Source organism: Leptopilina heterotoma, unplaced genomic scaffold, assembly GCF_015476425.1.
Source record: "Leptopilina heterotoma isolate Lh14 unplaced genomic scaffold, ASM1547642v1 Lhet_224, whole genome shotgun sequence".
Classification (NCBI taxonomy): Eukaryota; Metazoa; Arthropoda; class Insecta; order Hymenoptera; family Figitidae; genus Leptopilina; species Leptopilina heterotoma.
In genome coordinates, this window is record NW_025110942.1 from 10,845 (window position 1) to 128,070 (window position 117,226).

The window sequence follows — 117,226 nt, forward strand, 5'->3', positions numbered from 1 at the left end:
AAAGAAAATATCCTCTCTTTTTTTATTTAATCAATTACAATGACGTCATCGTTGTAATTTACCGTAGTGTCGCTGTCAGAACTGTTGCTGTCAGAAATCAAAATAGGGGTGGGTACAATCTTGATCTTTTCTCCGTTGTAATTTTCGATACGTTTTACTCTCAACCGTAAGGTGGGGGTATCTGTAAGAATGTCTGCTGAATGTACCAAGGTCAAAGAGAGTTTTCTCAAATCCCGACCATTTATTACAGTGCCCCTTTTAAATGGGAACTTTGGGTTAAACACTATAAAATAGTGTAATCTCTCTGGAAGATTATTTTTAATATTAGTGTTAGTCAAGGAGGAAAAGGTTTCAGAAGGAATTGTTTGAGAGATAGCAGAATTTGAAATATTTGCCTCTACTGAAAATTCTTCTTGTACTCTTTCTTGTGTTTTAATAGAAGTAGGAAGTGATTTGATTAAAGTTGTGTTTGATCTTCTTTTTGGTCTATTCTTTCTGCGAGTTCTTTTTCCTCTTTGTCTAAAATTATTCGACATTGCGATTTATCATAGTGACAAAAATTCTTCTCATTCCTTCACAACAAATAAAATATTTTTAGGATTGTTTTGTAATAGAATTTCGGAGACTTGTCTTCCAGTGAGCGAATCACGGAGACTTGTCGTCACGGACTATCTATAACAAAATTAAAAATTAAAAATTAAACGTCTAGTTTGAATTTTTAATTTTAAAAAAAAATATTTTACTTGAGAGAAAATAATTAGAGAATTTGTTTAAGAATAAAAATTAACAACGCCTTATTCTCTCCATATAGTAATATATTATTTTAAAATTATTTTGTGATAGAATTTCGGAGACTTGTCTTCCAGTGAGCGAATCACGGAGACTTGTCGTCACGGACTATCTATGACAAAATTAAAAATTAAAAATTAAATGTCTAGTTTGAATTTTTAATTTTCAAAAAAAAAAATATTTTTATTTGAGAGAGAATAATCCGTTCAAGAAGAAAAATTAAACAAATTCTTCATTTTTTTTTTTTTTCATATAGTAATATATTATTTTTAAATTATTTTGTGATAGAATTTCGGAGACTTGTCTTCCAGTGAGCGAATCACGGAGACTTGTCGTCACGGACTATCTATGACAAAATTAAAAATTAAAAATTAAATGTCTAGTTTGAATTTTTAATTTTCAAAAAAAAATATTTTTATTTGAGAGAGAATAATCCGTTCAAGAAGAAAAATTAAACAAATTCTTCCTTTTTTTTTTTTTCATATAGTAATATATTATTTTTAAATTATTTTGTGATAGAATTTCGGAGACTTGTCGTCCAGTGAGCGAATCACGGAGACTTGTCGTCACGGACTATCTATGACAAAATTAAAAATTAAAAATTAAATGTCTAGTTTGAATTTTTAATTTTCAAAAAAAAAAAAAACATATATTTCCCTCAAGAAAGAATAATTAGAGTATTTACTTAAAATAGAAATAGACCAAAACACTTATTCTCTCAACAAAAAGGAATGTATTATTTAGGATTATTTTAAAAGTAGAATTTCGGAGACTTGTCTTCCAGTGAGCGAGTCACGGAGACTTGTCGTCACGGACTATCTACAATTAAGGTCCCAAAATTGAATTAAAATAATTTTTAATTCTATGTCAACATACCCTTTGTTAGAAAGAAAGAGGTGATATAGAGAAATTTGAAAATTTAAAAATAAGAAAGAATTATTAAGTGAAAATTTCGAAAGGAAATAGAAATCCCTTATAAGAAAATTCCTCCCTTAAATTCTAAGGGGTAGCAACGTCAGGAAAAATCCCACCGCTGCCACCATCAGTTTGTTACGAACGAGAAAATATTTAAATAATTAATATAGTTGATTTAACTATAATGATTATTTTAGGCTTTTGAGATGGCCCTATTTTCCAGTTTGTTGGAGGAATTCAAACTGCCAGAGCGTGAGCTCTGTTTATCTTACTGGGATTCGTGTTTCCTAGTTGCCAAAATTCAGAAATTAATTAAGGAAGGGGGGGGGGGTAAGGAAAATGTAGAAAATTAATAGAAAGAAAAATTAAAATAATAGTTATGATTTATTGTAAATTAAAGAAAGGATCCATCCGCCTCTCAAACAATAAAAGAAAGGAGGATGGGGTAAAACTAGCCAGAACGATACAGTTACTTACCCGTTCTGGAACCTTAAGTCTACCGCCAGAATTCTGCCGACGGGCGAAGATTTCACAATACACTCACACGTGCACAACTTATTGTTTTTGAAAAATTGTTATAAACAGAAAATATTTTGTAATTAAATATATTATAATTATTAATATATTTAAACACCGTGGGCTTTTGAGATGGCCCTATTTTCTTTAATCAATTTCCTAAGTTAATTCCTCAAACCATTAAAACAGGGCGGACGCGGCAACAACCGAAACCGGCCGGTCTTTTGACAAGAAAGGATTTTTATTAAATTTATTTCCCCACTATTTTAATTTTTGAGACGACCCCGCGGATTTCGAGGTGTTTAAAATTTTATTTTACGTCCGGCCAAATTGCTCGTATAAGCATACAATCAATTTGGATCCTGTATACCGGACGGGAACGTTACGGATAATATTATTTTTATTCCGACAGAGATTGAGTCTCTGTGCCGTGGGAAACCGTACTGAACAATTTAGATATCTAATTAATGAGCTTATATAGTTTTACTTCCTTAAGAAATATGGAAAGGTGGGGACAGGGCGTTGGTCCTGTTGCCATGCCAAAATTGCTGAACTTGCATTTTGTGGAATCGGTTCATTGCACTATGTTGAAATAAATTCCTTTTTCTTGTATTCTTAGAAAGAATATTTTCTTTTTAATATTCTTTTAATTATTGAAACAATTTTTAATTTGTTTATTTATTTATTTTATTTTTTTTTTAATTAATCTCTTAAAATAGGATTAATGTAAGTTGGAAATAATGGACATTTCAAAATAGAAATTCCATTCTATTTTGTAACCCTAAAAAAAAAGGTTGTTACAATTCCAACGTTAAATCATTTGTCAATAATTATTTTAATGTGCATTGGAATCTTCCGCAAGTTTGCAATTTATGGCGGGCAAGGTTTATAAGCTAGGTTGGTACAGGGAAACGAGAGATAAATTATATTTTTGAAAGAAAAGAAATAATAATAGAATTAATAATAATAATAGCCTAAACGTTCCCATCTTTATATATCGTATAATTGTTAATTGTATAAATATTTTTAATTAAGGCCGGGCCATCATTCACCCTATTTTCAAGGTTCGAAAAATTAAAAAAAAATGCATTTAAAATTGAAGGCAGACGATTATAGTAACATTCGCCGTTAGTGTGAGAGAGAAAGAGCGATAGGATAGAAGAGTACACTATACTCCGTAAGAACAATATGCCTGAGAGAGAACGCTTCGATGCTATACACAATCTTCTTTCTCTCTCGCACAATGTCAAGGGGAGCGTGGGGAGCGCGGGAAGTCTTCACTCAACGCGTTGAGTGTAGCCTCACGTCTATTCTTCGTGTATATATATATATATGCATACAATATGCATTTCATTATTTTAATTCTAATAGTTAATAATTTTCCTTTTTACTGTTAATAACATGGATAATACACATATATGCACACATATACATATACCATAGCCATTGTTGTTGTTTTAAAACAAATTATAAATTCAATAAAATAATACCCTTTTATTAATCGATATTTATCAATATAGTTTAATTAATAATTGATAGTTTATTACTCGTGTAGGTTCCAAGGGCTTGCCTCATGAGTTGAATAAAATTTAAAAATATAAAATTATTTTGGTGTCATTGCCTCGCGAGTTGCACCATTTCGCTGACACCGAAATTCCTTAGTGCAATACGATCTTTAACTTCCTTCAACTTGGTTCGAAGGAAGTTTTAAAAGAATTTTAAATAAAATAATTTTCGAAATCTTTTTAAATTAAATATGGGCGTAACATTTTCCAAAAGCACAAAAATAATGAAGCTAAATCCTATAAAAGAGAGGAAAAATGTTGAATTTTAAGAAATTCGGATTTTTGAATTTTTGATAATTTTCGATAATTTCACATTTTTTACCAAAGAGTCGAGACAATTTAATATGTAAAGTATTTTCCAAAAGCACAAAAGTAACGAAGCTAAATTCTATAAAAGAGAGAAAAAAATGTTGAATTTTAAAGAAATTCGGATTTTTGAATTTTTGATAATTTTGGGGCCGTACACATAATACGTCACGCGATTTTTGACCATTTTTGACCCCTCCCTCCCCCTATGTCACACTTCGTCACAAACCTTGAACCCCCTACGTTAGGAACGAAAGCAAAAATTTCTTTTTAAAAAGAATAAGCAATTGCTTTGCGTGTATTGCTTTTGTTTTTAGGAAAAAATTGCCTATGTAAAAAACACATTCTGCCTATTATTTATTTAAGTGCAGTTTAAAATAATGTATCACATTGTTGTATAATACGTATGTTATTAAACTATGTTACTGTTATATCACGTCCCAGTAACAGTGTTAATATTTCATTATATAATAGTTACATAATAATATTGTCACAGTGTGATATAATAATGTGACCTACTTTATTAATTATAACAAAATTATGTATTTATTATGTCACACAGTTTCGTATCAGTTATGTAACAATTAGAGAACGATGCAATAAGACAAAAATTATTACTCTGTGATGTAATGAATATATCACACAGTTATATAATAGTTATTTGAAAAAATTATGTAACTGTTATATCACCATCCAGTAACAGTGTTATATACCAGTGTTACTATCTCATTATATAATGGTTACATAATAATATTGTCACAGTGTGATATAATAATGTAACCTACTTTATTAATTATAACAAAATTATGTATCTGTTATGTCACACAGTTTCGTAACAGTTATGTAACAATTAGAGAACAATCTAACAAGACAAAAATTATCACTCTGTGATGTAATGAATATATCACACAGTTATATAATAGTTATTTAAAAAAATTATGTAACTATTATATCACCATTCAGTAACAGTGTTATATAATATTGTTACTATCTCATTATGTAGTTGTTACATAACAATATTGTCACAGTGAGACATAACAAGGTGCTTTATTTGTTATGTAACACTTACGTAACGTGTTTGCTGGGGATATACTTGAAATAAATCTTTTAAATTCAATTTAAAATAGTGTCATAGCAAAGAAGAATTAAAATTATTTGAACACAAGCTTTGTTTTTCAATTTAAAGTGTGGATTCATACTAATATTTGAAGCGTAAAGTGCCTATTAGGTTTCTGCTCACTTGGAACCGTCATGACGAAGCTCATGAAACTTGAAATACTTGAAATACATCTTTTAAATTTACGCAGTTTTTCAATGTTGGACACAAAAGTTAACTATAAACATTGCATAAAAGTTTGAAATTGTTTTAAACTTTAAAAAAATTTCTTAGTTTTTAACAAATTTTTTTTATTTCATCTTTTTGTTAACAAATTTATTTAAAATTTAAAAAAATTTTAAACTTTCATGCAATGTTCAGTCAACTTTTGCGTATAACATTAAAAAAACTGATGACATTTTAAGATTTATTTCAAAAGTAAAATCTCATGAGACTTGAAATAAATTTTAAATCAGTTTGAGCTTGGGTACTAAAGATTCAAAAGGTTGCAGTCAAATTAATTTCAACATTCAGGAAATTTTCAGTGCAGTGTGGTGAGTGTAACAAATATTAGGATTTTAAGAAGAGTATATTATTTAACTATTTAAGAATTTTTAATAATTTCAAAATTTTTGAAAAATTATATTTTTATTCTTATTAATTTTTTTCCACACGGCACTGAAACTTATTTCTAAAAATTTATTAAAGATTTACTTGCAAACTTAGAAAAATTTACTTGCAAAGTTTAGTGTACGCATCATATTTAATAACTTAATAATTAATAATAATAACTTAATTTAATAACATATTTAATAATAATCATATTTAATAATAATATTTAATAACTTAAGTAAAAAATTCCAACATCAAATTTCATATTTGATCGGTTTAAGTATCAATATTAGTTTATGTATAATTTCCTGTAGTTCCCGATGTAATTTAGGATAAAATTTGAATTTTAACTGTTTGTAATTTCTTTTCAGAAAAAACTTAACGGTTTTAAACGTAAACATAACCTATAAATTTTGTTGCTTTCAAGTACCTTTCTTCAAAGTTATCAGAACGCTATTTACAAAAAATATAGTTATTTTCACCTTAGAATCTTTAAAAAAGATTCTACATTTTCTTACATTTCTTATAGGATAAGTGTAACTTATTAAACTGCATACTTTATAATGTCAGAGTATTTTTGTAAAGACACTATTAATAAAACTATTGTCTGAAAATAAAATAATTCTGATTCTTACCTAGCTTTTGCTCCCTTTTTCATAGATAATGGCTTCCCACACGTTTGGTAAGCCCCTGATTTACGTTGTTTACTTCTGCAATATAGACTGTCAGATTTTCTTTTCTGTGGCTTGCAATTCGTACCTTTCGTAATTTTTTCACTTCCCTTAGTTGAAGGCACCTCCATGGTTATCAATCAAAGAGGATGAAATGGAGAAATATGCTGTTATTAACACTATAATGGCTACCACTCATACAGAAAGTGTGTGTGCAGGGTTGTGTATGTAAATTTTAATTTTTTTATCAGGTTGCAGAGACAAGACAAGTACGCATTTGCAAGCTATTGCAGAAACACCTTAACAGCTAGGTGTGAACGAGATATCGATATTTTTCGATAAATTTTTTTTCTACTGTCAAAAAAAAGGTGTAAGCACCCTAAGTCAGATAATAAGACAAACAGTTGAGTTGAGAACCTTATCTTAGTTTAAGATTTGTGCTTTTTCGTCAGTTTCAGTAGTTAGTTAGACTTTAGACTTATTTTGACAAGTTTCAGGTGTTTTCAGTTGTTCAGCAAGTGTCCAAAGTTTAATTATTTAATTAATTCTATTCTCAAAACGAAACGATCCTAAACTTCTCGAAGAAGAATTTACGTTAAGTGTAAGAAAATTATTTTTTATAAATTTTTTAGATTTAATTAATGAGTCTAGAAATTATTGAACATTATTATTACATATTACTGCAAAAAAATAAATTTTCTTCTATGTTACATTACTTATATAAGAATAATTTCTATAATGTATACAAACAAAACATACTATTATTATTTTGTATTTTGAATAGGTAAATAGTTTAATCATGTAGATTAATTTATTTTATGTTATTCTATACAAATTTCTTATATACGTACTTTTTTGAATTTTAGGTTAATGAACTATGTCAGCTAAAATCGCTAAAAGGGATGACTCTCCAATGCTTACTGATACAGAGGAAGAAAATTATATTTCACAAATAAAGTATCGTCACTATTCATTAAAGTGGACCATCAATAATTTCGACTTTGTTTGCAACACCATGAATGCGATTGAATCTCCAAGATTCCCTGAAGCACCAACAAAAGAAGGACAATGGTTCTTTCGATTGGAAGTCGTAAAATTGGAGCAAAACAATGACCAGATATTTAAAATCATATTAACCAACACATCTAGGATAAAAGCAATTATAAAATGTAATTATGATATTTTAAATTCTTCAGAAATCGGACCTGCTTTCAATGCTATTCTGTCTAATGATATTGACAGACATTGGACAAAATCAGGATCAGACATGTTTAAACAATTAGAATGGGATAAAGTAGAAGATAGAAGTGTTACATTAATTTGTAAACTTAGCGTTTTCGATTCTTTTAACGATATTATTCCAAAGCCATTCACTCGTTTTGCAAAAGCAGACAATCTTTTGAATCAAGTTGAATGTTTCTTTGACGATCAAGCATTCAAAGACGTTACTCTCAAAGTAGATGACAAAGAATTCAATGCTCACAAAACAATCCTAATTCTTCGCAGTCCAGTATTCGCAGCAATGTTCAAATCCAAAATGACTGAAGAGCAAACTTCAACTGTCGAAATCAAGGATATAAACCCAACGATTTTTCAAAAAATGCTTCGCTTCATTTACACTGAAAAAGTGGAGGATTTGGACGAGTCAGCAGCTGAACTTTATTATGCAGCAGAAAAGTACCAACTGGGAGAACTGAAAACGATGTGCCTCAACAGTTTATACAAAAATTTATCTACAGATTCAGTTATAGAAACCCTAAAACTAGCAGAAATTTTTTCAATCTTCGATTTAAAGCGAAAAGCTTTTGAATGTTTAGCTTCGAATGTAGAAGAATTAAAAGAAACTCACGAATTTTTACAATTGGCTGATAATTTTCCACATTTTTATACAGAAATCAACAAAGTGCATAAAATGGACTATGCTGTTCGGCATTCCGCATCGACAAAATATGAATTAAAATAATTCAAAGAAGTTAAAAAAGTAATTTTTATCATTATAATTAAACATCGTTTTATTTTATAAAAAAAAACATTTAAAATGTTAAACATTATTGTAGTATTTATCACTAAAATTTTTTAATTTACATTAATAATATAAAAAAAAGTATCAAGTGTTTTGTTCATTATCAAATCTAATTGTAAGTTGATTTTTCAAAAACTTGTAAAATATTTGTATTTATTATTTGTTCATTTCATGAACTTAAAAATTAATGTTTAAGGTTTTTTTATTTGCAAAAGAAAACAAATTTTAATTTTTTTATTCAGTATTCTTTTCCATTTGCTTCTGTAAATGGAAACATACTCAATCAAAAGGATTTAATTTCACTTTAATTTTAACCACACGAAAATATAAGAAAGATTTCGAATATAAATAAATATATTTTTTGAAATAACAAATTTTTGACAGACTTATTTTATATTACAGTCAAATAAGATCGATTTGAGTTTCGTTTCTGTATTCTTTTTTAAAAACATTTCTTTCTTTTGTCAAAGGTGTGAATGCACCCTAAAGTCAGATACATAAACAAACAGTTGAGTTGAGAACCTATAATTTTTGCAAATTTTTGTGATTTGTGCTTTTTCGTTAGTTAGATTTTAGACTGTTAGTGTTTCTTACAAGTTTCAAAGTTTTCAGCTGCATAGCACGTGCCCAAGGTTTAATATTATTTAATTCTCAAAACGAAAGGATCCTAAAATTTTCGAAGAAAACTATTTACGTTAAGTGTAAGAAAATTATTGTTTTTAAAAGTTTTAGTTTTAATTTATGAGTTTAGTAATATAAGTATATAGTCTATATAATATAGAAAACTTTGAAAGTAGATCTTAGGAAAAATAAGAAATATTAAAATTACAATTTTCTGTTAATAGGACAATTCAGGTAACATTCATAACCTATAAAATTTAAGAGATTTTTCGTCCTATAAATTGAATACCCATCGGGCATATAAAAATCTCTTAGTTTACTTGGTTTACTTTCTATTGTTGCATATAAAAAATCTTTAATTTCTTGGACTCAAATTAAAGTAAAAATTTTCAAGATTCCGGTTGATTCTTTTCAAGTTACATCAATCATAATGTTTTAGTTGCGATAAACATTCGTTTCAAATAAAGTATAACTTTTGACCGACATTTTTAAATAACTTTCTTGAACAAACACCCTTTGGGCGAGAATATGTTCCGAGTAATTTTTATACAAATGCAACGTTTAGTTGTTTCAAATATTAAAAATTAAATTCTTTATTTTTCTACACGGAGAAAATCAGAAATGAAAAAAGTAGTTGGACATTTTTAAAACACAATATGAATTTTATATTTTTATTTCATTTTTTTTGTCTCAACATCACACAAACTAAACCCCTTTTACCCTTTTACAAATGATTGAATTTTTAAAAAATTGAAAAATATAAAAGAAAATAATACATTTTTTGAAAAATACTAATTAAAAATTTTGAACATGATTGTTTTCTCCAAAATGTTAAAAATGATTTTCAAAAATTTTAATGTTATTATTTATTGTATGTATTTTGCATTTTCGGAAATATAAGTGTAATTAAAAATAATTGAAATAATAAGTTTGCATTTTTTAAAAATAGTCGAATAAGTTATAGTACCTATCCTATGCTTGGTACCCTAATCTGTTTTTTTATGAAAAATTTGATTTTATTTTATTTTATGTTATTCTGTACAAATTTCTTATACGAAATTTCTTGAATTTTAGGTTAATGAACTATGTCAGCTAAAATCGCTAAAATCGCTAAAATGGATAACACCTCAATGCTTACTGATACAGAGGAGAAAAATTATATTTCACAAGCAAAGTATCGTCACTATTCATTAAAGTGGACCATCAATGAATTCGACTTGGTTTGCAACACCATGAAAGCGATTGAATCTCCAAGATTTCCTGCGACACCAACAAAAGAAGGACAATGGTTTTTTCGATTGGAACTCGTAAAATTGGAGCAAAACAATGACGAGATATTTAAAATTATATTAAGCAACACATCTAAAATGAAAACGATTATAGAATGTGATCATAATATTTTTAATTCTTCAAAAATCGGACTTGGTTTTCACGCTACTGAGTTTATTATTAAGCTTGAAAGATTTTGGACTAAATCTGGATCAGACATGTTTAAACATTTAGAATGGGATAAAGTAGAAGATAAAACTGTTACATTAATTTGTAAACTTAGCGTTTTTGATTCTTTTAACGATATTATTCCAAAGCAATTGACTCATGTAAAAGAAGACAATCTTCTCAATCAAATTGAATGTTTTTATGATGATCAAACATTCAAAGACGTTACTCTCAGAGTTGATGACAAAGAATTCAATGCTCACAAAACAATCCTAATTCTTCGCAGTCCAGTATTCGCAGCAATGTTCAAATCCAAAATGACTGAAGAGCAAACTTCAAGTGTCGAAATCAAAGATATAAACCCAACGATTTTCCAAAAAATGCTTCGCTTCATTTACACTGAAAAAGTAGAGGATTTAGAAGACTCAGCAGCTGAACTTTATTACGCAGCAGAAAAGTATCAACTTGGAAAACTAAAAACGATGTGCATAAACAGTTTATACAAAAATTTATCTACAGATTCAGTTATAGAAACCCTAAAACTAGCGGAAATTTTTTCAATCTTCGATTTAAAGCGAAAAGCTTTTGAATGTTTAGCTTCGAATTTAGAAGAATTAAAAGAAACTCACGAATTTTTACAATTGGCAGAAAATTTTCCACATTTCTATAAAGAAATCAGCAAAGTGCAAAAAGTGAACAATGATTGTAAAATGAACTGTGCTGTTCAGCATTCCGCAGCGACCAAATATGAATTAAAATTTAAATTAATTTAAAGAAGTTGAAAAAGTAATTTTCATCGTTATAATTAAACATTATTTTATTTTATGAAAAACATTAAAAATGTTAAACATTATTGTAGTGCTTATCACCAAAAAATTATGATTTTATACATCGTTGTAAAGTTTGCGCATAGATTCAATAATTTTCTTTTATTACTTTTATATTGATTTTTCTTTATTTTAAACAAACAATAAAAAAGAAAATGTTTCATGTGTTTTGTTAATCGTCAATTCTAAATTGAATCTTTCTTTAAAAATGTATAAAATATGTGCATTTATTTTGTGTTTATAAATAAACTGAATATTGCATAAAGAGAAATTGTATATTTAAATTAAATAAGTATTATTTATATTGAGAAAAATTGTCAGAATATATTTTTAAAGAATCACTGAAAAAACATTATGCTTAATTCAAATACAAAAATAATTTTATATTATTTTGTTTGATTAAAATTAGTTTATAAGCTTAATCAAAATATATGGAAAACATTTACTGTCTTTATTAAAAAGTATTATTTGTTTGAATAATAATTAATAATTAATAATTATTATGTTTAATTCATACCTATATTCTGTTTTGGTTTCAACAAAAAAAAGACGGTTTAAAAATTTTATGTTTAATTCAAACTTAAAAGTTAATTATAAATAATTTAAAATCAACCTTAAATTATATTTGAATTAAATATATTATTTCTTTAAATAAACCAAAAAATATGTTTGACTGCGCATGGCAAAGATATTTTAAGTTTGATTTAAACAAAATTTATTTGAATAAAATAAATCATTTTCTCATATTGTGGTTTCTCGATAATATTTTTGGAAAGAGAGTTGTTATTAAAAGTTGTATATCTGGTAGAAAATTTTTAATATTATGTATTATAATTTTGATAAAATACTTTTCTTACCATTTTATTCAATTTAAAATAGTGTTATGGCAAAGAAGAATTAAAATTATTTAAGTACAAGCTTTGTTTTTCAATTTGAAGTGTGGATTCATATTAATATTTGAATTCTCTGGCTATAGCGTAAAGTGCCTTTCAGCTTTCTGCTCACTTAGAATCGTCAGTGTTAAGAATCTTTTCATGTTTTGAAATTCGTGTTTCTTCGACATTTTTACGATAGTAAACATTTAGAAAACAACTTTGGATTAAGTGGATTAAGTGTAAGAAAATTATTTTTTATGTTTTTAGTTTTATTTTATGAGTATAGTGATTTAACATAACGCAAAAACTAAAATTCTATTCTATATTATATATATGAGTTATTTCTACAAAGTAGCTTAAAATAAAAAATTTTTTCTCTTTAATGCAAGGAATATTGCTTAAGAATATTCTTTTAAATTGTTAAAAAAAGTAATTTTAGAATTTCACATAGGTTATTTATATGTTAAAATTAAGTAATATTTATATTAATTTTGTTTTCATTATTCTAAACAAGATAAGTATCATGTTTGACATATTATTGTGTTAAAATGTTTTTATTGATTTCAAAGAAAGTATATGGACTTTATTTTACATATTTAATATTTTCGTTAGGGTATAATTATAATAATAACTTTCTCATTATATTTTTATTCGAGTTAAAAGTGAGCAGAAAATAATTATTAACAATACTAATTGATTTTGAACATTTTTTCTTAAATTATTAGACTTTTTAATAAATAATAGTTTTAAAATTAAAAACAATTAAACATTCTTGATAACAGTTATAGTAGAAAAAATAATATATTTTTAATCTCAAGTATCAAGAAATAATCTAAATTATTGAAGAATATAAATAAATCAGTTTTCAAGATAATTTTAACAGAATACCTATGCGAAAACTTTGAAAACAGACTCTCTGAAATAAATTATAAAACAAGACAAATTAAGGAAGAATCTATCAAAACAATCGGAACAGAAGTTCATAATATACCATTTAGTTTATAAATTTAAAAAGAAACAAAAATTTCGTTGATGAAAGGGTGAAGGATTTAATTTTTTAATATTAAAAATTAAATTCTTTAACCTTCCGCATTATGCAAAACAAATTTAAATATTTAATTTTTATAATAAACAAATTAAAATTTATTCCGTATTGTTATTCTAAATTAATTTATATTATACTAATTTCAAATTATAGGTTAATAAACAATGTCAGATGAAGGGGATGAAACATCAGTGCATACTGATACAGAGGAAGAAAATTATATTTCACAAATAAAGTATCGTCACTATTCATTAAAGTGGACCATCGAGGATTTCGACTTTGTTTGCAACAACATGAATGCGATTGAATCTCCAAGATTCCCTGAAGCACCAACAAAAGAAGGACAATGGTTTTTTCGATTGGAACCTGTAAAACTAATGGAAGAAAGCAATGAATTATTTAAAATGAAATTAAGCAACACATCTGGAATGAAAGCAATTATAAAAAATAGTTTTGATCTGTCTAACTCTTCAGGCACTGGTATTATTGGCTTTTTTTATAATGGGAGTATTGAAATTAACATAAATTGGACTAAAACTGGATCAGACATGTTTAAAAAATTAAAATGGGGTAAAATAAAAGATAAAAGTGTTAAATTAATCTGTAAACTTAGCGTTCTTGATTCTGTTAACGATATTATTCCAAAGCCATTCACTCGTTTTGCAAAAGCAGACAATCTTTTGAATCAAGTTGAATGTTTCTTTGACGATCAAACATTCAAAGACGTTACTCTCAAAGTAGATGACAAAGAATTCATGGCTCATAAAATGATTCTAATTCTTCGCAGTCCAGTATTCGCAGCAATGTTCAAATCCAAAATGACTGAAGAGCAAACTTCAAGTGTCGAAATCAAAGATATAAACCCAACGATTTTCCAAAAAATGCTTCGCTTCATCTACACTGAAAAAGTGGAGGATTTGGACGAGTCAGCAGCTGAACTTTATTACGCAGCAGAAAAGTACCAACTCGGAAAACTAAAAACGATGTGCATCAACAGTTTGTATGCAAATTTATCTTCAGATTCAGTTATAGAAACCCTAAAACTAGCAGAAATTTTTTCAATCTTCGATTTAAAGCGAAAAGCTTTTGAATGTTTAGCTTCGAATTTAGAAGAATTAAAAGAAACTCACGAATTTTTACAATTGGCAGAAAATTTCCCACATTTTTATACACAAATCAACAAAGTGCAAAAAATGAACAATGATTTTAAAACGGATTATGCTGCTAGGTATTACGCTAAAACAATATATGAATTTAAAGAATGAAAAAATGTTGAAAAAATAATCTTTTTTATCGTTATAATTATAATAATTTTGTTTTGTAGAAAAGATTAAAAATGTCAAGCATTATTTGTAGTATTTTTCAACAAAAAATTATTTATGATTGTATGCATCATTGTAAATTTTGCATAGAATCAATGTATTGGTTCGTATTACTTTTGTATTGAATTTTTAAAAAATTGGGGAACTAACAATAAGAAAACAATTTTCAAGTATTTTGTTAATCATCAAATTTAATTTGAATGTTTCTTCAAAAACTTGTCAAATATTTGTACCTATTTGTAATTTTTTTAATTTGTATTGTTTTTATTTTTTAATAAACTGAATATTACGTAAAGATAATTTATTTATTTAATAATTATATAAATATTATTTTATATGAATCAGTTTACAGTTTATAGGTTAACTATAAATTTTTTTTTAGAAATAAAGGAAAAATATTTTTATGAATCACATTTTTGATTTTTTACCAAAGAGTGGAGTCTATTAAATAAGTAAAGTGTTTTTGAAGAGCCCAAAAATAATGAAGCTGAATCCCATAAAATATCTTATGTTTTATGAGGAGGAAGGTAAAAATTTGTTGAAACGATTTTTTATTGTATAGTCAAATTTATTCAAATGATATTTTTTTGGTTGGGATTAACATCTTTATCAGTAAACTTATTGTTAGCTATTTTATTAGTTGATTTAACAATGCTGATTACTGATTTAGCGCCTTCTGCGTTGTTGTTTTAGCGATGTTAATTGTTGTTGCTTTTGTGCCATTTGCTGGGTTAACAATGCTAATTGTTGATTTAGCAATGCTAATTGTTCATTCATCGCTGTTGGTTGTTGATTTTGCGATGCTGTTTGTTGATTTAAAGGTGCTGATTGTTGTTGCATCTGTGCTGATTGTTGACTAACTTGTCCTGCTTGTTGACTAAGCGGCATTGCTTGTTGGTAGGGATACTGATTGTAAGATGGAGTATAATATTGTTGATATCCTGGATAATAGGCGTAAGCGTAAGGGACAGACATTTTCTGAACAGGGTAATATTCATAATCATAATCATAATCATTATAATAATAATAATCATTATCATGATGATGGTGTTTATGATGATGATGATGACTCGGTTCACAGTCATCGCATATTATATATTCTTTATCTTCTTTTTTTGTTTCTTTCTCAGCTACAACTAGCACAACTGCCAGCAGTAGAAAAACTAAACCTGAAACAATTAAAGTAAAGTTCATGAAAATTTTAAATTCACTGCAAAAAGAAGTATTATGTCTAAATTGAGACAAAATACGAATTGAAACGTTGCTTCGCTTTTTGTCTCAATATGATATATCCTTGGAAAAACTGTGATGAAACATTTGTTGAATTGTTCTGAATTGGAAGCGTATTAAAACTTTTTATTATAATTAATAGCTTTTCTTTATAAACATTGAGATCGCACAGTAAATTGCGAGGTGTTAAAAAGTGTTGCAGATTAAATTAACAACAAAAAAGATTAAAATAATCAATTTTGGTGTTATTTTTTACAATGAATGAAATTTAAGTTCATTAAATTTTTTTATAACTATAAAACATGAAGATATCGATAACACCGAGTCTTCGACTCGGAGTCATCAATTTCTTCATATCTTATAATAATTAAAGATGAACAAGTAATAAAATCATTATTTTATATTCTAAGAATATTATACTTCTTCAAAATTATTTTCATTATTTCAATTCAATTATTATTTTCAAAAATTTTAACTACAATTTTACTTTATATCAATTATTTTTAATAACTTTCGAAAAAGTTCTTTTCCAATTTTCAAATCCATTTACTTACAATATTCAATTTCACGAAATTTCAATTATTCCTAAATTCTTTATTATTATTAGAAAATAAAAACTTCAAATAATATAAAAGAAAATTCAATTCAACTTTTTCAAAAACATTAATTTCAAAATTCAATTATTTCTAAAAATTCACGCTATATTGCTTTTAATATTCAATTATAATCTAAAATTTTAACTGAAATTCATTTTTATGAAATGAAAATCAATTTTTATTAGAAAATTCTACAAGAATTTAATTATTTAAATGCAAATGTAAATAATTTATTGAAACATTCAATTATGTTTCTCAAAATTCAATTCTCATAAAGAATTTTATTAACAAATTTTTTAATAATTGAATTCTTTTGTCGAATTTTATTAAAACTTGCATGAACATAAATACTTTTTTCAAGGAATTCAATTATAATTGTATGAAAAATAATTGAAACGCTGCGATTAGTTTTATTATTAGTAAAAATAATTGAATCCTTAAGAAGAATTTTATTACTTGTGAAAATAATTGAATTTCTGCAATAATTTGTAACTTTTCTAAAATTAAATTTTTTTCTAGTGTTTTTAACTAAAATTCTTCAATAAATCCATTATTTTTAATAATTTTTAAAAAAGTTCTTTGAAAATTTTCAAATTCATTCGTTTACAATTCAATTTTACAAAATTTTAATTATTCGGAAATTCTGCAATTAAATATATATTGAAAAATAATAACTTGAAAAAATTTCAATGAACATCTTATTGAACTTTTAAAAAGAATTAATTCTACAGAATTGTTTGTCAAAAATATGAAAAATTAAGAATTTCAATGATTTTAGTTTGAAACTTTTTCAAAATTTAATTATTTCTAAAAATCCACATTAAAATGCTTTTAATATTTAATTATAATCTAAAATTTTAACTGAAATTCATTTTTAAAACCATTTTTATTAGTAAGTTCTACGAGAATTCAATTATTTAAATACAACAGTAAATTTTTTTTAAATTTCATGTTTCTTGAAATTAAATTCTCATAAAAAATCGTATCAACAAATTTTTTAAATCATTAAATTCTTTGGACGAATTTTAATAAAATTTTTAAGAATAATTACATTTTTCGATGAATTTGATTAAAATTGCATTAAAAATAATTGAAATTCTGCAATGAGTTTTATTATTTATAAAAATAATTGAATTCCTAAAAGAATTTTATTGTTTATAAAAATAATTAAATCCCTGCAAAAATGTTATTATGTATTTATGAAAAAAATTGAATTATTACGAAAAATGAGAAAAATTGATGAATATTGATGAAAATTGATGAAAATTGATAAAAATTGATGAAAATTGATGAAAATTGATGAAAACTGATAAATATTGATCAAAATTGATGAAAATGGATGAAAATTGATGAAAACTGATAAATATTGATCAAAATTGATGAAAATGGATGAAAATTGATGAAAAATGAGAAAAATTCATTAATATTGATAAAAATTCATTAATATTGATGAATATATATAAAATTTATAAAAAAAATTGTAAATAATTGAATTCCTTTAAAAATTTTTGTTATTTATGAAAATAATTGAATGTTTGCGTAGAATTTTATTCAAATTTTTTTTAATAATGGAATTCTTTTGGAAAATTTTATTGAAATAGTAGATTAATAATAGATTATTTTAATCCTTTCTGGCGTTAATTTAATCCTAGAGATATTAAACTGTTGCATATTATTTTAATTCATTCTGGTGTTATTTTAACACCTCACGTTTTACTGTGTAGGCATTCGGATAATAGAATTTAGGAAATTTAATAATTAACCACTTGTAATTAACAAACTTTTTTATTTAAAACGTTGAAAATTTATTTATTTTATTTGAAAATTTTATCGCTTTAAATTAAAAGAAATAAGCGGTTTATTCAATAATAATTTTCTTATAACATTCTTTAAAAATTTGATAAAAATTCTTTAAGAATCATGAAATTAAAACTCAACATTCCTATAACTATAATATGATAAAACAGTTGATTTCTTGTAATTTTTGTAACGTGCATATAAATAATAAAGTATTTGGAAAATAATAAAAAAAGTATTTATTATATACTCACTTGAACGCATTGTTGGTAGAAGAGATGTTAGGAGCACAAACAGCACACTTTGAAACTCAAAAGCGAATTGCAATTCAGAAGTGACTAGAAGCTGCTATTTAAACCCCAAAGTTAATTACACCGAAAAATAGAAATTATTGTGAAAATGAAATTTTCATCGTTTCTTTAATTGTTTCCTTGGAAACAATTAAACATTTACGTTTATTAACAGAATACTATTAAATAACAATTTGAAAATTAGTTATAAGTGCATTTTCAAAATTACTCATCAATTTGTAATTCTATATTTCTTTATTTATTCTGCAAACAAATTTTACTAATTTGTTTACAAAAAAAGTGTTATCTCAAGTTTAAAGATTAAGCACTATCTCGATAACTTGTCAAAATTATCATTTCTAACAAGAATATTGATGATAAAAATTAAAAACTATTTATATTTTAGTTATTTTACATTTTTTTACCTTGAATTATTATTACCACATTATTATCTACAAAGTGTATGAAGAATTTGTAAATAAAATGATTCATGTAAAGTGAAGGAATAAATTGGAAGAGGTTTTAGGATAGGCTCTCTTTATCGCTTGTGTAAAATTTTTCTTGCCAACTGTAAGTTTGATCCAGTTGTAAAGACGTTTAACACCTGTGAAGATAGTTAAATTTTGAGAATTTGCATCACAACTATTTGGATAAATAGCGAATCCAATTAATTTATTTTTCACGATTAATGGATCTCCTTGATCGCCAGGACACATTTGAAGATTCGTTGATATTGAAAAGTAGGCATTTGATAATTCAATGTCCCTTGTGTTGAGACGCATTGTTTTACGTGAGAGAATTCCTAAACTGTTTTCTCTATTTCTCTGTATTACGACATAATAAAGAAAAAATATATTTGCGATTGGTGAAATAATTTATCATTTATATAATTTATAATTTTAAAATTTTAAAATCTGGTTTTAAACTCACTTGACTATATCCATAACCCATTAGAGTAAACTCTGTTATTTGATCCATTATTACCTCATTCATGGCAAATAGAGCTATCGGTCTATGACGATAATTGAATGCAATTTCTTTCTTCAGCTGAAATAAAAAATAAATATAAAATTTCTTGCAGTAAGTAACATTTAAAATGTTGGTATTAGAACTCTTAAAAAATTAAACATTTGTAAAAATTTTGAAGAGATTTATTAGGTTTAAAAACGAAACTTGATTCCAGCCTTTGCACTCGATAATTAATTTTTAAAAAAGTAGCAAAAATTAGCAAAAAGTAGCTTTCAAACTAAAGTTTGAAAGAAACTTTTTTAAAGAAAGTAACTATCGAAAAATTAAACTTGACGACCAAAAAAAAATAGTTCTAGATACTTCACAAAATTATGACAAAAATTACATTCCATATTTCTTATTTTTCTCACTTTTTCCTAATTTTCATCAAAAATATTTACTTCTTTCTTATTCTACTGCTAATAACTTCAATTCCTGCAACGAATTTTATTATTCATCAAAGAATTTAAATATTTATAAAAATAATTTAATAAATTCTTGCTAAGAATTTAATAGAAATTTTTAAATATTTTAGTTCTTTCGACTAATTTTATGGAAATTCTAATTTAAAAAATTGAATTCTTACGAACATTTTAACAAAGTTTTTTTTAAATGATTAAATTCTGTTTGGCAATTTTATAAAATAGTAAATATTAAAAATCATTAAATTGCAAAAAGTTTTAAAAAATAATTAAATTAAATAATTAAATTTTAATTATTTTTGAGAATAATTGAATTTCTATGTGGCATTTTATTAAAATTTTTTTGAAAATAATTGAATTCTTTAGAACGATTTTATTAGAATTTTTTTTAATAATTGAATTTCCAAGAAGAAATTTATTACTTTAAAAAATAATTGAATTCTTGTGATGAATATTGTAATTTATATAATTTATAAAAATAATTGAATTTTGCAAAGAATTTTATTAAAATACCTCGAAATAATTGAATTTTCGGAAATAATTTTGTTATTTGTCTTTAATAATTGAATTCTTTCGAAGAATTATTTATGTAAATAATTGAATTTGAATTCTTGGGAAGAATTTTATTATTTATGAGAATAATTTAATTCTTGCGAACGATTTTATTAGAATTTTTTAAAATAATTGAATTTCCAAGAAGAAATTTATTTATGAAAATAATTAAATTTTGTAAAGAATTTTATTAAAATGCCTCAAAATAAATAAAATTTTCGGAAATAATTTTGTTATTTATCTTTAATAATTGAATTTTTTCGAAGAATTATTTTTGTAAATAATTGAATTCTTGGGAAGAATTTCATTAAAATCTAAAAGAACAATGAAATTATTTCACAAAAAATTTAATTAAAATTGTATTTAAAATAATTGATTTGTTTCGAACAATTTTATTAAAATATTTGAAAATAATTGAATTTATGTGAAAAATTGTAATATTTATGAAAATAATTGAATTATTGAGAAAAATTTTATTAAAATGTTTAAAAAGAATTGAATTTCTATAAAAAAATTTGTTATTTTTGAAAATAATTGAATTTTCAAGAAGAAATTTATTATTTTTAAAAATAATTGAATTCTTGTGATGAATAATATATTGTTTTTTATGAAAATAATTGAATTATTGAGAAAAATTTTATTAAAATGTTTAAAAAGAATTAAAGTTCTGTGAAAAATTTGGTTATTTTTGAAAATAATTGAATTCTTCATAAGAATTTTATAAACATTGTTGTAAATATTTAATTTTTTTCAAAATATAGTAATAATTAAAAATATTTTATTTTAAATAATTTAATTCTTGCGTGGAAAACTTTATATTCGTGAAAATAATTGAATTTTTTTCTATTTATTAATTTAAAATAGTATTAAAAACGAATTGAAATTCTTCGATGAGTTTTATTATTTATGAAAATAATTGAATTCTTGCTTAGAATTTTATCAAAAATTGTTTTAAAAAATTGAATTTTTATTAAAAATGTTATTATTAGTGAAAGTAATAATTGGATTATTGTGAAGAATTGTATGAAAATTTTGTTAAATTATTGATAATTTTCGAAATTTTTTTCTATTCTGAATTAATTGAATTCCTGTGGAAATTTTATTATTTATTTATTTATTTTATTATTTATGAAAATAATTGAATTTTGGATGAATTTTATAAATTGTTTTTCAAATAATTGAATTCTTTTGCGAAATTTGATGAAAATACTAGATATTGAAAATGAATTTGGAATATTTGTTGAAAATAATTGAATAATTTTAAAGAATTTGATTATAAATTTTGAGAATAGTTTTTTGATTTCTAGTATTAATGAATTTAAAGTAAATTCTTAAAAGAACAGAAATAGTAGCTTTTAGTGGCTGAAATCTAAAAAAAGTACCCAAATAGTAGCATAACGTAAAAATAGTAGTAAATAGTATGGTTTTAGTAGAGGAGTGCGAAGCCTATTCACAAATCTGAAAAAAAGAAATGTTTGACTTACTCTTATTAAAGCAATACCACTCGAATATGAATCATTTCTAGGAAGTTTAATAGTGACATTCTCAACTTCGTATATATCGTCAGGTTTAGCCAGATTTATGTTACTCAGTCCTATGTAGGCTCTCATTTCTTTTCCTTGTCTGCGAATTTGAATAAAACTTTGAAGAATTTACACTTTTTCTATTCTGCAGACACACTTATTTAATAAAATTCTACTGTATGTGGTTATTAACAGGTTATTAAAATGTCAACATGTAAGAAAACTTTATGAAATATTATCAATTACTAAAAAAAAAAAAAAAAATAAAAAAAATTTTTTTTTTTTCACTTTAGTAATTGATAAAATTTGATAAAGTTTTGGTAGTAAACTACCAAACATTAGGATCAATTTTTTATTTGATCCACCTTTTTAGCTATCAATTCGTTGCAATTTGATAATTTTAACATATAGTGTATAATTATAAAAATTTTACTGAGCTTTGCAATTGAATATTCTGAGGCCCCACAAGTAAATTTTTTTTTTCAATTCTGTGTGAGAATGTGGATTCCCCGTTCTGGCATATGTTTCTGAATAATTATAAGCAGATTGCAATCTTTACGGGGAATCCACGGAGAAACAGGATATTTTTGTTTTTTTTTTATGAAAAATAAATAATATATAATTGTGCTTTCCATTATTACTCACTGTAACGAAAAGAATTCTGATGTAGAGAGTAAAAAGAGATTTGAAATAATCACTGCGGTTGAAAATGGATGGGAATTCGGAAAAGATTTATCAGCTTCCACTACTGCCTACAAATTTTGGAAAAAAAAAATAAAATACCGCAAACATTACATTATGCTGGCTTCAAGATTGCCTCAAGCTTGCTGTTCTAAATTTTATTTAAAAAAAAAAAAAAAAAAAAAAAAAAAAAAAAATTGTTTTTATTCTTTTTTGTGAAAAAAATATTTTTCGACTCCACACTTATCTATATACTTATACTAATGAACGTGATATGCTTTAAAGACATGTTATTAAAGTAACTATAAAGTTTCATTGTTTATTTCAATGATAATGAAAATATGTCAGTAAAAATAAGATTAAAAAGCAAGGAAAAGTTTTTCTCCATTTATTAAAATTATAATATTATTTGAAAGTATAAAAATAAAATAAATTACCAAATTGACCAAAAAATCATATACATACCATAAATGGTGCTTTTTCAATAGCAATTTGAGTTGAATTAAGAAGTCTCTTGGTAATTTGTTTCTTATTGTGATGGACTGGAAAATATAGTTCATTTTCAAGTAATTAAAAATTTTTAATATTTTTTTAATAAAAATATAAATTATGTAAATAATTTAATAATTAAAATAATTAATTTATTTTACTCACCATTATAATGTTTAATGTGATGAAATTTACAGAAACAATTATTTATAAATAAAAAACATACTGCAATAATAACAAGTTTCATTTTTGATTTTGCAAGTTTATATTCTACTTTAACATTTAAAAATTATATCAATTTTCACATATTTATATATAGAGACAATTTTATACGGAAATGCTGAAATAGTATTCAATGATAACAATTGTTTGATAGCATCTTTAGTATAGGAAGTGAAATTTAGTATATTTATTAATTGAAGACACTATCTTCAAAAGGAACTACACTTGATAAAAAAGTATGATAAATAAATTAATTTTTCTATATTAAGTTTATAAATCTCTTCTACAATCCATACATTCATTTTATTAAATTATCGCAAGCGCTCGGATTGTGTGACTTTTTCGACTTTTTTCCACTTTTCTAAGGAAATGTGACTTTTTTCAACTTTTTTTGTGAAAAAATGCGAATTTCTTTGAAAGTTTTCGAAAACATCAATAACTGGTTTTTTAAATAAATATTTAATTATTATTTTCCCATAGGAATTGAAATTCTTCAAAAGATTCAAATTTAAATCTTTTTGAAATTAAACAACTTATAAAAAATTGTTATAAAACATGAAGACATTGATCACTCCGAGTCTTCGACTCGGAGCAATCGATGTCTTTATGTTTTATAACAATTAAAGATAACTGAGTAATAAAATAATTATTTTATATTATAAGACTTTATAAAAAAAAAAATTTTTTTTTAAATTATTTTTTATGAAAATAATCAAATTATTGCGAAGAATTTAAAAAAAAATTAATAAGTAATTAAATTTTTGTGAAATTTTCATTATTTATGAAAATAATTAAATGCTTGCGTATTGCGTATACAATTTTATTTAAATTTTTGCAAATAATTGAATTTCAGAGAAGAATTTTATTATTTAAAAAGATAATTGAAATTTTCACAAGAATTTTATTAAAATTTTTGCAAATAATTGAATATCAAAGAAGCATTTTATTATTTATAAAGATAATTGAAATTTTGAACAATTTAAAAAAAAAAAATTTTTAAAGTAAATTGAATCTTGCAGAAGAATATTGATATTTATAAAGATAATTGAAATTTTGAGGAGAATTAAAAAAAAAGTTTTGAAAATAATTGAATTTCTGCGAAGAATTTTATTGCTTTGGAAAATAATTGAATTTTTAGGATAAATTTTCTTAATTTTGTAGATAATTGAATTTTGCAGAGAATTTTATTGCTTTTGAAAATAATTGAATTTTTAGGATGAATTTTCTTAATTTTGCAAAGAATTTTATCAGAACTTTTGAAAATAATTAATTTTCCAGGATGAATTTTATTATTTATAAAGATAATTGAAATTTTGAGGAGAATTAAAAAAAAAAAATTTGAAAATAATTGAATTTCTGCGCGAAGGATTTTCGTACTATTGAAGATAATTGAATTTTGCAGAGAATTTTATCAGAACTTTTGATAATAATTAAATTTTCAGGATGAATTTTATTATTTATAAAAATAATTGAAATTTTGCAGAGAATTTTATTAAAATTTTTGCTAATAATTGAATTTCTAGAATGGATTTTATTATTTATAAAGATAATTGAAATTTTGACAAGAATTTTATTAAAATTTTTGCAAATAATTAAATTTTAAAGAAGAATCCTATTATTTATAAAGATAATTGAAATTTTGAGGAGAATTAGAAAAAACAAATTTTGAAAATAATTGAATTTCTGCGAAGGATTTTCTTACTATTATGAAGATAATTGAATTTTGCAGAGAATTTTATCAGAACTTTTGAAAATAATTAAATTTCCAGAATGAATTTTATTTTTTATGAAGATAATTGAATTTTTGTCAAGAATTTTATTAAAATTTTTGCAAATAATTGAATTTCAGAGAAGAATTTTATTATTTATAAAAAAAGTTGAAATTTTCAACAGTTTTTTTAAAAAAATTTATAAAATTAAATTGAATTTTGCAGAAGAATATTGATATTTATAAAGATAATTCAAATTTTGACGAGAATTTAAAAAAAAAATTTTTGAAAATTATTGAATTTCTTGGATGAATTTTATTATTTATCAAGATAATTGAAATTTTGACAAGAATTTTATTAAAATTTTTTAGAATAATTGAATTTTGGTGAAGAATTTTATTATTTATAAAAATAATTGATATTTTTAAAGAGAATTTAAAAAAAAAATATTAAAAATACCTAATTAAAATTTTGCTAAGAATTTTATTAAAATTTGCCTATCCTACGGCATATAAAGACATTACAAAAAGAATTTTATTTTAATTTCTATTAAAGATAAAAAATTGGTTAATGATAATGTTTTCTACTTTCATAATATCCAAATAATAAAAAATAACAATTTCTTCATTGTCATGCAATTGTCAATAAAAAAAATTTTTTATTTGCAGGTAAATTTTAAACAATTTTTTTTACCACACTTTGACAATATATTAAAAGTTAAAATAAAAGAACCAATATTGTCAAAAAATTTTTTTATTTATATAAAAACTTTATTACAATAAATTTTACAATAAATATGGGAAAATCGAAATTTTTGCAGTGAAGCCTTTTTACAATATAATCAGTACTCGCATTTACCTATAGAAACAATTATTTTATAGAGAAAGGGGAAAAATGCAAAAAAAAACCCTTTCTAAGTACAATCGTCTCCTAAAAGAAACTGAGATAAAACTAAAATTTGAAAATAAATCGAAAATCGCTCGATGGTAAACACTATTGATAAAAATTATTCTATGTTTTAAACTCTGCATATATATGAACATATCTTTGTTCACCCAGAGACGAAATATTTTTTTTTTAATTAAGTAAACTTTTATTATTTGTCTCGGAGCCAACTAGACTTTTTATTTGTTTTAAATAAAAATTTGATTCGACATAAATAAAACATAAAATTTTTTTTAAACCTAATATGAAATTTATTTGAAACAAATAAAAAGTCTATCGTTGATTCTGAGTCAAATGTTCTCTGAGTGTTGGAAGTCACATTTACTTTTTAGACATTGTTTTCAATTTTTCGGTAATAATGAAACTCGGAATATTTACGTCGAGAATGAGGCTGCCAACAATATCTTGAAATTGAAGATCTATATCTTTACTTTCATTTGTGCCCAATACTTTATCAAGAAAATTCATTACTTTAACTGCTCTTAACAAATCATGCCTGTCATTTTCATTTTCGAAGATATCAAAGAAAGATTCGAAAAATTCTATTCTTTTGTATAATACAATCTCATTAGCTTTAGAGTTTAAATTTGTAAACGCATTTTGAATTTGATTTGATTTCATTAAAAGAGCGTTTAATTCATCTTTGTTGTCTGTATTTCTGGCCGAAATTGTTAAAAGATTTATATTTCGCCGATTCTTCACTTTAATAATATTTAATAACTGATTAATTTTTTGCGTTGAAAACAACTTATCATTGACGTTAGATAAGCAAAGTTTTGAGGAATTTAAAATATTTAGTGGTAATTCAAGAAGTTGGTTTTCCTGTATGCTAACGTTAGATCTAATAAATCTATAAAAATAATTTTCGACAGGACCAGGAATATATTTATCCGTAGAGAAGCAAGTTTGTGAATAAAAATTATTTATTAAATATTTTAAATAATCTTTTATATTAGATGATGTTAGGTCCCTTCTATTTGTAAATGATTCAAGTTCCTTCTTTATTTCGTCCGAATATTGTGTAATCGAAAACTCTTGATCTACAATCTTTCTTGGTAAATCCTTAAAAAGATATCCTATGCTTGGAAAAAGGTCCTTGAACTTGTTTCCAAAAATTCTTTCAATAACATTAAAATTTTGTGAAAATTGAGCAATGCTGCCCTGAACGATATGCAAACCATAGCTAAATACAAGAATTTTTAGAGATTTAGCATTTTGCAGCAATTGATAGAGATAAAATGCAATAGTGATGTCTTGTACTGGATCTTGAATATTCACCAATTTGGGGAAATCCCAAATTGGTAAATTCAAGTGTCGTCTCAAAGTCCATTTTGTGGGAATTTTAATTCCAATTAAATTACTGGAACGACTGAGATCCTCAAATCTCTCTTCTGTGGATTGATTGCCTTCCAGAAATTGAATTATATTACTTTGTGTATCTCCATATCCTTCTTCTGTGAAAATTACCACATCTTTATCTTTATCATTTTTTTCCATATATTCCATTGATTCAGAAAAGGCTTGTTTCAATTTTTCTAAATTGAAACTATTTTCACTGCAACTACCCAGATAACAAAATGCGCGTTGTGTGCTACTAATATCATCTGCACGCGTGCCGATTTATCCGCACTATGCGCGTTCACTGGACCACTCAGATGCGTCATCATATGCGATCCATAACTGTCGCATATTGTGATGGGCACATGCGTGACGGTATAATGCGAATAAATTATATTTATACTTCAGCCTTATTTGAATTAAATAAAAAGAAAAGATTATTGACATTAGTAATTTTTTTTAAATTAAAATGTTATTTATAAAAACGATTTTAATTTAATATTTCAGTACAATTTTGGAATTGAAATTGTTAAAAACTTCCAAATTCTTTTTTTGAGGTTATATCTAATACAACAAAAATATATATGTACTTTAAACAAATTAAATTTAACTTTCTTATTTTGCTGCAGTACTAAAAATTAAATCCACAATAATTCCTCACAATAATATCGCAATAAAAAACAATAAAAAATGAAATCACAATAAAAACTTATTTTGATAACACACCACAAACAATGCTGTCGCCATTATAAAATGTGTGATTGCCGATACGGGTGGTTGCGCATCATTAATTGCGTGCGTATTAAGTGCAGTTCACTGCACACGCATTCACAGCATTCGCACTGTGGATGGTAAAATGCGTATGGATTGACTCTTCTAGCAAGTCGCACTTGTGAACGGAACATGCTTATCATTTTGTATCACAGGCGCTTACGAAATGCAGTTCACAACACTCGCATTATTACCAGCGTCACAGACGATAGTAAGATGCGTATATGAACCGACTCATCTGGTAAGTCGCAGTTAGTGCAAGAAACATGCGTTTAAATGCGACGCACGATTGTTATCTGGGTATTTTCTTCGCTGTTCACCAGTGAAATCAATACACAAATGATTGCTATTCTGATCATGATTTTTCCGGAAAAAGAGGATTATGGTTCGAACTTTTGCCGTATATGACGTATTAAGCCCTTTAAAAATAAAAATTATTATTTGAGATTGAAATTAAACAATATAAGTACCTACAAATAAATATTTAATAAATTTTCAGGAAATTATCGCCGCTATGGGAGTTAAATCTTAAATAATTATTGTTTTACTCTTTGGTAGTAAATATACTTACTTGATAAAGTTTATTCGACTCCTTTGATGAAGAGGAACAATAAGTAGGCAGGTATTTCTTTTGCACAAAAATTTTTATTTTTCTCAGTGGTATTTATAGTCTGTAAAGTAGAATACGTGGCATTTGAAAATATTTCACAACGTCAAATATTTCTACGATAATACATTTTATGTTCTGTTATCCAATTGAAATGATACAGGTGCATATATGTACATTTAGTAGAGGTTGTTGAAGGACACATTTTATTTATAGTTCGTGCTACAGAAAATGAAATTTTTTAAAAAAATATTTATAAAATATTTGCATTAGAAACATTTTTTATTTAATAGTTTTTATAATTATTTAGTACAAAAAAGTTTTGTATAATTTTATAAACACCTTTCATATGTGTACTCTTCAACAATCCACACATTCATATTCTATTAAAATTATCGGTTATTTTCATGAAAAAAGTATAAAAATATTTAAATAAATACAAGGCAGGGAAAATAAATTTTTCAGTTCATTGAGATTAAACAATATATTAAAATTTTAATTAAAAAATGTCAAAAATTTTTTTTATTTATATATATAAAATATTTTTTTACAATTTTACAACTAATGTCAAAATAGAAATTTTTGCAGTGAAGCCTTATTTTACAATATAAGGTGATAACTGAGTAAAAATTTCTGAACTTGGTCACCTAAAACAAACTTTTTAAATTTGCATTATGTCTATACATAATTTCTTACAAACTTATTTTAATTAATTAAAAAATAATTTAATAATTGAAATATTTCGACGAATTTAAAAAAAAAATTTTACGAAAAATTACAGTTTTCGAGGAATTTGATTAAAATTTGATTAAAAATAATTAAAATTTTGCAATGAGATTTATTATTTACGAAAATAATTGAATTCCTGTTAAACTTTTATTATTTATAAAAATAATTAAATGTTTTGCGTAGAATTTTATAATTTTCTTTTACATAATTGAATTCTTTTCGAAAATTTTATTAAGTAGATATTGAAAATCACTGAATTAAGAAAATAACTTTTTTGATAAATAATTGAAATTTTGACAAGAGTTTTATTGAAATTTTCGAAAATATTGGATTTTTGAAGAAGAATTTTATTATTTATAAAGATAATAGAAATTTTGACGATAATTTTTAAAATTATCGTTCTTTTTACACAAAAAAAATGACTTTTACGGCATTTTAAAATATTTTGCAATGTCAAATATTCTTCTCTATAAAATTTGTTTATATTTCTAACCTAAGTAAACCCTGCAAACTCTAAAATAAAAAAAAAAATAAAAAAAACAGTATTTCTTATTTTTTTTAACGAATTTTCCAAAAATCGATAAATTTCAAGTAAATTATTCTTTCCTCGCCTCGGAAGCAATTTTTTCTTTTGATAATTATTTATTTTATAATGTCACTCAAAAGGCATTTAAAAAAAAAAAAAATTACTGCTTTCCCCGGCTTGCATCCTCTTGAAATTTTTTTTAAATTGGCTTCTGACATTAAAATAAATAATTGTCCAAATAATAATCCAAAGAAAAAAATTACTTCCAAGACAAAGATTATTATCAATTTACTCGAAATTCGGGTTTTTTGAAAAATCCGTGAAAAAAATATGTACTACTGTTTCCCCTTCTTTTTAGGGTTCCGTACCCGGTTGGAACCCTATTGGAACGGTTACAAAAATGACCATGTACCCCCCCCCCCCTAGAACTCACAGTTTTACACCTAGAGAGCTAAAAATTGGTACACGTATGTATTTTCACGCGTAGATTACAGGAAAAATATAGCGGAAGTGATTAGAATTGATCTTCATGATGTTTTCATCGAAAAACTAAAATCTCTTTTTGCAAGCTCGAAAATTCTTTAACCCTTGCTGGTTCTCTCAATTCTTAATCTAGTGGACTGTCGCTATACATTTTTATTTATTTTTTCGTGTAGATTTCAAAAAACATACAGAAAAAATTATTGGAATTCATCTTCATATTTTTTTTTGCGAAAAACTAAAATTTTTTTTCGTTTTAGAAAAAAAAGTGTGTACCCTCCCCTTGGTTTTCACAATTCTTGGCCTATTGGACTGCAGTTTTGCTTATTTTATGTATTTTCGTCAGTAGATTTCAGGAAAAATATAGCGAACCTGATTGGATTTGATCTTCATATTTTTTTCATCGAAAAACTTAAAGTTTTTAAAAATTTCGTCAAAAAAGCGTTTATTTCACCCTAGCACTCACAGTTTTTTACCTAAAGAGCTGAAAATTGGTACACTTTTGTATTTTCACGTGTAGATTACAGGTAAAATATAGTGGAAATGATTAGAATTGATCTTCATTGCGTTTTGAGCGAAAACCTAAATTTTTTTTTTCAATTTTTGATAATAATTATACCTATGCTAGTTCTCTCAATTCTTAGTCTAGTGGACTGGCGTTATACATTTTTATTTATTTTTTCGTGTAGATTTCAACAAACATACAGAGAAAATTGTTGGAGTTCATCTTCATATTTTTTTTTCGAAAAACTAAAATTTTTTTTCGTTTTAGAAAAAAAAGTGTGTACTCCCCCTTTGGTTTTCACAATTCTTTGCCTATTGGACTGCATTTTTTTTTATTTTATATATTTTCATTTGCATATTTTAGGAAAAATATAGCAAACATGATCGGATTTGATTTTCAAATTTTTTTTAGCGAAAAACTCAAATTTTTAAAAATAATTTTCAAATAAGCGTGTATTTTACCCTAGCGCTCACCTTTTTTTACATAGAGAGATGAAAATTGGTACACTTATGTGTTTTCACATGTAGATTTTAGAAAAAATAAGAAATATTAGAATTAATCTTTATTGTGATTTTTGCGAAAACATATATTCTTTTTTTTATAATTTGTTCCTAATAATTATACCTATGCTAATTCTCATAAATTTTTAATTGAGTGGATATTGGCATTGGGCATTTATATTTATTTTTACGTGTAAATTTCATAAAAAATATTGTTATGAAAAAATTGTATTTTCGAGATTTCAATTTTTTTACGCCAACTTCAAGTTGAACTAAGAAAAATATTTGAAAAAGTGTCATATAACCATTGATTTCATATAATCAATAATTGATACATTCTTGATAATCAACAATCGCAAATTAATAAACATCTCTTCAAGAAAATAAAATAATATAGAATAAAACTATATTAAAAAAGTTTGTGATAAAACTTTGGAAAGAAGATACGCTTAATAGTATGTAATATTACATTTTAATCAATTGCTTGAAACATGTTTTACTAAATTATATTATTTTACTGTTGAAATGTATTAATGTTTTTTAAAACAATTTTTTATTAAAAATTATCTTTACTATAAACTTTTTATTATTATTTCTGGCAATATAAATTTTTTTTTATTAAAAATTATAAAAACATTTATTTAATCAAAATTTAACCAAAAATATTATTACCCCAGTAGCACGTAATATTACAGCGATATTGGGAACATTGCCTTAACATTACCAATATTGCCTCAATGTTGTGGCATATTGCTGGAATGTTCCCAATATTACGTGCTACTTGGGTATGTGTTGGAATTTATTTTTTCTTTAAAAAATTTTTTATTCTAAATTATCTTTACATAAACTTTTAATTATTATTTCTGTCAATATAAATTTCTTTTTATTGAAAATTGAAAAAATATTTATTTAATTAAAATTTTTACAAAAAGTAATATTTTCTGTTGAAATCTATTAATGTTTTTTAAAATCAAATTTTCATTCAAAAATATCTTTACTATAAACTTTTTATTATTATTTCTGGCAATATAAATTTTTTTTATTGAAAATTAAAAAAAAAATTATTTAATCAAAATTTAACCAAAAATATTATTTTGTGTTGGAATTTATTGTTTCATTAAAAAAAAATTTTATTCTAAATTATTATAAATTATCTTTACATAAACTTTTTATTATTATTTCTGTCAATACAAATTTCTTTTTATTGAAAATTAATAAAATATTTATTCAATTAAAATTTTTACAAAAAGTAATATTTCCTGTTGAAATTTATTTTTTTTTTTTAATTAAATTTTTATTAAAAAATATCTTTAATAAAAAATTTTTATTATTATTTCTGTAAATATAAATTTTTTTATTGAAAATTAAAAAAACATTTATTTAATCAAAATTTAACCAAAAATATTATTTTGTGTTGGAATTTATTGTTTCTTTAAAATAAATCTTTATTCTAAATTATTCAAAATTATCTTTACATAAACTTTTTATTATTATTATTTCTGTCAATATGTACAAATTTCTTTTTATTGAAAATTAAATTAATATTTATTCAATTAAAATTTTCATAAAAAGTAATATTTCCTGTTGAAATGTATTAATGCTTTTTAAAATCAAATTTATAAAATTAAATTATAATTTATTTTATTATTTATATTATATTTATTTATATTATTTATTTATTTAATTTCAATAACAGAAAATTTATTTGATTTAGTTTTATATTTAGTAATCATTATTAATTCACTATTTTTTAAAAATAATCTTTTAAAAAAATATTTAAAAATTAAATTTGTTCTTTTATTAATACAATCATTAAATATGATTTTGTTTATATTTTTAAAACAGAGTAACTTCAAATTGAATTGGAATTGATATATATTTATTTTTATAAGAAAGAAAATTAGAAGTTTTTATGGAGGGTACGGAACCCTAGGTTTTAGTACGAGTTCTACTCGCACTTGTCCGGTTTTTTTATTTTAAGGTTTGGAGGGTTTACTATTGTGTTAAAAATAAAAAAACTTTATTAAAAAAAATTTGTATCCTAAATTTTTCCAGAAAAAAATTTTTTTTAAAAATTTTTTCGTTCAATCATCAACGTTGGTAACTTTAGTGTCATAAAATTTTTTAGTACGGAAAACTTTTGCTGTCTATCTCACTTTTTTAATACTCCCGCTATCATTCTTGAATTTTCTTCAAGTTCAATAAGTTTCAATATATATATATATACAAAAGAGATAGATACTAAAAATCTAAAAAAATAATTGAATTATTTCAAAAAAAAATTTAATTAAATTTGTATTTAAAAAAAATTGATTTCTTACGAACAATTTTATTAAAATATTTGAAAATAATTGAATTCCCGCGATGATTTTTATTATTTATGAAAATAATTGTATAGTTGCTAAGAATTTTATAAACATTGTTTTAAATTGTTAATTTTTTCGAAAGATAATAAATATTATGAAAATTTTATTTTAAAATAATTGAATTCTTCTGGAAAACTTTATTTGTGAAAATAATTGAATTTTTCGATTAATTAATTTAAAATAGTATTAAAAATAATTGATATTCTTTCATGAGGTTTATTATTTATGAAAATAATTGAATTCTTCCTGAGAATTTGATTAAAAAAAATTTTTTTTTAAAATTGAATTTCTATGAAAAATGTTATTATTATAGTGAAAGTAATTGAATTATTGTGAAGAATTGTATAAAAATTTTGTTAAATAATAATTGATTTTTTCGAATTTTTTTAAAATGCTTATTCTGAATTAATTCAACTCATGTGGAAATTTTATTATTTATGAAAATAATTGAATTTTGAATTATTTTATCAATTTTTTTTCTAGTTGAATTCTTTTGCAAAATTTTATGAAAATACTAGATATTAAAAGTAATTGAATTTCGAATATTTTTTGAAAATAATTAAATTTCGAATATTTTTTGAAAATAATTGAATTTGGAATATTTTCGGAAAATAATTGAATCGTTTTAAAGAATTTGATTATAATTTTTGAGAATTGTTTTTTGATTTCTATTAGTGAATTTAAAATAGTGGAAATTCTAAAAATAACAGAAATATTAGCTTTTAGTGGCTGAAATCTAAAAAAGGTACCCAAATAGATGAGTGCGATGGCTATTAAGTTAGAATTTCACAATTTATTTAATCATGACCAACATCATTTTCGCATTATTAAGAGGACAAAAATACATGTTTTAATTTTCATGAAAATATCGTTAACGAGGAGGAAGAAAAAACCTTATTAAGAACTACATCCAAATTATATTTTAATTAATCACGATGACGTGACATAAGTAAAAAATTTATGATTATTAAATGACTGGGAAAACTGCATGAATTATTTGCTATCTTGATAAGATAATGATTGCATATTATATAGAGATTGAATTAAATAAGATGAGTAAGTTCGTTATAAGTTCAGTTCAAAAGTATAGTTGCATAGTTAGTTTATTGCATAAAGCGTATCAATATTGAAAATGGTTTCACTCAATAATTTATATCTCTACACATTCTTTATGTGCTTAATTTATTTCAATTGTGAAGCATATCGAATATTAGTAATTTCTCCTTTTAATTCAAAAAGTCATAATAACATGTTAGAAAGTGTTGCCAAAGCCCTAGCATTAAAGGGTCACAAAGTTGATGTTATTTCACATTTCGAATTAAAGAATCCACCGAAAAATTATTCAACAATTCTCAATTTGGATGGTACAATGCCAAAATTCGTAAATTCCTGGACAATGGAAATGGTGGATATTTTTCAGAATATTGATCTCATTCCTACAATGATACGTGATTTTGGAAATAATTATTGTGATCTAATGGCTAATGAGAAGATGCAAAAGATTATCAAAAATCCACCAAAGGATCCTCCTTATGATTTGGTTATAACAGAGGTTTGGAAATACTAATTTTTCAGTCGTTTAGAAAACTATGTGGTTTTATAATTTTATAATTTAATTTTTATATTTTTAATTTAATATTTTTTATAGGCATTGGCGACTAATTGTTATTTTGGTTTCGGACACTTGTTGAAAGTTCCAGTTGTCGCTGTATCTGGTCTAATACAAATGTTGTGGTTTGATGAAATACTTGGCAACCCAATGTCAAGTGCTTATGCAGTGAATATGGAGATGAAAGCTGAACGAATTACAAATTTCTGGGATCGTGTGAAAAATCATTTTTGGGCTCACTACAATAATTATCAGTTCTTTAAGTACACGGAAAAAAATCAAACCGAAGTGATGAGGAAATATTTAAGTCCCGACATGCCAAATATTAGGGAAATTGAAAAAAAGACATCTTTGATTTTAGTTAATGCCTATCAGAGTTTTTTTGGCATAAGACCATTGGCACCAGCTGTGGTTCAAATTGCAGGACTTCAGATTGAACTCAGTGATGCAAAATTAACACCTGTGAGTTTCTTGGAATTTTTTTACAACCTAACTAAATTAAAGTTTAACTAAAGTTTAAGTAAAGTTTAATGAAAATTGAACTAAAGTTGACCTACAGTTGAACAAAAGTTTAACTAAAGTCTAACTAAAGTTTAACTAAAGTCTAACTAAAGTCTAACTAAAGTTTACCTAAAGTTTACCTAAAGTTTAAATAAATTTTTTCGTGAATAGGAATTGAAGATATGGTTGGACGAAAGTATGGACGGTGTAGTTTTCTTCACTCTGGGCTCAATGGTTATTATCGAAGACTTTTCAAAAGAGGTTCTATTAGGGATCTACGCTTCTTTTGCGAAATTAGCGCCAATTCGTGTCCTGATGAAAGTTGTAAATAAGGATAAACTTCCTCCGGGTCTGCCGAAGAATGTCCTGACAATGTCCTGGATTCCTCAGATTCCAGTTTTACGTAAGACAATATCGCAGGTGCTTTTTTAAATTACAAAAATGAGAAATTAAATTTTATCTATTTGAATTTTGATCCTTTAGGGCACAAAAATACCAAATTATTCATGACTCATGGCGGCTTAAACAGTGTTCAAGAAGCCTTGTACTTTGGTGTACCAATGATTGGTTTTCCATTATTCGGTGATCAGCCATTGAACATTCGACTTTTAGCTGACAAAAATGTTGTCTACACAATGAGTTACAAAGAAATTTCCCAAAAATCGTTGGATAAAGCATTGCACGCAGTTATTTATGATCCAAAGTATCGGTACGTATTATTTGAATTCGGAAAATTTATAACAAAATAAGATTTACATATTTAAGAATAAAATATTAATATAGTTATTATGATCATAAATAAAATCTTAATGACATTTAATTTCTAGTCCATAGAAAAAAATATATTTTATAAAATAAAATAAAATTTGATTGTAAAATAATTAATTACAGGGAAGCTGCGAGGCGTGAAGCTCAATTGTTCCGAGATCGTCCAATGAGCGCGAAAGACACGACTGTATTTTGGGTAGAGTACATTATAAGAAATGGGGCAAATTCATTACGATCGCCAGCAATGGATATGCCTTGGTGGCAAGCGGAACTCGTCGATGTCTATGCATTTTTCTTTATTTCCCTTCTTTTAATAAGCTACACAACTTTTTTCATTTTTACAAAGTTTACTTGCCTAATTTGTAGTATTTTCAATTCCAATCCTCAAAATCACAAGAAAAGGGATTGATATCCATGTAAATAGATTTTTTTTAAACATTTAACAAGTTAAAATTTAATTTGTATATATAGAATAATTTTAGATTTAGAAATTTAATTATAAATTTTATTCACAACGAAACCATTATGATTACGATACTAGTTAAAAATAATAAATTATTCAACATTCCATAAAATAATGTCGTACATCTAAAAAATGGACTTTTTTTATCGAAATCTCAAAATTTTTTATTTAATGCAAAAAATTATACTTATTAGTATAGAATATCAACAGTAATAAAAAAAAAATTTTCTAATAAAAATATATAAAGATGTTTTTAATCAGTTATTACTGGGATTAGATCCTTATTAGCATTAGAAATAATTTTTATAAAATTTGAAAAATGATTTATTTCGTATGTACAAGATGATTATAAAACTATTTGCTATGATTAAAATTTGAAAAAAAATGAAATCTTGCTATTTGCGTGCGGCTTTCATTATCAGTGCAACTTTGTGTTTGAAATAAACTTTGTAAATATATGCATATATAGATATGTAAATTGTTTGAATAATGAAAAATGCAACTTAGCATGAATAATCGATTATTTATCATAAAAGTTTTTTATGATTACTAAATTGCTGAAATTTTTGTAAAAAATATTTTATCAATAGAGATAGAAAAAATTTATGAGATGAGTTTCATAAAATAAATTATTTATAATTTCATCACTTTTTGAAATAAACAAATAATTTTCAATATATTGAAATTATATTAAAAGTTTTTGATATATCAATATATAAAAAGGTCACTAAAAAATAAAAATCCAATCGACTTGGTTCATATATTGTTAAATTTCGGCCTGTTTAGTATGGGAATCCCCAGTGGGAATTTATAACTGTTAAGGCCGACTTTACAACTTAGGTAATAGAACAATTAAGCAGGGTTGTGAAATTTGCACTGACTGTTCCATGGCGAGAATACTGAGGTCACATCTACGCAACCCTGTTCTTTTTAACTGGGGTATAAACGCACCTTTAACCTGTTTTAGATGACCTAGCTTTTACGGAAGCGCCTATACGCCACTGTAACCGAATCCCGTATGTGTGCATAAAGTAAGGTACAAATACAAGAATTGCGTGCGAGGGACCCCCTTAGGCTAGCTGAAATTCCCTAGAATAGAATTAATTGCGAGCGAGCCTACCCCTTAGGCTAGCTGAAATTCGTTAAAATTAAACGACTGTGTGAAAAGGAGGTTATGTTTTCTTTCCTGAAACATTAATTAAAATTAATTTTTTTAAACATTTCTTTTTCACAAATTGAAAAAAAGAAATCTTGTGAGGTAATAAGTTAAATTTATTTGGAAAAAAAGTAAAATAATTTTGAAGTTAAATTGATAATGTGTCTACAATTATTCTGATCCATTTTACAAAAAGAAAATTAGTTGTGTTATTTATGGGAAATTTTAAACATGAAATATTTATATTTTTTTAATATATACATACAAATATGTAAGTTAAAACAAAATCGAATTTTAAAAAACAGACCATTGTAGAAACTATTTAATAAGAGTTGAAAAATTATTAATAAATTAATTAAACATAACTTTTTTACAGAGCTAACAATTATCAATTTAACCTCAAAATTATTTTACTTTTTTCCAAATAAATTTAACTTATTACCTCACAAGATTTCTTTTTTTCAATTTGTGAAAAAGAAATGTTTAAAAAAATTAATTTTAATTAATGTTTCAGGAAAGAAAACATAACCTCCTTTTCACACAGTCGTTTAATTTTAACGAATTTTAGCTAGCCTAAGGGGTAGGCTCGCTCGCAATTAATTCTATTCTAGGGAATTTCAGCTAGCCTAAGGGGGTCCCTCGCACGCAATTCTTGTATTTGTACCTTACTTTATGCACACATACGCGATTCGGTTACAGTGGCGTATAGGCGCTTCCGTAAGCTTTACTTATTGTTACCGTTCTTTTACCTAGAGTTCTCGTTAGGTCAACAGCGTCAACAGGAAATAGTAAAATTATTATTTAATAAAAAAGAAAAGGGTTTTTAATCACACAGTAAGTATATATTCAGATACTAATATAAATTTACATAAAGTAAAAAAAAAATTTTTATCTTAAATATACCAATATTAAGGGTAACGCCATCGACATGCACCCAGTCAGCGAACAAATATCCGCTATTAAAAACAATAAATATAATAGAACGAAACGTTATTAAAATATATTTTAAGAAATTAATATTGAAAAATGCAATGAAGCTTCTAAAATAGAAGCCATATTTAATTTGTTTATATTTTCGATAATATTTCACTTTGTGTGTAGATAACCTCAAAATATGAATAAATAGTATACTTAAAAGTAAAAAGAATAGAATTTTAAAAAAGTTTTTTTTGAAAAATTAAAAAAAAATTGTAAAACAGTTAAGAGATACTTTTTAAAATTTTTCGTAGTGTAATATAATACTGAGCTTAAATTTGACTGGTACCAAATAGCACAACAATTTTCACCAATAACGACATTTTGCTATTTGCCATATACAAGTTTGCTGCAGAGTTGCAGTGCAAACTTGCTGAAAAATGTGCTTTTACTTTTAAAATTGAACTTCGACATTTTTTTTTCATTGACTGATGCTTTTATCTACAATTACTGCACAAATTGTTTTTTAATTTATAGATGGCATTTTCAAAAAATGCGGACACGGTGTTTCGTTATGAAATCAACGGGTTTAATGGAGCAACTGTCGATTCTTTACAAGAGAAAACATATTCATCGCCTAAATTTACCACATCAGTGGAACCTAGGAGAGAATTTCATCTAAATTTTTCTATACAAAAATTTTCGGATGGCAGCTCTTCCCAAAACTGTCGTTATTGTAGTCGTCCTTCTAAAAAAATGATTAACATAAAGCTAATTTGCTCAAAAAATATTCCAAATCGAGAGGATTTAAAAGTTCAAGTTTCCATTAAAAATGATATTGAGAAAGTCACAAGAAGTTTCTTAATTTGTGGGACCGAAAATGAATTCAATTTTCAAAATATTATGGACGGTGAAACAATGTTAAAAATTGTTCAAGAAGGACGACTGGAAGTAATTGTTGAAATTTTTTTGAAAATTGATCAACAAGAAAGTTTTGAAACATCAAATTTAGAATTTCTAACTGACTGTAAAATTTACATTCAAGAGGAAATATTTGAAGCTCATAAAGTAAGTCAATTTTATATTTACAGAGATCACATTTCGTTTCTATTTTAATCTAATCACCTTTACCTAAAATCATGTCCTTAACTAACAAAATTTGTCACTTTTTTTGTAAATAAAAAAATGTTTACTTCGGTTGAAAAAGAATTTTTCCTTTTTTAAACGAAATTTTTACTTTTTTGAATCCTATAAAAATCTTTTACATTAGTTCTTTGAAATTTAAAAACTTTTTTTAATTTTTATGTGTATTTTATTCATTTAATTTTTTTGACAATATTTTCTGCAAAATTTATTAAATATAATTTTTTGCTTTTTTTCTTATTTTTTAACCGAAATAAATACAGAATTTGTTTGAAAATTGGACGAAGGAATCTTTTAAAATTTATTCTATTTAATTTCAATTCAAGAATTATATTATTTACTTATCTATTTCAAAGATTATAATTTTCAATTATGTTTCTAGGCTATTCTGGCAAAAAGATGTCCATATTTTTATAAAATTTTCAAGGACGACAACAAAATTGAGGAGTTAAGAATTCCTAAAAACATCAAACCGAATACGTTCAAAAAAATCCTTAAATACATTTATGAAGAAGAACCATTTAATTGTTCTGACCCTGCTGCAGAAGATATTTTCTTAGCGGCAAATTACCTAGAAATTGAACAACTTAAGGATGAATGCGAAAATTATTTCCGAAAAACGATATCAGTTGCCAATGTTTGCTCAGTTTTGCTACTATCCATCAAAGCATCGGCAAAGTTTTTGCAAAAACATTGTCAATATTTTATTATAAGAAATATTCAAAAAATAAATTTCGAAGGTCTTAAGGCAGAACCAGAAGTGGTAGTCCACATTTTAAAAGATATTTTCGAACAATTGGACATTGGACTCTTAACTATTGTTGACAATATAGATCTTTCCCTCAAAATGACTGCAAGAAAGGAGACACAAAATTATGAACCCTTTTTAAACAACAAACAGTTAAGCGATATTGAAATCCACGTCGGCGAGGAAACAATATACAATTGTCACAAAGTGGTGTTGGCGGTAAATAGTCCTGTATTCTATCACATGCTCATCAGTAAAATGGAAGAAGAACTCACAAATGTCATTAAAATAAAAGACATCAAGCCAGAAGTTTTTTATGAAATTCTAAGGTAATTTTTCGAACTATAATTCTTTAAAAGTACGATTATATTTCAAAACAATTTTAAAAAGTAATAAAATTAAATTCTTTCAAATATAAAATTTATTTCAATTGTCAAAACTTTTAATTGATTCAATTAATTAAATTATTTTCGAGAATTGAATAATTTTTGTTAAACAAATATTGGAAAACTTATTGTTATTTATTTTAGTTGAAATTTCAAATAATTATAAGGTAAAAATCCTTTTGAAATTTAATTATTTCTAACAATATTACAACTACAATTTTTCCAAAAGTCAATTATTTTTTAGAATTTTTGACTAAAAGTATTTAAAACTTTAATAATTTTTAAAGGAAAATAATATAATCTTCTAATAAACATTTGAATATTATTATACTTTTACGGCGATTAAAATTTAATGTTAACAAGAAGTTAAAAACCGTTCAAGATTGAATTATTTCTTAAAATTCCTGTTATAACGCTTCTAATGTACAATTATTCTTTTTTAAATTTTAACTGAAATTCTTTTTTGAAATCCTTATTAGAATTCAACAATTAAATTATTTAAATATAACATTTTTTGTAAAATTTAATTACTTTCCAAATTTTTAATTGCAATTCTTCCGAAAATACAATATTTTAAAATAATTTTTTAAAGTGAAAAAATAAAATTCTTTGAAAAATAAAATTTATTTTAATGAAATTTGAAAAAATTTCCAATTTTTCCAATTTGTTTAAAAAATTATTTTGTGGACTATTATTATTAATTAATAAATTATAATTTAATTATAATTAATTTATTAATATATATTATAATAAACAATAATTTTGTTTGTTTAGATACATTTATACCGGAAGTATAAATAATCTTGAGCAATTTGGAGTGGAAATTTTAGAAGCCGTCGATCGCTACAATTTAGAAACACTTCAAAAATTGGTGGAAGAATTTTTGGCAAAAAATTTGACAAATGAAAATGTCGTAGATCTCTCGATAAATGCCGATTTTTTCAACGCTTTCTTTCTTTTAAAACATTGCGCTAAATATATTGTGAAACAAATAATTACTTACCCGAAATTGAGAAAAGTCAAAAACGTTATAACTTTGAAAATGTTTGACTGTTTCAGTCAAAATATTTTCTACGAGTTTCTGGAGGTATTAAAAACAGAATGTAAAATCAATTTGCAAAATGTTTCGTAAATTTAAAGAAAGGACAATATTATTAATTAATGTTAATAATTAAATTATTAATTAATATTTAAAATATTTAATTAATATTATTATGTAATTAATATTAAGACAATATTAATTTAAAGAAAAGACAAAACTTGACTTCAATTTTGTGAATTAAACATGTAACTTTTTATATTTTTTGATAATAAAATAAACTATTCTTACTCGTATTTTATTATTTAATTTCTTTATTCATTTATTTAATTGTTCATCTACTGTTGTATATTTATACTATTTTTTTTACTTATTCGTAATTTTATTTATTTTTCTAATGTTCATAAATCAAATTCCTAAAAATTTTTGGCATCTTCGAAACAATTCTTTCCTTTAACTAAAATAAAATTTTCAAAACTTTTTGTTCTATTCTGCATTGTATCAGTTTTATTTCATCACAATATTTATAAACCTAATTACAAATACTATTTATCTTCTCACAGAATAAGATATTTATCACATTAACTACATTTTAAAAATTTTTAAATAAAAAAAAATAACTTAAATTTAATTTTAAATTATTGTTTTACAATTATCACTATCGATTATTGTAAAGAAATTATGAAAATAGAATTTCAACTTGAATAAATATTTAATATCAAAATTAAATTACGCTAAAGATGTCAATATTTGATCATCACATATAACCGAAGTACAAAAATTGTATTTATAACAAAAAATACAATGCTTCTAAAAAAATAAATAGATTTTTCAATTCGGTTCTAAATAGAATTCGATAAGTAAAATTTTACTCTAAAATTAATTAAATTATTTTAAAAAATTCATTTTTACATATTAAAATTATGAATTTAAAATCTACTTTGTAGATTAAGTGTTAATTGAAATTAAAAATATCGAGATTTTTACAATTTTTGAATCAAATTAAACTGTTTTTTTTTACAGTTTTATGGCAATTGATCGACAACGCTATCAAAAAATGAATCCACAGATTCTTGCAATTGAGTCATTGATAAAATGTTATAAATCGCTTGATTTATTGACAATGTCGGACCCAAAATTTGCATTCGAACTGCAAATTTAAGCGAGAGAAATTGCCATTTTAATTCCGTTCGCTGCTCTTGGTTCATTGCCTAAAATTAATTATTATTTTTATTATTACCTATTATCCTTTTATTATTATTTGTATTATTATTATTATATCCTTATTATTATTCTTATTATTTTTATTAGCATTATTATTAAAATTAGAATTTTTTAAATTTAAATTATAATTAATATTTTAATTGAACATAAATTATAAAAATTGTGATTTACTTGAAATTCTGCAGCTGTACATCCGAGAAATTGTTCTACGGCACTTCCCAAAAATCTACAACCAATTAGATATCCGGTATCGTCCTTTAGATTGAATTTCACATTCAAACTGATAAGATTGTAAGGTTTTCGACTTCCATTCCCAGAAGGACATTCTAAATTCATACATGATTCTTGATCTTTTTGAACGAATTTCTTACACAGAGCGCTGAAATTATAAAACAAAATATTTTTATCAATATTATTTATCAAATGAAATTAGTTTTTTTAAATTCATGATAAAAATTTAAAATATATTCGTTTTAATTTCTCGTAAATTAAAAAGTTTAGAAACATTGTTTAGGTATTTTTCCAAAAAATTTTAGAAAAAAAGTGAAAATTTGCAAATTTGTTTCATTTTCCTTTCTTGTGTAGGAAATAATTTGAACTTTGGAAATTTTTTACTTATTTTCATTTTCTATTTTAATTAAAATGTTTAACAAAAAAATTATCGTAATTAATAGACGATAAAATATTATTAAAAAGGAAGTAATTATTATTATAATTCAATTATAATTGTTATTATTACAAACAATTAAACTCACCACTTTGTAGACAGTAAGTTTTCATCCTTGCTGTCCAAATTCATTTCAGTAACTTGCGCATTGAGAACAACAAAAAACTGAATTCTCTCGTTACTTTCTGTTGCAGGCGAATTTAACTTTTGTGTAATTTGTTGAACAGTCATGACTGAGTTTATGCACTTCACTAGAATGAAAATTTCACAGATTAGAAAGTAAATTTACAAAAGAATTTTTAAATCCATTTGTAAATTCGTAAATAGTAAAATAGCTAAAATAGTAAATAGTAAAAGTACAAAAATTCAACTTACAATTTGGTATCGAATACGGATCAGTGTGCGTGAACTCTGGCTTATTCGTGACAGCGAGTCTCAAATCATTCGTTTGCGGAATATTTGGATTTTCAGTTATCAAAGTCTTTTTAGCTGTAATGAAAAAAATATCGATTTTCAATTTTCGAAAAGCTAATAATTAAAATCAATTAATAGAAATACAGTCAATTCTCGATAAAAAAAACTCGAAGAGAGACCGAGAAAACTTTCAGTTATCGAAAATTCGTCTTTATCTAGAGTTGACTGTAATCACGAATTTTACGATCTTAGGAATTATAAATGATTTTTTTTGTTAGCTAAGAAGACACATTACGATTCTAATTTCTATTGCTGATTGGATTTTTGATTTAGTTTAATTAAAATTAACCCTAATAAATATATTTGAAAAATTTAAAATAATTTTAAAAAAATCAATTAAACTTTTTCAAAACAATTAATTCTATAAAATTGTTCTACTTGAAAGTACGAAAAATTCAGATTTTCAAAGATTTTAATTCGAAACCTTTTGAAAATCCAATTATTTCTATAAAATAAAAATGCATTCTATAATACTATTAATATTGAATTATTATTTAAAATTTTTAACTAAAATTTATATCGAAATCAATTTTTATTAGAGAATTCTGCGAGAATTCAATTATTTAAATACGAATAAAATGCAAATAAATAATTTATTAACTAATTGAATGTTTTTTAAAATTGAATTTTCATAAAGAATTTTATCAACAAATTTTTAAATAATTGAATTCTTTCGACAAATTTCAATAAAATTTTTAAGAATAATTACATTTTTCGAGGAATTCGATTAAAATTAAAAGAAAAGTCCTTACCTATAGACATACTTATCCGTTTCTTAAATTTATCAAATCCAACACGAATGTCAGCTAAAATTAAAACTGTTCTACGGGGTTCCCAAAGTTCAGACAATCGAATCCACTCGGAATCCCAAAGTTGCAATGCAACCGATTTATTTGTTGAATGATCTGTTACTTCAAAGGAACGACATTTGAATTTTCGTCCGTCTCGACTTATTATGTCCCGAACTTCGCCGATCTGAAAGAAAAAGGTTCTTTTTTACATACAATAAACGTTAATTATTTTTTCAACCATTTTAATTATTTATAAATGTTAAATAAATCGTTTTTGTTAATATTTTTTAATTATTTTTTTAAACAAATTTGGGACATTAAAGATTATTTAACGAAATATTTTAAATTTTAATAGTAAAATATCGATTCTCACGAAAGTGACAACGACGAGAAGATCAATAAATTGATCTTTCAATTCTTCGATGTGTTCCAAAGCGAATTTCAAAGATCTCAATGAATCGATTGATTTTGTTGGCAATTTTAATAACGGCTCGAAACGATCTCTATCATCGGAATCGTGATTTTGTATCAATGCTGTTCCCTCATTGACAGTAATATTTAACGAACTCGTTACGGTAGGAACAAACGCATCGTTTGGGTCATCAACTCTTCGATTTGACACTTTTCCGCTTATAACTTCGACTGAAAAAATGTTTATTAATTAATACGAAAAATTTACTTATTCACAAATAATCTCAATTATTCTTAGTATTTAGTATAGTTATCATTAATTATTCAATAGATTAAAAAATTGTTTAATTTCCTGTATAAAAAATTATTATTATTATTATCAAAATAATGAAAAAAATTGTTTTTAAGGAATTGAAATAAATATTGTCATAATTAGCAACTGTTTTTTAAAAAGAATAAAAATTAATTTTTATTTTTCAAATAATGTTATGGAGTTTTGAAAATTGAAATATACTTACCAATAGAACCGATGGGAAATTTATTAAATTGTGAATCGACATAATCTGATCTTCCCCAAACAGTCACGTTAATAAAGTCATCGGGCGAATCACGAAGAGTAAATGTCCAAACCGCACGTCTTACTTCATTGACTGAAAAAAATAAATTAAAAAATTAATGGTAGATTAATAGTAGTTATTGAAAATCATTGAATTGCAAAAATTTTTTTAAAATAATTTAATTTTACAAAGAAATTCTAGAAAGAATTTTATTAATTTTGAAAACAATTGGATTTTTGGCATGAATATTGTTGTTTACAAAAATAATTCAATTTTGCAAAGATTTTATTAAAATTCCTCAAAATAATTGGATTTTCAGTAATAATTTTGTTATTTATCTTTATTCTTTAATAATTGAATTCTTTCGAAGAATTATTTATGCGTAAATAATTGAATTCTTCCAAAGAATTTAAACAAAAACATTTTTTTAAATAATTGACTTTTTCAAGTAATTGAAATTAAATTTATAAGATTAATTATATTACTTATAAAAATAATTGAATAGTTTCTAAGAAAAATATTATTAGTGAATGTAATTTGTTGTTAAATATCATTAAAAAAGTGCTTAAAGTTATTCCAGTTATTCGATTAAAAAACGAAACATTTTTTAGGTTATGCAACAAAAATTGTTTTTTATATCTAATTTTTAAAGGTAATATTTTATACAATGAAAACTTTTAATGAGTCTAAGTATGAAAAATAAAGTAATTCACACTTTTACTTAAGCATTTTTCAATTTAAAAAAATAATTTTTTGTGAAATTTACTTACATTTGGAGCTGCTCGGTTCAAATACTCTCGGATTGGCACTGTTAATTATTATTCCAATAACGATAGAATTTTGCGTTCCTGGTTGTAGAGCACTCAACTTTTGTGTCCAAACCGAGGACATAATTAAATAATTATATAATATTCTTTTTTTCTTGATGACACAAAACGTTCAATAATCAGAGATTGTTGCGAAGTAAAAGGCGCGAAAAATATTTCACTTTCACGCAGGGTGCAGTCACTAATATTGAAACCTACAAAGTATAAGGGTGCGATCACACCGGACGGATATTAACGAATGCATTTGCATGCTATTGTAGAAACACCTTTACAACCAACTGAGTGTCAAGGTCGCGATTTTGACATTTTTCGCCTTTCGGTAAATTATTTTTCAAAGGTGTAAAATTTCTTTCATTATTATCAACAATTATCAAAGAGTTGAAAGAAGGACATCTTGTTGTTTAATTGCATTTTATAGCGCTGCAGTAGACGCGCCAAGGTATTATATATATATTTCATTACTTATGTTATTTAGGTTATAAATAGGAAATATTTTTTTCAAGTCTAACCTCTAAAGTTTGCCTTTATTCTAAATAGGGTTGTGAGTGATGAAACGTTTCATTGAAACAATGAAACTTTCATTTGAAAGTTTCAATGTTTCATAAGCGAAAGTTTCATTAATTTCATAAAACATTGAAGAACCAATAATTAAGCTTTATTTGCACATGCGCAGTTGTCAGTTCAGGTTAGATAATCTCTAGAAATTTTAGGTTAGCTCGAAACAATTTAATGAAAATTTTTTGTTTACATCCGAAAACACGAGAGTAGTTATGTTAATATTAACTAAAAATTACCTAAAATATTACCTCTAACGAGTGACTTAAAATTAAATTATTAATATATTTTTTAATTATTTATTTTATTTATAAAAATTAAAGAAAGATATTAAAGTAAATAATAATACTTCATGTTTTTGTCGATAATAATATGCGTTAATTATTATACTTTCTTGCATTGAATTTGAAATTTCCCGCTTAAAACTTGAAACTTTGAAATGTTTCATGAAGCATTGAAACTTTCATGAAACATTTCATTTTCCAAAGTTTCATGAAACTTTACAACCCTAATTCTAAATTTCTAACAGTATTTATTTATTAAAATCTGTAAAATGTAAACTATTCACATCACAGAGCGTAAAGGATTTTAAAATCTAATATTTTCATTTAAAAGAAAACAATCAGTAAATAATTAGTCACAGAAGTGAAAAAGTAAAAAAAGTAGTTTTAAAAATATTTATTGAAAACTTTTATTAAATTTATAGATGTCAGAACCAGATGTGGAGTGTTTGTCACCGAAAATTCAAAATGATAATGATTATCGGAAAATTTATTCGAATTTGAAATATTTAAGCGACTTTAAAATTACTAATCGAGGAAAAACATTTTCTGTTCATAAGGTTAGTCGTGAATATAATTCTAATCAATTTTTAGGTGTTTTGGCTGCCTGCTATGCAACAAGCCATGTAACCAACAAAAAAAATCAATTTTTATTGATTTTGTCAAAGTTAATGTGAGTTATTTTTATAGGTTATTTTAGCGAAAGAATGGCCTTATTTTCATGAGTTATTTCAAAAGGAAAGAGAAATTAAGAAACTCAATAACCATGATTTGGATATAGATCCGGAAGCATTTAATATCATCCTTCATTACATGTACTCCAATGAATATCCAAATCGAGGTCGATACGATGTTATTCTTGCTGCAGCGGATATTTTACAAATGGAAAATTTAAAAAATCACTGTGAAAGAAAATTGGAAAAAGATCTATCTCAAAAAACTGTTTGTCAGCTTTTGACACTTGCTGTAGAAAGTTCTGCAAAGCTTCTATTCAATGCTTGCATGACTTTTATTTTAAAAAACATTCATTCAATTGATTTTCAAAGTCTAAAATCTAAGCCACTCGTTGTATTAAGTATGTTAGAAGAATTTTTCAAAGGAGAATGGATGACGGATTCTTTTCAAATTACTGAATCTATTAATCTTTCATTTGAAAAAAAGATTGAAACGAATTCGAATTATTTTCAAAGAATTGATTCATTTTTAAATAATGAAAAATATAGTGACGTAACTTTTTATGTCGGAGAAAAAACTTTTCGAGGCCATAAAATGATTTTATCAGCAAAAAGTCCTGTTTTTGATAGAATGCTTTCGAGTGAAATGAAAGAAGCTCCCACGAATGTTGTAGTGATTGAGGACATGGAACCAGAGGTTTTTTACGAAATTCTAAGGTATTACTCTTTTTTTTATATACTAAAGTAAAAACAGGGTGGTCATAAGTTTCAGTTTATCAATTTCCCTGACAATTTACTGACATTAAAATCACTTTTCCTGACAAAATTCTTTTTTAAGAAAAATATAAAAGTTTACAGAAAATGAGTAAACGTTATGAATTTTAACAATTTCTAAAAATTACAATCATAACACATTCTAAATACGATTATAATAGTTTCAAAAAAAATTTCTTTTAAATAAGTCGAAAAATGTCTCAATTTTTTTAATTTTCCTGACTTTACTTCAGGGTTGCCACAAAATTCCAGATCCAAAAATAAAATTGTTTTGATAAATTTTTTTCTAATTACGACAAAAAATATTAATATTCCCCAAATAAATTATAAATAACACAAGTTATTAATATTTTTAATTTTTATAAATAATAAAAATTTAAGTTAAAGTCATTTTCTATTTCATATAGGTACCTTTATACAGGAGAAGCGAATGTTGAACAATATGCTTTTGAGATTCTAAAAGCTGCCGATTTTTACAATATAGAGGATTTGAAAACGTTTACTGAAAATTATTTGGCGAAAAATTTAACTGACGTGAATGTGGTCAATGTTGTTAAAATTGCCCAAACATACAATGCATCATCTCTTTTCAAAGATTGCACTAACTATGTTGTTAAGTTAATGATTTCTAATCTGAAAATAAAGAAAAAAAATTCAATTTCTTTGAAACTCTTCGCTGATTTTCAAAATAATATTTTCTACGAATTTTTGAAAGTTTTGACCAATTCTTGTAAAATTGAGTATTTATCTGAATTTTGTTATCCTATTCCACGTTCGGTTCGTGGAATACAAGTTGAACACGTACATTTTAAACCAATTACAAAAAGAAGGTGTCTTAGAGGAAGGAGATGCAATTAATTCGTTAATGCATATTAACCTTATTAAAAATAAATAAAATATATATAATATATATTAGTTGTAATAAAAATATTAAATAAAACTATTGATAAATAAAATGCGTTTTCTAGTCGTAAATGCCCCTTGCAGATTGTGAAAACCGAGTAGCAACCGAATTCGGTTGAAGGTGAAAAATGTCAAGAAAAACACTATGTGATGTGCTTTGAAGAAATGGATCTAAGAAGCAAACTTTGTAGGTTATAAGGTATTATAAATAAAAACAAAGTCATTCGGACCAAATGTTATTGTACATTTTTTCTCCAACGTTTCGAAATTTTACCGTTTCCTCTTCAGGGAGTCGAAATAAATCAGTGAAATAGTTTACATAATCTTTTTCAAATCGTCATAAAAATAAAATTTGTTAATTTTTACGTAAAACCCATAAACGTTAGAAAACAATAGAAGTTGGAGTCAATATAACAACGTAAATATAATCCATTCACAAAAATCACACAAAGGAAATTTCATGAATAAACAAAACATTGTCATTACACAAAATATTAAAAAATAAATAATTTAAACACACAAGCAAATAAATAAATAAATTAAACGGAGGCAAACGAAGAAAATTTGAACTTGTGTCGTCAACTATCAAGTCGCACCTGTCACAACATCGACAAATGCATTTGCATGCTATTGTAGAAACACCTTTACAACTTAGTGTGAACTGATACCTTTCATTCTTTCTTTCATTATTTATTTAATAAAAGAGTTTCATTGCAGTAAACGCACCAAGGTATTATGTACACTTAATTGTTATTTATTTCATTCTCTTATTAATAAATTAATTTATGAAATTTAATTTCTAAACGGTAGAAACTAACATAAGAGATGTATTTTGTTGTTGACCAGAATAATTTGTAATGCAAAATGATGTAAAAAAACAAGTGTTTATTTTTGCTTGTCTTTGTTTAGAGTATTTTCTATTTTTGAGCTTTTGTCTTTCTATTATTATTAACCTTTTATAAATCAACAGTTTTATAATTTCAATCTCTTCATATTTGTAAAGTTTGTAAAACAAGGAAACAATTATGATCACCTAACCTATAAGTAAGAAATAAAGTTTCGTTTCAGTTTTGCACGGCACTAAATGAGAATTGACTTTCAGGGAAATTTTCATAAATATAATTAATTGTAAATTAGGTAATTAGGTAACTATAATAATTTGAATGTTCTTTCATTCATTCATTTACTTTTTCTGTCCCTCACACTCTGAAGTTGTCTTTTGTTTATACTTTTGTTTTTTATTATCTTTAAATAGATTGTACATTTTATTATTATTAGCAATTTATTTATTCAATTTATTATTGTTATGCAAATTACAAAATTTTTTATTTTCAAATATAAATTTTTTAATTAATTTCATAATCAAAATTTAAAAAATTCAGTTATTAAGTACAAAATTAGTTTTGATTTTACAAAATTAAAAAAGTACAAAGAAAAATTTCTTTGAACGAACGAAGAAAGTATAAAGAAAATTTAAAATTTTTATTAAATTTATAGATGTCAGAAGCCGAGGAGAGTTTGTCATCGAAGATTAATGAAGAATATGAGAAGTCGAAAATTTATACGAACTTGGAATTTTTGAGCGACTTTAAAATTATTACTCGAGGAGAACCATTTTGTGTTCATAAGGTTAGTCGCAACTTGAATAAATAATTCTGCGGGCATTTTATTGATTTATTGAATGCAAATAAAAAAAATTCTTATAATTATAATTAAGCACTCATTCGAATCCATTTTTATATTTATAGGTTATTTTAGCGAAAGAAAGTCCTTATTTTTATCAATTATTTCAAAAAGATGGAGAAATTAAGGAACTTAATATCCTTGATATTGATATAGAACCGACAGCATTTAATAACATTCTTCATTACATGTACTCTAATGAATATCCAAAGCACGGCTCATATGATGTTATTCTTGCCGCAGCGGATATTTTGAAAATGAAAAATTTAAAAAATTACTGCGAAACTCAAATAGAAAAATTGATAACTACGGAAAATGTTTGTCAATTTTTAATATTGTCGGTAGAATTTTCCGCCAAGATGCTATTCGAAGATTGTATGTCTCTTATTTTGAGAGGTATTGATGTTCTTGATTTTTGTATTCTACAATGTAAACCACTCGTTGTTTTAAGTATGTTGGAGGAAATTTTCGAACGAAGATGGATGATGGATTCTTATGTAATTACTGAATCCATTAATCTTTCATTTGAGAAAAAGATTGAAACGAATCCGAATTGTTTTCAAGGAATTGATTCATTTTTAAATAATGAAAAATATAGTGACGTAACTTTTATTGTCGGAGAAGAAACTTTTCGAGGCCATAAAATGATTTTATCAGCAAAAAGTCCTGTTTTTGATAGAATGCTTTCGAGTGAAATGAAAGAAGCTCTCACGAATGTTGTAGTGATTGAGGACATGGAACCAGAGGTTTTTTACGAAGTTCTAAGGTACAATATTTTATTCTTTAAAATTTATTAATCTTTTTTATTATTATTTTATAAGTAAAAAGTTGTTTTTCTAAAATTTTGTTTTTCATACAGGTACATTTATACAGGAAAAGTGAAATTTCCTCAAAATGTTTTTCAAATTCTAAAAGCTGCAGATTATTACAATATAGAGGATTTAAAAAATTTTACTGAAAAATATTTGGCGGAAAAGTTAACTGACTTGAATGTAGTCGATATCGTCAAATTTGCAGACACGTACAATGCTTTTTTTCTTTTAAGACATTGTTCTCAATATATTGTTAAGAGAATGATTTTTAAACTAGAAATGGGAGAGAAAATTCCATTTTCTTTAGAAATGTTTGTTGATTGTCAAAATAATTTTTTCTACGAAATTCTAAACGTTTTGATTGAGTTTTGTGAAATTAAGTTTATTGAATTGAATGAATCAATTAGTGATTATAAAGAGCCTGAAGAAGATTGATGATTGAAGATGATTTTAATTTTTAATTAAATACATTTTTTTTTTTTTGAAAATTGTACGAAAATTCAGTTATTTAAATAAAAATATAAATAATTTATTGAATAATTAAATATATTTTTTTAAATTTAATTATTATAAAGAATTTTATCGAAATTTTTTTTAATAATTGAATTTCTTTGACGAATTTTAATAAATTTTATAAGATTAACAATTGCATTTTTTTTCTATAATAAAAAAAAAAAATTCTCGAAAAAGTTTGAATTGAATTTTTGTAAAGAATTTTATCAAAATTGTTGAAAATAATTGTATTTCTTGAAATCATTGTTTTAAAAATTGTGAATTTGTTTCTCAACAAAAATTAATTCCCCACAGAATTGTTAGTTAAAAATATGAAAAATTCAAATTTTCAAAGATTTTCATCCGAAACCTTTTCAAAATACAATTATTTCTAAAAATTTACCCTCTAATGCTTTTAAAATTCAATTATCTAAATTTTTAACTGAAATCTATTTTGAACATAATTGAATTTTGTCAGAATTGTTTTATTACTTTTAATGTAAATAATTGCATTTCTGCAATCATTTGTAATTTCTTCAAAATTCAATTTTTTCTTTTTAGTATTTTTAACTAAAATTCTTCTATAAATCCATTATTTTTAATAATCAATTAAATATATATATGTAATTTTAGAAGATTTTGAATTATTAAAATTTTTTTGCAAAAATCTAGGTTCTTTATAATTAAATTTATTCAAAATTGAAATTTTCGAAAATTTCAAATTGAAACCGTTTGAATTTCATTTAAGTTATGAAAATTGTAAGACGCAACTCTTTTAAAATTGAATTAATTTTGAAATATTTAAGTAAAATTATTCATTAAAATAATTTATTTATTTTATGATATAGTTGTTTAAGATTTAAATTATTTAAAAAGAAATTTTTGGTCAGAAATTGAAAAAAATGTAAAAACTTCAAAAATTAAAGAAATGAAAAAAATTTTTATTTTCGAATTATACTCAATTGAATAATTAGTTTTGTTTTATTTTTTCGCATATATATTTCACAATAAAGTTAAAATTATTTTTTCTATTACATAATTATAGTATATTCAAGTCGATTATTAAAGAAGTTACATTCATTTTTTCTCGATTGCAAAATAAATAGTACATCATATTTCACTCAAAACAAAACTTAAAACTACACATTTAACTAATTAAATTTAATTCCTATTTTATTATACGAGTGTAATAGAAATAATTGATTATTATTTTTCCTAATTTCTTTTTGCACTTGTCTTAATATAATTTTTTAACGTAATATTAGGCAGTTTTTATATTTTTCAGACATTATCAATTATTACATTATTTAAATTTAAATTATCAATTATTATTTTTTATTATTAGAATTATTAATTATTATAAATATGTAATACTTGAATATTTTCGTAGATCATTTCAAATACTTATATCTAATTCTGTAGCTCATTTGTGATTGTCGTAGATCGTTTTAATACTTTTCAAACATGTTACTTTATACTTTATTATTTTGTTATTTTTTTAATAATGTTTGCTATTATTATTATTACAATTTTATTGGATACTAATTGCATTTTATTTCGTGTATTTAATATTAAGTACAATTTACTACCTCGAATTGATTTAATAATTTTGCTATAGGAAGCGACATGTGCGCTACTCTTGAAAGTCATAATTTAAAATATGTGGGTCCATCTGACCCTGACAACTTTTTAAGCAGACAGTCGTTTATTAACGAGAAAATATTATGTTTAAAAGTTTTAAAATTCAATTTTTGAAAAACCTAATATTTAATGTGCGTTACAATAATAATTTAATATTTAATGTATCAAAATGATTTTTTTTTCGTCAAAAAATGAAATAAAAATGATTGAAAACCTACAAAATGGAGACACGTGAGTCTTGTAGGTATTTGTATTAATAATATTATCGGCATTATTTGCATTAACTAGTTAACTAGTTAATGAAATAAAGTGTTGATAAAAAATGAATTAATTGCTAGATATTAACTAATTTTAATGAGATTTATAGTATGCATAATTTGCTTGATATATAGTATAAGTGTAGAAGAGTGCATGCCATTGTGCACAAATTGCCAACGGCAATTGTACTGTGAACCAGACGGAAGGTTTTGTAAATTTTCAAATAATGTGGACAGTGCTTTAAAACACCAAAATTGTGATGTCCAATTTCACTGCCAACTTTTGCGGTCGCTTCTATTGATGTCTTTTGAACAATGAGACGCAGGAGAATTGGTGTCATGTACAAACGAATCATTAGTTCCAAGAAAAATGCTGAAACCATTCCAAAAACCTGAAAAAGAACATTAAAATTATTATTTAGAAATTATTTAATGAATAATTTTACTAAATACCAATTTACAAAAAAACTTAGATTTTTGAAAAAATTTATTATAAAGCGAAATGTAGATAGAAATTATATTAAAATTCCCCGCACTTTTAAATTTGTAAATGTTCTTTTATCTCTTATCGCGAATAAAAAAAAAATGAATGAAATTACAATCTGAATTAATTGAAAGAATAAATCAATATAAAAATTATATGAATTGAAGTAATATCACGATTTAATTCAACGATAAATAAAAGTCGAGAATAAATTTTAATCTAATAATTATGAATTAGAAAAATGAAATTTAAATTGTTAAAAATTTCATAAGAATCAAATGTATTCGAGTGGATTTAAATTTTAATTTATTTAGTAGATTTGAAATTAGTGAAAGAATATAAAATTAATTGAAGACATCGTTAAATATTTAGAAGAATTTATTACAAAAATTGAATAAGTGAATTAAAGAGTCCCTTGAATTCAAATTTGCTAAAATAAAATTTACTGAATTAAAATTTACTCAATTAATATTTACTAAATTAATATGTATATTTAATTAAAATTTACTAAATTAAAATTTACTAAAATATAATTTACTAGATTAAAATTTACTAAATTAAAAAATTTACTAAAATAAAATTTACTAAATTAAAAAATTTACTAAAATAAAATTTACTAAATTAAAATTCTTATCGTTCAGGAGAATTTTTGACAAATCGATGACGCCTTCCAATTTTTTTTCCAAAGTCAAGGCAATGATTCTTTATCTTAAAAATCAGTACAAGTTATCATCTCGTAATATATAATTTCAGTTAATTTCCTTTCGTGCGCAAGATAATGTTATTTAAAAATAATTTTCATGTAAATCGCATTTGATTATAAACTCTAAATTAGTTTTGTATTATATTTATATTTAGATGAAAAATATATTTATACTTTTCATGCAAAGTGAAAAAGAATTGCAAAGTTACTTTTTAAAAATCTTAAACTTTAGTTTAAAAATTTCTAACAATTTTTACTAAATCCGAAATAAATTTTACTATTCGGCCTTAGTAAATTTAAATTTAGTTTCTGAAGTTTACATCGGAAATGTAAAATTTAATTTGAAAATAGAAGAAATTTACTTCGAAAATAGAAATTCATTTATTAAAACAGCATTATCATTCACTGAAAGGCAATTGAAATACGATTGCACAAATTTGTGAGACAATTTCATTTTGCACTGCGATTCTTAAGATATGGAATGATCAGCAGAAATCTCTAGACAAACATTTCGCAAGAGTTCGTTAAATGATCGTCGTTTCCAAAATGGGAATTTATTAAAATATACTTTCTTGCCTCCTTTTTTTGTTATTTTCTCAACTTTATCAAAAAATTAAAAAAAAAACACAATTTCTATTATATAAAAAATTAACTGACCTGTACTTTCAACTCGAAATCCCAAGAATGTGCAGGATGACGACTAACGAAAATGAGAAGGGTTATGAAACTCATGCACGCATTTATTGTAAAATATCTTGGAAAAAGAACACGTTGAATTTCGCTGAAGGTGTGACGTGGTAATGCGAAATACAGCGATAATCCTGCAAAAAGAAAACAAAACTTTAGCAATTAATTTAATCCTATTTCGAATCTTTCGAAATTCAAAATGGCCGAACCAAAATGACCGATTGAAAGAAAAGTGGTCAGAGTTACTCTAAAAACTTATTAGTAACATTTTAATTACTTACGAATCTAAAATCAGATTTTTGTAGTTTCAAATAATTATTTAAATATTTTTCAGTAAAAGGCTTAACGGTCGTGTTTTTTTTAAAATGTAAGAATTCACTTTTTTAAAAATTTTGTTAATAAAAATTAAATTTTTTTAAATTTTGTTAACAAAATTATAATTATATTTTTATTAACAAAATTTTTAAAAAGTGAATTCTTACATTTAAAAAAAACAAGACCGCTAAGCCTTTTATACTCAAAAACATTTAAATAATAATCGGTCACTAATTTCAAGAATAGAAATAATTTTTTGTTTTTAATAAGTTTGTAAAGATTTTTACAGGCTTATATTTGTAAAGATATAGATTTGATATAAAATAAAAGTCAAGAATTAATAAACATAAAAAAATTCTTACCGGAGACGAAAGTCATCCAAATTTGTGATCCTAAGTGTACTATAAATGACGATAGATAAAGAAATGATAATAATGTCGATTGTTGTTGACCAGCCGTTGTTCGTCCATTTTTTGGAAAAACTGCTGATGCTACACTAAGAACCGAAAGTATCGTAATCAAGTGTGCTAATTGAGCGCTAGATACTATAATTCTGAAACAGAAAAAAAAATTTTTTTTTCTATTTATTCTGTAAAAATAAAAATTTCTGAAATAATAATCATATACATATTATTACTTTATTCACTTTAAATATTTATTTCTTGAACCGTTTTATATATAATAAATAATACCAGGGCCTATAACGGTTAATTTTGTTTTATCGATATTTAAATGTTAAATTTTCCCATTACTCCGACTTTTTTCGAATATAATTTGCGTTCACGTTCTTGATGTTATAGATGATTTCTTATAAAAGTTAAGATATAAAATAAGGAATCTTATTTTTAAATTTTTACAAACGTATAAGATGTAATAAAATAATTTCGAAATTGAATCATTTGAGATTATTGAAGATGAAAGAATTATTCTTGTTATCTTGAAGGAAAAGTCTGGATAAAATTTTATAGTCAGACTATTAAATGGTTCGTAAATTTTATTAAAAAAAATTGTTTTTAATAATTTAATAAAAACAGGTTTTAATAGAAAGGTTTACAATATTGTATAAAACAGTTTTTTACCATCATTACTATTTTTTTTTAGTTTCAAGATTTTAATAGTTTAGAAATATGGGAATCCCTAATGGAAGAGTTGTAATTCGCGTCGAGGATTAAAGGTGAGTTTACAATTTTTAAATAAAAACAAGCCCCATTCTGGAATCAACCTTCCCAACCCTGTTCAATCGTCCTATTACCAAAATTGTAAAATCGGCCTTATAGTTCCGAACTCTTCCACTCGGGATTTGCCTTTTTATTCTTTAAATTACACAAAGCGAAAATCATTGATTAACTTTTAATCGGTGTTGGTGAAACTGGCCCTAAATATATAAAATATATTGAAATATATTAAAATATATAAAATATATTAAATATATTGAAATATATAAAATATATGTAATATTATTGAAATATATAAAATATATTAAATATATTAAAATATGACGAGGAAGGGCAGTGAGGTGCAAAAGTATAAATATCTTCAAGTTATTCGCCAAAAAGCAAAATTTATTGAATATTTTTCGTAATACGATGCTTGAGAAGGTATAACGATGGGTTTTAATATATCAATTGAAAAAAGAAATAAAAATGATAAATCTCGGGACATTTACATTGATTGATGACAGACCCCTTTACATATAGGTCAAATACCTGTTGATATATTCATACCCACGTACATTGGCATATGCATTCTATATATTAGGGATCAGAAGCAGCCATTTATCAAACCGTGCGAGATGGCACGCAACCTACAGTTTCAATTTGCAAAACAAAGAATGACTTTTCAAAATGATACAAAGACGATTATTTACTATGATCTTAAGTCTTAAACCCGATTTTAAAATTTAAATTCATTTAACACTGATGTGTATTGGTATATAATGTAAGTATTAAGTGTTTCATAAAATTTTCCAAAAATTTTATCATGTTGTGTATAATAAAAAGTAACATAATACATTTATACTTTTATTATACAATTGATAAATTTTATAATATTTATATCAATTTTATTGTATAATTTTCAGATTTATTTATTTTACAATTTCCGCAGTCGAGTCATTAGACCATAAATGGGTAACAAAATAATTACACAATTTTTTTAAAATTTAACGCATAGGTAAACAGTGATTAAATTGTTTTAATTATAATTTATATAGAACTCTATAAATTTCAACTAGCAAAAATGTTTATTAACTAAAATTTATTAATTTAAATTAAGTTTATTAGTTAAAATTTATTTACTAAAATTTATTTATCTAAATTAAGTTTATTAATTAAAATTTATTTACTAAAATTTATTAATTTAAATTAGTGACTCACTTTTTACCTTTGAAATAATACATTTTACTAATAACTAGTAGTTTTTACTGATTTAGTAGTAAAATTTGACTAAATTTTTGTTTTTGAAATAGTAAATCCACTTGAAAAGTTAAAGTAAAAATTTAAATTTTCTGGCTTAAAACTATAGTAAAATGTTGTTTTGTATAAAACTAATAAAAGAAAAAAAAACTAATTCAGATTTAGAGAGTAATTTTTATAGAATAATGTGAATTTAATCACATCTTAAATATTAATCTAATCATCTAATCAAATTTAGAGAATAATTTTTAGAATAATGTAAATTTAATTGTAATTCATAAATGAATAAATGAAGTGTCTGCCTGAGAAACAAAATTTACAAATTAATCATATTTCTATAAAATTTTAATTATATTGTATCCATTTGACAACTTTTATTATAAGTACAAAAAAGTTTTTATTAAATATAGCTTATTTCTATTGTACAATACCCTAGCTATTTTCTTTCCATAATTCATAATTATAAATTAAAATCAAATAATATAAGAATAATGTACACATTTGTCTGCAATATCGAAGAAGGTCAATTATCATTCTCCTTTTATTCAAAATAATGTGTTATAAGGTCAATTAAGCGTGACAAAGTAGCATCTTGCTAACGTGACCTAATTTATTGTTTGCAGATTTGTTGGCATTTTGAACTATGTATAATATTACAAATTGAGTCAAAAATGCTTCAGTTTAAATTTGCACATTATTTATACATTAACAAAAATTGTTAGCTTTCAGAAAAAAAAATTATTTTTAAAAAATCTGTTTTCTAATTTAGAAAGAATCTGGTTCAATTTCATACTCATAAAATACGCATAAAAGTTATTAGTCTACGAAAATCATCTAAAACATAAATCCCAACAATTTTTGGTTAGAATTATATGATCGTTAAATGCGGATAAACCTCGAATATTTATGAATTTTTATTATAAAAAAGAAGTTGGAGCAAAATAAATGACAAAATTCTTTATCACTTTTTTTTATCACTTCTTTGTCATATTTTTGCAAAAAAAAATTTTTTCTTTGCAAATTGAGATTCATCCGCATTTTACGATCATATTTTAACAAAAAATTCTTGGTATTTATGTTTTAGGTGATTTTTATTGTCCCCAGAGCTCCCGCCGATTTTAACGACCCCTAGGCTTGTCACTACTATATATATATACATTTGTATTTGAATAATTTTTTTTGTTTAAATTTTCTTCTCAATATGTTCCCTTTTATGTAAAAAAATTTTAGTTAATAAAAATATGTAATATGATTCGAAAAAATACATTGGAAAGAACCCTCGGTTTGACCAGAACCCCCTTTTTAAAATATAAGATAGTTAAAATAAATAAAAATCATAAATAGTTTTAATGAATAATAAAAAAAATAATAAATTATGATAATAATAGTAAATAATGATAATAATAATAATATTAATATTAATAATGACAATAATATTTTTTTTTCTTTTTTTTTATAGGTAACGACAAAAAAAAATACAAATAATAATAAATTATATTATATTAATAATAGGGAATTAAAATAAAATAAATAATCTTAATAACAACGTATTTGCAATATGAATAAATTGCTATTTCATTCAAAAACGTATTGTTATCATTATTCAAACACAACCATGAGCCATAAAAGAAGTTCGTATAATGAATTATGAATTGACGTATTTTTTAGAGCAATACCTAGTCAATGAAGAATTAGAGCTGCATTGAAAGAAAAAAAAAATTTAACGCCTTACATTGACGCACGGTTTACGAATATGTATTCATAATTAAAAACTGTTTCTAAAATTCCTCTCTCGTCATTTGTTTTAGAACACTTAACGTATTTAACACTCTACTTTTATACGGTTAGTAAATTTTTCTTTTAAATTTGCAACTTGTTAAAAAAAAAAAGAAAAAAAAATATTTGAAAAATTTAAAATTTAGCATTTTTTGTAATTTTTTGTAATTTTTGTTCATTGATATTAAAAAAAGAGGAAAAAGAATTAAGATACCATTTGACACTTAATTAAAAATAAACGAGATGATCGTTCTCGACAAATATCAGCAGATAGCGAATTAAATTGTTCGAAAAAGGAGATTCTCTTTACTAATTAGTAATTAGTTATATTATGTTCTATATTGAACATTACATGCTATCTGTATTTTTTATATTATATATACTTTTATATTTACTTATTTGTTATTTATTATTATAAAAAAAAAAAAAAAAAAAAAAATTACATTATTATTTATTGTTGTTATAGTTGAACCGTCATAATTTAATTGTTTAATTATTTAAAAGGCCTTATACGGTTAAAGATGTTTATTTGTCATAATTATTGTAATTTTTTATTTTATTTTTATTTTTTTTATTATTTTTATTTAAGTTTTATATATTTTATCGAATATTTTTAGTATCAAAATTTTTTTCTAACGGCACAAAATCAATTTATCGAAAGTTTGATTATCGGAAAATTACTGTATTATAAGTCATTTAAAATTAAAAATACATATAATAACGAATGCATTGTACTTACTAATTATGTTTTCATTATTAAATAAAAATTGTCAATAATTTGATTTTTTTCTAAAAATATTTATATTTTATTCGTGGCAGCGATATAAAAATAATAAAAATATTAAATTAAAGAATTAAACGAGTTCAATGACCTCTAGGCCGTTGGCTTATTACACTAATTTAAATAGAACAAAAAGAAGAAAAAAATACAATTAATTATTAGAAATGACTTATACAATCGTGATATGGTTTATATTTATTTAAAAAACACAACTGTCTTGAGTTTAAGTTTTTAATGAAACATGAGGCATTTATATTAAAGCCGAGTTTTTATACAGTATATATAGCAGATAAATACATTATATGCGGTATTGTAAAAACCTTATCAATGTTTAAATAATTTTTAATGTGTTCTATTTAATTATTTATTCAATACTTAAGTAATTTTTTCATTTTTTTGTTGTTGTGAAAAATCTGTTGTATATAATAGAAAATTATTCCAAGAATTTATTTACATAATTTTATCATATTTATATGGTGGCTTATCAGAAATTAATTTTTTGTTTAATTTGTATGAATTTTTTAATCCTTATATTGATATAAATGTCTCTAATCTTTTCCTAGTATAATTAATATAACGTTCAATAGAATTTAAAAAAAAAATTTTTAACAATTTTTCTTTTTCTTTTAATCTTATTTTATTATTATTTTTAAATTATTATTATTATTATTAAAAATAATATTATTCATAGTATATAATATTAACAGAAAAATGTAATAAAAAAAGAGTAATTTTCGAATTTTTGATGAGACAAAAAATATTTAAACGATGTTTGCATACGTGTGATACCTGAAAGCGACACTTTGTTTCAGAGGACGCTTACACGATATATATGTGCTTGATCAAGGTCAAGCTGAACAAGTATACAAATATATATGCATAAACGCCGCACTGCACTCTTGCATAAACTGTAAAATTTTAAAACTGTAAATCAATTAAAATGATGGAGAAATTTTTACAAAAAATTTTTTTTTCATAGTAGAAGTACTTGTTAGTCATAAAAAATTTTATTACATGATAAATAAATTGAGACTGCTTAAATATGTATTTAATGATTGATATCACGTAGACAAACATAAAATAGAATAAATTTTCCTTTTTTTCTTCAAAAATTCGAAATTTAAAATTTCTTTTTTTTAAAGGAGATTATATAAAATAATGAGCAAAATATAAATATAATATATATAATAATATAATATAATATAAAATAATGTGCAAAATTAAAAAAAAAACGGTAGATCGTATTTTTTTAACTTTGATGAATTAATTCCATACATATTATAATTATTAACATAAAAATAATAACAATACCAAAAATTATTATAAATTTTATATTTATTTTACAAATATAATTTATATAATATTATTAACAGTTAACATAGGGGTTTAATATAGTATAATAAATATAGATTAGATAATAAGAGGATGTCGGCTAAAATAATATGAATCATTATTTTTTTTCATTCTCGTATAATATTCTAATTCACTTTTTTAAAGAGGGGATTCACCAGAGTTGTTTCCCGCCTTATTTAAAGCCTGAGCATCTTTCGGTGGGGAGGGAACTGAGAAGCGTGGATTCCCCCACCCATTGGGCCAGTATTATAATCTTTATTACCCTCAAAGAAAGTACTTAAATATTAGAACTTGTATAGTGTTAATATAAAAATAATATTTTATATGTATATATTAAGAATATATATTTATTTTATTTGTCATTATAATAGAAAAATTATGAAATTTAAAATTTTTTACTGCGGAATTGCTGAAATAAAACTAAACATTGAAGGGAATCGAACCTATTACCTTTGCTCCTAAAGTATAACGCACTGACCACTAGGCTATGATACTTCTTATTTATCGATATAATTATTTTATCTTTTTCACTATTTTTATGACTTTAGAATTAAATTTAAAAACTTTATATTATGCCGAAATGTGGTCAACTATTAAAAATTTAAAAATTTATATTTCATTTAATTAGTTGTAGAAATTATTAAAAATTATAAAAATATTTGCTTGAAATAAACAATTACTTATTATTATTATTATTATTATTATTATTTATACAGGGAAAGTTATAATAATTATTAAGTTTTGATATTTTATAAATAATAATAGCAAAAATTGATGAAACAGAAATTAATTGACTTTTAAGAGCATTTCTTTTTATTTTGTAAAATAATTTTTTTAAATTGTTATAAACAATATTAGTTAACAAATAATTAACTTTGGTTCCTCTGCTCCAAAAAATTTTTTTTTAATTATGAAAATTAAAATAAATTAATGAATATAATTGAATATTGTGTCCAGTGGAAAAATATTCATTTGATACAAGCAAACCGACTACATGTCTAATATGAAATAAATTTTCTTAAAATAAATATTTAATTAATATAATGAATTATAAATAAATAAATTATTCATTAATATCGTACCTATGTGTTTTTGTGTGTTTCCAAGCTTCAGAGCAACTGCAAAATTTATCGTACAATGTTCTAAATTTAACAGTGAATTTAAACGAAACACCTTCAGTTGACAAAAAATTATTAGCGCTATTATATTCTTGTTGAATGTCACTTCTCTGTTTTCTCTCGCGAACAATCATATCATCATGCAATTTGATAAATTTCTCTTTTGCTTTTAATAATTTATCCGGTTTCTTAGCCTCCTCATGTTTCACTTCTTTATAAACTGTCAAATTTGACGGCAATGCGTCCGTTTCATTTCCGGTTACTGTACGAACGCACATGGTGCAAAAATTTTTTTTTTTTTTTTCTTCAACTCGATATAATATCAAACTCGCCAAAAAGACACTCACGATCCGTTGGCAATCGAATTACTTCGCGAACTGAACTGAAGAAATTGAGACAGTGAGAAGAGGAGTGAGAATGTCAGAATGATAATGTAAAAACCACCACTAACTCGTGTCGAATGTGTGTGCCGATTCGGGCCGGTGCACTTGTTTAAAGGTGAGTTCAGACGCAAGCGTACATCAGTTCGGTACAGTTCGGCACGTAGGCAGAATATGTGCAAAATTACTCCCACCACTGGCACTTTCGTTCGACGACCGAGCGAGAGAGAGAGAGAGAGGGGGGGGGACCAGCAATAATAGTTAAGAAATTTTCATATTATATTGTAGTGGGAGTATAAATTGCTTACGTGCCGAACAAAAAAGTTTTTTAAGAAAAACAATTTTCTCTATTTAGAAATCGTCAAAGAGGAGTTCAGAAGAAAATAATTGATAACATTTTAATATTGACAAAATCATTTCTAAGAATATTTCATTTAAATCAATTTCATATATTTTTCGAAGAATATTTATTTCCATTGCTAGAAAATATACTTATTTTTTCTCAAAAATTAGTAAATTTTCCTCTTTGAAATAAGTATACATATAGGTACATTTTATCATTTCTTTTTTAGCGTTTGAATTATAGGCGCTATAAATTCTGCTGTCCGAAGTTCGGACAGTCTACTCGGTCTCTCAGACCGTTATTTTTTTTTTTAATTTTAAAGTTTTAAAAAATAATATTTAATTCAATATTTTTGAAAAACATAAATTATATAAATAAAAGATGTTTAAATTCATTTTTTAGGCCTAATGGCTTACGCCATTAGGCCTAACAAATAAATTTAAACATCTTTTATTTAAGAATCAATTATATTTCCAAAAAATATTCGAAATTCAATTATTTTCAATACTCTAGTACTTTTGTAAAAAGCAAAAGGAATTCAATTATAGCAAAAAAAAATTGATAAAATTCATCCAAAATTCAATTATTTTCATAAATAAAGTTTTCCAAAAGACTTCAATTATATTAAAATAAAATTTTCATAATATTTATTATATTTCGAAAAAATTAATTAAATTTAAAACGATGTTTATAAAATTCTTTTGAAGAATTCAATTATTTTCAAAAATAACAAAACTTTTCATCGAAATTCAATTCTTTTTGAAAATTTTAATAAAATTCTTTACAACTGTTCAATTATTTTCATAAATAATAAAATTCATCGAAGGATTTCAATTATTTTTGATACAATTTTTACAGGAATTGATAAAAAAAAATGTAATATTCTTAAAAATTTAATTTCAAATCCTTGCAGAAAAAATCAATTATTTAAAAAAACGTTTTTTTGAAATTCTTTGGAAGAATTCAATTATTTTTCACAGGAATACAATTATTTTTAAATATTTTTAAAAAATTTTTCGAATGAAATTAATTATTTTAAATACAATTTTAATTAAATTTTTTAAAAATAATTCAATTATTATTTTAGATTTTAATAAAATTCTTCCCAAGAATTCAATTATTTTCATAAATAATAAAATTCATCGCAGGATATCAATTATTTTTAATACAATTTAACAGGAGTTGATCAAAAAAATGTAATTATTTTTAAAAATTTAATTTCAATTCCTTGAAAAAATCGATTATTTATAAAAAAAACGTTTTTTTGAAATTCTTTGATAGAATTCAATTATTTACGAAAATATTAGAATTTTTCACAGGAATTCAATTATTTTTAAATATAAAAAATTGTTCGAAAAAAATCAATTATTTTAAATACAATTTTAATTAAATTCTTTTAAAATCATTCAATTTTTCTTTTAGATTTTAATAAAATTCTTCCCAAGAATTCAATTATTTACATAAATAATTCGTTGAAAGAATTCAATTTGGTTGATAAATAATAAAATTATTCCCGAAAATTCAATTATTTTGAGGAATTTGAATGAAATTCTTTGCATAATTCAATTATTTTCATAAATAACAATATTCATCAGAAAAATTTAATTATTTCTAAAAGTAGAAAATTTTTTCTTGGAAATTAAATTATTTTGAAAAATTCTAATAAAAACGTTCACAAGAATTCAATTATTTTCATAAATAATCAAATGCTTTTCAAGAATTCAATTAATTTCAAAAAAATTTAATAAAATGCCACACAGACACATTCAATTATTCTCAAAAATTTTAATTGAATTCTTTATAAAATTTAATTACTTTAAAAAAAGTCCAATTATTTTGAAAATTTATTGTAAAAATCTCCGTAAGAATTCAATTATTTTCATGAATAATAAAAATTTCTCAGGAATTCAATTATTTGAATTAGAATTTGCATAAAATTAGTCGAAAGAAATGAATTATTTAAAAAACTTTTCTAAAATCGTTTGCAAGAATAATTAAATTATTTTTATAAATATTGAAATTCTTTTACGAATAATAAAATTCGTTGCAGGAATTGAATTTATTAGCTGGATAAGAAAATAGTTAATATTTTTCATGAAAATTAGGAAAAAGTCGGGAAAATAAAATATAGAATGGAAATTTTTGTCAGTTTTGTGAAGTTTCAAAAAGGTGTTTTTTTAGTCGTCAAGTTTAATTTTTCGATAGACACTTTTTTACTACGTTTTTAAGTTTAAAAGCTACTGTTTTAAAATTAATTATCGAGTGCGAAGTCTGTTATTAAAAAAAAAAATAACATTTAGAAAAATGAAATGTGACACGCTTCTTTTTTTTCTATTTGCGTATAGATGTTTTCGTTTCGAAATACCAGGCAAATATTCTTTAACATGAGTACCTGAAATGCCCTTTAAAAGTTCTTGAAAATTTAGGTACCTACTTTCTCCTTCTTTAGAAAGAGTAGATTTTTAAAGTTCCGAGATTAGGGCCCACGCTCATAAATAGGGTCTACGTGGTAACCTGCACGTAGTAGATTTTTACTATTCTTCATTTTTCTACGTAGATAATTCTTTCTAACTATTAGAAATTAATGAATTTTAAATATTGGTGTAAACTGTCCAATAATGCATGTCCCTCTTATATAAAAAAAACAAGCATGCATTGAAACCTCTATTAATCCATTTTGAAAACTTTCATTAAAAAAATCATTTAAAACTCATTAAATTGTAAGTGCTTTACAACCTTTGGGTCAAACCACTTATAACTCTAAACTTAAAAAGTTAATTACTATTAAACTATTAACATATAAATAAACTATTAACTATTAAACATAAATTTTATTTCAACCAAATACTTTATTATTTAAATTAAATAAAATTTATTTAAAACAAATAAAAAGTCTATAGTTGTCACTGCGAGTGAAACAATATCATTTTCCTTTATATAAAGCATTAGAAAATTTATTTTATTTTTTAAAATTTTACTTTAAGTTTTGATATGGAATATGTAATATGTCTGGTCACATTGCATAATCTTTGCATAATTTCGTCTCTAATTAGCCTATTATGTAAATAAATTGTTTTATTAAATCGTGCGCGCACATATCAAACAAATAAATTCGTCATATTTATTGAATAACATAAAAGTAATACATTGAAGGAATTTATTATAACTCCGGCCCTTGAAAACACGTGTATGAATTATCTTTATAAGGCCATTATATCAGAAGTCAAAGAAATAACAAAATTTTTAAGAGCATAATATTTACTATTTTATTGATAAGTTACAAGCTCTTCTATTTTACAATAGTTTAAGTGTCATGAACAAAAAAAAATAGAATAATAAAAGAAAAACAATATTTACTTTCAAAAAAAAAAAAAATCGAAAACAAATTCCCAGAAATTAAAATTGTTTTGTAAATAATTGAATTCCTGCGATGGATTTTACTGTTTATAAAAATAATTGAATTCTTCCAAAGAATATTAAAATTTTTGAAAATAACTTAATTTGTATCAAGAATTTTATTATAAAATTTTTTAAATAATTTACAATTACAAATAACCTTAAAATTTAGAACAATAATTACAGTTGAAGACAAATGAAGAAATAACAAATAAATTACATTAAATAAATAACATAAATAAACTGAAATAATTGTAGGTCAGGATTCACGTAGGTCAACCGAAAATATAACCTTCAAAAATGTTAAAGTTAGGTAGAAATGAATACTTCAAGAAATGCACGTATATATTTCAAAATTGGGTCAATAATCGACGACATCAATAGTTGATTTTTGTGAACGAAAATACCCACGTTGATCTATACCTATGAGCATACAAGCACGTCAATTATTACGTATGTACGTAAGTTTTTGATTTCTTTTGCTTAGTTTAAATTTTAAAATACGTCATTCAAAATATTTTCACAGATGCGTAAATTATTTATATAAGTTTTCCAAAACAATTACTGTTTGAATTAAATTAATAATTAATATTTGATAATTTAATAATTAATAATTTAAAAAAAGTCAACATTTCGTAACTTCAGTTTCATAACAAAAGTTAGTCCAATATCATAATTTCGTATTTTATATGAAAAAGATAAATTGAATAAATTAATAAATTTTAAATTCGATTATTATAAAATTATTTTTTTATTATCATTACTAAAAAACGAAGCTCTAGAAAAAATTTGATTTAAATAAAAGTAATCCGATTTAAACCATAAAAATCTTATATTTTTTATTTTTTCTTTAAATCATGATTTTTAACATCCTTGTTTTATTTATTTATTTTTTCTTTGTTTTCCTTGTAATATTCAGTTTGACATTTTTTATTTAAAGTAAACTATAGAACAGATTACTTTGTTTTCAAAAGATTCAAGAAGAAAAGCTCGTACTTGAAATTTGAAGGCAAATATATAAGAATAAAGTAATTAACAAATAAGAGTAGAGTCTCATTGAAAAGTGAATTTTAGGTATTTAGGTTTTGGGGATCGACTATAAACTACGTTTGTATATAATGTTATAGGTATTTTCCAAATTTAGATGAATCGTTCAATATACAAAAATAAATGCGTATGTATGCGTATACTAAATTTTAGGTCTAGGCCAAGAATTCTAAAAGTTACCGAAAAAAACAAACTTTTTTCGAAAAATTCCCCATTCCTTTTTTAAAGTTTCAATTATTATTTAAAATTTTTATAATTACATACTTTTTAATTTTTTAAAAATTGTTTCAAGTTATTAAATCAATTCTAATCGATATTTTTCTTTAAAACAATTCCATTATTTTCAATACAATTTTAATTAGATTCGTCGAAAAAATTAAGAAGAGAAAAAATTTCACTTCCTATAAAATTAGTAAAAAATAAATCAATTTATAAATTTTGTTTGCAATAATTTTTATCACAAAACTTAATCTCAAAATTTTAAATAGTAAAAATTTGAACTAATTTTAGAACAAAAGTGATTCAAAATTTCTAAAACTTAATTTTTAAATAATATAAATAATAAATAAAGTAAATAAAAAATAAATAAAATTCTGTTTTTTTTACAGAAAATAAATTTTTAAAAAACCGTATTTTGCATTAACATAAATTTGTTTTTCTACAATAATTTATAAGTAACTATTTTTTATATTTTCGAATGATAAATTAATATTACTTATATTATTAAGATAGATTGACATTCAAAAAGTTTTAAACTAAAGTTTTAGAAAAGTTGAATATTGTAAAAAATTTTAATAAAATTTATAATTTATTTATAATTTATTAAAAATTTTAATAAATTATTTTTTGAAACATTTTCATTCATATTTTTTTAAAAATTAGTTTTATTTTTAAATAGGTATGTATTTAATTGAAAAACTTTCAAATTATTCGTAAATTCGTGAAATTGTCAAAAATTGTTACTAGTTTCAGAGGGGAACTAATTTTGCAAATTTTGACTTATTTCTGTATAGGTACCTGTATATAGGTTCACTTTTTGTTAATTTGTAAAATGTAAACACACGTCAGTAATCGTCACTTATAAGATACACGTAAAGATAAATAGAAATTTATGTTAAACTTTGTCAAATATTGAAATAATCAAATTGTCATTCACTATAAAGATAAAGTAACAGGTAACAGAATTTTTTTACTGTAATTTATAGGTACATTTTATATAATGAGTTTTTTTTTTAAATTTCGATTTAATTTTTCAATTTTGCTTTTTTTATTTCTTTCTTATTTTTAAATTAAAATTGTCATTTTATTAGAAGAAAAAGATTATTAATTTAATTTCCTTAATGCAATGTGTCAATAAACTTGGATCTTATCATGATTTTTATTATTTCGTTCGTAAATATAATATATAGTTCCTATTTTACAGAATGTACACTGTAAAATAAAAATTTATTTGAATTAAATAACCGACTATATTAAATAAATATTTACTTAAATCAAATAATTTTTTATTTACGTCAATTTTAAATGCGCTTCAAATACTGAAATTATTTACTTAAATATACAATTCGTTTGACTGAAATATAAAATTTTGTTGATTCATGTAAATATTCAAATTTATAAGTTAATAATATTTTTTAAATTAAATATTTAATTTAATTATTAATATTTAGATTAATAATTAAATTAATATATATTAATAATAATAAAAATATAATGTTTAATAATAATAGGCAAATTATCGTTTATTTGAATCAAATAATTTGTTTTCAGTGTACAATTAGTTATACATAATTTTAGGACCATTTGTCAATTATTTAATTTTGAAAACAATTTATTCTTCAAATGTCAACAACATAGCGACACGTGCACCCTAAAGTATTATAGGGGGACACGTGTTTTATGAAAAACGACATTGTACTCATTATGCAATAAAATATAATATCAAAATGCTTAAAGAGTATACAATAGTGAATTTATTTAATAATCGAAACAAATTACTATTTCAAATGAAATTGTAGTTTTTTTTCATTTTTTTAAGACTTTCTAATACTTTGAAGCAATTATAATAAATTATAATTAATTAATAATAATTATAATATTATAATATTATAAATTTATAATTATAATTTTTTTAAATAAGGAAAAAAATTATTCATGTTTAGGGCCAAGAAAATAAAGTGGAATATATTTTTTCTACCTTTTTTTTCCAAAATGAAAAAAAATTGCAGTCATCATCTTATCTCAGTGTGATAAAAAATAAAATTAAAAACATATTAAAACTTATATAAAACACATTTTATTTTGTAAAGTTTTTTTTACAATTAAGCATTATTTTTTCTTTGAAGTACAAATTAAAATCACTTTATCTTTTTTTGTAAATTAATTCAAACTCTTAATTTTGCTGGTAGCAGTTTTAATTTTTTAAAGAATTTTTGTGAATTCTTCTTCTTGTTATACATATTGTATGTGATTTCGATAAAAAATATTAAAAAGCTCACGGCAATGCCCGTTACAATAATTTGAGAAATTAATACAATACCAGAAGTATCGAAATTCTCATCTTTTTCATAATGCTGATGATTGAGATGATGATTATCTACTTTTTGCAAAGTGTTCCTTAAGTACTGTAAATTACCAGTAGTTGATAGACGAATGATTCTAAAAGTAAATAGATTTTTCGATAATTAAACATAAGATCGAAAACAACAATTTTTTTCTAAATAAACTGAAAAAAAGAAACTAAAATTTAAAAAAAAAATTTTTTTTTTAAATTTAACAAAACTTTTTATGATTTTTTCTGAATAATAAAGATTTTCTAAAATTTTAAGAAATTAATTTTTTCCCTCTACATTGAGGACCTATTTTTAATTTTTAAAATTTTGTAAATGAAATAGAAAATAAAAAAATACAAATGTGTTAAATATTGGACAGTCCGTGAGATTATTTCTTTGAAATGTTCCTAAAATACAATACACTTTTTAAGAAGTGCAAAGTAATATTAGTGTCACATCATTAAATGTAGATTATTATTTTTATGACTGTTATTATTAAACATAATGTAAAATTAATTAAAAGTGAGTTGGTGATACACTTACTGATAATTGATAATGTCTAGATAAGGATTGCGCTTCGTTAAAGCGAATGAAATATATTTAGGTGCTTCTGTAAGTTCAAATAATTTACATTTACAGTACAAAGATACATTTGTGGTTAGTACTGCTTCTTTGGTGGTAAGAAATGCAGTTCTACTGTTACACATCTAAAGGGAAAAAAATATTTTAATCACCAAAAAAATCATTATTATAAAGTCTTATCTTATTTCTAATAAAGAATATTAATTTCTATGCCATTATTTTTTTTACATTACCTGCGTAAAAGCATCAAATTCATTCATTGGTAATTCATTGCTGTGTTTTAAAAATTTTCTTAATTGCAGTAGTACTTCATTCTTGGATGATTTATTCTGTAATTAGGCTTCATTTTAAAGATGAGGTACATTGAAAAATTTACTTTTCAGGGTTGGCAAAAAAATTTAATTTTTGTGGCTGTGTATATATTAAGTAATAATGAAAATATTTATAAACATTTAAATAATATAAACAAATCATTTTTTAAAAATAAATTATAATTTTTCTTCTTTACATTCTTATGATTAATTTATTGGATAATTGAATGTTTCTTAAAATTGAATTCTTATACATAATTTTATCAACAAGCTTTTAAATAATTTAATTCTTTCAACGAATTTTAATAAAATTTTTAAGAATAATTACATTTTTCGAGGAATTTGATTAAAATTGTTTTAAAAATAATTGAAATTCTACAATGAGTTTTATTATTTATGAAAATAATTGAATTCTTCATAAGAATTTTAAAAACATTGTTTTAAATAATTAATTTTTTCGAAATATAATAAATATTATGAAAATTCTATTTTTAATAATTGAATAAATTCATGTGAAATTTTTATTTTTTTTAAAAAATAATTAAATATTCGTGTAGAATTTTATTAAAATTTTTGTTTAATAATTGAATTCCTTTGGGAAATTTTATTAAAATAGTAGAATAGTCATTAAATTAAGAAAAATTCTTGAAAATAATTGAATTTCGTTGAAGAATTTTGCTATTCATTTTATAAATAGATAATTGAAAGGTTGACGCCAAATTTTTTTTAACTTCTTTGAAAATAATTGAATTCTTCTGATGAATACTATTATTTATGAAAATAATTGAATTTTACAATGAATTTTGTTAAAATTCCTAAAAATAATTGAATTTTGCAATGAATTTGACTAAAATTCTTCAAAAATAATTAAATTTCTGCGAAGAATATTTTATTAATTTTGAAAATAATTAAATTCTTCTAAATATTGTTACTTATGAAAGTAATTGAATTTTGTAATGAATTTTATTAAAATTCCTAAATATATTTGAATTTCGGCGAAGAATTTTGTTATTTATAAAGATAATTGAATTGTTGACGAGAATTTTTTTTTTAATTTTTGAAAATAATTAAATTTGTGAAAAGAATTTTGATATTTATTAAAATAGTTGAATTCTTTCAAAGAATTGCGTTAAAATTTAAAAAATTAAAATTAATTTCATCAGAATTGAAATTAAAATTTTTTAAAAAAATTCTTCATTCAATGATTTATATAAGTTATCTTGATGGTCAATTCTTCAATAGAATTAAGTTATTTAAAGTAAATTTATTTTAAATAAATAAATAATAGAAATATAATAGAAATAATATAAATTCTATACATTTAATTTTTTCCAGTACTTTTCATAAAAATCCCTGACTTTTCCCTGATTTTCCTGACCAGTGGAAACCCTGCTTTTCCTTACTCCACACGGAGAAACTTTTTCTTATAATATTAAATATATTTGGTTATGTTTATTCTAAAAGTACGTTAGAATGTGAGGATTTTTCGTGCGTTGTGCTAATAATTTCAACATTAATACGAAAATATGATAAGTTCGTTATATATTAAGCAACCTTCGGTGTACAAAAATTACTATCTGCATTAGAAATAGTCTTATTTTTCTTTAGAAAAGAATAAAATGCTAGTTTTTGTTTGTGAAATAATACGGTAATTCTAACCTTTTTTACACATATAGATAGAATATATAAGAGACATTCTAACGTAACATACCAATTTTGGAAGGACTGCGGGCGGACTTAACCGATTTCACCCGAGCATCACCGAGTCCATCACCTGACGTCGCGAACTAACCCTAATGTTTTCGAAGTTGAAATTCACACGTGTATGAAAGAAAAAAACCTTTTATTAATAAACGTGAATGTCTCCTCATGCCAAATTAAATTCAAGAACTGTTCCTCAATATAACATAATTTTTTTCACGACTTTTACTTATTTACATAATTTGATTAGTAAGTTATTTTAAAAAATGCTCTCTCTCGAAGGCACATACTTTTCCACTCGTTTAATATATAAGGACGATTCAGCTGTGTACTTCTAACGAATCGTGCGATCTTTCGGTTTCCGTGACCAATCGTCGTGTCTTTACTTGCGTGTGCGTGTGTGCGTTAATAATATAGGTTAGGTTCTTACGTCGTGTTAAATATATTTACCTACAGTTACAGTGACATACACTAATGCCATCTACCATCAGATCCAAGTATCACTATCGTCTCTATGAGTATCTATAGACAATTAATTTGTTGTGTTTCTTTTTAATTCATGGCTTTCCCAACTTTGCAAAAATTATTATTTTCTTTCTAAAACAACATACTAATTTTCGTTAGTTTCCTTATGAATAACTGTAAAATATATACTGAATGAGTGTTTTTGATAGTCTCAATAGCAATTTCTATAACCTATGTCGTTTTTCCCTTGAATCTAACCTAACATACTAAAATGTCTCACCAGTTTTAAGAATTAGTGGTATTAAAAGTTTCTCCGTGCATATATGATAATTTTCATAATCATTTTAGTTTTGAGATGTCAGGCTTTATTTTTTTTGTATGAGAAGAATTAGTGAAGGTCTAAACTTACCTGTATTTCATGATGTAAAAATTTGTTTTTTATAACCACCAATTTGTAAGTACCATCTTTTATGAAGTTGTCAAGAGACGTGAATACAGGAACAGATGAGTTTATTGTTAAATAATTAATTAGCGATCCAGAGTAGATTAAAGAAATTATCAATGCTGTTGCAAACATTGTAAACCAAGTCGTTCTCAAGGTGTCGTCTTTTGGAAAGTCTGAAATTATTAATTATTAATATTAATTAATAATTAATTAATATTAATTATTAATATTCTTCAGGGTTGCTACAAGTGTTTAATTTTCTTTCTCCCTGACTTTTCCCATACCCGTTGCTCCTTGAAGACAAAACATTCTCCAAACATTAAAGAAATTATCCTGAAGATGATTCCTCCAATTGTAAAATTCATCACGATTTTCATAGACATTAATTATTGTCAAAATTGTAGGCACCGTGAGAATAAACAATAAAATCACCATCCAAATATGATAATGAAAGGTCTGTAAAAAAATTAAATGGTTTTGTAATTCGAAAAAGAATTAATTGAAATGCATACATACCTTAAAGTATTCCAAACATTGTCTTTTAATGTTTGTTTCTTTAATGCAGAGAACAAGAGGCGTTGTGCTTATTGGCGAGGCAAAATCCACGTAGCTTAATCTACCCTTCGTCATTACCAAACTAGCAAGTGCAATGTCAGTTTTGTTCTTGTACAATTCATTTATAACACCACCTGTCTCATTCCATTTACTGCCACCAGATTTTATGATAGTTACATTGTACTTAAAGTTTATTGTCTTCGAGATACTGTCGAATACCTTACTATAAAAACCATCTATATTTTTATCATCTCCAACTGTTGCTGAATTCTGTAAAATTTCAGTACTCAAATATTTCATGCTTGTTAAAATTTTTAAATATTAACTATGCATTAAAAATTTGGGGTAATTACCTACATTTATTGAACTCACGCGTAAAGTTATTCCACCGACATTATTTCTTCGAGAATAGAGAAATTTATCCTTTGTTAAGAGTTTGAAACCGTGTGTTTGGTTCCAAGTGGCGATGTCAAAAATTTGGGTATCGTTCTTGTAGAGAGAGTGCCACTCGCGAAGAATTGGATCGTCGTAGCATTTCACTATCATCCTTGTGTCAAATCTCAAGTTCAGTGGATTGCCCCGAGGATTCGAGCAATATTCCTCCAGTGGTTTCTCTTCTCCCCATTTTTTAAAAATAATGAACCACGAAATTTCTGATACATGTATATCTTGGGTGTAGTTTTCCAAGTCACGGACTGATTCAACAGTTGCAAGAATAAGAACATACAATTGCTTTTTTAGATACTTTGCCTGATAATTGTTCAGTTTGGAAACATGCTGAAAATTTGTCGCCTGTGATGATATGCCAAGAATGGAAAGTTCCTTCATGACTTTTGATAGTAAGTTAATGTCTATACAAGGAAAGTACAATATTTGTATTTAATTATATTATTTATATATAAGTTTCGTTTTCTTGAAAAGATTAATTTTTTTTATTATTACGAAAATTAATAAAACTGAACGAAAACTAAAACTATAACTAAAACTATATTTTTTTATTTATTCAATAAACCCTATCGTACAATATTGAAAATTTTAGCTAAATAGTTGAAATCTAAACAGCTAAACAGATTTTCTAAGGATATCAAATTAAGACAAAAAACTAATCAAAAGTGTTCGGAAGCCACTAAAAGCTACTATTTCTGTTCTTTTGAGAATTTACTTTAAATTCGTTAATACTATAAATCAAAAAACTATTCTCAAAAATTATAATTTTTATAAAATTTTATTTATTTATTTATTTTTTTTAAATAAATTCTTGAAAACGATTCAATTATTTTCAAAAAATATTCGAAATTCAATTATTTTCAATATCTAGTATTTTCATAAAAAGCAAAACAATTCAATTATTTAAAAAATAATTTATAAAATTCATCCGAAATTCAATTATTTTCAGAAATAAAGTTTTCCAGAAGTATTCAATTATTTAAAATAAAATTTTCATAATATTTATTATATTTCGAAAAAACAATGTTTATAAAATTCTTATGAAGAATTCAATTATTTTTAAAAATAACAACATTTTTCATAGAAATTCAATTTTTTTAAAACATTTTAATAAAATTTTTCGCAATAATTCAATTATTTTCAGGAATTTTAATAAAATTAATCGCAAAAATCAATTATTTTCAAAAAATCTAAAAAAAAATTGCCAACATTTCAATTATCTTTATAAAAGAATATCAAAATTCTTCGACAAAATTCAATTATTTTCAGGAATTTTAATAAAATTCCTTGCAAAATTCAATTATTTTCATAAATAATAGTATTCGTCATAAATGAATAGCAAAATTCTTCCAAAAAATTCAATTATTTTCATGAAATTTAATAAAACTCCATTGCAAAATTCAATTATTTACAAAAAAACTAAAAAAAAATTGTCGTCAACATTTCAATTATCTTTATAAAATGAATAGCAAAATTCTTCAACGAAATTCAATTATTTTCAGGAATTTTAATAAATTTCATTGCAAAATTCAATTATTTTTAAAAAAACTAAAAAAAATTGTCAACATTTCAATTATTTTTCATTATTTTTTTTTCAATTTTTTTTTTTTTTTTTTTTTTTTTTTTATGAATGAAATAGTAAATTTTTTCGACAAAATTCAATTATTTTTTGGAATTTTAATAAAATTCCTTGCAAAATTCAATTATTTTTATAAACAATAGTATCCGTCAGAAGAATTAAATTGTTTTCAAAATAATTGAAAAATAAAATAATAAAATTCAATTATTTTCCAAAATTTGCATTAAATTCATGGCAAAATTTCGTTTATTTTCAATTCTTTATTTAATAATCTTCAATATTCTACTATTTTAATGAAATTTCCCACAAGAATTCAATTATTAAACAAAAATTTGTATAAAATTCTACACGAATATTCAATTATTTTTTTTTAAAAATACAAATTTCACAGAAATTTAATTATTAAATAAAGAATTTGCATAAATTTTTTCTAAAATTATTAATTGTTTGAAACTTTTTTATAAAATTCTTTGCAATAATTCAATTATTTTCATAAATAATAAAATTCATCGCAGGATTTTAATTATTTTTAATACAATTCTACAGGAATTGCTAAAAAAATCAAAGAAATCAATTATTCTAAATACAGTAGAACCTCGGTTATCCGAGCCTCGATTATCCGAGATTCCGGATTATCCGAGGCACAAAACATGCTCGGATAATGCGGAATAACTCGGATAAAACGGATCGAGCGACTAAATTTGGAAAATAAATTTTACAAAACCACTATTTGTGATCATTGCATTTAAAATTTCGTCCATTTTTGTCATTTAATATTATTCTAACACTTTAAACACATGAAAAATAATTTAAAATTTTGAAATTTTCATTGGTTCCGTGTTATCCGAGTTTTCGATTATCCGAGGTACCTCTTCCCCACATTACCTCGGATAATCGAGGTTCTACTGTACAATTTTAATTAAATTTTGTTGAAATAATTTAATTATTTTTTTAGATTTTAAGAAAATTCTTTTCAAGAACAAAAGTATTCCCGAAAATTCAATTATATTGAGGCATTTAATAAAATTCTTTGCATAATTCAATTATTTCTAAAGGTAATAAATTTCTTCTTGGAAATTCAATTATTTAAAAAAATTCTTATAAAATCGTTCGCAAGTATTCAACTATTTTCATAAATAATGAAATGCTTTTTAGAAATTCAATTATTTTTAAAAAAAATTTAATAAAATACCACACAGACATTCAATTATTGTCAAAAATTTTAATAGAATTCTTTGTAAAATATAATTATTTTAAAAAATTGTTCGCAATTCAATAATTTTCAATATCTACTATTTTCATAAAATTTCCAAACAGAATTCAATTATTAAAAAAAAATGTTTGTTAAAATCTTGGTAAGAATTCAATTCTTTTCATGAGTAATAAAAATTTCTCTGAAATTCAATTATTTTAATTAGAATTTGCATAAAATTAGTCGAAAGAAATGAATTATTCAAAAAATTTTCTAAAATTCTTCGCAAGAATTAAAATTATTTTTATAAATATTTAAATTCTTTGATGAATAATAAAATTCGTTGCAGGAATTTAATTTATTAGCAGTAGGATAAGAAAGAAGTAAATATTTTTGATGAAAATTAGGAAAAGGTCAGAGAAATAAAATATAAAATGGAAGTATTTTGTCAGTTTTGTAAAGTTTCTTAAACGAGTTTTTTTAGTCCTCAAGTTTAATTTTTCGATAGCTACTTTTTAACTACTTTTTTTTTAATTTGAAAGATACTTTTTTGCTACTTTTTTAAAATTAATTATCGAGTGCGAAGTCTGATAAAATAGTATAGAAAAAATAAAAATACCTTCCGTTGGATGATTTCGAATAATAATTACAGAAGATGCATCGTACAAAGAACATATCGATGAAATTAGAGATGCATAATTCTTTTCACGTGTAATTGCTTCCACCAGGGTGATATTTACAACGACAGGTATTACTAACAAATGTAGAAATTTTAACATTTTTATTTTTTTTAAGTTTCTTCCTTACACAATTTTTCACCTGTAAGTTTTGTATTTATGCACTTTTAATATAACCGCACTCAACATACTGATGACTAGAATAAAACTATTTTTTCAAAACAAACTTTTTCGTTTTATTTATCACTAAAACAGTATATATTTATGTACAAAAGTTAGATATCCGATTATTAGTCAATTTCATTTCAAGTTAATTTATTAATTGAATTATTCATTTCCGTTCTGATTATTACGCAGTTGTTCCATTTTGAAGAAATGATCGTTTTTGTTAAGTGGGTCATAATTGGATACTAGTCCAAGTCTGATAACAATCTCTAGATTATGAATGATTATGAATAGTTTCCAAATAATAGAATGCAATCATATCACTGCACTTATTTATTTTATTTGAACAAACAAAGAGCTTACTATTTACTCGCAATTATTACGAGATTTTTTCTTCTCTGTTTCAGAATTATTTTTCTACGATTTATTTTTAAATTCTTCTTTCTTCTAACACAATATGCGTGAAATATTATCTCAAGAAGTAGTATCGAGAAACTGAGGGCAATTATAGTTATAAAAAATTGTGCTGGTAATACACTACCAAAGAGATTGTCCTTTCTATCAATTTTTATCGCATCTTCTTTCAGTTTATAAATTTCACTCTTTAAATTACTCAAGAAGCCTTTGGTCTCAAATTGACTAATACTGAAATTATTGTAAAATTAAAAATTATTCACTTTGAAGAAATAAAATAAATAAAGAAAAGTTATTAAAATACAACTGATGATGTATGGAAGTGAAGATACTTACTGATATCTAATAATGTCTGAATACTGATTGTTCTTTGACAATCCAAATGCATTTGCTCCAAATTCTCTTTTTAGTCGAAAGCATTTGAAACTACAAAGTGAAGTCATGTTCGAAAACGATAATACGTCTCTAATGTCGAGAAAAGCGGTTCTGCTATTGCATACCTAATGAAAGTTCAGTAAAAATCTAATTATTGATATATCGATCAGAAGAGATAAATTATAAACTATCCTTAAGGGGCTGCCAAAGTCGATGAGTCAGGTGTTCAATGGAAAAGTTTAATTTTACAAGAAAGCAAAATAAAGTAAGAAAGTAATAAAGTTTACTCTATAAATAATAAAAGTTACTCTACATTTTTCTACGTTATACATTACCTGCCAAATTCCTTCATATTGATTTTTCGGCAATTCGTTATGTTTTCTTAAAAACGGCCTTAAATTATTAAATGCCTCATAAGTTGAATTCTGATAAATATTAATAAGAACTATTAAATTTTATTTTCTTTTTTGGATTTTATAAATATTTGCTATAGAAAATATGAATTATTTTAAATTTACCCGTATTAGAGAATGACAATAACCATTCATCAAAACCGCCAATTTGTAGGTCCCGTCTTTTACAAAATCTTCCAAAGATTCGAAAAAAGGAAGTGTTGGTGGTTGATTTAGACAACTTATAAGAGATCCGGAGAAAATGAAAGAGATGACTAATGATGTTATTAGAATAGAAACATAAGTCAGTCTCAATGGGTCCTCATTTGGAAATTCTGCAAAATTATTTATTCATAATTACAAAAAAATACTAATACCTATACAATATTAATATAGATATTGAATTAAATTTCTTCCATTATTATTTTTTATTTTTTATTATTTTATTTTTATTTTTTATTTATTTATTTATTTTTTTATTTTATTATTTATTTTTATTTATTACGAATAAAAAGTAAAACTAACATTCGCTTTAAGGTCGTTTTTCCCATGTTAAAGCAAGCTAAAATCAACCTTAAAACAAATAAAAGATTTTAAAAAAAATTAAAGAATTAAAATTTTTTAAATTTAGACGGTGAGTTATATTAACGTATTATTATTATTATTATTATTATTATTATTATTATTATTATTATTATTATTATTATTATTATTATTATTATTATTATTATTATTATTATTATTATTATTATTATTATTATTATTATTATTATTGTTATGATTAGGTATATAATTTATGTCTCACACCGTTTACGCCTTGAAGACAAACCATTTGCCAGACATGAAAAGAATTTTCATAAATAAGTCTCTTCCAATTGACGTCTTTATTTTCAGTACAAGTTAGATTTATTTTTATTACTGTTAAAAATATCGGCAACATGAGAATAAAGAAAATCATAACCATCCAACTATGAAAATGAAACGGCTGAAAATTGAAATATGCTTTTGTTAAACATAATCTTATATTTCAAAAAAGCAATACTTTTACTTGTTTAAATAATATTAAATTAATATTAATATTATAATTAATATTAAATTAATATTAAAACTTGATAGATTTCGAATTTTTTACAATGAATTTTAAAGTATTTTTTGTTTAAAAAAATTTAAAATTCAAAAAGTCTTTTCTAAAAAAAAATGTCTTAGTCTTGGTCTTAGTCTTGGTCTTAGTCTAAATCTTAGTCTTGGTCTTAGTCTTAGTCTTAGTCTTAGTCTTAGTCTTGGTCTTAGTCTTAGTCTTAGTCTTAGTCTTAGTCTTGGTCTTGGTCTTGGTCTTGGTCTTGTCTTGGTCTTGGTCTTGGTCTTGGTCTTGGTCTTGGTCTTGGTCTTGGTCTTGGTCTTGGTCTTGGTCTTGGTCTTGGTCTTGGTCTTGGTCTTGGTCTTGGTCTTGGTCTTGGTCTTGGTCTTGGTCTTGGTCTTGGTCTTGGTCTTGGTCTTGGTCTTGGTCTTGGTCTTGGTCTTGGTCTTGGTCTTGGTCTTGGTCTTGGTCTTGGTCTTGGTCTTGGTCTTGGTCTTGGTCTTGGTCTTGGTCTTGGTCTTGGTCTTGGTCTTGGTCTTGGTCTTGGTCTTGGTCTTGGTCTTGGTCTTGGTCTTGGTCTTGGTCTTGGTCTTGGTCTTGGTCTTGGTCTTGGTCTTGGTCTTAGTCTTAGTCTTAGTCTTAGTCTTAGTCTTAGTCAAAGTCTTAGTCTAAATTTAGTCTTAGTCTTAGTCTTAGTCTTAGTCTTAGTCTTAGTCTTAGTCTTAGTCTTAGTCTTAGTCTTAGTCTTAGTCTTAGTCAAAGTCTTAGTCTAAATTTAGTCTTAGTCTTAGTCTTAGTCTTAGTCTTAGTCTTAGTCTTAGTCTTAGTCTTAGTCTTAGTCTTAGTCTTAGTCTTAGTCTTAGTCTTAGTCTTAGTCTTAGTCTTAGTCTTAGTCTTAGTCTTAGTCTTAGTCTTAGTCTTAGTCTTAGTCCTAGTCTTAGTCAAAGTCTTAGTCTAAATTTAGTCTTAGTCTTGGTCTTAGTCTTAGTCTTAGTCTTAGTCTTAGTCTTAGTCTTAGTCTTAGTCTTAGTCTTAGTCTAAATTTAGTCTTAGTCTTAGTCTTAGTCTTAGTCTTAGTCTTAGTCTTAGTCTTAGTCTTAGTCTTAGTCTTAGTCTTAGTCTTAGTCTTAGTCTTAGTCTTAGTCTTAGTCTTAGTCTTAGTCTTAGTCTTAGTCCTAGTCTTAGTCAAAGTCTTAGTCTAAATTTAGTCTTAGTCTTGGTCTTAGTCTTAGTCTTAGTCTTAGTCTTAGTCTTAGTCTTAGTCTTAGTCTTAGTCTTAGTCTTAGTCTTAGTCTTAGTCTTAGTCTTAGTCCTAGTCTTAGTCAAAGTCTTAGTCTAAATTTAGTCTTAGTCTTGGTCTTGGTCTTAGTGAAATCTTATAATTAAAAGCATACCTCTAAGTATATCCAAAACTCTTTGTTCACATAATTTGATTTATTAATGCAAATAATTAAAAGAGTTGCCGTTAAAGGCGGCGTGAAATCTACATAGCTTAATCTTTCTTCATCTTTCCATATATTCGAAATAATAAGATTAGTGTTATTCTTCTTTAATTCATTTAATGGATCAACTTTCGTTGGAGTAGTAGTACTATTTTCTAACGTGTGGAAAGTTTCTTCTTCCTTATTGATTTTTAATGTGAAATTTATTCTCTTTGAGATTTCCTCAATTACTGTGCTGTAAACTTTGTACAAGTTTGTTGCATCTTTATTCATTCTATTTCTCTGTAAAATTTTTAAATATTAGTCTTAGTTGAAATGAATGAGAAAAGTGTCGCAAAAAGAATCCGACATTCTTTATGATTTGCTCTTCTGCCAAGACATTTATTTTGGGAAAAATAGTTGAGGAAAGAAATTTGTAAATTTAAAATTAAAATGATGAAATGAAGTCGAACTAATATGCTTATATGAGTAAACAATTGATGAGCTCCCAGATGAAAAAGTTCTATAGAATTTCTACATGAATTCTACGAAATAAAAAAAAAACGTGATTATGGAACGAGGTTTGGAGAGGAACTAGATATATAAAAAAGTCAAAAAAAACATACGAGAAAATGTTTCAACTCCAGAGAGACTCCACCGACATTTTTTCTTCTCAAATAGAGATATTTATCCTTTGTTAAGAATTTGAAACCGTGTGTTTGGTTCCAAGTGGCGATGTCAAAAATTTGGGTATCGTTCTTGTAGAGAGAGTGCCACTCGCGAAGAATTGGATCGTCGTAGCATTTCACTATCATCCTTGTGTCAAATCTCAAGTTCAGTGGATTGCCCCGAGGATTCGAGCAATATTCCTCCAGTGGTTTCTCTTCTCTCCATTTTTTAAAAATTATGAACCACGAATTTTCTGATACATGTCTATTTTGGGTGAAGTTTTCCAAGTTGTGGACTGATTCTTCAGTTGTGAGAAGAACAACATTCAATTGCTGTTTAAGGTACTTTTCATAAAAAGAATTTATTTCCGCAAGTTTCAAAAAATTTGTCGCTTGTGACGATATACCGAGAACGGAAAGTTCCTTGATGATTTTCGACAGAAAATAAACATCTGCAGGAAGATGAAAAATCCGTTACTTTGGCAAAATCCGTTACACCAAAGTCGTTTTGATGTAATTCCGCGTTTGTAATTGTTAATGAAAAAAAAAATTGTATTAAACTGTTTAAAAAAAAACTTTATTAAACTTACCTTCTACTTCATGATTTTGAATGACAGTCACAAAGGATGCATCGTACAATAAACAAATTCCAGATATTATAGAAGCATACGCTCTTTCTTCAGGAACAACTTCTTTCGAAGCATTAATAAGAACAAATATTTTTAACAAAAGAAAAAAATGGAACATTTTTACACTCTGCGTTAATCGCTCTCTAATCATTACTTGTATTTCGGATACAAAATCATTCAAAATTATAGTATTAAAAATTAAAAATTAAAAATTTTAAATTTCGGCTCTATTTTTTCAATGTATCTATAATGTACCTGCGACAAAATTAGTCTAAGGACGAGAGAACTAATTTTGCCAATTGAGTTGAATAATAATTAGATAGTTTCTTATCTAATTATTCTTCGTTCATAGACATTATCCATTAATTATTCGGTTCCATTTATTAAATCAACTAGTTTTATTGCTATTAGCTATTAGCTAGTTTTATTTCTATTATCAATAAAACTGGTTAATTAAATAAATGGATCCAAATTCCCTGAAATATTTTTTAACTATCAAAAACTTATAATATACATATTAGATAATTAAATTGAAAATGTGATAACAATCAAGATTAGGAAATAACTTCCTTATTGAATGTATATTCTATGTATAAACTAAATTGATAATTTTTCTGAAAGTGTTACTTTTGAACTTCGATTTTTTAATTTATTTTCTTTTTTGTTTGCCTCATAAACTATTAAATTACCACAAATTCTAATAAAAAAAACCTCAATTTTTTTTAATTCTCACAATAATTTCTTTTTAAATAACTTAATTCTTAAAAAACTGTCACAAAATTATTATACTTAGAAATTATTTAATTTGAATATTTTATTTAATTTTTCTTAAATATTTCAAAATTAATTCATTTAAAAAAAATTGCGTTTATCAATATTCTCATAAATAGATAAATTCAAAAGGTTTTAATTTAAAATTTTAGAAAATTTCAATTTTTAATGAATTTAATTAAAAAGAACTTAGATTTTTGAAAAATGGAAAAAATGCAAATTCTTCTGAAATTAGATGAATTTTTTAGTATTTGATAAAATTTTGTTTTAAAGAATTCAATTATTTTCAAAAATACTAAAAAATTTTCTTAAGGTCATGTTATTTAGTGGTCACGTGCTCCATATACTTTACTATCATATGGGAACACGTGACCACTGAATAACATGACCTTAACTCTTAGGAATTCAAATATTATGAATAAATTAATATAATTCTTTCCTAAAATTCAATTACTTTCATAAAATAATATAATTCGCAGAAATTCAATTATTTCTAATAAAATTTTAATTGTATTCGTCAAAAAATTCAATTATTTTTTTAAATTAGGTATATTAAAATTCGTCAAAAGAATTCAATTATTTCAATTATTTGTAAAATTTATAATAAAATTCTTTATGAAAATTCAATTTTAAGAAACATTCAATTATTCAATAAATTATCTATATTTGTATTTAAATAATTAAATTCTCGTAGAATCTTCTAAATAAAAATTGATTTAAAAATGATAAATGAATTTTAGTTGAAATTTTAAATAATGAATATTAAAAGTAGAAAACATAATTTTTTTTTATTGTACTTTCTGATAATAATTAAAAATTTTGTTTAATATTTTAGAAGAATTCATAAAAATTTATTTTTATTATAAAAGTCCTATTGCAGAGATGTTAAAAATTTTTTTGGAGATGAAATTATTTTAGCTATATTGTATAAATTCAAAAAATATACAAAATTAAATTTTATATTTTATATTTTTTTTAATATTTTTAATTTCTTTGGAGCGCATCACATAATTAATTCCAAAGATTATTAATATTTATCTTATTTATTTATTTACTCAATACACGGGTTTACAATTTACACCCTTTATAATAGAAAATTATAAATTAATTATTTAATGCTAAACGCATATTTATATATTATATATTATATATAATATATTAATATATTATATATTAATATTATATATTAATATTATATATTACCTATATATTAATAATATAATATTTATATTATTTACTCTCGTTTATTTTACTCTTAGTAGATTATTTATTCTTTCTACTAGATTTTTGACTCTCACGTTTTTCTTTGGCATTTTCTTTTTTTTATATAAGTCGAATATTCTCTCCAAAAGTAGTATTAAAATACTAAGGACAATTCCAGTTTTAAAAAATGTGGGGAAAAATACACTACCAGAAATATTGTCTTTTTTATCTTCATCAGATTTTCGCTTTTTATTAAAAATTTCGTTCTTTAAATTCTGCAAATATCCCATAGTCTCAAATCGTGTGATACTGAAAGTAAACAAAATTTGCTTATAATTTTTTTTTAAAAAATTAAAAAAATTTTTTTTTTAAATTAATTAATTCTTACTGGTAACTAATAATGTCTACATAAGGATTAAATCTAGATAATGCAAAGGTATTAACTCCAATTTCAATGTTTAACTTAAAGCATTGATATTCACAAACTGACTTCATATCTGCCCGTGCAGAAATCGCCACTTTTGTTCCCGATTACCGCCCTGGCCCCGGTCGGGATTTCATGATCTGGCCCCGACTTCGTGGCCCCGACCAGGACCAGACCGGGTTTGCCCAAGGATCTACAAACAGCGCACAATGGGATTTTTTTTACAATTTACTGTTCAAAACTGTCTACAGCCTACAATTCTTAACCGGTTTCAGTATTCTTTATTTTAAATTAAAGGCGAATAAATTCTTAAGACATCCCTTAAGGTCAATTTTTTAGTTCTTAATTGTTTATAATTTTTATTTTCAATCAAAGTTAACAAATTAATACAATTTTTCAAAAAAGGAGGCTTATTTTCTTATTCCGTTGCTGCATATGATCTGAATCAGTTCAAATTAATACAATATGACCACCATATAATTAATAAAACAGAAAGTAATTTATATCAATTGTTATAAACAATATTAATTAACAAATAGTTAACTTTGATTTCTCTCCACTAAAAAATGTTTTTTTTTACCTTTTCTTTTTAATTTAAGTTCATTTAAAGAATATTTGCCCTTTTTGATTATAAAATAACTTATTTAAATTGTTATAAACAATATTAATTAACAAATAGTTAACATTGATTCCTATTCCACTAAAAATTTTTTTTTCACATTTTCTTTTTAATTTAAGTCTATTTAAAGAATATTTGTCCTTTTTGATTAAAAAATAACTTATTTAAATTGTTATAAACAATATATTAAATAACAAATAGTTATGTAACTTATGCTCCTGTCCACCAAAAAAATTTTTTTTCACGTCTACTTTTTAATTTAAGTTCATTTTAAAAATATGTGTCCTTTTTGTTTAAAAAATAACTTATTTAAATGGTTACAAATAATATTAATTAACAAATAGTTAATTTTTGTTCCTTTCCACCAAAAATTTTTTTTTCACGTTTACTTTTTTATTTAGATAATGTTAAAAGACCACGGATATATAATATTAAATATTTAAATAAGTTATATTATAAGCAAAAAAGACATATATTCTTTAAAAGAACCTAAGTAAAAAAGAAAATTTGCAACAAAAATTTTCTGTTGGACAGGATCATAAGTTAACTATTTGTTAATTAATGTTGTTTATGACAATTGAAATATATTACTTTATGGGTTTTTAATTGTCTGCTGGTAATATTGGATTAATTTGAACTGATTTAGAGCATGTGCAGTAACGGAATAAGAAAATAAACGTCCGTTTTTAAAAAATTGTGTTAATTTGTTAACTTTGATTGAAATTTGAAAATAAAAATTATAAACAATTAAAAACTCAAAAATTGTCCTCGAGGGATGTCTTAAGAATTTATTCTCCTTTAATTTAAAACAATAGGACAAACGCACCAATTGTCGAAGGTGAACCATTTGTCGATGTTATCATGGTGATAACCAAAAATATTGCCTAAAATGTTAAATTTTTTTGTGGTTATAATATTAACATATTATTTTTGACATTTATAACTCTTAAAAACTCTTAATTGTTTTTCACACTTAAATTGAAATTCCATGTTTAAGGCAAAAAAATAAATTATTATTAATTAATAATTTTTAGTATTATTGTGAATTATTAATAATGAAAAAATTTTTATTATTTTAAAAAATAGTTAAATTATAAATAATATAGAATAAATAATTAAATTAATAATTTTTACCATATTATTATGATAAACATATTAATTTATATATATATATATATATATATATATATATATATATATATATAACATACATTTTTAATAATTTTTCTATAAATAAATATGATACAGTCAATTTATTATGATAACACTGTATATAACGGTCCCATGATTCAAAAGGAAGTTTAAGCGAGGTCGCTTCCAAGCTTGCGTGGCTATGCGGTATGTGTATTCGACTTGCGTCCTCGAGGTCTAGGGTTCGGTCCCCCGTGCGTGCGATATTTTTCCGTCTTAGTTTTAAGTGTTTTGTGTATAATTCTTAATAATGTTACATAAAGTATAGGTTTAAATAATTATTAACAATAATAATAATTATAAATAATTATTAATTTAAATAAGATAGTCTGTCTAAATTAATGAAAGAAAATAAGAAAAATATTTTTTTTAAAAACTTAGTCCAATAAAAGCAATTCTAATAACTATTTACATTTTTAATGACACTCATAAAAGTTTATTTACTACAAAAATATTAATAATAATCATTAATATTGAAGTAAATACTCCCCATTCTTTAATAATCAAATAACAAGCTTTAATATAATAAAATGCAGTCAGTATTGGAATTCTACCTGGGTAGCGAAAAGATCGGGGGAAATCCCATGGCCCCGACCGGGTCCCGACAGGGCGGCCAGATCGGGCAAAGTGCCATGGCCCCGGTCAAAATTTCTGCACGGGTGCAAATGCCAATGCTTCCTTAATGGTGAGAAATGCCGTTTTGCTATTACATACCTGTAGGAATAAGAAAGAAAAATTAATATTTCAAGCAATTTTCAAATTTTCAATTTATGTTTACTATTTAATACACTCCTATATATATATATTACCTGCTGAAAAGCATCATTTGTTCTGATTGGTTGTTCGTCATCAGCTTTTAAAAACGGCTTCAAATCATGAAATATCCCTTCTTTCGAATTCTGATAAATGTTTCGTATATTATTATTATTAATAGAAAATTTAAAATTAATAATGATAAATATTAATTTTTATAATAAAGAGCTGAAATAAAATTTTTTAATTTATTTATGGACAAGTGTAGAAAACTTTACCTTTATTAAAACATGGCAAAAATAATTTCTCAATGTGATTAGTTTATAGCTTCCGTCATTTATAAAATTTTCCAGTGTTTCCAAAGAAGGAATGGATGAATGCTTTTTTAAACATTGTATTAGAGATCCAGAGTAGATTATAGAGGTCATTAATGCCGTGAGCAGAATCGACACGTAAGTTAATCTCAAAGGATTCTCTACTGGAAATTCTAAAAGATTCGAAATTGTTTATATATTTAAATTTGTTTTTTATTTTATTTTTAAAAAATTTTTTTTTTAATTTTATTATTTTTATTTTCTTTTATATTATTTTTTTTATCGCAAATTTTATATTCTTATGAAAAACTGTAATGCTACATTATATTATATTTATTTCACACCCTCTAAGGCTTGAAGACAAATTATTCGCCAAATTTTAAAACAATTTTCATAGTAGATTTTCTTCCAACTGGCATTTTTATTTTTATTGTAAGTTTGTTTTATTTTTATAATTGTCGAAAATATCGGCAATATGAGGATAAATAAAATTATAATAATCCAACTGTGTAGATGAAACGGCTGAAAATTAAGATATTTTAATCACAAACTTATTTATACTTTCAACTTAATCCTTTGAGGACCAGTGATGCTTTTATTAAGCAACATGAACATTTTTTTGTTAATTTTAAAAACTAAATATTGAAACAATATTTACATCTAATTCTTGTAAATTTCCTATAATCCAAATACTTTAAAAACAGTTTCAGTGAAAAGCTTGTTCAGAGATGCAACAAAAATGTAATTCAATTCAATTCAATTCAATTCAATTCAATTCAATTCAATTCAATTCAATTCAATTCAATTCAATTCAATTCAATTCAATTCAATTCAATTCAATTCAATTCAATTCAATTCAATTCAATTCAATTCAATTCAATTCAATTCAATACAATTCAATTATTAGTAACTTCTCAAAAATTCAATTATTATCTAAAATTTTAACTGAAATAAATCATTTTTCTATGAATTTTTATTAGAAGATTCTACAAGAATTCAATTATTTAAATACAAATATAGATAATTTATTGAATAATTCAATGTTTTTTAAAATTAAATTCTCATAAAGAATTTTATTAAAATTCTTACAAATAACTGATTTCTGTCGAAGAATTTTAATATAATTTAAAAAAATAATTAAAATTTTTAAAAAATATAATTAAAATTATATTGGAAATAATTGAATTTCTGCGAATTATATATTTTTTATGAAAGTAATTCAATTTTAAGAAAAAATTATATTAATTTATTTATAATATTTGAATTCCTAAGACAATTTTTTAGTATTTTTGAAAATATTTGAATTCATTTAAACAAATTGTTGCAACAAAAATTTTATTTTGACAATTCAATTCAATTATTTATAAAAATTATGGAATCATTAGTAACTTCTTAAAAATTCAATTATTATCTAAAATTTTAACTGAAATAAATCATTTTTCAATAAATTTTGTATTAGAAGATTCTACGAGAATTCAATTATTTAAATACAAATATATATAGATAATTTATTAAAGAATTGAATGTTTCTTAAAATTGAATTCTCATATAAAGAATTTTATTAAAATTTTTACAAATAAGTAATTGAATTCTGTCGAAGAATTTTATTATAATTTTAAAAAATAATTGGAATTTTTGAAGAATACAATTAAAATTGTATTGCAAATAATTGAATTCTTTTAAACCAATTTTATCAAAATTTTTGAAAATAATTGATTTATTTTAAAGAGTTTCATTAAAATATTTTAATGAATTTCTTCCTTAAAATTTTATGAAAATTACATTTAAAATAATTGAATTCCTGGAAAACTTAATATTTATGAAAATAATTGAATTATCTCGAGGAAGAAATTAATTATTTATGAAAATAATTGAATTATTTCGAGGAATTCAATAAAAATTGCATTAAAAATAATTGAAATTCTGCAATGAGTTTTATTATTTATGAAAATAATTGAATTATTGCCATGAATTTTATTAAAATTTTTGAAAATAATTGAAATTTTGACATGAATTTTGTTAAAAACTTTTGAAAATGATTGAATTTTTGCCATGGATTTTATTAAAATTTTTGAAAATAATTGAAATTTTGACATGAATTTTGTTAAAAACTTTTGAAAATGATTGAATTTTTGCCATGGATTTTATTAAAATTTTTGAAAATAATAATTGAATTTTGCAATGAATTTTATTAAAATTTCTGAAAATATTTGAATTTTGTCAAATAATTTTGCTATTCATTTATGAAGATAAATTGAAAATAATTAAATTCTTGTGATGAATATTGTTATTTATTAAAACAATTGACTTCCTCTAAATGATTTTACTATTTATGAAAATAATTAAATTTTTGTAAAGAATTTTAAATTTTATGAAAATAATTCAATTACTGCGAAGAATTTAATGCCAAATTTTAAAATATTTACTTTTTTCGAAAAAATTTATGCAAATTTTATTTTAAATAATTGAATTCCTGTAAAATTTTTATTTTCTTTATTTTTTTTTTAATAATTAAATTCGTGTAGAATATTATCAGAATTTTTGTTTAATAATTAAATTCCTTTGGAAAATTTTATTCAAAGAGTACAATATTAAAAAGCATTCAATTAAGAAATTTTTGTGAAAATAATTGAAATTTTACCATGAATTTTATTTAAATTTTTGAAAATAATTGAATTTTATTACTTTTTAAAATAATTGCGAATTTTGCATTGAATTCCTGAAATTAATTGAATTTTGATATTTATTTATAAAGATAATTGAAATGTTGACAATTTCTTTTTTTTTAAATAATTGAAATTCTGCGAAGAATTTTATTAATTCTGAAAATAATTGAATTTTTGTGATGAATATTGTTTTATATGGAAATAATTGAATTTTATAATCAATTTTATAAAAATTCCTGAATATAATTGAATTTCGTCGAAGAATTTCGCTATTTATAAAGATAATTGAAATGTTCACGAGAATTTTTTTTTTAATTTTTGAAAATAATTGAATTTCTGGAAAGACTTTTAATATTTATAAAGATAGTTGAATTATTTCACAGAATTGCGTTAAAATTTAAAAAATTGAAACTAATTTCAACAGAATTAAATATTAAAATTTTTCCAAAATATACTTCATTAAATGATTTATATTTAAAAATAAGAAATAGCGATTTTTTTTATTGTAAAATTTCCTCAAAGACTTCCTCGCTAAATTTTAAGAATAAAAAAATAAATTCTAGTTTGCCTACACTTGAATATTGAAATTATTTTAAAATTCAGTGTTATTAAAATGATACCTTTGAGTATTGTAAGTATTCTTTTGTAACATTATTTCTCTTATGGATGCACATAATAAGTTTAGTTGAACTTATAGGTGGCGTTTGGGAGTAATCAAATTTCTCATTTCTTTTCCATACATTCCCAACAATAAGATCTGTATAATTTTTCATTTCTTTTAGTAATTCACGTCTATTTTGAACAGACATGTTTGCTATTTCATAGGAATTTTCTTCCTCTTCGATTTCTAATGTTAAATTTATAACATCAGCAATTTCTTGCATTACTCGATTGGCAAAACTTATTATTCTTTTTGAATCCTCGTGCAATGCTGTTTTCTGTGGAGAATAACGATTTTTATTTTATAAAATCGAGATTTTGCTATATATTCTAAAATTAAAAAATGTTTACAAATGCGCCGTACCCTGAAGTGTTTCAACTGCAAAGAGACTCCACCGACATCTTTTCTTCTCGAATAGAGAAATTTATCCTTTGTTAAGAGTTTGAAATCATGTGTTTGGTTCCAAGTGGCGATGTCAAAAATTTGGGTATCGTTCTTGTAGAGAGAGTACCACTCACGAAGAATTTGATCGTCATAGCATTTCACTATCATCCTTGTGTCAAATCTCAAGTTCAGTGGATTGCCCCGAGGATTCGAGCAATATTCCTCCAGTGGTTTCTCTTCTCTCCATTTTTTAAAAATTATGAACCACGAATTTTCTGATACATGTCTATTTTGGGTGAAGTTTTCCAAGTTGTGGACTGATTCTTCAGTTGTGAGAAGAACAACATTCAACTGCTGTTTGAGGTACTTTTCATAAAAAGAATTTATTTCCGCAAGTTTCAAAAAATTTGTCGCTTGTGACGATATACCGAGAACGGAAAGTTCCTTGATGATTTTCGACAGAAAATAAACATCTGCAGGAAGATGAAAAATCCGTTACTTTGGAAAAATCCGTTACACCAAAGTCGTTTTGATGTAATTCCGCGTTTGTAATTGTTAATGAAAAAAAAAATTGTATTAAACTGTTTAAAAAAAAACTTTATTAAACTTACCTTCTACTTCATGATTTTGAATATTATAATTGTTGATAACCGAAATTTTTAATTTGAACTTACCTTCTGATTCATGACTTTCAACAATTGTCACGGTGGTTGCGTCATACAACAGACGAATTTCAGAAATTAAAGCAGCGTACACTTCCTCCTTTGAAACATTTTGCAGTATTTTTGAATAAGCATTAGTAAAAGCAACTAACCCCAAAAGGGGAATAAAATATAACATTCTGTTAACCGATTATTTTTTAATTTAATAATGCAAAAATCAAACGAACATCTGTTTGAATTGTTCTCGTGTAAACATGTTCTATCTAAGAATATTTATTCAATTTTGAATTATAGGATATGAACTAACGTGTTCAAATGATTATTAAAACTGTTTTTCATTGTAATACACTATATTCCTTATAATACCTAATAATACACTGCGGTATTATTGAATAAATTATTCAGTTCCATTTAATTGATTAAAAAGAATGCTTTTTTGATAAATAGCAATTATTTCTTTAAAAAAAATAGTTCATTTATACGTGAATGTCAAAAAAATGGGTGTTATACATGAATTCGAAAGATAACAATCTATAATGATAAAATAAGGATTTTATGAATATAATTTCTGTGAAATATTTAATAAATTACGCTCTCTGAAGAAAGGGACCCTATAAGAAAAAAAAATATGGTTATTAATTTTTATAATTTCTAGATTATTTTTCTGTTATATTCATTCATCAAGGGCCTTCAATTGTTCCCAATTGTCTTCAATCTTTCAGTCTAATACAAATGAATATTTATTGGATATAAATTCAACTAATTTAGAATAGCATTTTCAAAAAAAAATTTCGAAACAATCAATTATTTAACAAAATTTTTATACAATTCTTCACAATATAATTCAATTATTTTCATAAATAATAAAATTCAACGATAAATTCAATTATTTTCACAAATAAAGTTTTCCACGCAAAAATTCAATTATTTAAAATTAAATTTTCATTTTCTTTATTATATTTCGAAAAAAATTAATTATTTAAAACAATGTTTATAAAATTTTTATGAAGAATTCAAGTATTTTCAAAAATAACAAAATTTTTCACAGAAATTCAATTCTTTTTGAATATTTTTTAAATAAAATTTTTCGCAATAGATAATTCAATTATTTTCAAAAATAATAAAATTCTTCTCAGGAATTCAACTTTTTTTTGAAAATTTTAATAATTTCAATAAAATAAATTCTTAGCAACTATTCAATTATTTTCATAAATAATAAAATTCATAGCAGGATTTCAATTATTTTTAATACAATTTTACAGGAATTGCTCAAAAAATGTAATTATTTTTCACAGGAATTTAATTACTTCCAAATATATTAATAAAATCGTTCTCGACAGAAATCAATTATTTCAAATACAATTTTAATTAAATTTTTTTGAAATAATTCAATTATTCTATAAGTTTTTAATAAAATTCTTCCCAAGAATTCAATTATTTACATAAATAATTCTTCGAAAGAATTCAATTATTAAAGAGAAATAACAAAATTATTCCCAAAAATTCAATTATTTTGAGGCATTTTAATAACATTTTTTGTAAAATTCAATAATTTTCATAAATAACAATATTCATCACAAGAATTCAATTATTTTCATAAATAATAAAACTCATCAAAGACTTTCAATTATTTTTAATACTATTTTCAATGAATTAATCGAAAAATTCAATTATTTTCACAAATATAAAGTTTTCCATAAGAATTCAATTATTTAAAATAAAATTTTCATAATAATATTTATTATATTTCGAAAAAATTATTCAAAACAATGTTTATAACAGTCTTATGAAAAATTTCATTTATTTTCAAAAACAACAAAATTTTTCAAAAAAATTCAATTCTTTTTAAACATTTTAATAAAATTTTTCGCAATATGCGACAATTCAATTATTTTCAAAAATAATAAAACTCTTCTCAGGAATTCAATTATTTTATTTTGAAAATTTTAATAAAATTCTTTGCAACTTTTCAATTATTTTCATAAATAATAAAATTGATCGCAGGATTTCAATTATTTTTAATACAATTTTACAGGAATTGCTGAAAAAAGTTATTATTCTTAAAAATTTAATTTCAATTCCTCGAAAAAAGCAATTATTTAAAATTTTTTTTTAATCTTTGAAAGAATTCAATTATTTACAAAAATATTAAAAATTTCCAGAGGAATTCAAATTATTTTCAAATATTTTAATAAAATCGTTTGAAAGAAACCAATTATTTTAAATACAATTTTAATTACATTTTTTTGAAATAATTCAATTTTTTCTTTTAGATTTTAATAAAATTCTTCTGAAGAATTCAATTATTTACATAAATATAATTCTTTGAAAGAATTCAATTCTGTCGATAAATATGATAAAATTATTCCCGAAAATTCAATTATTTTGAGGCATTTTAATAATGTTTTTCGTAATAATTTAATTTTTTTTTATAAATAACAATATTCATCACAAGAATTCAATTATTTTTAAAGTTAATAAAAATTTCTTCTTCGAAATTCAATTATTTTAAAAATTCTAATAAATTCCTTCGCAAAAATTCATTTATTTTTATAAATAATAAAAATTTCTCAGGAATTCAATTATTTAAATTAGAATTTGCATCAAATTAGTCGAAAGAAATTAATTATTTAAAAATTGTTATAATTTTTGTCAGTTTTGTGAAAATGTGAAAAAGAAAAAAAAAATGTTTGTGAAAATGTGTCTAAAACGAGTTTTTTTGGTCGTCAAGGTATTTTTTCGATACTTTTTTATTACTTTTTTCTATTTTGAAAAGCTACTTTTTTCAAATTAATTAAAGTGCGAAATCTGTAATCTATTAAAACAATTAAGAAAATATTAATTTGTAATGAAAAAGCAAAATTAATTTATATCTGTTTATTTTGATATTCTAGTATCCAGAGTGTGATATAAAACAATATACAAAATGTAAAACAACAAAAATGTTTATTTTTACAATAATAATGTTTTTTAATGTATACTTTTTTTAAAATGTGTCACAAATTATAAGTACATACATTAATATATTATTATAATAAAACTTATAATTTTTACTAACAATCAGTTTTAACTAATTTAGATTTAGAGAAAATGAAAAATATTTTTTATATATTTTAAAAAAACTCGTGGCATGTATCAATATATATTGAAGTTGGCTTGCTCCATAAAATCCTCAAGGGAATGTTCAAAGTCGATTGGACTTTTCCATTTTGAAGCTTTGAAAGGAACAGCTGACTCGACTTTGACACCCCCTTAAAGATTCCTTTTAAATTTGTTTTTTTTTTAAATTTACTTTCTTTTAATAATTTTATTTTTTATTAGGTACATTCAAAATGTTTAATAAAAAATGTTTTTGAGTATCGAACATAACCTAAATTCATAAACTTTTGGTACAAAAATTTTGTTCGTCGTCTTATATAAATGACAAAAATCATAATTTCAAACATTTTATTCTTGATACACTTCAGTATAAATAATATTACCAAAAATTAACATTTTATAGTATAATATAATATAAATGCGGACTTGAAATGAAATGTTTCTGAACATTCTTTATAAATCTTATATAATATTAAAATAAAAGTGATTTCACTTTTATTTTAATATTATAAGTAAAATGTTTACATGTTATTATAAAATTAACATTTTATAATATAATATAAATGGACTTGAAATGAAATTTTTCTTAACATTCTTTATAAATTTTATAATTTATTCTTTAAAAAATAAAAGTGAAATAATTGTAGAATGTAAAAAAACAAAAATGTTTTCTCGGTTTAGTTGTTTTTACAAGTTCCGCCAATAAAAAACAAAAGCTATTTTAATTTTAATAATTTCTAATTTGCAATCTAATGACAAATTTTTATTTATCGTATAGAAAATTAAAATTTATTTTGCTGTGTAGAAAATTTCTGCCATAAAAATAAGCCTTTGGTGAAATTAGTGCTTTTTTCTCCTCTTGCTTAATAAAGTGTCTTTCGTGTCTTTTAAAGAATTTGTTAAAAATGTAATTTTCTTCCCATGTAAATAGCGAATGGAAATAGTGAAAGATTTTAGGAAAAGATAAATATTCGCAGGTAAAAGATATATCTGAGAAAAGTTTGAACACATAGTGCGTCTTTTTCGCTTGTGCGGATATTTCCCTTTTTGACTTTGAATGGTCAACCCCCCGAACAATGGTGAATTTTCGCTTAAGCAGTACAGCACCTTAATTCTCCCCCACCCTTCTCCCTTACTTTTACCTATTTCTTTGATTGACAGTGTTGAAACGACTTTTCAAGTCGAAGCATCATCTGTGTCCTTGAGTTTAAGTTTTGTGTTGTCCTGAATATTATTTTTCCTGTTGATTGAAGATGAGTGTGTCACAACATAGCAAAAAATATGTCTGCTATTACTATGATGGTATGTTTTTTTTCTTCAATCATCAAATTTGTTTTAAATTCAATTTCCATTCAATTTCAAAAAACAAAATTTTGAACATTTTAAAGGGAAAATTGTAAATAATTTTCATTTTTATTAAAAATAATGGATAAATATTTTCATTCAAATATATTTAAAATTTTAGAAAAGTAATTTTCTACTTTAATATTAAACTTGGTAATTTTCTTTTTATTTGACATTTATTTTTCATGATTTGCTTTTGTTAAATATTAAAATCGCCATTTTGTCCATAAATAGATTTTTTTAAGATTTATATTTTCTATTAAAAAAAAATCTATTATATCAAAAATTCATAATTGTGTGAGAAATAAATTTCTCTAATTATCTGAATTTTGTTTGTTTACATAAACACTTTATCGTTTTCTTTAATCAATTTTTGGTTAGCTTTCAAAACAAAAAAAAAATGTTTTTCGAATTTGGATTCCAGAAAAATTGGCTGACTAAGTTCAAGATTTGGAAGCAAAAATGTTTTTTTTTCATCAAACTTTCGAAAAATTGTGTTAAAACATTTTTTAATTTTTTTAATTAATTAATTTCAATTTTTTGAAAGTTCATTTTTGTTTAACAAAAATGTTTGTTTTCCTTGTAAAAGTATTTTTTTGATCTCAAAACGAGAACTTCACTGACTTTTCTATAAGTCAATTTTTTTATTAGAAGAAATTAGAATTTTTAATGCGAAAAATTGATAAAAATGTCTCTAAAGTTAGCGTCGATGCTGTGCGCCAAAAATTTATTTTCTCGAAATCGTAAAGAATCAAAAATTTGTTTCAAAATTTGTAGGTTAATATAGAATTCTCAAAAAATGTTTTAAATCTCTAGATCTGAATGAAAGAATGGAAATTAGTATTTTAATCTCTAAAAAAAACCCAAATAACAGCGTCGACGCTAACTTCAGGAACATAAAAATAATGATATGCTAATATAATATTAATAAGAAATGAAAATAAATTATATTTAAAAAAAAACAAAAATTTATTGTCTTTAATCTAAAACACTTAATGCGCACTTTAGATTTTAGTCTATAATTAAAATTTTTTCGAATAAAAATCATAATTATAGAAAAATTATGTGCAGGTGACGTTGGTAATTTTTACTATGGAGAGAGACATCCCATGAAGCCTCAACGAATAAAAATGGCACATAATTTGGTTTTAAATTACGGACTTTATAGAAAAATGGAAATTTACGTGAGTACTTGTTTCTCTATTTAATTGTAACAAATTTTTCTTTAGATTTTTTTTTTCTAAAAATGAGGTTATACCTGCGATACTATACCAAAAGTTACGTCACTTGGAACAGATGTTCTAACATAAAGCAAAACACGATGCATGCGGTACATCAGATTTTAAGTTTCTAGCCCCTGGATCTTGACAACCAACCGTTAATCTAAATAGTTGCGTTTAAAAATTTAGATATCTTTCAGGCGCTAAAATCCAAAAATCCGATTTTAAAAATTCTTTGGTTATTCAACTTTTACAATTCCTTCCTCTCAAGGATATCAGATGTCGTCCATAAACTACATAACCCTACTTTTTTTAAATTTACCCCCCCCCCTCCACCCCCTATTTGCTACATTTTTTCTACGTAGTTTATAACTCTTTGAAATCCAAAAAAGTTGTTATTTCCTCTTGTAAAACAGCACTTTTCACTAAGGCAGTATAACACAGTCCAAATAATTTTTCATCTCATCGAAACTTAATTGTTCATTAAAATTAATTATATGTTAGTTTTGTTTAACGTATTGAAACCTATGTTTACCTGTTTAAACAAAAAAAAAAAATAAGTCTTGACATTAGAGCATTAGTAAAAATATAATTTATTTTTGGTTAAAAAAATTTTTTTTTTTAATTTAGAGACCCTTCAAGGCGAATTTTGAAGATATAGAAAAATTCCACAGCGATGAATACATAAAATTCTTGAAGTCAGTATCACCGCACAACGAATCGACATTCAATAAATCGGTTCTTGAAAAGTGTAAGAAAATATTTAATTATATACATTTTTTTTTTACTTTAGACATAAATAAAGTGTGACAAGAATGACAAACTTTATATTACGCAAGCATGCGCAGTATATGAGCATATTTTTTTTTATATCGTCAAATATGAGCAAGTGAGAAAACAAATCAAAAAGAGGTTATGGTTGACGTTTATCAGTTATAAAATTTTTTAAATCAATTAAAACGAATTATTTTCTATCAATATTGCTTCCTCATAGAGGAAGGATTGTATTAGCAAAATTTTCGATTGTGATTTTTTGACATATTCATAAAGTTTAACTATATTTTTTTTGCATTTTTCATTTTGTAAAAAAACGTTTTTTGGCCATAACTTAAAAAAAATGTTAGGACACCTATAAATGTTTTTCTTTAGATTTGTAGAGTTTTTTCAGACGCATCTTTTGAGCCTTCATTGAACATTTTTCGTCTATATTAGCCAGAGATATTAAAGTTTTAAAAATCTGTTTTTCGAAAATAACACTTTTTTGAAAATTTTGTTAAAAAATATAAAAGTAACTTTAAAAGTATCATTACCAACTTGTGGGGCATTAAAAAAGGCTTCGATTGACCTATTTTTGAACCTGATTCGGTCAAAAATTATCAAATTATTGGTATTTGAAAAATCAAAAATTGTAGAAAATATCATTTTAACATTCTTGTTTATTAACTTATGTGTAATTATTAAACTACCCAGGTGCGAATTTTGGTCGGCCGCCAGAGTTGGCAGGTCGGGCCCAGGTCGGCCCATCTATGGCTGCCAATAGGTCGGCAGCCAAAGTCGGGCCGACTTTGGTTACTGTTTCCACCCAAGGTTGGGCCGACTATGGGTGCCAGAGTTTAGAGAACCTAATTTTAGTTGGTCGGGCCGACTCTGGCCTGAGTCGGGCCGATGGTCGGCAAAACTATGGCAGCCAGAGTGTAAAAAACCTAATTTCTGTTGGTCGGGCCGACTCTGGCCTGAGTCGGGCCGATGGTCGGCAAAACTATGGCAGCCAGAGTGAAAGAAACCTAATTTCTGTTGGTCGGGCCGACTCTGGCCTGAGTCGGGCCGATGGTCGGTAAAACTATGGCAGCCAGAGTTTAAAAAACCTAATTTCTGTTGGTCGGGCCGACTCTGGCCTGAGTCGGGCCGATGGTCGGCAAAACTATGGCAGCCAGAGTTTAAAAAACCTAATTTCTGTTGGTCGGGCCGACTCTGGCCTCAGTCGGGCCGATGGTCGGTAAAACTATGGCAGCCAGAGTGTAAAAAACCTAATTTCTGTTGGTCTGGCCACGGTTGGCCCGACCATCTTAAAAAACATTTCTATACTGCCATGGTAGAAATTAAAAGTTTTTGTGTTAATTATTTTAGCTAAAATGGATTAAACAAAAACTAATAAACGTTATCTGATTTATTAATCGTTATGAATTACAAATTTCTTTTTTTAAATTGCAGCTTATAAATTCATTTTTGTTCTTAGGCTTTCATGTAAGCGTAGCGTAATGGTTAGCGTGTTAGACTTCGGTGCGTTAGGTTGCGAGTTCGATCCCTGCGAGCGTTAGAAATTTTAATTTGTATTTATGTATAAGATTGCGTCTAGTGTTAAGATGAATGCGATAAATAAATAAATAAATAATGAATATTAAGATATCACTTAATATCTGTTAATTGTAAAGTTAATAATTTTTTGCAAACGGTCGGCCGACTATTGGCTGCCAAGGTCGGCACGACCATGGTTGCCAAAATGAAGCCGACCTTCTTTCTCATGGTCGGGAAAACTTTGGCACCCCTGGTCTGCCCGACTTTGGCAACCATAGTCGGCCCGACCATGTTAGCCACTGGACGGCGGGTGTTACAATTCACTAGTTCGGCCGACCTTTGGCTGCCAAGGTCGGCACGACTATCCACTTGGTCGGCGCGACCATGGCCCGACCAACTTTTCGCACCTGGGTATTATAACCATCTTACAGAATATGTAAAAACATATTTTTTGGACCAAGATTTAATGATTTTTAACTCTTTTATAAAAATTAATTCTTATGTTTCAATTATTATTATTTCTATGAGGAAGCAAAGTGTTCATGAAATGAACACCAAAATTATAAAAATGTACAACTTGTTTTACTTTTTTTACGGTTTTTACTTGTATAAAGTTCAGTTTGTTAATTTGTTTGATTATGTGTGTCCATAGGCTGCAAAACAGTAATCGGACATCAAATAAAATTTAAAGTGTAAGTGTTTTATGTATAAAGTACAATAATTAAAGTAAATTTCTGTTGAGAATAAAACAGAAACTATGGAATTTTCAATATGATATACGTTTTATTTATTGAACAAGTAGAAAAACGAGAGTTTGTAAAAAGTAATTAAATGTACACAATGAGCGTGCAATGAACGAGAGAGAACTAACTAACCTAGACTGACTCTACTTATAAGCATGACTACCAACCCAACATACCTAGTGATAAACGTTTTAAATACAAAAGTAACTAAAAATTCAAAAATTGTTTACTTCAACAATTTCAAATTCGTAAATTAATTATAATTTTTCCATTTTTTCACATTAGAAACATAACCTTCTTAACTTCTCACTTGATACGATTTTCTCACTCGCATATGAGTTTACGGGACAGACAGATGAGACTTTAGAAAAAATTATAACAAAAATCTGAAGAAAAATTTTTTGACTAGTTTAAAGATTTCTGAAGATAAATAAGAAAATATGTTTAATGCGCTTTGAACTCGAAGTTTGCTGGTTAGAAGGGCAGCGGGGAAAAAAATGTTCGCGCAGGCGCAAAGCGGCTGCGCGAACATTTTTTTCCCCGCTGCCTTTTTAACAATCCTAACCTAAAAAAAAATAGAGTAAAATTAGAAATATTTTTCAACTTAAATATTTGTTTACCATACACTACAATTTTTCTTATTATACATCTTATTATAACAATTTTGCTCTTATACAGACAACATTGGAGCGGATTGTCCAGTTTTCGAGGGAATTTACGAATTCTCCCAAATATCCGCCGGTGGTTCAATTGCAGCGGCCATTAAATTAAACAAAAAAAAGTCTGACATTTGTATTAATTGGGCCGGCGGTTTGCATCACGCTAAAAAAGGTGAAGCTTCTGGTTTTTGTTACGTGAACGATATTGTTCTTGCAATTCTCGAATTGTTGAAATATCATCAACGAGTTCTGTACGTCGACATTGATGTGCATCATGGCGATGGTGTTGAGCAGGCGTTCTACTTAACTGACCGTGTCATGACAGTTTCATTCCACAAATATGGAAATTATTTCCCAGGCACTGGAGCTGTTGATGAAGTTGGCATCGGAGAGGTAAAGTTTATAATTTTAGTTTTAACCGAATTTTTTATTATTCTTTAAGGTCAACGCACAATACCTTTGCGAACCGAAAAAAAGAATTTTGAGTCCAAAAGAGATAGATAGGAATCTTCTTTTCAAATTTTGCATTCTGCTGACTTGTGACTGTGACTTATATTTTTAGGGAAAATATTATTCGGTTAATGTTCCTCTACAAGCGGGAATAACCGACAACAGTTATGAGAAAATTTTCGTACCAATTATTGAAGCTGTAATGGCATCATTTCAACCATCGGCAATTGTTTTGCAGTGTGGCGCTGACTCTCTTTCTGGTAACTCTCTTTCTTTGTTTTATAATTTTCAAAAATTAAAGTTTAGTATTTTTTATTTAAATAATTTTTTTTTTTAATTCTCGTAGGAGACAGATTGGGGAGTTTCAATTTGACAACCAAGGGTCATGGAAAATGTGTGGAATTTATGATGAAATTCAATATACCATTGTTACTTGTTGGCGGAGGTGGTTACACTATTCGCAATGTATCGAGATGCTGGGCATATGAAACTTCGGTCGCATTAAATTGCGAGATATCTGATGATTTGCCGTATAACGATTATTTCGAGTATTTTGCGCCTGATTATAAACTACACGTCAAGGCGGCGAAAGGCGTTGGCAATCAGAATAATGAAGAATATCTGTCGAGCATCAAGTGAGATATTACAATTATATTTTTTGTTCTAATCTGTTTAAATTATTATTTTTATTTATGAAGTTGTACTACCTGGGGTTGATATTTAAAAAAATTATTAAAACTCTTTTTAAAATAGGGTCAAAGTTTTGGAACACTTGAGAATTTTGGCTCACGGTCCAAGTGTTCAAATGCAGGACATCCCAGAAGATGCAATTCCGGAAATTGTTCTTGAACCGGAAGAGAAGGGCAATTCGGAGAAAAGATTGTTGCAATCGGAAGTGGATCGGAGAATTGAACGAGACAATGAGTACAGTGATAGCGAAGATGAAGGCGATGGTGGTCGAAGGGATAATCGTTCATTTGAGGTACGTCTCTATTTTTTCTAATTATCTTCTAATTATTTACAATTATTTAACAGAAATCTATTTTTGTACTTGATTACAAAAATTTAACTCAGTAATTGTAATTTTTTTCATAGCGTCCAAGCAAAACACGTAAAATGGAATCAGTTAGTGAAATAACTTCGAATCTGGAGGAAGCTGAAATTAGAGACGATAAGGAGAGTAAAAATGGCAGTGAAAGCAATAAAAGTTAAATTAATAAGGGCAAATTGGCAATGAAAGTATTTTAATTATGTTTAATTGACTTAAGTTGTAAAAAAAACTGTGATATAATCATAGAGCGTACATGTAATTGATTTGTTTATTTTTAATAAACTGTTAATTAAACTATTCTTTTTATTTTAAATTCCTTTTTCAAATTAACATAATTTAAAATTTTAATATTCAATTAAGATGTATTTTGGATTTTCTATTTAAAAAGATGACGAATATATTTAAAGAAGTAATGATTTGATTTCTATAGTTACGCTAAGCTTTTTATTGTAAAAATACCTTGCGCACCCAATGATTGAAGGCCTAAAGCAAGGGGATTCCCCGGTTTATTTCAAACGCTCAGAAACTTTCAAACCAATTCTACAATAGAAACACTTCGAACTTGTAACTTCACAAACGATTTTTTTAATAAAAACAATTCAGTTTCTCTGCAAATTTTCCAGATGTATATAATAATTAATTACTAATATTGTATAGTACCTATTATTTATTTTATAGGAATAGTGTGAAGTAATATAAATTGGTCAACATGACTGCAAGTTCCATAGTAATTCTTTTTATGTAAAGATACATTTTTTTGTTTAGCAAAATTTTTATTATTTATAAAAAAAATTTGTAAAAATTATTTTCCAAACAAAAATTAAAAAAAATTGTGATAAGAAAATATTTTCCATGTAAATCGTTGATCGTAAACGTTGTAAATTTAAACTTCGTTAAGTACTATACATTTAAGTAACATGTTACTTAATTCTTTTTGAAAATCAAAAATATTAAATATATAAAACATCGGCTGTAAAAGCTAAAAATTACCAAAACTACATAGTGTAAAACATTATTATTAATAGTGAAATTCAAAACGTAGTTGTACGACAAAAAGGATCAAACATTTAGTGATATTTGTGACGCTTTTATAGCGCTGTTACAATGACATTTAATTATTAAATATAATATTTAAAAAAAAATAAATGGCTCTAAAAGCGTGGAGCAGCAAATGGCAAACATATCAATGATTCAGTAAGCATACAAATTGTAACCAAATAACTCAAATATATCAGCAGAAGCAAAACTTGATTATGAAAATCTTTTACATAAGAAAACATTATCAAAAAGATCTCTTTAAATTCATAACATAACATTGCTTGGACCACATTTAATAAATACATTTCAAGATGAAAAAGAATTTGAACGGTGCATTACAAACAATAATTATGTGGCAAGTAGCGTGACGTTTATTCGATCGAAGAAGTTCAACGACACTGTTGTACTTTTACAAACCTCTATTTACTGAGCCTAACATTTTTATTTTACCAGAGAACAATACAACACCGTCGTTTATACCAAATGTTTTGATAATTCTGAAATGGAATGGACGATTAACCTTAAATGGAATATCAAGGTTTACCGCATTAGCAGAACTGTATAAAGCCACAACAGCTGGAATGAATAACATAAAAGAGATTAATTATTTTCATTCGTTAAGAGCATATATATATTATGTGAAACGTAAACAAAACTAAGGTCTCACTTTCGGATTTTGAAAATTGGTTATAGCAAGTAAGTATGTTGAGTGGCTCAAAAAAAAGTTTAATCAAGTTTACGTTTACAATGTAAAACGGTAATTACTGTATCATTTTTAATGCTTACCAGTAGTAGCTGCTGCAGCTTCAGAGCCGTCTTTGTTCACCTCAATTACAACTTTCTGCTTAATTTTGTCCACCTTAAGCGACTGTTGTGAAATTCCACTTAAATCCGATCTGTAGTTGAATAATTCTTGAACACCCATCTATATAAATGATTAAGAAGTTTAAAAAAATTGAAGAATTTAAAAATAGTCTTTAAAACGAAGTAAAACAAACCTTTTTTAGAGTAGGTATCAATTCAATGGTTTTTTCAAATTTAAACATGGGCATGATAATCGAAACTTTTTGAATAGATCTTAGCTTTCTCAAGTTTTGGAGTGTGATTGCTTCTAATCTTGTTTCAACTTCTTCAAGACTCACATCATTGTCGGGGAGTACGATCTGCATTACAATATTACTACTTCCCTGTAAAAGAAACAAAACTTAACAAAGGTCGTTAATATTTGTGACTTACTTTTTATAAAGAAAAAATTATTTCTTACATTATATGGCAATTCTACAAAACTTGCGCCTATTGCAGGAACATTTGCATAAGATATGTTAACTTTTAGTTTCATTCCTGGTACTAAGGTACGCTGTCCATTACTACTATTGAAGTATAAACGATTATAATCTTTAAATTTGTATTGCCATTCGCTTTTAAAGTAAACGACATTGGTGAGAACCATGGCTGTATTTGAATCTATTTCGCCTGAATATGAGAAAAAGGATATAAAAAAAGAAATCTTTAAAATAAATTACAGAAAACAAGATGTAAAATATCAAAAGTAAATTGAAGATCTTTAACAATAATTGAATTTCTGAAGCATTATTAATTTTGACAAGTTGGAAATGTTTCTGTTGTATATGTTTAAAATTTTTAAAACATTACAAACCGGGAGTTAGAATTTCGTTGATTTTGCCATTTGTTCCTCTTGACACCCATTAGTTGATTGCCTCTGCTGCTTGTGGTGCATTAGAAAAATCTACTAGTTCTCCATCTGCATGCATGTCAAATTTTAATGCATAACTAAATTCTCGTGTAACTCTATAGCTGGTACTGAGATAAATTTTATTCAAAATGTTAAGTTCTGACGTACTGACATTCTAAACAATACCATAATTTATTATTACAGTTGTCCGCAATACTCTTAGTATAAATGTATAATAAGTTCATAATAATAGAAAAAGAATTATTTCTCCTTACCGACAGAAAATAGTGAAGAGAATGATAACTCTCTATGATCTGGCGATCAGTAAAATTTCTTAAATAGAGAGCTTGGAGTAATTCATTTTTTGTATTTCCTCTAGCTCCGGGTAAAACCATACTTAATGCTAAGTTTGCACTCAAGGGAGATAATAAAACGTTTCCTGATTCGTGTCTTGCTACTGTCTGGAAAGCAGAAAGCAAATGTGAATAAAACATAATTCTTCAACAGTTTTTTCAAGATTCTCAAATGTACCTTGTACAAGTTGACAGCGAATGATTCCAAGGACTCAATAAACAATGAATCGACATTATCTAAGTTGCTTAGATAACCTATCAGAAGAAAGGCAAGTAAATCTGGAAAAAGAAGAATAACATTTAAAATCAAGTGTTTTAGAAGAATTGGCAGAATAATAAATACGCAGACTGTATAAGGTCTATCCGGAAGCTTCCACAGGAAGGAGGTTGCTTCCTTTAACGTTTAAACGTTTTTTAAGCTTTAACGTTTTATAAAATTCTTCCCAAGAATTAAATTGAATTTATTGGCAGGATAAGAAAGAAGTAAATATTTTTGATGAAAATTAGGTAATAATCAGAAATTTACCAAACGAAATTCAGTAAATTAACAGAAATAAACTTTCTCAGTGTAGAATATATATATTAAATCATGTTTTTTAATTATGATAAAAAGTTTGATGAAAAGCTACTTACAGAGTTTCATTTTAGATGGTGTAATTCTTCAATTTGTGCCTCAATTTTTCGAAATTATTTGATATTCGGTGATATTCTGAAGTCAATGGTTAAATGTTGTTCTATATATACCTTAAATTATGCATTATTTTATTTGTACAAGTGTCAAAACTACTTTATAATCATATAAGATTAATATTTCTCAGTAAACATTAAATATACTTTTAATGCTATCTCATTTTGAATCCTTTCCCCAGAAACTTAGAATGAGTTGAAGGGGTATCATTTTTGTTGCACTTCAAAATGAGTATCATATATACTACTCATTTTGAGTTTAGTTTTTTTCTGTGTATGTGGAATCTCACATGAAATCCTACGTCAAATCTATCATATAAAATCCTATGTGAAATTCCATGTAGGAAATCATATGAGAATTGACATGGATTTTCAAGTCGTACAATCAATCCAAACACCTATATGAATTCCTATAAAAAATCCTGTGACAATTTCATATGTGTTTTTTTATAGAAATCTACATAGGTAAGTTTAGGTAAGTGTAATTCAAATGCTAATAGGTCTTTAATAAATATTTGCAATCGCGCATAAAACTTAATAAAATATTGTAGTTTTAAAAATACACTTTTTGCGCCGTAGACCAACTGTAAATTAATATCGATTAGCCAATAAAATATTTTATCCATAAATTTACTTTTTAAATTTATTTGACAATTATGTAGATTGTAACTTGAAAGAAACATTTCGAAATTTTCACGTGGAGATATTTGCAGTTTTATTTTTAAAGAAACTTTTTGTAATTATTTCTTCTTTCTATGTTTAAACAAGAATTGTATCTAAAATTTAATTTATTTTATCAGGGTTACCACAAATATTTAATTTTATTTTTCCCTGACTTTTCCCTGATTTCCAGAAAAAATTTCCATTTTTGCCCTGATCCTAAAGAATATTCTGATTATTTAAAAATTATTAGATACTCAAAAAAATATTCTATTACATTTATTTACAAATTTCTCTAATTATAAAATTATTCAAAAAAAAATCAATAACTTCTTTTTTAAATAAATATTTAATAATTATTGTTCTTCTGTAGGAATTGAAATATTGAATTAAATTCAATTATTTAAAAAAAAATTTAATAAAATTCGTTGCAATAATTCAATTATTTTCATAAATAATAAATCGATTATTCGGTAATTCATTTTTCAATCAACTTTTATTAGAAAATTCTAGAAGAATTCAATTATTTAAATTAAAAAATAAATAATTTATTAAATAATTGAATGTTTATGAAAATTTGTCAAAACTAATTTTAATAAAATTTTTAAGAATAATTACGTTTCTCGAGAAATTTGATTAAAATATTGTATCAAAAATAATTAAAATCCTGCGAACAGTTTTATTATTCATAAAATTAATTATAAAATTTTCCCAAGAATTTTATTAAAATTTTTCTAAAATAATTGGATTTCGGAAAAGAATTTTATTATTTATAAAGATACTTGAAATTTTGACAAGAATTTTATTAAATTTTTTATAAATAATTAAATTTCGATGAAGAATTTTATTATTTATAAAGATACTTGAAATTTGGACAAGAATTTAAAAAAAAAATTTTAAACATAATTTTATTTCTGCGAAGAATTTTATTATTTTTAAAAATAATTTAATTCTTTCTACGAATTTTATTCAAGTTTATAAAAATTATTGAATTTCGGTGAAGAATTTTATTATTTATGAAAATAATTGAATTTTTGAAAAGAACTGTGTTAAATTTTTTTAAATAATTGAATTCTCGCAACGAATTTTATAAAAATCTTTTTAAATAATTGATATTTTTCGAAAAATTCTATAAAATTTTTTATTTTTAATAATTGAATTCATGTGAAAATTTTATTATTTATGAAAATAATTTAATTTTTTCGAAGAAATTTATTTAAAATCTGGTAAATAATTGAATTCCTGTGAAATTTTGCCAAGAATTTTATTAAAATTTTTAAAAATAATTGAATTTTGATGAAGAATTTTATTATTTCCCAGTAAAAAAAAACTAATTCAAATGAATTGAAACGAATTAACATTTTTGGTAGGCTCCAATTCGTATTTGTCACAAAGCGGGATTCACTCAAGCTCTTTGTATATTCAATTGAATTTAATTCAATATGTACCAATTTGTCCAAACGAATTCGCATTCGAAAGAAATGGCCAAGGAATGCATTGAATTCGTGCTAACGAATTGAAAAAAATTAAAGGCTCAAAACTTGTCCAGTGAATTGGTACGGATAGAAGGTTCGGAAGTTCAATACAGTTTCACGAATTCAGGAAAATTGCATCATGGCTCCAATTCGTATTTGTCACAAAGCGGGATTCACGAAAGCTCTTTGTGAATTCTTTTTAATTCATTTCAATTAGTTTTCGTTTACTGGGATCCGATTGTAATATTAATTCCAATGTTTTTACTCTTTCCATGAATTTGGTTAAATTTTTATTACGTTCTTCTAATGTAGATCCAAAAATAATAATTTCATCTAAGTATACAAAACATGCATCACTAATTAATTCTTAAAAAGCGCCATGCCTCACCCTTTTAAATGTAGCTGGTGTATTTTTTAAACCAAATGTCATTCGGAAAAAGAGTTATTAAAGAAATCTAAGTGATCCACATTGTTGTTAGTCAATTTACATATTTTAATTACTGTGTAATTATCTCAATAGCAAGTATAGTTCTCGAGTAGGATAAGGGAAAGGAAGAAACATATCGTAGTGCTCTTTTAGAAGCAGAAAAATTAAATTACAGCAAAAAATATTATTATATTCATTTATTTACTTTAATATAGTAAACAAGATTATTCTGGTCTTTTGTAGTTTCCAGAGAACAATACAATACCGTCATTTCTACCTCCTGTTTTGATAATTCTAAAATGGAATGGACGATCAACTCTAAAGTTTATTGGACCGTCGCCTCTTCTCGAATAAGCAGTTCTGAAGACAGCCACAACAGCTGTAATGAATAATATAAAAAAGATGAATTATTTTCATTCGTTAAGAGCATATGAGAAACGTAAACAAACCGTACGCTTCACTTTTGGTTTGTGAAAATTGGGTATAGCAATAGTAACTTTGAGTGGCTCAAAAAATTTTAAACTGAAGTTTACAATGTACAACGTTAATTACTGTATATAATTTTTAATGCTTACCAGTAGCTGCTGCAGCTTCAGAGCCTTCTTTGTTGACCTCAATTACAACTTTCTGCTTAATTTTGTTCACCTTAAGCAGCTGCTGTGTAATTCCACCTAAATCCGATCTGTAGCTGAATAATTCTTGAATACCCATCTATATTCAAAAAAATGTTATCTTTATTTCCTAATTATATTTTATTAAATACAATTGATTTTTGAAACGAATAATAAGTTTAAAAAATTGATGAATTTAAAAATAGTCGTCAAAACGAAGTAAAACAAACCTCTTTTAGAATAGGTATCAATTCAATGGTTTTTTCAAATTTAAACTTGGGCATGTAAATAATAACTTTTTTTGAAGATCTTTCCTTTCTCAAGTTTGGTAGTGTTATTGTTTCTAATTTTGTTTCAACTTCTTGAAGACTCACATCAGAGTTAGGGAGTACGATCTGCATTATAATATCACTACTGCCCTATAAAAGAAATAAAAATTAACAAAGGCCGTTAACATTTGTGACTTATTTTTTTATAAAGAAAACATTATTTCTTACCTTATATGGCAATTCTACAAAACTTGCGCCTATTGCAGGAACATTTGCATAAGATATGTCAACTTCTTGTTTCATTCCTGGTACTAAAGTTCTCTGTCCGTCAGCACTATTAAAGTAGAGATAATTAAAATCTTCGAATTTGTATTGCCATTCGCCTTTAAAGTAAACGACATTGGTGAGAACCATGGCTGTATTTTCATCCAAATCGCCTGACAATGAGAAAAATGATGAAAAATTTAAACAAAGAAATTTTTAAAATACAGCAAAAAAAATTAAATTACAAAAACTAAAAGGAAGATTATTTTTGAACAATAATTGAATCATAATAATGCTTCTGACGAAGCATTATTAATTATACAAGTTGGAAATATTTCTGTTGCATGTTTAAAATTTTTGAAACATTACGAACCGGCAGTCAGAATTTGGTTGATTTTGCCATTTGTTCCTCTTGACACCCATGTGTTGATTGATCTTGCTGCTTGTCCTGCATTAGAAAAATCTAGTTGTTCTTCTTCTGCATGGAAATACCGTGTTAATACATCTTTATAGGTTTGCTTAACATTCAGGTTGGTACTGATAAACGCTTTATTCAAAATATTAAGTTCTGAGCTATTGACATTCTAAAAAATACAATAATTTATTATTACAGTCATCAACAATACTCTTAGTATAAATGTGTAATAAGTTAATAATAATAATAAGAATAAATAATAGAAAAAGAATAATTTCTCCTTACAGGCAGCGTATAGTAAAGACTACTATAATCATATTTGATCTGTGCATCGTGATCTTCTAAATAGAGAGTTTGGAGTAATTCTCTTTTTGTATTTCCTCTAGCTCCGAGTACAACCATACTTAAAGCTAAGTTTGCACTCAAGGGAGATAATAAAACGTTTCCTGATTCGTGTCTTGCTACTGTCTGGAAAGCAGAAAGCAAATGTGAATAAAACATAATTCTTTAACAGTTTTTTCAAGATTCTTAAATGTACCTTGTACAAGTTGACAGAGAATGATTCCAAGGACTCAATAAACATTGAATCGACATTATCTAAATTACTTAGATAACCTATCAGAAGAATGGTAAGGAAATCTAGAAAAAGAAGTATAACATTTAGAATCAAGAGCTTCAGAAGAATTGACAAAATAGTAAATACCCAGCTTGGGTAACAATACAGAAAGTTTATTCCTTATATTTTATCGAATTTTTCTATAAAGTTGGGATATAGTGTCATAATGGTAATTTTTAATAATTTTTAAATTACTTTCTCCGGTAATATTGGATAAAATTTAATTTACCGTTTTCATTTCTTTCCATCGGTTTTTTTATGAATTAAACATTAGTTATATGTTATAACATCCAAAACTTATATTAAAAATCCTAAAAATTAATCTAAAACATAATAAATTAATCCTCTGCAAGTTTTACTGAATTATTTAGTAAATCTGATCTTTGATCAGATAATATATTATTCGGATTGACGCTGACTATTACCGGATTCTTTGCATACAGATTTTGGATTGTTCCATACTTGTTTCGGATTAAATCTTTTAATTGGATTAAATTCGGATTATTGCGGACTGATTTCGTATTATTTACATATTGATTTCGGATTATTTTGTATTTATTTTAGATGAATTTTTTGACGGACATAATTTCGGATTGTTGCATAATAATTACGGACTTAATTCATAGACATAGTCTGGAGCTCTAGACTGATTTAAGATTCAAAATTTAAAATTAAAAATTTAGAAAACATTTGTAGATTTATGTATATGTTTCAAAATTTATACTAAGAAAATCGTAATTTTAAAATATTTTATAAATCTTTCTCACAAGCGGTGAAATAAAATTCAGATTCATATGTAAGAGCAGTTTAAATTTTCTATTATGCAAAATGAAATTCCAATTCGTATATATTGTTATAAAATTGTAGGGAGTTATATGTAATGACTAAAGCAGGTTATGATTTGCTTTTCAAGTTTTACTGAACTATTTAGTAAATATAGAATGAAATATATATCGATAACTGTACCGAACAAAATTCAGTAAAATAGTAGGAATAAATTTTCTCAGTGTAGAATATATATTAAATCATCTTTTTGAATTATGATAAAAAGTTTGATGAAAAGTAACTTACAGAGTTTCATTTTAGATGTTGTAATTTTTCAATTCGTGCCTCGATTTTTCGAAATTAATTAAATTGTATTCGGCGATATTCTGAAGTAAATTGTTAAATGCTGCCCTATATATACCTCACGTTATGCTTTATTTTCTTTGCATAAGTGTCGAAACTACTTTATAAACATTTAAAAGTATTATTTGTCATTATAGCTTATATGTAATTCAAATGCTATAGGTCTTGAATAAATATTTGCGATCATATAAAACTTAATAAAATTTTATAATTTTAATAATACACTTTTTGCGCCGTAGACCAACTAAAAATTAATATTGATTAGCAAATAGGATATGTTTTTCACAAATTTACTTTTTAAATTTATTTTCCAATTATACAGATAACATGAAACAAACAAAAATTTCGAAATTTTCACGTGGTGTTCACGATGTTCACACGAGATAAACTTTTAAAAATATAAGATTCGATATAGGATTTCATGTGAGTGTTAGAAATTTAATATTAATTTTTTCGACCACATTTCTCTTTAAATATTTAATAAATTGAGCTGAAATTTAGTAAGAAAATCTAAAATATAATATATTATTCTTCTTCTTCTTTGGAACTATAAGTTAATTGCTTTTTGAACTTTCTGCTGATCCTCGTCATGTATTGGAAATAACCTTGAAAAGCAGTCAGCTGCATTATTTTCTTTTTCTTTAACATATTCTATACCTTATTGAAACTCTTCTAAACATAATCTCCATCTTAATAATATTAAACTAGGATCTTTTACATTATGTAACCAAATTAGTGCTTCATGATCTGTCTGAATAGTAAATTAAATGTCCGTCCCAATAAATATTGTCTTAGTCTTTTTGTAGCCCAAACGATTCTTCTGTTTTATTTAATACTCTTGAAATATAGCAACAAGGATGTCCATCTTGAGAAAGAACAGCTCCTACTCCAACAAAAATGCTGACATCCGTTGTCAAAACAAATCTTTTATTAAAATCTGGATATTTTAATACTGGTAATTTACACAGAATCTTTTAAT

General features: G+C 24.5%; 14 protein-coding genes and 1 long non-coding RNA gene across 18 annotated transcripts; 6 read left to right on the forward strand and 9 right to left on the reverse strand.

Annotated features, from left to right (window-relative positions):
* Positions 1–6,930: 6,930 nt before the first annotated feature.
* Positions 6,931–11,676, forward strand: LOC122502274 (speckle-type POZ protein-like). Of its 4 annotated transcripts, XM_043612230.1 has the most exons (4): positions 6,931–7,024; positions 7,220–7,254; positions 7,337–8,451; positions 10,189–10,315. In XM_043612230.1, exon 3 carries the CDS (start codon positions 7,348–7,350, stop codon positions 8,431–8,433), a length of 1,086 nt encoding a protein of 361 aa, XP_043468165.1. In that variant the 5' UTR covers positions 6,931–7,024; positions 7,220–7,254; positions 7,337–7,347; the 3' UTR covers positions 8,434–8,451; positions 10,189–10,315. The 4 variants fall into 4 exon arrangements, with proteins under 4 accessions (XP_043468165.1, XP_043468162.1, XP_043468161.1 ...); XM_043612227.1 differs by lacking the exons at positions 6,931–7,024; positions 7,220–7,254 and having other exon boundaries at positions 8,347–8,451; positions 10,189–11,676; XM_043612226.1 differs by lacking the exons at positions 6,931–7,024; positions 7,220–7,254; positions 7,337–8,451 and adding an exon at positions 8,729–9,194 and having other exon boundaries at positions 10,189–11,676.
* A 667-nt stretch (positions 11,677–12,343) lies between these two features.
* Positions 12,344–14,868, forward strand: LOC122502251 (speckle-type POZ protein-like). The gene is made up of 2 exons (XM_043612198.1): positions 12,344–12,492; positions 13,452–14,868. Exon 2 carries the CDS (start codon positions 13,463–13,465, stop codon positions 14,561–14,563), a length of 1,101 nt encoding a protein of 366 aa, XP_043468133.1. The 5' UTR covers positions 12,344–12,492; positions 13,452–13,462; the 3' UTR covers positions 14,564–14,868.
* A 306-nt stretch (positions 14,869–15,174) lies between these two features.
* Positions 15,175–18,608, reverse strand: LOC122502250 (transcription factor MafB-like). Its single transcript, XM_043612197.1, has 2 exons — positions 18,498–18,608; positions 15,175–15,789 (listed from the first exon to the last, which is right to left on the reverse strand). Exons 1-2 carry the CDS (start codon positions 18,505–18,507, stop codon positions 15,287–15,289), a joined length of 513 nt encoding a protein of 170 aa, XP_043468132.1. The 5' UTR covers positions 18,508–18,608; the 3' UTR covers positions 15,175–15,286.
* Positions 18,609–18,769: 161 nt separating this feature from the next.
* On the reverse strand, positions 18,770–23,713 carry LOC122502249 (kallikrein-8-like). The gene is made up of 6 exons (XM_043612196.1): positions 23,374–23,713; positions 23,185–23,261; positions 22,684–22,790; positions 22,000–22,138; positions 19,464–19,580; positions 18,770–19,357 (listed from the first exon to the last, which is right to left on the reverse strand). Exons 1-6 carry the CDS (start codon positions 23,453–23,455, stop codon positions 19,022–19,024), a joined length of 858 nt encoding a protein of 285 aa, XP_043468131.1. The 5' UTR covers positions 23,456–23,713; the 3' UTR covers positions 18,770–19,021.
* A 4,787-nt stretch (positions 23,714–28,500) lies between these two features.
* On the reverse strand, positions 28,501–29,159 carry LOC122502273. The gene is made up of 2 exons (XR_006301625.1): positions 28,765–29,159; positions 28,501–28,612 (listed from the first exon to the last, which is right to left on the reverse strand). It is a non-coding gene; the product is annotated as an uncharacterized LOC122502273 (long non-coding RNA).
* A 5,792-nt stretch (positions 29,160–34,951) lies between these two features.
* On the forward strand, positions 34,952–37,434 carry LOC122502263 (UDP-glucosyltransferase 2-like). Its single transcript, XM_043612214.1, has 5 exons — positions 34,952–35,458; positions 35,555–35,977; positions 36,188–36,419; positions 36,500–36,725; positions 36,908–37,434. Exons 1-5 carry the CDS (start codon positions 35,039–35,041, stop codon positions 37,191–37,193), a joined length of 1,587 nt encoding a protein of 528 aa, XP_043468149.1. The 5' UTR covers positions 34,952–35,038; the 3' UTR covers positions 37,194–37,434.
* A 1,429-nt stretch (positions 37,435–38,863) lies between these two features.
* LOC122502276 lies at positions 38,864–50,819 on the forward strand. The gene is made up of 7 exons (XM_043612232.1): positions 38,864–39,237; positions 39,856–40,386; positions 40,844–41,538; positions 42,370–42,718; positions 48,847–48,981; positions 49,112–49,812; positions 50,277–50,819. Exons 2-7 carry the CDS (start codon positions 39,856–39,858, stop codon positions 50,725–50,727), a joined length of 2,862 nt encoding a protein of 953 aa, XP_043468167.1. The 5' UTR covers positions 38,864–39,237; the 3' UTR covers positions 50,728–50,819.
* LOC122502264 (protein hold'em-like) lies at positions 43,445–47,722 on the reverse strand. The gene is made up of 8 exons (XM_043612215.1): positions 47,529–47,722; positions 46,720–46,851; positions 46,164–46,432; positions 45,752–45,974; positions 44,901–45,014; positions 44,614–44,776; positions 44,030–44,237; positions 43,445–43,845 (listed from the first exon to the last, which is right to left on the reverse strand). The coding sequence occupies exons 1-8, from the start codon at positions 47,647–47,649 to the stop codon at positions 43,660–43,662; spliced, it is 1,416 nt and encodes a 471-aa protein (XP_043468150.1). The 5' UTR covers positions 47,650–47,722; the 3' UTR covers positions 43,445–43,659.
* A 229-nt stretch (positions 50,820–51,048) lies between the features above and the next one.
* Positions 51,049–53,799, forward strand: LOC122502252 (ankyrin repeat and BTB/POZ domain-containing protein BTBD11-B-like). Its single transcript, XM_043612199.1, has 4 exons — positions 51,049–51,502; positions 52,270–52,401; positions 52,521–53,221; positions 53,315–53,799. The coding sequence occupies exons 2-4, from the start codon at positions 52,270–52,272 to the stop codon at positions 53,700–53,702; spliced, it is 1,221 nt and encodes a 406-aa protein (XP_043468134.1). The 5' UTR covers positions 51,049–51,502; the 3' UTR covers positions 53,703–53,799.
* Positions 53,800–54,721: 922 nt separating this feature from the next.
* Positions 54,722–65,806, reverse strand: LOC122502257 (transmembrane protein 205). The gene is made up of 4 exons (XM_043612203.1): positions 65,253–65,806; positions 58,209–58,399; positions 57,502–57,665; positions 54,722–56,049 (listed from the first exon to the last, which is right to left on the reverse strand). Exons 1-4 carry the CDS (start codon positions 65,564–65,566, stop codon positions 55,762–55,764), a joined length of 957 nt encoding a protein of 318 aa, XP_043468138.1. The 5' UTR covers positions 65,567–65,806; the 3' UTR covers positions 54,722–55,761.
* Positions 65,807–72,838: 7,032 nt separating this feature from the next.
* LOC122502277 lies at positions 72,839–81,132 on the reverse strand. The gene is made up of 8 exons (XM_043612233.1): positions 80,903–81,132; positions 77,423–77,916; positions 77,027–77,335; positions 76,795–76,966; positions 76,475–76,683; positions 73,822–73,917; positions 73,550–73,713; positions 72,839–73,112 (listed from the first exon to the last, which is right to left on the reverse strand). Exons 1-8 carry the CDS (start codon positions 81,060–81,062, stop codon positions 72,839–72,841), a joined length of 1,878 nt encoding a protein of 625 aa, XP_043468168.1. The 5' UTR covers positions 81,063–81,132.
* A 9,820-nt stretch (positions 81,133–90,952) lies between these two features.
* Positions 90,953–95,928, reverse strand: LOC122502278. Its single transcript, XM_043612234.1, has 7 exons — positions 95,763–95,928; positions 95,068–95,561; positions 94,664–94,981; positions 91,722–91,899; positions 91,342–91,550; positions 91,120–91,209; positions 90,953–91,024 (listed from the first exon to the last, which is right to left on the reverse strand). The coding sequence occupies exons 1-7, from the start codon at positions 95,926–95,928 to the stop codon at positions 90,953–90,955; spliced, it is 1,527 nt and encodes a 508-aa protein (XP_043468169.1).
* Positions 95,929–99,980: 4,052 nt separating this feature from the next.
* Positions 99,981–106,908, forward strand: LOC122502258 (histone deacetylase HDAC1-like). Its single transcript, XM_043612205.1, has 8 exons — positions 99,981–100,151; positions 101,265–101,377; positions 102,044–102,164; positions 105,130–105,503; positions 105,673–105,820; positions 105,907–106,195; positions 106,314–106,542; positions 106,656–106,908. The coding sequence occupies exons 1-8, from the start codon at positions 100,103–100,105 to the stop codon at positions 106,770–106,772; spliced, it is 1,440 nt and encodes a 479-aa protein (XP_043468140.1). The 5' UTR covers positions 99,981–100,102; the 3' UTR covers positions 106,773–106,908.
* Positions 106,909–108,043: 1,135 nt separating this feature from the next.
* LOC122502279 (neuroserpin-like) lies at positions 108,044–116,384 on the reverse strand. Its single transcript, XM_043612235.1, has 15 exons — positions 116,191–116,384; positions 115,042–115,142; positions 114,789–114,971; positions 114,462–114,672; positions 114,053–114,261; positions 113,786–113,974; positions 113,520–113,655; positions 113,171–113,323; positions 109,874–109,974; positions 109,622–109,803; positions 109,307–109,344; positions 108,914–109,122; positions 108,648–108,836; positions 108,436–108,574; positions 108,044–108,225 (listed from the first exon to the last, which is right to left on the reverse strand). The coding sequence occupies exons 1-15, from the start codon at positions 116,198–116,200 to the stop codon at positions 108,059–108,061; spliced, it is 2,217 nt and encodes a 738-aa protein (XP_043468170.1). The 5' UTR covers positions 116,201–116,384; the 3' UTR covers positions 108,044–108,058.
* Positions 109,318–110,386, reverse strand: LOC122502269 (serine protease inhibitor 42Dd-like). Its single transcript, XM_043612220.1, has 4 exons — positions 110,329–110,386; positions 109,874–109,974; positions 109,618–109,803; positions 109,318–109,517 (listed from the first exon to the last, which is right to left on the reverse strand). Exons 1-4 carry the CDS (start codon positions 110,336–110,338, stop codon positions 109,356–109,358), a joined length of 459 nt encoding a protein of 152 aa, XP_043468155.1. The 5' UTR covers positions 110,339–110,386; the 3' UTR covers positions 109,318–109,355.
* Positions 116,385–117,226: the final 842 nt, after the last annotated feature.

Bases quoted from the DNA above. Each gene is read 5' to 3' on its own strand.
- LOC122502274 (XM_043612227.1), top strand. From the start codon at position 10,200: ATGTCAGCTAAAATCGCTAAAATCGCTAAAATGGATAACACCTCAATG.
- LOC122502251 (XM_043612198.1), top strand. From the start codon at position 13,463: ATGTCAGATGAAGGGGATGAAACATCAGTGCATACTGATACAGAGGAA.
- LOC122502249 (XM_043612196.1), bottom strand. From the start codon at position 23,455: ATGAAACTTGTTATTATTGCAGTATGTTTTTTATTTATAAATAATTGT. The intron at 23,262-23,373 runs GTGAGTAAAATA...TATATTTTCCAG, and splicing joins TCACATTAAACATTATAATG to TCCATCACAATAAGAAACAA. The intron at 19,581-21,999 runs GTAAGTCAAACA...TTTTTATTTCAG, and splicing joins GTGGTATTGCTTTAATAAGA to CTGAAGAAAGAAATTGCATT.
- LOC122502263 (XM_043612214.1), top strand. From the start codon at position 35,039: ATGGTTTCACTCAATAATTTATATCTCTACACATTCTTTATGTGCTTA. The intron at 35,459-35,554 runs GTTTGGAAATAC...TATTTTTTATAG, and splicing joins ATGATTTGGTTATAACAGAG to GCATTGGCGACTAATTGTTA. The intron at 36,420-36,499 runs GTAAGACAATAT...TTGATCCTTTAG, and splicing joins TCCTCAGATTCCAGTTTTAC to GGCACAAAAATACCAAATTA.
- LOC122502276 (XM_043612232.1), top strand. From the start codon at position 39,856: ATGGCATTTTCAAAAAATGCGGACACGGTGTTTCGTTATGAAATCAAC. The intron at 40,387-40,843 runs GTAAGTCAATTT...TTATGTTTCTAG, and splicing joins AAATATTTGAAGCTCATAAA to GCTATTCTGGCAAAAAGATG. The intron at 48,982-49,111 runs GTTAGTCGTGAA...TTATTTTTATAG, and splicing joins AAACATTTTCTGTTCATAAG to GTTATTTTAGCGAAAGAATG.
- LOC122502264 (XM_043612215.1), bottom strand. From the start codon at position 47,649: ATGTCCTCGGTTTGGACACAAAAGTTGAGTGCTCTACAACCAGGAACG. The intron at 46,433-46,719 runs GTAAGTATATTT...ACATTTTTTCAG, and splicing joins ATTTCCCATCGGTTCTATTG to TCGAAGTTATAAGCGGAAAA. The intron at 43,846-44,029 runs GTAAATCACAAT...AATTAATTTTAG, and splicing joins GTACAGCTGCAGAATTTCAA to GCAATGAACCAAGAGCAGCG.
- LOC122502252 (XM_043612199.1), top strand. From the start codon at position 52,270: ATGTCAGAAGCCGAGGAGAGTTTGTCATCGAAGATTAATGAAGAATAT. The intron at 52,402-52,520 runs GTTAGTCGCAAC...TTATATTTATAG, and splicing joins AACCATTTTGTGTTCATAAG to GTTATTTTAGCGAAAGAAAG. The intron at 53,222-53,314 runs GTACAATATTTT...TTTTTCATACAG, and splicing joins GTTTTTTACGAAGTTCTAAG to GTACATTTATACAGGAAAAG.
- LOC122502257 (XM_043612203.1), bottom strand. From the start codon at position 65,566: ATGTGCGTTCGTACAGTAACCGGAAATGAAACGGACGCATTGCCGTCA. The intron at 58,400-65,252 runs GTACGATATTAA...TTTCTGTTTCAG, and splicing joins AAACACACAAAAACACATAG to AATTATAGTATCTAGCGCTC. The intron at 56,050-57,501 runs GTCAGTTAATTT...GTTCTTTTTCAG, and splicing joins ATTTCGAGTTGAAAGTACAG to GTTTTTGGAATGGTTTCAGC.
- LOC122502277 (XM_043612233.1), bottom strand. From the start codon at position 81,062: ATGTTAAAATTTCTACATTTGTTAGTAATACCTGTCGTTGTAAATATC. The intron at 77,917-80,902 runs GTATTTTTATTT...TTCCTTGTATAG, and splicing joins TCGAAATCATCCAACGGAAG to ACATTAACTTACTATCAAAA. The intron at 73,113-73,549 runs GTAAGTGTATCA...ATTTACTTTTAG, and splicing joins CTAGACATTATCAATTATCA to AATCATTCGTCTATCAACTA.
- LOC122502278 (XM_043612234.1), bottom strand. From the start codon at position 95,928: ATGTTATATTTTATTCCCCTTTTGGGGTTAGTTGCTTTTACTAATGCT. The intron at 94,982-95,067 runs GTACGGCGCATT...TATTCTCCACAG, and splicing joins TGCAGTTGAAACACTTCAGG to AAAACAGCATTGCACGAGGA. The intron at 91,551-91,721 runs GTGTGAAATAAA...CGAATCTTTTAG, and splicing joins TTGTCTTCAAGCCTTAGAGG to AATTTCCAGTAGAGAATCCT.
- LOC122502258 (XM_043612205.1), top strand. From the start codon at position 100,103: ATGAGTGTGTCACAACATAGCAAAAAATATGTCTGCTATTACTATGAT. The intron at 102,165-105,129 runs GTAAGAAAATAT...GCTCTTATACAG, and splicing joins TAAATCGGTTCTTGAAAAGT to ACAACATTGGAGCGGATTGT. The intron at 106,543-106,655 runs GTACGTCTCTAT...TTTTTTTCATAG, and splicing joins GGGATAATCGTTCATTTGAG to CGTCCAAGCAAAACACGTAA.
- LOC122502269 (XM_043612220.1), bottom strand. The intron at 109,804-109,873 runs GTACATTTGAGA...TCTGCTTTCCAG, and splicing joins TCGCTGTCAACTTGTACAAG to ACAGTAGCAAGACACGAATC. The intron at 109,518-109,617 runs GTAAGGAGAAAT...GGTATTGTTTAG, and splicing joins CTCTTCACTATTTTCTGTCG to AATGTCAGTACGTCAGAACT.
- LOC122502279 (XM_043612235.1), bottom strand. The intron at 113,324-113,519 runs GTAAGCATTAAA...TATTCATTACAG, and splicing joins TGAAGCTGCAGCAGCTACTG to CTGTTGTGGCTGTCTTCAGA. The intron at 109,804-109,873 runs GTACATTTGAGA...TCTGCTTTCCAG, and splicing joins TCGCTGTCAACTTGTACAAG to ACAGTAGCAAGACACGAATC.